Source organism: Rissa tridactyla, chromosome W, assembly GCF_028500815.1.
Source record: "Rissa tridactyla isolate bRisTri1 chromosome W, bRisTri1.patW.cur.20221130, whole genome shotgun sequence".
Taxonomy (NCBI): Eukaryota; Metazoa; Chordata; class Aves; order Charadriiformes; family Laridae; genus Rissa; species Rissa tridactyla.
Window position 1 is genome coordinate 19,808,611 of NC_071496.1, and position 144,179 is coordinate 19,952,789.

Consider the following 144,179-nt stretch of genomic DNA (forward strand, 5'->3'; position numbering starts at 1 on the left):
GCCAGCAATGCGTGCTCACATCCCAGAAAGCCAACTGTATCCTGGGCTGCATCAAAAGAAGCGTGGCCAGCAGGTCGAGGGAGGTCATTCTGCCCCTCTACTCCACTCTGGTGAGACCCCACCTGGAGTACTGCATCCAGCTCTAGAGCCCTCAGCACAAGAAAGACATGGACCTGTTGGAGCAGGAGCAGAGGAGGGCCTCAAAAATGATTGGAGGGATGGAACACCTCTCCTGTGAGAGAGTTGGGTTTGTTCAGCTTGGAGAAGAGAAGGCTCTGGGAAGACTTTATTGGGGCCTTTCAGTACTTAAAGGGGGCTTATAAGATGGGGACAGACTTTTTAGTAGGGCCTGTTGTGACAGGAGACAAGGGGTAAAGGTTTTAAATTAAAAGAGGGTAGATTTAGACTAGATATAAGGAAGAAGTTCTTTACAATGAGGGTGGTGAAACACTGGAACAGGTTGCCCAGAGAGGTGGTAGATGCCCCATCCCTGGAAACATGCGAGGTCAGGTTGGATGGGGCTTTGAGCAACTTGATCTAGCTGAAGATGTTCCTGCTCATTGCAGTGGGGATTTGGACTAGATGACCTTTAAAGGTCCCTTGCAACCCAAACCATTCTATGATTCTATCATCTAACATCTCTGCATAGTTGTTGGGTGCGTGGAACCTGGTTTCATCCTGGCAGAAGAGTAAGCAAGTTGTTGTTGATGTCACAGAGAAACATGCTGCAAGATGATCCCTGGATGGCAGGGTATGTCGAAGGATTTGGGCAGATGCCTAAGGTGGTTATCACCTCTGATAGCCTGGGATTGTACTCCTGAACAGGCATCTAATCCCATTGAATTGGTGCGCCATCTGACAGAAGGGTGCCTTGCCTAATGAAACCCAGCAGCTCCTAGCACTGTATTGGGCGTTGGCCTGTGATATTGAAGACTCCTTCTTTAAAAATAGCGGACTGGAAAAAACTTTTCTGATCACAGTTTAGCTGAATATTTCCCACCATTTCATTACAACAAATCACAATACTGACAGGTTAATAGAAAAACAAACCCCCCCATTTATCTGAAGCATTCAATAAAAAAGGGGCACTAAATAGAATAAAAATGTTCCCTTTTCCCATTTTTGCATTCTGAACAGTGATTTCATAAAGATATTTTATTATAAAGTGTTAGTATACTGACTTTGTTTCATACTTGTGACAAGAAGGCCTGAGTTGGTGGGGAAAGGAACAAGAAAAAAAAAGGAAAGCTCATTTAATTAGTTTGCAATAATTTCCAGCCATTTATTTTATTTTATAAAAGGGCATTATTACAACTGATCACAAACAGGAGAAATCATGGCTATTTTACAGTTAAAGGTACAGAACTTAAATATTCAAGCTTGTGATGAAAAGCGGCAAGGTGGTTGCAGTGTACAATGTAAACAAATAGCTTTGGAAAGTGAACAGAAGTCCTTGAGAATTCTTTACTAAGAAAACAAAACAAACTCCTCATTCCTTCCTGAAACATGATCACAGGTCAGTGTTTAAAAATTCATTTGCAAACATAATTTAAACTGTGTTCAGCCTCAAAACAGTTTTATGGGATCCAGTCTGAATGGGGCAGTGTTGAGGTCCCTGTAAAAGTAAACATTTTCCATTTCTTAAAGAGGGGAGGAAAAAAAAAGTGCCACAACATTTGCAGCACAGTGCAGCATAAACTTTAAATACAAAAATATTTTTCTATTGTTGGGATAATAGACCTTGCATCCTGGAAAGAAGTAACAATACTGCTACTGACAGAATATCCAGTCCATATCTTTCAAGTCACATAAGGCAATTACTGTGTTAGCTTACTGTATATGGCTAAAAGAAGGTCCAGAAAATGTCAGTCTTTGTTATGTTTTCCAGCTACTCCATGTATGTTCAGGTGTACTTTTGTGATCTGATGAATGTTCAAATGGAGGTCTGTGTCCTAAAGGAGATCTTGAACCATAAGGAGACCTCTGATCTAATGGTGACCTTGGGCCACTACCAGAAGCTCTGTGGTCCATTTGCCAGTCTGAGTGGTACCTATAATCTCTGGAAGATTTTTGATGGCTGTACTCTGAAGCGGAACGGTGATCTGAATGTATCCTGTGGTCTGAATGGGAACGGTGATCTGAATGAGGCCGACTGTCTTTTAAACTTCCTTCCAGGTTTGACCTGTGATCTCTGCTCCTGTGGTCATCCAACTTTCTATGTTTACTATCACTATAGTATCTGAAAAGACTTACTTATATTAGTATTACTGAACACACAGTAAGAACTACAATTATGTCAATTCAACAGAACTGCATTAGAGAAATTTCTTTGCAATTCTGCATTACTCAGAAAAGATATTTTGGTGCTTACTTACAAGCATGCTGCAAAATCAGGAAGGGAATTCTTAACAGATTTTACAATTTACCTGCTGTCTTGTTTATAGTGATCCCAGTCTCTGTGGTCTTTTCCATTGCTGAAGGCTGTATAGGACCTTTTCCTAGAATCACTTTTCTTATAAGCATCTCTCTGATGCCTGTCCTTATGATGATCATGGTATTGTGACAAATGTCTATCAGAAGAATAACTGTCCCTGCTACTGTCATCATGGTTTGTATTCTCTTTCAGTCTTTCAACATCTGTTTAATAAAGCAGAGGTTATAAGGAAGTCTCTCTAAGGAGAGATAGCCCTAGCATGAACATCAGTTTTAGAGGTACACCTTGTTAATGAAATGTTTTTAGTGGTATTCCTAAAATACATTATACTCATTTTAAACCCATGATAACATACTCAAGGTTTTACATAACATGATAAAACCAAGTATTACAAGAAGGCAAGTGTGAGAGCATAGAAAAACAGTATTATTGTCAACAATAAAAGACATCCCATATAACTGATTGCTAACCATGACTTCAGGGAATATCTTTCTTATGATATGGTGACATTACAACTGCTACAAACAGGTATAGAGCCTCCAAGAAGTTTACAAGTGTTGAGTTGGCCTCTCTTCCTCAAAATTAAATACGAAAAAGTGTTTGTTTTTTTTTTTAATTACTTTATTTACTTTAAAAGAATAGCCAAATAACTTGCTACTAAAATCAGTAAGTACCAAGTTCAGTCCATGCTTAGTTGAATTTCATCAGCAAACTAGTGAAGTTATGATAAGTCAGCCTATCCCTATGATATCCAGCATTATGGGAGTTCTAGGAGACAGTTTTTAGCTTATTTCATTTTACATACTGTCATTTAAGATATCCAGCACAATAATATGCTCAAGATTTCTTACCTGGATTTCTAATTACATGTGTATTCACATTGCTGCTAATATTCTGGTCACTGTGTTGCTAAAAGAGACAAGTACAAAAATTGTCATTGATAAATCCCAAAGTTGCATCTGAATTCTTCAGAAAATATCCTGAGAAAACAGACTAGTTTACTATGAACAGTAAAATACACTTCAAATGTATTGAGTGTACTCAATTGATACTTAATAAAACAGTTATAAAACACAGAATATATATTTGTATATTTAGAGAGTCTGAAAGTATTACCTGAGATTCTTGGCGTTTTTTGATTGCATGTTTATACAGCTTGTGCAGCTTTCTGGCATCAAATTCTGTAAACTTAGAGACAAAAATCCACAAGTTTCTGAGGAAAAAGAAAGAGAGGTTATAATTTTTCCATATATTAGTTTTTATTGTATCATACAACAGAATATGACTTAAATGAAATTATTTCAACAATACTTCAGTAAACTGAAATCATTGTGAAGTCTGTTACACAGAATATTACCTAGCTGCACAGCAAACATTATGTAGCTATATTTCAACCATTTGAGAAATTAATTTCTTTAATAATTTGTCATTTTGTAATATTTATCACAATGACTGCAGAATGCAAAGTGCATGAAAAGTAGTATTGATGGCAATTCTGTTAATAGAATGATTTGTGCAATTGCATAAAAACGTAGTTTTCACTTTTTTGTGCAAGTCTTCTGAAAGATTGTTTGAAATATGTCAGAAAACTTGAGTATTTACTACTCAGTAAAGATTCTTCCAAATTTGAAATCTCTTGCAGTGTAAGAAATTTGACCTACATGCCTCATTCCCTAAAGATATCAGGGACAGGATTTTTCCACATAATTCCAAAGCCTGGTGAAAGCTTTTGAAACCAAATGAGAAATCTGAAAGAGGATGGAAGTAGCATGGCAAAAACTTTGATTCTAATCTATGCTATGAAAGAAGAAAGGAAAACAAATCAACTCTCCTAGCGTCAAGAAGCCAAAACCCTAAAGACATTTGCTTCTATGATCACAGACACCAGATCTAAATTCTAGAATTCTTTTAGGAAAGTTTACAGGTGGAGTGCTTAAAAGACTACAGAATACTACTGTTCTAATTACTGTTTAGTTCAGAAACATCTCAAGTGTGTACCCTCAAGAAATATCTATCTGCTCTTTCACTGTGATGATTTAAACATTATAGTTTTGACCTAGAGGTTTGCAAAAGTAGACACAACCAGCCAGTGGCGTGCCCAATGACATCTGTATAAGAAATACAGAATACCTTTACTAGATTCTATGTCTTATTAAAGACAAATGAAATACATATTTTAATAATCTATGTATGGTACTGTAGCATTATCATGAATTAATATTATAGTAGTTCCACTATGAATTTCCACTTCAAGAAATATAACATTTACCAATGTGTCTTTAAGACATAGAATCATAGAATGGTTCAGGTTGGAAAGGACCTTAAAGATCATCTAGTTCCAACACCCATGGGGGGGAACATGGATATTGGTTTTGTATTTCAGTTCACTCTAATATTTTGAAGTAAAGCAAGTACAAACAGCAGAAATATTCTGTTAACAACAGTCTGCAAGGAAATTAAATACTCGATTGAGTGTCGTATATGGAAGTGCAGGATAGATTTGCAACCATAAAGGATTAAAGTGCACAGTATGATAAAACTAACTCAATTTGTATTAAGAACTTAACAACAAAATATAACAAGTTTATAAACCACCATTTTTTTATTTTTTCCAAAGTTATCACCTCACAGATGCATAAGAACACTTAAAAATCTTCTTTCATTTTGAAATACATCTCTGAGTATGTTATGATAAATGTTTTTTATAAAGTCATAGTTAACATCGAATTTCATTTTAGAGTATATTTTTAAAAATAATAAAGGGCTCTGCAACTCAAAATCATTCAAACTTCCAACACAAAAATTTATAATGGCCTGTTTTTAGTATGAATAAAAAATTTAAAGAAAACACAACAAACTTCAGAGTTGAAAAAGCTAGATTCTTTAATGATAAGAACTCTTTTCCACTAAACAATAAATATAATCTAAATACAGTCATTTTCTGTTTGCTTTTGGTTTTAAGAAGTAAGATGACTCCACCTACTGGACAAAATGCATTGCTATTCAAGTATGAAAAAGTGAATTCATTAAAAGCTGGAGACATTTATAATCATCTTTTTATAAGTCCTTATTTAATACAGCAGAAAAATACAAGAAAGGGAGAATAAGAAACAAGAGAAATAATTAAAAACTATTCTGCTTAATAGAAGCTATTATGGATTTTCCTTTTTCAAGAAAAATCATGCAGAATAACTTACTTTCTCCACTGTTTAATTTGTTCGGGATTTGTGTACTCCTTTAGACATTCAGTAATGTGGTCCCCAATTTTGATTAGGCACTGTCTAGTATGCTCCAGTTGTTCCCTTTCAGAAAGGCCTTTCTCTGGTCTATCCAGTTGTTTCAATGCTGCTTTGACAGGCCTCATTCTTTCTTTGCACTATAAAATGTAAAAAAGGAATACATTAATTCAAAGGCAAATAAAAAGATAGTAAAAATTGTAAAACACGACCCACCCTTATCGTGCTATTTATATAGGCAAAGACAGTACTGTTATAAGTCAAATGAAAAACAAGTCTTCGCTCACAGCTCTTTTAGTTTTACTACAAGGTTTAATTTGGAAAAAGTATTATTTTAAATCCAGTTGAAAATTTACTCCTATATGAAAGCATTAGATTGTATGTAACAAATATTAAAGATTTAAGAAAGCACTAATTTAATATAAAAGATTTTCTGAGGGAAAGAAATTATAACTAGGTATTTACAATCACGGGTTTAACTTTCAGCACAAGTACATAGGACAAGACTTATTTTACTTTTTAAGACTTCTAAAGCTATACAAACTCAGTGTCAAGATTAAATATGAGAATGTTTAATGTATTTTAAGTAGATACTTTCTGCAACAATGAAACTTGGCATTCAACAGAGGATCAGCATTCCTTCTCTGAGCAGTTTTTAAGTCTGAGTTCTATGCAGATACTGACAAAAACTGAGCTATCTAGAATAAAGCTAGTTTAAGTGTGCCTAAATTAGTAACAGCAATGACAACACAGATGTACCCATAGATATATTTCATATGTGCATTCTTGAATTTTCACACTAATTCAAATGTTTTAATAGTAAATGCAGATAAACCAGTTAGCATGTTTTAAATTATAGACACTTGCCTGGAAATACCATTCAATCACAATGGCAAGGTAGACAGATGAAATGCATATTTTTACCTGTCACAAGGTAGACAAGTCAAATGAGTTAGCCTCAACAACCCACAGCAGTAATTTCCATTTGAAAAGGTAAACATGCTAATTAGATTGCATCTGACCATGTCATAATGATGAATATACCTTCCAGAACAGAGGGCCTGGCCAAAATAAATGTTCTATATGCAAACCCAACCTAGAACTGCTCACACTAAGGAAGAGAGACAAGTCTGTATATCCAGAATCAAAAATATGAGGAGTTTTGGAGAACATCGCCATCACTGTGTCAACATCTAGGGACAACTCAAAAATCAGTGAAGCTGTTCCATTACCATTTCATGCCATTAAGTAATTAAGCAGCTACATTACATATTGCACTAACCACAGCTTAAAGCAACCTTTAAAAAGACAGTTTACAAAGTACACTGCTTAACTTAAGTGTAGAGGTGAACAGAGAAGCGTAATTGTACATGGGAATCAAGTGATTTTCAGTCACCAAGCCACACACAAGATATCCTGGAAATTATGGATGAGTCGCTTATAACATTTAGATAAAAAACAAAACAAACCCCCCCACATACGTAAACTGGTCAGTACCATACTGATGAGAAAACAAGATAATTTGCCTCTCACAGCCAGCACCACAGTAGACCCAGTAAACCTGTCTGGCAGTAACAGACAACTGTTGAGACCTGAATGATAGAACTTCCACAGCAGAAAAGTAGCTGCTCAAAGTAACTCCTCAGCATCTTTCCAAAGGCCCCAATCGACCTATAAAACTTTACATAGATTTAGTTTAACTACCTTTTTTATTTCCATTATTGATTCTGTTGTGGTCAAAAATAGTGATATAACTGAAATTCTTTTGGTATCAGAGATATTACTCTGGCAAGATATTTCTAAGGTCTTTAGGATTTGTTCCTTCCTCTGTCTAACGCAGGAAGTCTGTAATACTTCAAGAGCAACTTTGAAACTTAATTTCTCTTGTTAGCTTACAAAGAACAAAGGGGTATTTGATAAGGCCAAGCCAGAGACTACAGCAGCTGCATTAAAATTCATTAATTTCTGTCCTTTAAGAAGCAGTATCCATTGATTATTCTTGAGGACAGATCTTCACAGTCTGTATTTAAAACTATTCAGAGCATGGATGACTAGACAAGTACTCTTCACTATACTGCATAAATGCAATAAAAAAAACCTGCTGGCCTCAAAACAAAACTGACTTTAGAGTCAATAATGCTTCACTGATCTAAGATTTTACTGGCAATAGATATCTGTGTTATAATGCCTAATAGCAGAATCAAGAACATCAAAAATCGTGTTCACTTAGAATATCAAGTGTAAACACTAAGTTATCAACAAGGGACTTACCACACTGAATGTCTTCTGATCCAGTTCTTCAGATTCTTCAGATATAGGAACCGGTTCACTAGTTGCAGTAATATGAACTGGAATATCCAACAATGAAACTTTTTTATTTTTTTCTTTATTTTCAGATTTGATTTCATTTACCTAAGAACAAAATATGAAAATGTATCTGATAAGCAAACCTTATTTTTGGGCTGGAATTATACTGTAATTAGGCAATCACTGTAATTACTGTATTCTCTTCAATAATAACAAGAAAAAAAAGAAAATGTGACATTCAGTGACAGTACCTTTTATTTTCTCTCTCCGAGGGATGGAGAAGGAGAATGGACAAGTTTCTTGCACCACTTGCACTCTCAGTCCCACTAAGCTATGCATCTTTAAAGAGGCAATTTCCCATTTCATTTGCCTGTCCTTGTAGTTACAAGTGGCAAAAATAAAACTTCAAATGATGCAAAAGATTTCAGTAAAATGACAACTGTAAAGTAAATGACCTTTTCAATTCAAAATTGTTCACAAAATCCTTGTGGCCTTTTCTAGTGCTATATAAGAAAAATAAACCTAGTTACCTTTTCTTCCTTTACTTCTTTTTCTTTCTGTGCAGATTCTTTTACTTTGTTTTCTCTCTTTTCTTTAATATTTTTTAATTCTTTCTTATCCTCTTTTTCTTTTTTCTCCCTTTTCAAATCCCTCTTATTTTCTTTTTCTTTTGTCTCTTTTTTTTCTTCAGTTTCCTTGTTTATACCAATATCTGGCTCAGGCTTTTCTTCATTTTCTTCTTCTGCTTTTATTTTTTTATGTGGATATTTCACCAAAACAATCTCATCCTGCGACACACAAGCATATATGTCACATCGAATTGAGTTCCTAACTATACAAGTTTTGTAACCATCAGATTAAAATGTACTTTTTATCTATGTGTGATTTCTTTAGACTTAGGTTTAACACCTATCAAATGGAGCCAGATGCAGTTGCCAAAACAAAATGAGGACTACTCACTCATTTCCTTGATGTGACACAAAACAAGTACTGACTGGGCAGGGGTAATGGGGGGAGTGAGAGAGTAAGTCCATTTAACTTTCATATCCCCAAAGAAATCTGCCCCTGTAAAAATGTAGTTAAGCTGCAAAGAGCTAAAAACAATAAGGAAGTAGGCATCACAAGACTGAGCTGATTTTTCAGGCTATGGTGATGATAAAAGACCTCTGTTCTGGTTAGCTTTGTTCCAGTAACTTTTTACTGATCACGAATTAAACATTCACAGTCACAGAAAGGAACAGAGTTCCAACTTTCTCTTTTCCAGAGGTGTTCTGAAGAATCTGGTGTTCTTTCAGCTACCTTCAAAGTCACAAAATTAGGTGCAACATGGCCCCTAAACTTCATTTTTTTCCCCTCTCTCTCTAGTGGTTTTTGCTCTGTGATAAATTTAAATAAATGACCCAACAAAAACAGAGGCCTAAAGGAATACACCAGAAGTAATAAAAACATAACAGAATTGAGTAGTCTATTAGAATAATGAAAGTCCTGACATACACAGAAGCATTCAATTGCATGTCTCGAAACATCATTTATTCATGCTGTTCTTTCTAATCAAGCTTGATTTTTTTTTCCTGAGCTTGAACAAAAGTTGCTACCTGAAGAATCATTATCAGTAGTAATAATGGATTAGTCAGAAACATTAATGTTCAGATGTTACATTAAAATTGCATGCTCAAGTCTTTAAAGAACACTGAAATTGCACAATGTCACTTGCAATTGGGCGACAACATCATTTTATGATATTATAATTTGGAAAACTAATCATAATGTCTAAGCTACAGTCTTGTCATTAAATTAAGATAGATATAATCTTCCATGTGATTATATTGATGCAATATTAACTGTCACAGAAGGAGGATGCCATTCAAATGCTTCAATTTTAAGTCAAACAGAAGATCAAATAGAAAGCGTTACTAATAGAAACAACTGAATAGCCATCTTTACCATATGAATGATGTTTACCTCATTATCCTCATCATCTTCATCAGATTTTTCTGAGGGTGGTGATGAGGAGTCACTTTTTATTTCTTCTTTAATTTTTGCAGTCTTTGTTGCTCTATTCTTCTTAGTTCTTGTTTTCCTCCTCTTTGAATTGCCCTGAATGGAAATTAGTACCTTTATTATGTCATCTGACAAGTGTCTTTGCACCACAGTTGCAGAAAAAGATTTGTTTTTTATGTTAAAGAAATAATTCATTTTATTTATTGCCACTATCGACCACCACTTTTCTCAGGACTGGAGACTGAGCCCAATGCAACACTAGAGAATATATACAAATAAGAGAGAATAAAACAATATTAAACTTGCAATTAATTCATTGAGTTAGTCTCATACAATATGATTAGCAATACAGAGAAAAATCACACAAAGCAGAGTGGAACTATGAATAAAACGAGTATCTGCTGACATGCCCGTAAGAATATTATGTTATCTTGCTACTGTATATCAAGCTTTACTTACTGCACCAGTAAGTCTTTGCACTTCTTTTCTTGCAAGGTCTTTATTCAGTAATTTAATGAGGTAATCTGCACGGGTCTGTAACTGCTTGGCCTGAGGTTTCTTATCTGGATCATCAGGTAAAATCTGAGGAGAGCAATGGTAGTATCAACTACAAGTACACATTATCAAATTAGGAAGCTGTTAGTCTGGAGCACTGGGAACAGAAAAAGCTGAATTTAAAAAAAAAAAAAGGTAAAAAAACAATCCACTCTAACTATACCTGACCAATATGCCGGCATGCTTCAAGGAATGGAGAATTTCTCAAACGTCTTATTTTTCCCTAAACACACAACTAATGTAGTCTTGGAAATGGTCTCACGAAGTTTACAGTAAAGTCAAGAAACTAGCCTCAGATTTCTGTTTACACTATCATAGTTTATCTAAAAAATTCAAAGCTCCCATATCACTGTCATCCACAGATTTCCTAGTTCTGCCTTGTGCTTCTAAATGCATTAACTCATTACCACAGGATATTTCAGAAGCCTAAAATATGAATGAATGGTTTCATAAAACAAGCAAATTAATGGAAGGCAGGGGCAGGATATCACTAAACAGATTTGTATACAACCCTGGCTCCTCAAATCCCAAAGCTACAGGTTGTTGTCAATGTCATTGAGTTTGCTTCAAGTCGTCTTTCCCTAAGTGTTTCTCACTACTTCTAAGCAGCCATTGTGCTACTTCTACACCGATGAGTACAGCTATTGTCATGTTGTGAATGAAAGACAGTTTCAAGCAAAGAAACCAGGGATAGGAAAACCAAACCAAAACCCCAAAACAACCTTCCCTCCAAAAGATCAAGAATAAAATTAACACAACTAGAGCATTTAAACTTGGGAAGCAAAAGACGGAAGAGAAAGAATTCAAGTGACAGAGATCCAAATACATAGAAATATAGAAACATAACAGACTCTAAGAAGGTATACTTCAACTGAATACACAAAATCTTGAAATCTAATAATTTACCAGAAGGATACAAAGGAGTACAACTGACCTAACTTCTGTGCAATTTCAGTTATCATAAAATAAGCTCTTTTAGTAACTGTTCTTATTGGCATTATTACCTAAACAAAAAAAGTCCTTGATAAAATTTTGTAGATGACATACCTTCTGTGTCAAACTGAGATCAGGATCCATTTTTATCATTTCCCAGCTGCCATAGCCATATTCATAGATACCTATTAACAGATTGGAATCATCTTCCTTACCCCAATCTATATCAAAATGAGCTGCCTTGGTGTGACATGGGATGACATATCTAGTAGAAATAAATTAGAAACATAAATAAGCGATCTTCTCAAACTTAGCAAGGGAGAGGGGAACATGCCACACATCACTAAGATCCTGGTATATTTAGATAAGTAATCCAAATATCTATCAGGTTTTCTTACAATTTCTATAAAATAGTTATTGCAATCAGTACCAAAACATGTTTTAAAGCAGATCAAGATTAAGTTATAAAGAACATCAGACATCTATCAGACAGGCCATGGATTGAGTCAGACCTGGCTAACCATGAAGATAAGCTTAAAATATTACTCAAGTGTAATTTCTAACTGAATAAGCAGATAGTCTAGGGACTAGAAAAGTCCCTAGGATTAGTCTAGGATACACTAGATAGTCTAGGATACACTAGAAAAGTTCAGAGGGCTAAACAACTACCAACAATTACCATCTGCTCCACTTTGACAAATATTGCTTTCTCTCAGGCAGAGGTGACACAAAACAGCTCCTCAACAAACCTAATTTCTAGTCTGTAATAATTAAGAGTAACTGAACCCAGTCCCCAATGAATACAGTTCATATGCCAAAGCAAATACTGGCTTCTAAGGAGAGGGAAGAAAGAATAAAGAAAGGATACGGAGCAGATTTCTGCTGCCAGTTCTTAGAGGGAATGGAGCGACACTGGTGTCCCAGTGTACTTAGAGTCTGGATTGCTTAAATATATGCATAAAAGCCTTGAATAACTTACTACATTATGGTTTCCTTTAGGAAAAGAAAAAAATACCTTTTCCTTTCTTCTGGATCTGAAGGAATGGATTTGTGCAATGGTGCCAACTCTTCTTCATGAGAGATGACTAGCTTTGCATTCACCTGCACTCCTGATATTCGGAATGTTGGGCCTTTAACTTTCCCAAGTCTACCTCCTTAAAATAAAGGACCAAATTATTAAAATATTTAGCCTTTATGTGTATCTTATAGACAAACATAAAGAAAAAAAAAAGTTTGATGCTACAGCAGCAGACATTCAATTATAGCAAATGACTTTTTCTTAACCAAACACTTTAATTAAACTCCAGAAACTCAAGGTCTTCCAGATAATAATAGCAGATTAATTTTAAATTTCACGGTACAGCAAAAACATGCTGCATTCTACTGCGACAACTCACTCAAGGAAAGGGGGGAAAAGTCTTCTTACTGTAATCCTTTTTTCTAAATCACCTAGCATGCTAACATTTTGTTAATGTTTTCCCCTAACACAATTGTTTTGTTATAATCAGAGTGCAAGAATTATTCAGATCTCTTGACACTTTTTATTCTTCTCCCCCACCCCCAAACACACTTTACCTGCTCTTTCTTGTCCAAAGGAATTGTCCTTTAAAGCTTTAATGCATCCATTATGTACAAGTTCTCCCAGACGTCTAAGGTCCATCTCAGATTTATCAACTAGCTCAGCATCTCTAGCTATAGCATCTAACCTGTAAGAAAACAAATATGTTTTTACAGCTCTAAAACTAGTGTTATGAATGACTCCTTCAGATTTTGAAACTGGAGAAGCAATCATGTAAGTTATCATTCACCCAAACTTGCTATGCTGTGTACAATTTTGATCCATGCAGTTAACAGCAGCTATATAAAAGAATACAGAAGCTATAAAAAAGGGTGTTTCACATAGACACAGTTTTGAGTTACATTACCACACATTCTTTTAAATAGAAAAGGAACTCATATATATAATAAGATCATATAGACTATAAATACTATTAAAGAAAACGAAGGTGGGAAATTACTGTCAAAATACAGAGTAATACAGAAAGCTTAAAATAAGAACTGACGATGAGAAAAATGCAAAACTAGCAGGTTAGTCTGTCGAAAGCCTATGGCTTTATCCACTCTATCAAACAAGAAAACTGAACGATTGTCACTAATGCAGATTAAACAAGACAGTAGGTAAAGTATAAAGAAAAACAAGCAGTCTTTCAAAATTTAAAGATTTGTCGAACTGGCTGTCTACATACATACCATATATGAAGAAAGGAAAAAAACCCAATAATTTAAATTCATGTTATAGTCAAGGCAAAAGATTAGGCACACTATTTTCTCTTCAACCTAAAGTTTCTTGGTGTATTGTTCTAATTTTAATGAAAACAAGGTTCCAAGTTGCTATACAATTATAATCAAATAAGATTACCTTTCAAGTGGGCCACCAAATTTCTTGTAACTCTTAATAAACCTAGTAACAGAAAATAATTTTGCAGTTAATTTAAAAGTGTATTTGTAAAGTCTTAGTACAAGGCTATGTGGACAATGCAAAAAAAAAAAAGAACTAGAGAGACTAGGACAGCTTCGTATATCAAGATAATCCACATCATAAAGCCAGAGTTCTATTTGGTTTAATAACTGATGTAAACAAAACAACAGAAGATACAATTTATTTCACAAGACAAAGGATTGAGCAATGTGATGTGTCTAATTATAAAAATCAAATGTGGATTTATAATAAATATAGAATTCAGACATTATGTAAGGTGTCTCATAATAAAGAGGAGCTAGCTGCAATTTTAAGGCGATTTTAAGACTTAGGAAAACATAATATGAAAGATAAAGGAATGCAAGCACAAGAATACCCCTGACAAAAGCAGCAAACCATTATATGTTAGATGAAAAGGAAACAAGACTCTTTAAGGTTATTTATATAATCAAAAGTATTTTATAAGCTTTACAGTATTTTAGAGAAACATACTTAAATTACAGAGGCAAAGTAGCATTTCACAAACCACTCAAAGTAAAGCAAAACAATTTCTCCTCCTTCTATGAAAGAAGTATTTTTAGCACCAAATATTGATGGGACCAGCTGTACAGATTCACTTACATACTGGTTTTCACTGAGATAAAGTTAATTTTCTTCAGAGCACCATACCTGCTAATACATTTTGGATTTGTGATGAAAACAGTGTTGATAACACAGGGATGTTTTAGTTATTGCTGAGCAGTGCTTACACAGAGTCAAGGCCTTTTCTGCTCCTCACACCGCCCTGACAGCAAGTAGGCTGGGGGTGCACAAGAAGTTGGGAGGGGACACAGCCAGGACAGCTGACCCAACCGACCAAAGGGATATCCCATACCATATGACGTCGCGCTCAGCAATAAAAGCTGAGGAAGAAGGAGGGAGAGGGGGTGTTCGGTGTTATGGCATCTGTCTTCCCAAGTAACCGTTACACATGATGGAGCCCTGCTTTATGGGAAATGGGTAAATACCTGCCTGCTAATGGGAAGCAGTGAATGAATTCCTTGTTTTGCTTTGCTTGCAGACACAGCTTTTGCTTTGCCTATTAAACTGTCTTTATCTCAACCCACGAGTTTTTTTATTTTACCCTTCTGATTCTCTCCTCAGTCCCTCTGGGGGAGTTTGATCGAGCAGCTGTGTGGTGCTTAGCTGCCTACTGAGGTTAAACCACAACAAATTAACAAAATGGATTTTGTATTTTTATTTTATTTTTATTTATATTTTTAAAAAGCACCATATGACATTAATTCATTAAAAATGTCAAGAAATTTAAAAACTCACTGAACCTTTTGTAGGTATTTCCACAAAAATGTATATATTGTTTCTTCAACCTCAGTTTTTAGGTTAAATGATGGGAAGTAGAATATTTTGTTTGTGGTGTTAAAAAAAAAGCTCACCCATTTTAGAAACTGGTTTTTGAAACCACTGTCTTCAGGGGATGCAGGAAGAATAAAAGATTGTAAAACAATTGAGAACATTTTTCGAACCCAATGTTATCCCTCACCAAAAAAGGTTCAAATTCTGGACATAACAGTTCTTTATGTCAGCACCCCAAACTACACAAAGTAAAGCCTTAAATGCCTAGAATAAAAATTTTCAACTAAATTCAGGAAAAATAGACCGTTTTCCATATTTTCAAACTCTAAAATGATAAAAAAATATGCTTTGTCCCTTTTAATATGCATGTTCCCCCACATCTTACCGCCTAATCTCTGCATCGCTAAATCCTTTAATATTTTCTCGAGGAATAGTTCGTGGTCGTCCACGTTTTTTTGGTCGTTTTCTTTCTGAGATGGAGTCACTATCAGATCCAGAATATCTTCTGCTCCTACTGCGTTTCCCTTCACTTCCATTAAAGCTGATCTGGAATTTCAGATTAAGTAGTTCAAAGCTACATGACTAAAACATTTTATTAATGTGTTATCTAGCCTGTCAAAAATGGGGAGGAAGGGGGGGACAGGAGCGCCACGTGTGAAAACCACCCAACCCAAAAGTACAAGACCAAACAACAGCAACAAAAAAAACAAACAAACAACAACAAAACTATCAAAGTTAGTTGGTCAAAACCCAGAGATACCTGTTTTGCACAGTTTCTCATCCTTGGGAGCATATATATTTCTTCAAGCTCTTTTTGTCTTTCTTCCTCTTCTATTCGTCGCCGCTGGACTTCTGGAATGATATCTTCCCAGTTTCTTAAATTTTGTTCTGGTTCCAACTCAATGTCATCTTCATCCATATTGGAAAAGTTAGCCACCTTATGTATTGGAACATAAGTATTTTCACCAAATCAATACATGATTTTATTTAAACAAAGAGTCAGTATTTAATATTTTATGAAAACTTAGTTCAGAATGGCATATTTAATTTATTTATATATACACAAAATGTACACAAAATGCTTCATGAAGCACTGTCTCTAATTAAAGTATTTTCATATATGAAACACACACACTCCATGCAACATGGCTGAATATGAAGATTATAATCTTTTTCTTCTTTTATAAATTGAGTAATATAGAAATACTATGAAATGCCTCCCCAATAGCTGTGAGTGTTGTTTAATTTCCTTCAAAGCAGAAAGCAAGTCTAACTGAATGCCCGAGTTAATATGAAATTATAATAATGTAGAACTAACCAAACATTAATGAACTGTAGAAATCACAATATGTTGCAAATGAATGATTAGGAGGAAAGTGATTTAATACTCTACTGATCTAAAAAATTCCTGCCCTGCTTTAAACAAAAAATAAGCAAAACCACAACACACATACCAAACCTAAACAACAACAACAAAAAGATCCACACACACAAAAAAAAAAAACCACAAAAAAAACCCAAACCCACCACGCACAATTTGGACCCACTTAATATTTTAAGTGTTATCCAGTTAAGCATATCTGGCATTCATGTTTACATGGGGGCTTAAAGGAATTTCTAAAAGTCATCAACTAAGAAATCCAAACTTCATTCTCTGTTTTCAGAAGTACCACAGGTGCTTAACAGCATAAAGCATTAAATGAAAAACATCCTTCCCCAGTATTCTAATAATTAAATTGAAGACTAATGTATTTGTAAATCTCTTTCTTATTTTGCTAGCAAAATAAATTATGCATTTTTAAATGTTTGCACTGGCAGTATAGGTGAACCCTGTATAGGTGAAAAGACATTATATGCCAAAGAGCTGTTGCACCTGTTTCATAAGAGCAAATAAAAGATGAATAGGTGCACAAAAGAAGAAGAAGTAGCATTTCTAAAGGAAAGTATACTTAAGGAAAGAGGGAGGGAACAGAGCAATACCTTGAACTGTGAAAGCAACTCATCTCCTACAGTTAGTGGGCCTGGCTCATTTTCTCGAGTTTCAGCCCTCTTCAGGATTTCATCTATATCCATTTCCTGAAACAGAAGTTTCTCTTTATAACAACAGAATTCATACGCATTTTTAGTTTCTCTGTCCATCAAGTCTATATGCACTGTTCCATTTACCTGAGGCTCCTCCTCTTCCCCTTCAGGTTCTTTAAAAAGTTCCTCAGCACCGAACTTCAAAATTGCTGATAACTCTTCCTTATTAAAAGGTGTTGAGCTGAAATACAAAAAGTTTCAGAGAAATACTTTATCTTTGTGAATTTTTTCAAATTACTATAACTATGAGTCAATCAAACTTCCTTTTGACTTAAATAAAAGCTATATTTAATATGCAAAAAAACATACAAAGACAACATACTTTACAGTCTTTACTTATGTAACTCCTTATCACATACAAGTGAAATGACTTGAATTTTTATTCAAATACTTAGGTTTACTTAAGGATAAGTTAATATGAAAGAATGAACAAATATACCTGGAAGGAGTAGAGCCTGTATGTAGTACAGTTTTCCCTGTTGTGTCCATTCTCTGAATTACTAAGTGATCTAACACCATCTTTTTCTTGGCTCTTTCAAGAATATCTTCTTCTACTGATCCTTTTGTGACTAGCCGATAAATATTAACCTATGCATATTATTAAAAAGGCTTTATTTACATGCTCACAAATTACACATGAAAACAACATTCATATGGAGTTAACAAAAAAACCTTGAGCAACAACAGGAAGAAATGTTAGTCATAATTACAAATTTTCTAAATCTTATTGAACTAGTATTTCATATATGAAACTAGTCAATCATGTTACCATAGTCTCTACATAAATCATTTTAAAAAATAAAAGAAAGAAATTCTTAAGATCCCTCCTCTTTAAACTTCTGTGATTAGGCACAAGCATGTCCACAAGGAAAAATGTTATATCTGATTACTGCTTAAAGTCTTCTGCAAGAAAGAAACCAAAAGAGAACTACAATGTATTTAACTTCATTAACATTAAGTAAAATGGATGCGTCTGAAGTATAGCAGCTACTTTCTAGAATGACACGATGCCAATGAACGTGGGACAAGTCCACAACTCTTCTCCCTACCCATCCATATACAACGGCTGCCGTGCAACTTATAATTTTTTCTTAAAAGGCAAATTAGCATTCTTAACATTTTTAGACATTCTTGGCAAGTATTAGCTATTCTCAAAATACATAAGAATGGTGATGGCCCAGACAGACAGCTTATGGCTACCATTTGAAACCCTCCTTCAGGTTTGAAGCTTGAAAGACAAGTGTGCGCACCTGTTTCTTCTGTCCAATTCTATGGGCTCTAGCCTGCGCTTGCAGATCATTCTGTGGATTCCAGTCAGAATCAAATATAACCACAGTGTCAGCAGATGCCAAGTTTATACCTAATCCTCCAGCTCTGGTAGACAGCAAAAAGCAGAAGTCCTGAAATTATAAAATAAGAAATAGCTTTATATATGTTAGCTATAATATTCTTCAAGGAACCAATATGACACTTCTTTATATGCTCTGTGGAGCAGACTATGACCTCATACACTTCTTTAAGTATATCATAAACATATGTTAGACTTGTAATACAATAAGGTGCTTGTCATGGCTAGAGACAGTAGATTGCTATTAGAATAGAAGAGACTAGACTATTTCAGTTGGAAGGGACCTACAACAATCATCTAGTCCAACTGCCTGACCACTTCAGGGATGACCAAAAGTTAAAGCATGTTATTAAGGGCATTGTCCAAAGGCCTCTGAAACACTGACAGGCATGGGACATCGACCACCTCTCTAGGAAGCCTGTTCCAGTGTTTGACCATCCTCTCAGTAAAGAAATGCTTCCTAATGTCGAGTCTAAACCTCCTCTGATGCAGCTTTGAACCATTCCCATGCATCCTGTCACTAGAATCATAGAATCATTTAGGTTGGAAAAGATCCTTGGGATCATCGAGTCCAACCATCAACCCCACTCTACAAAGTTCTCCCCTACACCATATCACCCAACACCACATCTAAATGACTCTTAAACACATCCAGGGATGGTGACTCCACCACCTCCGTGGGCAGCCTATTCCAGTGTCTGACCACTCTTTCTGTGAAGAACTTTTTCCTAATGTCCAGCCTAAACCTACCCTGTTGCAGCTTGAAGCCATTCCCTCTTGTTCTATCGCTAATTACCTGTGAGAAGAGACCAGCACCAACCTCTCTACAACGTCCTTTCAAGTACTTGTAGAGAGCGATGAGGTCTCCCCTCAGCCTCCTCTTCCTCAAACTAAACAGTCCCCCCAGCTCCTTCAATCGCTCCTCATAAGATTTATTCTCCAGGCCCTTCACCAGCTTCATTGCCCTCCTCTGCACTCCAGCACCTCGATATCTCTCTCGTATTGAGGTGCCCAGAACTGGACACAATACTCAAGGTGTGGCCTCACCAGTGCTGAGTACAGGGGGACAATCACCTCCCTCCTCCTGCTGGTCACACTATTTCTAATACAAGCCAGGATGCCATTGGCCCTCTTGGCCACCTGGGCACACTGCTGGCTCATGTTCAGCCGCTTGTCAATTAGAACCCCCAGGTCCTTTTCTGCCAGGCAGCTCTCCAGCCACACTTCCCCAGGCCTGTAGCGATGCATGGGGTTGTTGTGGCCCAAGTGCAGGACCCAGCACTTGGCCTTGTTGAAGCTCATACCATTAGCATTGGCCCATCGGTCCAATCTATCCAAGTCTCTCTATAGAGCCTCCCTATCCGCATGCAGATCAACACTCCCGCTTAGCTTCGTGTCATCTGCAAACTTGCTGATGATACACTCCATGTCCTTATCAAGGTCATCAATAAAGATGTTAAACAGAAATGGTCCCAACACTGAGCCCTGAGGGACACCACTTGTGACCGGCCGCCAGCTGGATTTAACTCCCTTGACCACCACTCTTTGGGACCATCCATCCAGCCAGTGCTTGATCCAGCAGATCGTATGCTCATCCAGGCCATGAGCCGCCAGTTTTTCCATGAGAATTCTATGGGGGACAGTGTCAAATGCTTTTCGAAAGTCTAGGTAGACAATATCCACAGCCTTTCCCTCATCCAATAATCGGGTCATCTTGTCATAGAAGGAGATCGGGTTCATCAGGCAGGACCTGCCTTTCCTAAACCCATGCTGACTAGGCCTGATCCCCTGCTTGTCCATTATATGGCTTGTAATGGCACTCAAGATGATCTGCAATACCAGGGAGATACCAGGGAGAAGAGATCAGCACCTCCCTCTCCACTTCCCCTCCTCAGGAAGCTGTAGAGAGCAATGAGGTCGCCCCTCAGCGTCCTTTTCCCCAAACTAGACAAACCCAGCCCTCAGCTGCTCCTCATAGGACATGCCTTCCAGCCCTTCCACCAGCTTTGCTGCCCTCCTCTGGACGCATTCAAGGATCATAACATCCTTCTTAAATTGTGGGGCCCAGAACTGCACACAGTACTCAAGGTGAGGCTGCACCAATGCTTAATACAAAGGGATAATCACCTCTTTTGACCAGCTGGTTATGCTGTGTTTGATGCACTCCAGGATGCGGTTTGCCCTCTTGGCTGCCAGGGCACGCTGCTGACTCATGTTGAGCCTGCTGTCAACCAGCACCCCCAGATCCCTTTCTGCAGGGCTGCTCTCCAGCCACTCCACTCCCAATCTATACTTGTGCCCGGTGTTACTCCGTCCTAGGTGCAGAATCCAGCATTTGTACTTGTTAAATTTCATCCCATTAATCATAGCCCGATGCAATAATCTATCTAGATCCCTCTGCAAGGCCTTTTGTCCCTCAAAAGAGTCAACAGTTTGGTATCATTGGCAAACTTGCTAATGGTGCATTCAAAGCCTGCACCCAGATCATTGATAAATATATTGAATAGAACTGGTCCTAGAATTGAGCCCTGAGGAACACCGCTGGTGACTGGTCACCAGCCAGATGTATCCCCATTCACTACAACTCTTTGAGGTCTGCCCTTCAGCCAGTTCTTCACCCAGTGAACCATGTACCTGCTCATCTCACAGTAGGACAACTTGTCCAGAGGATGCTATGAGGGACAGTATCAAAAGCCTTACTAAAAATCCAGAAAAATTACATCCACCGCTTTCTCTTCATCCACTAGGCAGGTGACCTTTTTATAAGAGGAGATCAAATTATCCCCTGCTGTTGTTTAATATGGGCACCAGCGATGCAGCCAGGAGCAGCCTGAAGACAATCAAGAAAGACTATAGAGCCCTGGGAGCAGTGGTCAGGGACTCTGAGGCACGGGTAGTTTTTTCATCAATCCTCCCGGTCAAAGGGAAGGGGGTTGATAGGGCCAAGCAAATCTGGAAAATCAATAAATGGCTACAGAACTGGTGCCACAGCCAGGGGTTTGGCTTCTTAGATCATGGGACTCGCTTCAAGAAACCTAGTATACTGGGGGCTGATCAGGTCCACCTTTCAGAGGGGGGGAAGAGCATCTTTGGTCAGAGGCTTGCCAAGCTCATGAAGAGGGCTTTAAACTAGAGTTTCCAGGGGAGGGGAACCGCAATCCATCCCACTCCTACCAGTATGATGCCAATACCAGTAATAGATGCCCAGAACCTGGAGATGGGTTGCAGGTCAGCAGGAGAGCACCTGGAGTGCAGCATAAAGGAAAGCCAGCCACTCCAGCCAGGAAGCTGGAGGGCTTCATTGGGGGCCCAACTTAAATGCCTCTATACAAATGCACGTAGCATAGGGAAAAACAAGAGGAGTTAGAGACATGCACAAGCCTCCAGAGCTATGATCTTACTGGCATCAGGGAAACGTGGTGGGATGGCTCCTATGACTGGAGAGTTGGAATATAAGAATACAGGCTCTTCAGGAAGGACAGGCAGGGGAGACAAGGAGGGGGTGTTGCCCTCTATGACAAGGACCAGCTGGAGTGCATGGAGCTCCATCTGGGGACAGGTGAGGAGCCAACTGAGAGCTTATGGGTCAGGATTAAAGGGAGGGCAGGGACGGGTGATCTTACAGTGGGGGTCTGCTAAAGGCCACCTGACCAGGAAGATGGAGCAGATGAGGCCCTCCACAGACAGATAGGAACAGCCTCACGTTCACAAGCCCTGGCCCTCATGGGGGACTTCAAACACCCCCATGTCTCTTGGAGGGACAACACAGCAGGGCATAAGCAATCCAGGAGGTTCCTGGAATGCATCAATGATAACTTCCTTCTCCAAGTGATAGAGGAGCCAACGAGGAGAGGTGCCATGCTGGCCCTTGTTCTCACCAACAAGGAGGAGCTGGTGGGGAATGTCAAGCTCAAGGGTAGCCTTCGCTGCAGTGACCATGAGGTGGTGGAGTTCAAGATCCTTAGGGAAGCGAGGAGGGCACACAGTAAGCTCACTACCATGGACTTCAGGAGAGCAGACTTTGGTCTATTCAGGAATCTGCTAGGCAGAGTACCATGGGATAAAGCCCTGGAGGGAAGAGGGGCCCAAGAAAGCTGGTTAATATTCAAGGATCACCTCCTCCAAGATCAGGAGCGATGCATCCCAACAAAGAGGAAGTCAGGCAAAAAATACCAGGAGGCCGGCATGGATGAACAAGGAGCTCCTGGACAATCTCAAACAGAAAAAGGAAGCCTACAGTGGGTGGAAGCAAGGACAGGTAGCCTGGTAGGAATACAGAGAAATTGTCTGAGCAGCCAGGGATCGGGTTAGGAAAGCTAAAGCCCTGACAGAATTAAATTTGGCCAGGGATGTCAAGGGCAACAAGAACAGCTTCTATAGGTATGCCAGTGATAAAAGAAAGACTAGGGAAAATGTGGGCCCACTCAGGAAGGAAACAGGAGACCTGGTCACCTGGGACATGGAGAAGGCTGAGCGACTCAATGACTTTTTTTACTCAGTCTTCACCAGCAAGGGATCTAACCACACCACCCAAGTCGCAGAAGGCAAAGGCAGGGACTGGGAGAATGAGGTAGTAGCCCACTGTAGGAGAAGATCAGGTTCGAGACCATCTGAGGAACCTGAAGGTGCACAAGTCCATGGGACCTGATGGGATTCATCCACAGGTCCTTCGGGAACTAGCAGATGAAGTTGCCAAGCCACTATCCATCATATTTGAGAAGTCATGGCAGTCCAGTGAAGTTCCCACTGACTGGAAAAGGGGAAACATAACCCCCATTTTTAAAAAGGGAAAAAGGAAGACCTGGGGAATTACAGACCCGTCAATCTCACCTCTGTGCCCTGCAAAGTCATGGAGCAGATCCTCCTGGAAACTCTGCTAAGGCACATGGAAAATAAGGTGATCAGTGAGAGCCAACACAGCTTCAGTAAGGGCAAATCGTGCCTGACAAATTTGGTGGCCTTCTACAACAGGGTTACAGCATTGGTGGACAAGGGAAGAACAACTGATGTCATCTACCTGGACTTCTGAAAAGCATTTGACACTGTCCCACATAACATCCTTGTCTCTAAATTGGAGAGACATGGATTTGACAGATGGACCACTCAGTGGATAAGGAATTGGCTAGATGGCAGCACTCAAAGACTTTTGGTCAATGGCTCAATGTCCAAGTGGCAACGAGTGGCGTTCCTCAGGAGTCAGTACTGGGACCAGTACTATTTAACATCTTTGTTGGCAAACATGGATGTTGGGACTGAGTGCACCCTCAGCAAGTTTGCCAATGACACCAAGCTGTGTGGTGCAGCTGACACACTGGAGGGAAGGGATGCCATCCAGAGGGAACTGGACAGACTTGAGAGGTGGGCCTGTGCAAACCTCATGAATTTCAACCAGGCCAAGTGCAAGGTCCTGCACCTGGGTCAGGGCAATCCCAAGCACAAATACAGGCTGGGCACAGAATGGATTGAGAGCAGCCCTGAGGAGAAGGACTTGGGGGTACTGGTGGATGAGAAGCTCAATATGACCCAGCAATGTGTGCTTGCAGCCAAGAAAGCCAACCATATCCTGGACTGCATCAGAAGAAGCATAGCCAGCATTTCAAGGGAGGTGATTCTGCCCCTCTACTCCACTCTCATGAGACCCCACCTGGGGAACTGTGTCCAGCTCTGGAGTCCTCAACACAAGAAGGACATGGACCTGTTGGAGAGGGTCCAGAGGAGGGCCAGAGAAATGACCAGAGGGCTGGAGCACCTCTCTTATGAAGATAGGCTGAGAGAGTTGGGGTTGTTCAGCCTGGAGAAGACAAGGCTCTGTGGAGACCTTACTGTGGCCTTCCAGTACCTGAAACGGGCCTACAGGAGGGATGGGGAGGGACTTTTTATAAGGGCATGTAATGATAGGATGAGGGGTAACGGTTTTAAACTGAGAGGGGCAAGATTTAGATTAGCTGTTAGGAAGAAATTCTTTATCGTGAGGGTGGTGAGGCACTGGAACAGGTTGCCCAGGGAAGTTATGGATGCCCCTTCCCTGGAGGTGTTCAAGAACAGGTTGGATGGGGCTTTGAGCAACCTGGTCTAGTGGTTGGTGTCCCTGGCCGTGGCAGGGGGGTTGAAACAAGATGATCTTTAATGTCCGAACCATTCTATGATTCTTTTAATGTTTGTCAGTGACGCTTTTCTTTAAGTCTGTCTTCTCGTGTCATCTCCTCAAAGTATACTCCAATTTTATTGCATAGATATTTACTGGGGTTTGAAAAATTAACAGGTGTAAACATGCAACAATTATCTCTTGGTACTCTCAGTAAGCCATCTTGCTTTTCTTGCAAAATAGTTTGAAAATAAATATTTCTTTTGTGGATCTCTTAAATTGCTCTTGAATATATTGAGAATATCAAGACAGTGTCTATAAGATGTAATACAGACTAACTTCTTAGTTGTGTCAAACTTTAATACCAAATCAGTTTTGACATACGTTGCTGTACAAATGCAACTATTTGACTCAAGGGCTAGGGATGTGAGAAGCTTCTTTACTGCATATCCTGGAAGATGCTCTCTGTAGACTTTACATTGGTCTACCAACACACATGAAACTATAAACTTATTGCAGCCTTTCAGTACTTAAAGGGAACCTACAGGAAAGATGGGGACAAACTTTTTAGCAGGGCCTGTTGCGATAGGACAAAGGGCAATAAAGTTAAATGAAAAGAGGGTAGAGAAATTTTTTATGAGGGTGGTGAAATACTGGAACAGGTTGCCCAGAGAGGTGGTAGATGTTCCATCTCTGGAAACATTCAAGGTCAGGTTGGATGGGGCTCTGAGCAACCTGATCTAGTTGAAGATGTCCCTGCTCATTGCAGGGGGAGGGTTGGACTAGATGACCTTTAAACGTCTCTTCCAACCCAAACTATTCTATGATTCTAAAAGGATTCTTAAAGACTGACCAGCACTCATGGACTCTCAAGTCCTCAAAAGCAGATTCCCAGGTTACGCTGCTAAGTAGCTCCCTGAGTAGCTTAAAATTGGCTCTCTTGAAATCCAGGGTAGCAACTCTGCTGTCCTTTTTTCTCATTACACTGAAATTTTAAACTCAACCATTTCATGATCCCTGTGGCCAAGACAGCCACCTACCATCACATCCCCCACGAGTCCTTCTCTATTCACAAACAGCAAGTCTAGGAGCGCATCTTTCCTAGTTGGCTCACTGAGTATTTGTGCCAAGAAATTCTCTCCTATGAAGTTCAAGAATTTCCAAGTCCTGCTCGTCACAGCAGTATGATATTCCCAGATGATGTCTGGGAAGTTGAAATCTCACATAAGGACAAGGGCTACTGATCCAGAGATTTCTCCTAATTGCCTACAGAATAACTCATCAGTGCTTACATGCTTGGCGATGGGTAGTAGACACCCACTACAACATCTCCTTTGTTTTCCTTCCCCCTAATCCTCACCCAGAGGCTCTCCACCACATCATCGCTAACTGTAAGGGCTGTACAATCAAACCTCTCCCTCACGTTTCGTGTGACACCTCCACCTCGCCTGCCCTGCCTATCCCTCCTGAACAGCCTGTATCATTCCAATTGTGGGACTCATTCCACCAAGTCTCACTAATACCAATGATATCATAGCTCTGGGAGCTGACCAATGCTTCTAGTCCATCCTGCTTGTTTCTCATACTGTGTGCATCGGTGTACAAGCATTTCAGATATGCTCCTGAGACCTGCATGCTCCCAGGAGCAGTGTAAATGTTTCTACTAGCGTTGCCACCCTCAGGTGATGCTATGCCAACCCTTGTCTTACCTACTGCAATCCTGTTGGTATCCCCTTCCCCCATCAGTTCTAGTTTAAAGCGCTCTCAATCATTATGTTGTGTGTTTACCCTAGTAGGCTAAGCATCACACAGCCACTCGATTGCTTCTCCCTCACAACCCCAGTGGGATAGGGGAAGAGGAAAAGAAGACTAAAAGCAAGGAAACTTGGGGGTCGAGATAAAAATTGTTTAATTAGCAAAGGAGAAGTGGAAGAAGAGAGAAAGAAAACAAAACAAGTGATGCAAAGGCAATCACTCACCACCTCTCATGGGCAGGACCAATGCCCAGCCAGTTCCCAAACAAAAGATGGCTAACCTCCCTAAATCCCCTCCTCTCCTTTTTTATTGCTGAGTATGACATCATATGGCATGAAATATCTCTTTGGTTAGTTTGGGTCATCTGCCTGGTTATGTCCCCTCCCAACCTCTTGCACACCCCACAATCTATTCAGTAGGGGGGCAGAGTGAGAGAGAGAAGGCCTTGACACTATGCAAATGCTGTTCAGCAACAGCTAACACACTGGTGTGTTATCAGCATTGTTTTTATCACAAATCTAAAATACAGCACCATACGAGCTGCTATGAAGAAAATTAACTCCAGCCCAGCAGACCCACTATAAGTATAAAGCAAACTGATATCAATTTCTCTTGTGAACATTTATCAACTTCTCCGTGGTTTAAGTAAGCAGCATCCTAGAAGATGAGCAAAAGCCACTTGGGGAGAAAAAACCAAGCGAAACACTGATCAAAAATACAAACCCCCTTGTTGTTAAAGCCTCATGTTTGCCCAAGTCCCTCGTGGTTTTTTGTTAAGAAAACTAAAGTGTTTTGCGGGGGTCAATGCTCTTCAACATATTCATAAATAATATGAAAATGAGATGAGCAATGATGTAACAAAGTTTGCAGATGATACAGAGTTATTCAGGGACAACTACAAAGGACTACAGAAGGATCTTACGAGACAGGTGATAAAAAAAAGCATAAGAAATTAAAGATAAAGGGAAATAGGAAATAAATTTGTGTTTTAAATACAGTGAAAGGTAATAGCAAATCATTACTGCTCAGGAATGAGTCCTTGGAGTTGTCGTAGATATTTCCATTAATATCTTAGCTCAGTAATAGCAAAATAAAAGTATGAAGTTTTATTGATTATTAAAAAAGAAATAGAGAATAAAACAGGAAACAACTTTATTGCTGCACAACTCCATAGTTTGCCTCCATTCTTGAATACTGTGTGAAGTTCAGATCTCCCTTCATCCTAAAAACTATGCAGTACAACTACAAGGATTCCAGAAAAAGGCAATGATATCTATACTAGAAATTTAAAACAGAACTAACTTCTGTATTTAACAAACAGATGAAGTTTATGTTATAAAATTAAGTCCTTCCTCCTCAACCCCAGCAGAAACATAAGCTCAGCAGCAACTGACAAATGCTATGCTGCTAGTACTGAAAAACCCTGTCAGTGTAGGATAAAAGACCTAAGACTGTCAAAGGTATGGAAAGGCTTCCATAGTAGGAAACCTAAATAAACTAGGAATCTTAAGTGGTACACAAACAATGGCTAGAAATCAGTTCTTCAGTTTCTTCCAGGGCAAGGAAATAAGAAGCAAAAAATTAAGATAACAGAAGCCAGATTAAAGATAGTTTTCCTTCATGCAAGGATATACACAACTCAATTCTGCCCATTGCCTAAATAGGTTTTCGATGTCAAAAGCTTGTATAAAAGTTCAGTGCTCCTGTAAAAATTGCAGGATTAAGTCCTACACAACATAATAAATTAAATTCTTCAGTTTTTATATACAGTACTTAAAATTACTTTGATAAAGAGCATTGACAAAAATGTAAAAATATAACTATGTAGTTATATTAGTTAAACACCATTTTCATAAATTCTGTGCTTCCTATTTAACCTCCTCTTAGTTTTTGGGGGTTTTCTTTGGTGTTTGTTTGGTTTTGGAGATTTTTTTTTGGTTGTGGGTTTTGTGTTTTGTTTTGGTTTTTTTTTTTTTTGTATAATACATCCTTCACTTTATTCTATCTTCAGTTTTTGTGTAATATTTGTTATATTTCTTGGGGGGAGTGAAATAAATCTGAGTAGATTAAAAAACCAACCACCCACTAATACCATACCTCTGATCCTTCTGCATTAAAATGATCCAGTGCTTGTTTCCTCAATTCCCCTTTTATTGATCCATCAAGCCTCTAAAGAGATGAATAATACAGTTAAAAAGGAACTCCTACTATATTCTAATCCGAGCAACTTGAATTCTCAATTGCCAAAACAATTGGGGGGGGGGAAGTAGAGTAATGTAACACTTAATCTTTCTAATTAATCAGTCTTTTCCTGTACATAAAATTAAACTTTCATAAATCTTTCTATTAAAAGGACACTTTTCTTAAGATAAAGTGGTAAAGATCAAGGCTTCTTGGCTACTACCAGCAAAATTCTTACCTGAAAGGGAAACTGACGATACTTCAGATACTCTGCTAGGATGTCTAGCATCCTCACCATCTGAGAGAAAATCAGTACTCTGTTGCCACGTTCTCGTAGACGTATCAGTAGCTTGTCAAGAAGGATTAGTTTCCCACTGCTACGTATTAAATGCTACAAGACAAGAAAATGTGTATTGCAAAATAAGTTCACCTCAACACTAACATACACTGCAGATGGTTAGACATTCATTAACTGATCATGAAAGTTTAATAAGTATTTAGTCAGTCCTGATCTTGTAAAAACTCATTATAAAAGCATTAAGCACTCTAACTGAAATCAACAGGAGTACTGACTAGCATGTTTTTCAAATAAATGCATTTCTCATCTCTGTCTCATAAAACAGCATCTTAACATTTCATTAAGATATTAAGTAAATATACTGTGCTATGAGTTAGAGCAGTTACAGTGTAGACTCAAGTTCTTTTCTACCAAATAAACAACAGAGACTACCTGTCTACTTTAGTACTACTTGCTCCTCACTTTCTGTCTTTTGAACAGAAATAAGCATTGCTACTTGATCCTCTAAGTATTTTTAAACAATGCCTAATCAGTCAAGTTTCTCAGGCAAGATAAAAGTGAGAGGAATCTTGTTTGTAGAGGTCAGCAGACTTTAGCTAGGTTACAACGTTAAGCCTTCTCAGCTCCAGTGGGAACAACTAGAATAGAAACTCAGGTGCATGCCAAATTTAATGTTGAAAACATTAGGCCTCTTTAGCTGAAAAGGCTCAGGATAAAATTTTGGGGAATAAAAAATTTAAATTTAAGTGCTTTTATTCATTATGCCAGAAATGAGACGGATGTATCATTCATAATTAGACCTAACAAAGCTTATTCAAATGAGACAAGGAAATCATTGTTACAAGTATGCAATTATTAGCAATAATGACAGAACAGTTCTGAGGAGTTTAATTATAAATTTAAGTATTTAGAGTGTGCCAAGTTGCAAATGAAACATCTTTTAGCTTTGATAAGTACTTTATAATATACAATAGCTTGTGCAGTGACAGCTTGTGATTTCAATCTAGTAGTTTTGGAAAAGTATTTAAATTATTAACTTCAAAGCTTACAGGAAAAAAAACCCTGATCTTTAGAAACATTTATGTTGTTATAAACTGCATCAATTATAACAGTCCTTTTATTTGTTGCTGTGGTTCTCAACAGTTTTAGTATAAAGATTAGTTAACCTTTACAAAAAATAAACTATAAATCCACAACACAATCACAGACTATCTTTGGTAGTGATGCTATAACAGCAAAACAACCAGACTAAGCTTTGGATGTTTGTTACTTTTTTTTCCTTTCACTTTGGTTGTTTGAAGGCATGCAGGGAACAGTGTTTGATTACAAAAAAGCTTAAAGAGATTCTATGGATTATTTTCTGCTATCACATGGATTGTTGGTGTACCACTGTCAGTTACGTGCATTTGCATTTATATTCAATTTACCTGTTTTTTTAACAGCTTTATTTTAATCTGGGTTTAAAATAGGTCTTAAGTTTATTTATTCTGAAAATACACAGACTATTTCAAACTATTTCCCTTTTATTTTTATCATAATTCAAGCCAGGGATATTTTATTTAGTATTGATCTATCTATTATTCAGTTCTAGTTAAGAAACAAAGAAACAATATCAATTCACTTAAATGTGCATCCTGGGTTTTACAGGTAATAGAGAACTTGTTCTTTTTTAATATACTTTAACAAGAACTAATAAATTTCCAGAACACTATAAAATTACTGCGCGGATATTGGAGATGTAAAAACACTTAAAAAAAAAAAAAGGTATTACCTGTAAGGCCTCCTGTTTATTATAGAATTCATTATCATCCGGTGGTTTAATGAGGTAGCAATGGTTACAACACTTCTTGAGTTCCATCATGATGTTCAAAAAGCCTGAGGTACTGCCTTTTGAACCTTTACTCAGGGCTTTATAATTCCTGGTTAAAATCCACCTATGATATAGAATGTGCAATGGAAGTAATTTCTAACCATTTGTGGAAATACGAAGGATGTAAGCTCTCAAAATATCGGTTCAAATTGCATTATGAGAACTATTACACTTCGGTAATTTTCATATAGATATATCATTAAAATAGCAGGAATTAAAAAGTGTCATTACTTACTTGTAATATTGCTTCTGCAATGCGCTCATTTCCATCCTCAAAATTTGTTCAACCTTTGCAGGTAAAGACTTTTCTACATCTTTTTTAACTCTTCTGAGTAGAAATGGTTCAAGTTCTTTGTGAAGACTTGCATAACCAAACTCTCTCCCTTTGCCATGCTCCTCTTCAAAATCTTCCCAGGAAGAAAACCTTCAATATAAGAACAAATAAAAGTAAAATAGTGACATACCATAAACACAGACGCACAAAGACCATAAATATACCACATGCACAAAATCACATATTCTTCTTCTCCACTCCCCTCTGTTTTATTTAATAAGTTTCTGAATTTGCATCTCAATAGAAATTCCAAATATTTTGTCTGCGAATAGGAGAACGGAAATTTCCAAACTTTTGCAGAATTAAAGTAGTTGTATAGCTGGAGGAAGTGCAAGAGAACAGACCGCTTTGGATACCTTTTGCAGCTTGTATGGACTAGCTGAAACGTGATTATCCTCTGGTACGTGGTAACAGACTAAGAGAATGGACTTTGTAATCAAATGAAGAATAGGTGCCAGACAACAACCTCAGTGGCTTTGCTTGTAAGGTTCTGAAGAAGTCAATGCAATGCATAGCTCCAAAACTAATTGGAGCTACAGCATTTTGTATTTACAAGATATCTGAAAGGAACATGTGCTCTTATCCCAGATATAAACAGAGATCAGTATAGAATAGCGTCAATACAGTAAACCTATTCTATGCAAACCATAAGGGCAAATTGACTGCCTGACTTAACTACTGGATATTGGGCACTGTGGTGCAATCTTATTTTCATTCATGGTACTAACATAGAAAAGAAGACATCCTCAGCCCCATTCTATTTCCCTAGAGTAAATCCATGTGGATTTTCCTTTTAGATTAAGATGAAGCGTCTTTTCAGGGTTCTAAGCCATACATCAATCCATCTTTTTTGTGGACTGCTAAAACAGAAAAAGTGACAACTGCTACCAAAATAATTTATCAAGAGCAGCATGAAAAATACGTGCATCTATTTTATATATTTAAACAATTTCACAATGCAATTCTTTATCAATTCTCCAATCACTACAATATTCCGCCATAAGAAACTTGACCACAAAAAAAACCCAAAACAAAACAAAAAACCAACACATTCCTTACTTTTCTGGCATGATGAAGTGCAGCAAAGACCAAAGCTCTTTGAGGGAATTTTGCAGAGGGGTTCCAGTAATAAGAAGACGATGATTAGACTTAAAGTCTTTTAAAGTCTTGTACAGAAGGGAATCATCATTTTTTAAACGATGAGCTTCATCAACTCCTATAAATACCCAATTCAGACCACCAAGGAATGACTTAAAGAAATTGGGGGGGGGGGGGGGGGGGAGATGAGACATTATACAAGTTAATATATTATGCAATTTCTGACATTTTACATGAGGTTATATATACACCATTACTCCTTTTATTTTAATAACAAATGGACACCTATATGTTTTTAGTATGAATTATGTTTTTTATATTTGCTAGATTCAACAAAACACTATGCAGGCATCCCAAGTTTAAAAGGAAAGTATAAACCAAGTTTACATTTGGGAGGGGGAAGGCAAAAAGCTGATCTATAAATTTTCAGTTGACAAAAAAAAAATAATATTAAAATCCACTGTTGACTCTCTGCCTTGTACAAACAAATGAAATAGAAAGCCAATAAGCAGAACTTTTTTATTAAAATTTTCATATGCTGTGAGGATTAACAATAACTCTATGTGCTACCATCATGAAGAGTAGTAATATACATATACATAATACTGCACATACAAATACAAAGATAAAACAATAAAACATGGGTTTTCAGAGTTGTGAATCACAGGTGTTTGGGGCTAGGTGTCGGTTTGTTTTTTCAGTTCCTGGATAAGGGTCTAACAGGAAAGTAGAGATTTTTAGATGCAAAGAAGTTATTACAGTAATGTGAAGCTCAAACAAACTGAAGAAAAATAAGTTTTGCCCACTCAATTGGGGGGGGGGGGGGGGGACAGAAAGTCTCACCACACATACATAAAATCTAAAAGTTCTTAAAGAAAACTTCACTGTCATACTCCCCCATCCATTTAATGGCCCAGAACCAAATAATTGCCAACTCTAAAGGAGTTTTACATTCTACAAATTATTTTATCTCCCTGAAGAAGTAAGTGTGATTACCTTATCCTTCAGCAAAATTTCATAAGTTGTTAGAAGTATATTAAATTTTAATCGCTTGGTCTGTGGATGCATCCATTCATGAGTTCTTATCTACAAGAAGAATCAAGTGAACTATGAGCTAGAGAAAAATTGTCTTATCGATCAAGATGACTTCAGGTACTATAGCAATATAGATGTTAAGTGACATACAAGAATCTGATCATGAAAAAGGAACATAACACATGAAGGTAGTTTTTTGGGGATTTTTTAAGTTATTAAACAATGGGGGTATGTTTTTTGTTTTATTGGGGTTTTTTGTGGAATTTTTGTGTGTGTGTGGTTTTTGGTTTTTTGTGTTTTGGTGGTGGTTTTTTTAAAAAAAACTTTAATGGATAAGGTTACTTACATTCCTCCTTTCAGAAAACAAATTAAGATTATGCCTGTCTGGCTTAAATATTTATTTTATGAACCTAAATAATCACATAACAAAAGACAATTTATTTTCAAATTCAAGGTTGCATTTTTAATCCTTTTTATTATTAAGCAGGAATTAAATCTTTCACATACATTTATATTGGATCAAAATTTATGCTTTTAATTTGCATTTTAAATACATACAGTGTTTCAAATAAGCATTTGCTCATTCCTAATCAAAATATTGGAGATTAGCATAAGACAGGAACATGAAGTAAGTCTCGTTTACTACTAATCTTTTTCAATGATACAAAGAAATACTCACCATATTTCTGCTAGTTATATCTCCTAAGTAAACCACAGCATTCATCTGAGGAGCCCAAGTTTGAATCTCTCTTTGCCAAGATGTCAAGGTAGAAAGTGGCACGACTAGCAAGAAAGGCCCATACAGTTGATGTTCGTGAAACAGGTAGTTCAGAAAAGAAATCGTTTGTATTGTTTTACCCAGACCCATTTCATCTGCAAGAATACAACTATTCCCTCTAAAAAAAAATAAAAAAATAAAAAAATAAATTTATAAATACTTTCAAATTAAAACCAGCAAGACTACTTTAAGACTATACTTACTTGCACCACGAGTGAGCAAGCCAGTTCAGTCCATTTAACTGATAATCTCTTAACTCTAAACTCTCATGTCCTCCAATATAAGATGGTTGCTTCTTTAGTGCGACAAACCTCGGCCTCTGTTTTAGAATCTGTCAAAAGCAAATTGAGCATCAGTCCTACTACTAAGCGAAGTTACCAAAATGTCTTCTTATAGAAACAAAGGAGCAGATGGAATCTGTTTGGTCACCAAGTCTAGTCTTTATTCATCACAGACAACTAGGCCATATAACAATATCAACCCATTTGCAAGCTAAAATTAGTTTGATTTCTGATCTAAATTCCACAACAGAAGTGACATGAACTCATTCACAAAGGTTACTTTTAAAACAAATTAAAGTACTAAACAATTCCATCTTTGAATGGCAATAAAATAAATAGGGAACAAATATCTACAAAAGGCTATTCTTAATAGTGATACTTGCTACATATATAAATATAGCTGTCATTATTACTGTTCTGGACAACATTCAAAAATATTTTATAATATGCATCTTGGTTTTGGATGCATAAAATACATCAACTTTTTTTTTAAATTATCAAACTGTATAAATCCACTGAAATTACACACTCACCTTGCAGTCCTTAAATGGAGTGGTCTTGGATTGATTTCTGCTAAAATACTCATCAATACATGCCTGAAATTTTTTGGCAATGAGAGCACCGTCTTCCCAGCTACATTCTGAATAAGGCAGACCCTGCCATTTGCAATAGTAATCTGGATAACCAGCTGCTGATTTCTGATTTGAATGAGCTGCAGAAATGCATCAGAGATACCAGATCAATATTTTCCTTCTGTATTTTAAGAAAGCACTCATTTCAGGTGATAAGACAACACGAACTAGTTTCACAGCAAAGACAGTATGACAACTTTTCTCTTTTTTGTTTTACCTTAAGATGTTAGGGATATTAATAACCTAAATTTCTTAACTATAAATTCAACATGCAAGCAATAAACTTGTAATATTCTCAACACTGTTTTCCATCTGGAAGTTTGTCACATACCAATTATCCTTTCCACTATTTGATACTGCTTATGTAGATCATCTGTAAGTTCCTGCTGGCAGTTATAATATTCCACATCTTCCGGAGAAGCATTTTTCAGCCTGAAATGGGAATTTATTTGCAGCACTTATTACATTGTGTAGTTCTAAAACTAAGAAAATCTGGCAATTTTAAAGCTCTGAATGTAAGCACCATAGGAATGCTGCTTAGAGAGCTTCTTTGAAGAAGCTACAACTTTGAAATTCCTGCTATAGAAGTGTTGCATCTGGCCTAGGTACCTCATCACTGATGACTAAGAAAGCTTATCAAGAGACATTACTATCAGCTACAGCTTGTTCTAGTCACGCAGATCACGTTTACAATATCCATTCTCAACACTGAGTAGTGGTATTTTCACGGAACAGCACTGATGTCTCACTATAAGAATCTATCTTATGAGTAGGAGTCACTAAAAATCCCACCACTATTCATAGATTATATTAAACATACTAATAAAATAGAATACCAAAACATAGCACTAAAACATAATGATTTTTTTCACTTCTTGGTTCTGAGGCTTTAACAGAAGTTTGAGCCAAGAAAACTAAATGCTGTAATGTTTTGAGTGCTTTAGCCATTCCTGATTTTTTTAAATCTCTGCAGCAATTCCCAAAGAACTCTGATCAAAATACAATCAATAAATGACAAAATTAGTAAAAGGTAAGATTTAAAACAAAACCAGAAAACCCACCACCCATCTTGTTAAAATTTCATATTTAACAGACACATTAAAATCTAGGTGCAGAAGCTGCTTCCTTAAAGGCATGATTTTACAAGATGTGTGAGTATTCTCACTTGCTCAAGTTGGTATGCTCAGAATCTTACAGGATCATAAGGTGTTAGGGAAGCTTCAATTTTAAAACTTTTGTCTTCCTGTTGTATAGGCAATAAAACATCTATATTATGACAAAAAAATATGCAACATGGAAGTAGCTATAAAGATACTTACCAGCGTTTTGTTTCCTGATCCTTTTTCTTATAGTTGTCTAGTTTCTTCATTCCTTTAACATTTTGTTGCTTCAGTGTTTCCTCAGTTTCCCAAGTATTATGGATGTGTGACCAACCTTTCCATTTAATAAGATACTGTACTTCTCCTAGCTCCTTTGACTTTTCAAACCCAGTATTTGGGTCACCATCTGCCTCAACTGCATAGATGGTGGTTGCAGCACCAGTGGCTGATAAAGAAACCACACCATAAGGCTTGATTAAGCGTGCACTACCATAAATTAACAAGTAAAAAACATACTGCAGAAAGCAATTTGTGATGCTCTTATATGAGCATATAACTTGACTAATTATATCTACAACTCTTATGTCACTCCTCTTATTTGAAGAATTATGAGATAGCTATATTAACACATGCACAAGTATACCAACGAGATTCAAAAAAGTAACCAAAAAAATCTACATCTAACCTATAGTATCTCATCTCAAAAATTTTCTTAGAATTTCTAGTTTTTCTAGTGATCCCCAGAGAATGCTCCACTAACACTGCTTGCTGTCATCTTTGCTATATCCTGCTCATCTCTGAGTATAACAGATATTTGACATTGTGCTTAATCAGCCTTGACACTTGAATAGCCTACTATTCAATTATTACTATGGATGCTATAAATCCAATTCACAGACTTGAAGAATAGTTGAGGTTGGACAGGACATCTGGTCCAACCGCCATGTTCAAACAAGGTCACCTAGAGCCAGCAGCCCAAGACCATGTCCAGATGTCTTTTGAATATCTCCAAAGAGGGAAACTCCACCACCTCTCTGAACAACCTGTTCCAGTGCTCAGTCACCCTTACGGTCAAAAAAAGTGTTTCCTGATGTTCAGATGGAACCTCCTGTGCTTCAGTTTGTGCCCATAGCCTCTCATCCCGTCACTCGTCACCGCTGAAAAGAGCCTGGCTCTGTCCTCTTTGCACCCTCCCTTCAGGTATTTATAAACATTAATGAGAACTCCCCCTGAGCCTTCTCTTCTCCATCCCAGCTCTCTCAGCTTTTCCTCATAGGAGAGATGCTCCAGTCCCTTCATCATCTTCGTGGCCCTTCATTGAACTCTCTCCAGTAGTGCCATCAGTCTCTTCTACTGGGGAGCCCACTCCAGAAGCGGCCTCACCAGTGCTGAGCACAGGGAAATGATCACCTCCCTTAACCTTGCTGGCAATGCTTTGCCTAATGCAGCCCAGGATACCGTTAGCCGCCTTTGCAGCAAGGGCACATTGCTGGTTCATGTTCAACCTGGTGTCCACCAGGTCTCCCAGGGCCTCTTCTGCAAAGCTGCTTTCCAGCTGGGCAGCCTCCAGCATGTACTGCATGGGGTTGTTCTCCCCAGGTGCAGGACTTGGAACTTCCCCTTGTTAACTTCATGAGGTTCCTATCAGCCCATTTCCCCAGCCTGTCAAGGACCCTCTAGATGGCAGCACCACCCTCTGGTGTATCAGCCACTCCTCCCTGTTTTGTATCATCTGCGAACTTGCTGAAAGTGCACTCTTCCCTATAATCCAGATCATTAATGGAGACGTTGAACAGGATCAGACCCATTATCAACCCCTGGGGTACACCACTAGTTACAGGTCTCCAACTAGACTTGGTGCCACTGTTCACCACCCTCTGGGCTGGGCTATTCAGCCAGTTTTCAATCCACCTCACTCTCTGCTCATCCAGCCCATACATCAACAGCTTGTCCATGAGGATCTTAAGGGAGAGTGTCAAAGGCCTTTCTGAAGTCCAGGTAGACTATATCCACTGCTCTCCCCTTGTCTACCAAGCCAGTGACTTCGTCGCAGAAGGTTATCGAGTTGGTCAAGCGTGACTTCCCCTTGGTGAAGCCATGCTGACTACTCCTGATGACCTTCTTGTCTTTCATGTGCCTGGAAAAGGTTTCCAGGATTAGCTGCTTCATCACCTTCCTAGGGATCGAGGTGAGGCTGACCAGCCTGCAGGTCCCTGTGCCCTCCTTCTTGCAGACAGGAGCGACAGGCAAACTGGTAACAACAGACAAGGAGAAGGCTGAGGTACTCAAGAGCTTTTTTGCCTCCATCTTCACTGGCAACCTCTCTCTTCCCACACCTCTCGAGTGGATGGACTGCAAGACAGGGACTGGGGGAGCAAAGTCCCTCCCACTGTAAGAGAAAATCAAGTTCGAGACCACCTGAGGAAGCTGAACGTACAGACGTCTATGGGACCTGATGAGATGCACTCCAGAGTCCTGAGGGAACTGGCTGATGTAGTTGCCAAGCCACTCTCCATGATATTTGAAAAGTCATGGCAGTCAGGTGAAGTCCCCGGTGACTGGAAAAAGGGAAACATCGCACCCATTTTTAAAAAGGGTAGAAAGGAGGCCCCTGGGAACTACTGCCCTGTCAGCCTCACCTCTGTGCCTGGGAAGATCATGGAACAGATCCTCCTGGAAGCTATGCTAAGGCACATGGAGGACAGGGAGGTGATTCGAGACAGCCAGCATGGCTTCACCAGGGTCCTGCCTGACCAACCTAGTGGCCTTCTATGATGGAGTGACTACATTAAGTGGTCAAGGGAAGAGCTACGGATGTCATCTATCTGGACTTCTGTAAGGCCTTTGGCATGGTCCCCCACAACATCCTTCTCTCTAAGTTGGAGAGATACGGATTTGATGGATGGACTATTTGGTGGATAAGGAATTGGTTGGATGGTCGCATCCAGAGGGTAGTGGTCAACAGCTCAATGTCCAGATGGAGATCAGTGACAAGTGGTGTCCCTCAGGGGTCCATATTGGGACCAGTACTGTTTAATATCTTCATCAATGACACTGACAGTGGGATCGAGTGCACCCTCAGCAAGTTTGCAGATGACACCAAACCGAGTGGTGCAGTTGATATGCCTGAGGGATGGGATGCCATCCAGAGGGACCTGGACAAGCTCAAGAAGTGGGCCCGTGTGAACTTCATGAGGTTCAACAAGGCCAAGCGCAGGGTCCTGCACCTGGGTCAGGGCAACCCCCAGTATCAATACAGGCTGGGGGATGAAGGGATTGAGAGCAGACCTGCAGAGAAGGACTTGGTGGATGAAAAATTGGACGTGAGCCAGCAATGCGTGCTCACATCCCAGAAAGCCAACTGTATCCTGGGCTGCATCAAAAGAAGCGTGGCCAGCAGGTCGAGGGAGGTCATTCTGCCCCTCTACTCCACTCTGGTGAGACCCCACCTGGAGTACTGCATCCAGCTCTAGAGCCCTCAGCACAAGAAAGACATAGACCTGTTGGAGCAGGAGCAGAGGAGGGCCACAAAAACGATCAGAGGGCTGGAGCACCTATGCTATGAGGACAAGCTGAGAGAGTTGGGGTTGTTCAGCCTGGAGAAGAGAAGGCTCTGGGAAGACTTTATTGGGGCCTTTCAGTACTTAAAGGGGGCTTATAAGAAAGATGGGGACAGACGTTTTAGCAGGGCCTGTTGTGATAGGACAAGGGGTAACGGTTTTAAACCGAAAGGAGGGTAGATTTAGACTCGATATAAAGAAGAAATTTTTTTACGATGAGGGTGGTGAAACACTGGAACAGGTTGCCCAGAGAGGTGGTAGATGCCCCATCCCTGGAAACATGCGAGGTCAGGTTGGACAGGACTCTGAGCAACCTGATCTAGCTGAAGATGTCCCTGCTCATTGCAGTGGGGATTTGGACTAGATGACCTTTAAAGGTCCCTTCCAACCCAAACCATTCTATGACATTTGTTTTCCTCCAGTCCTTGGGCACTTCTCCCAGTTGCCATGATCAGTCAAAGATTATCAAGAGCGGCCTCGCAATGACATCTGCCAGCTCCCTCAGCACTTGTGGGTACATCCCATCAGGGCCCATGGACTATATCCAGTTTACCTAAGTATTCCCTGACCTGATCATCTTCCACCAAGGGTAAGTTTTCCTTGCTACAGACTTTCCCCCTGGTCTCTGGGATTCCTGAAGGCTAGTCTTGCTAGTAAAGACTGAGGCTAAGGCAGCATTCAGTACCTCAGCCTTTTCTCTGTCCTGTGTTACCAGGATCCTGCCCCATTCAGCAGCATGCACACATTTTCCCTAGTCTTCCTTTTGTCACCTATATACTTATAGAGGCCCTTCTTGTTGCCTTGGACAACCCTTGCCAGAATCAACAGAATCAATACCAAGTGTGCTTTGACTTTCCTAACTGCATCTCTGCATGCTTGGAGAGTGTCTCTGTATTCCTCCCAGGTTACCGGTCCCTGTTTCTACCTTCTGTATACCTCCTTTTTGGTTTTGAGTTTTGCCAGGAGCTCCTTGTTTATCCATGCAGAACTACTGGCATTTTTGCCTGACTTCCTGCTTGTTGGGATGGGCTGCTCTTGAACTATTTCTTCCTAAACTTGTTTTGCTACTATTTGTTTCCCCCGCCTTTGGAACCTTATGTGGGGTATTTTTTAGTTAAATACAGTCAGTATTACAGCTGAAGCAAATTAGCAGCAGGAAACAGGCTCATTTCTGTAAGGAGAGCCAAATAGGGAAGTAGACCCAACCAGATGCAGAGGACAGATACAGCAATAGAGTGTGGCATTAGCAAAGGACAGCACAAGCAGTAACAACATCTGGGCATGCACAATATAAGAAGCCTAGTTCAAAAGGCTTTTAACACAGCAGTGACACTGTGAATTGGAGTAAAGGGCTAGAGTAACACACTGGAATTTAGGACAGTATAGGAAAAGAAAATTGAGAGGAAAGAGAGTGCAAGCTCTGAGATAGGTGAGAAACTCTGTAAATCAGGTATGGAAAAAGGAAGTTCTGAAGTGTGAGTAGGCCCAAGTTTTCTATAATCAGAACTCTAATTTGCAAGCTAACACCCCTACCATCATACATAAAGTTACTTTTGGAAGTGCACATACAAATACACCATTGAAATTTTAGATTCCAGCATCCATTGCATCAGATTGAGACTATTTGTACAGGAATAACTGAAATCACAATCTCAGTGGTTCAGCTTTCCCAACATTGTACTTCAGCATTCAGACTACTGGTTAGCTGTCCTATCCAGTCCACTTTTTCTCTACCCCCCTATATACAGTTTATATCTATCAGGTAACAATAAACTATACAAATAGTAATGTAACAGTATGGTATGCATTTATTCAATACGGAGCTATATTCACAAAATCACAGAATGATAGAGGTTTGAAGGGACCTCTGGAGATGATCTAGTCCAACCCCCCGCCAGAGCACTTCATTTTTTCTTTCTGCATTAATTAGTTAAGTTCTTCTATGTTTTACTTTATATGGCTAACAAAAGAAACATCCTTATGAGTATGAAAAATAAAATAAGATTACTTTCTGGTGTTTTTAAACTTATTCTTTACAAACATCACAGGTTACCTACAGCTAAGAACAATTGCTGTTTACATTGCACCACAATGCACTGCAGCATCTTAAGAACACTGATGAAAAAAATACCTCCTTTTCGGCCAATTCGGCTATCCATAAACTTCTCTATAGTTTCAAATTCATCTTCTTCAGGCTGTGGGACATCTTCTCCACAAACTTCCAACAAGTCATCAGAATCTGTCTTGGTTTCTTCAGCTTCTTTATAACTAACATTGACTGTTGCCTGGCGACGTGATCCTCTCTTGTCATAGTCATCATCATCCGATGAATCAAGCTGCCTCTTTTTCTGTCCTGCAATCTTTTTGCCACTTTTTGTCTCAATTCTTGAAGACAATAAGATACAACACAAAAGTGGGGGTTCAACATGGACAACTACAAGCCTTCTGTATTTGTTTCTGAATACATATATTTCATGACTGCTCAGTTACACCACTTTCAGTTGGAGCAGACAGGAAAGAGGTATTCAACACAAACCACTGGTATGGTAACATCTTTTGTAGCTTAAAAAAAAACTTTAAGTTCTGTAAGAAATATTAATATTTTCATTTGCCTGTATAGTAGTACAATACCTGATTACAAATTAGAAATAGTACCAAAGTACTTCTTACCTGCTTGGAGGTTTCTGGCTTTTGACCTTGTTTTTTGGCTCATAGTCAGATTCACTATCTTCACAACTGCTTTTCACTCTATCTTCCTCTGATTCAGAATCAGAGACAGTTCCTGATACTGACCCTGACCCAGACATTTGCCAGTCTTCACTGTACATATTGAGAGACAAAACAGTAACTCATATTAGTTTTTTGGTTTTTTTTTTTATTTGTTTTGCTTTTAAATCAGGTATTCAACACAGCCTTGCTGCTTTAATTTCAACGTTCTTCACAGAAATAAAAGTGTTATAATAGCCATTTCAGCTGGAAGGACATAAACTTATCATCAATGGATAACAGGTAAAAACACTCAATGGCTTCAAAGGGAGCTGAATTAAGTTTTCTGTTATCAAGAGGTAGATGTAAAAAACAAATCAAACCAAAAATCTGGATTTCTCTATAAATTACAGTTTTAATAATTGAGTTAATTTGACATCAATAAACCTAAAGTCCTTAGCAAGACTTTAGCTAGAAAGATACATATTTACTGGAACTTACCTATGCTCAAATCATAAAACCCTATAATATTATATTTTGCAGAATTCAAAATTCTCTAATAGCTATGTTCCCTGTGCCTCATGTGAATTCAGCACAGGAACCTAAAATAATGCAGAATCAGATTTGAAAACCACACAGAAAGACTTGAACCATAGCAATCTGAGAGGCATTGGCTTCCAGTGCTTCACACCCATGCAAGATACTATGAGTAAGGCACTTGTGACTCCCAGTAGCAGTATCTCCGTGCTCCTGCTTAGCTGAAATGTTCTATTTTGCAACAGAAAAGATGTATTCACTGATCAATGGTATCTTACCTCAGACTCTATTTGTACAGAGAACTTTAATCTTAACGGGGGGGGGGGGAAGTCCGGTATGCTGTGGTGGTGCAATCCCTCCCTCCTTTTAGGCTGCTTGGTGCAATTTCCCCACACACACCTGGGCCACATAACAATACAATGGACCAGAACGTTATGTCAACCCATTAACACCTGGGACACATAATGGGAAAGACATATGGCAACCCCTTAGTGCACCTGGCTCCCGTGACTCCTATTGCTTGGAAAAAATAATGGTAATCAATCACTCCTGACAACATATGGATTGTGGCCCAAAGAGGGTAGTGATACCAGAACTTCAAGATCTAGCAAGTTCTGGGCTTGCACAACTGGTGGAAAGTACCAGAATATTCCATTGTCTGAGTTGGGCTGGAGTGGAAAAATACCTGATGAAAGTCAACTGTCTTGGACCCTATAAGTAGCGATTCTAGTGAGACCCTTTGAGCTCTTCTGGATTGCAGTGGGTTGTGACCAGCATCTCCCCTGAGTCAGGACACTGCTCTGGCAGATACCTCAAGGATTAAAAGGCCAGGGTGAGTCAACCCTCTCAAGTCTCAATTATTGCCTGCTGAGGAATGCTGATGCATTGTGATTATTTACTCCAAACTGGAGAAGAGGGAAAATTTTAACTATAGGCTAGCCTCTCTTTCATCCACCTCTCTATCCGTGTTTTTCTAATATATGCATTAGCTCTTACAAGCGTGGCTGTTCTTATATCTTATATATGGATCCAAATATATTCTGTCCATTTGTCTGTGCGCACATAAGGAGTCAAAAGGGACACCTATTGTCTCACTGGAGTCGCATGCTGCAAAGGGATCTTTTGGTCCTAGCAGTCAGAACTTGGGTGTGTGTGCATGTGACTCCTTGAGTGGTATGTGTTTGTATGTTTGTGTTCATATGTGTATGTATTGATTTGGGATACCTTATAGCAAGTTAGTGTGAATCTTGTCATTTTCAAATCTGTAATTAAGTTGCTGTTCAATTACTTTGTTAAATCATCTTGTAAATCCTTAAATCAGTTAATGATTAAGTGCTGCTAAAATTCAACCTCTTGATCTTCCTCAAATCATTAATAAACTTTGAATTGCTGCTAAATCTTAAACGTGTCAAATATTTCCATCCATGACACATCCATTCTTGAAAGGTTGCTAAATCTTTATACTGCCATCTATTCTCAGGTTTAGGGGTCTTTGATCAAGATGCTCAAACAGTACTAACATCCTTCAAAGGTGGAATATTACTCAAAGACCTTTTAATTAAATTTCAGATCAGGAAGCCTAAGAATCAGTGTTTTGACACTTCTTTCACTTAAATATGCATTGGTCCTAGAAGTTATGTTTTCATTGTGGTTAATACATCTGTGTGTCTTGGAAATACTATAGAATCATCTGTCTCCTTAAAAGTGTTTGGTTTTTTTTCTGCAAGCAGTAAATTAAAAAACACCCAAACAACAACTCTCCCTCTCCAAATAAAAACAAAAAAACTCCACCCCAAACCAACCAACTCCCATACCCTATGCAAATCCACAACCAGTATTTATTTGGAGATATAGACAACATCAAACACCATACTCTAGGGCTTGGATCCTGTACTAAGTTATATGTAGAGAAATCTGATCTGCATGTCAGATAACAACTGCAAACATACTTGTTAAAAATAGGTATAAATCAAAATTGAAGCACTATATGAAGTTATTTGGTTACTAGTTTCTAAACTTAAATATCTTTCCTGTAACAGAGCACGTTATTAGGTGTAATCACATTCTTAAGTAACAGAAGACTGAATAACAATACATCACTAGAATGAGGCTATTTTGCATAGCAAGCTTTTCTGCCCCCCCATTTCTTGAAGATATTATATTGGCAACTCTGAATATTGAGATGATTCAATTAACTGCAGAGGAGGAAAGAAACATTCAATTTCTATACACTGTTCATAAATCAAACAAACAAAAAAACCCACCACAAAAAAAACCCAACCAAAAACCACAAAACCTCAAACAAAACAAAAACACCCCCCCTACATACACACAGGTCACTACCAATGAGAAGGTATAACCTTTTCCACAAACTTTTTCGTCTACAGCTTAAAACCAGCTCAATTTCAACTTAGCTTTATTGACTAGCCAAGACAGTTTATTACTGTCAAACTTGTAATAATTTTTTGTGGGTTTGCCTCTGAAGTGTTTAAAAGTTTGACATGAACTATGGGATTCCAACTTAAATTTTATCTGAGACAACCTACTTAAGTAGTTTCATATTTCGTCAATAATTTTCGGGGAGGATCTTCAGCTGAAAAATATGCTGCAAATAAGACTACTTTAAAAATAAAGAGTGCTGATGAATGTTTTTCAATAACACTGTAGGTAATACAGTCTTTTGTTCAGAAATTAAGTGTTATATATGTTCCTTTGAGAGTATTTTTTTTTAAATATTCCAAAACGTTAATCAAAATTGAGAAACACAAGATTATGTATTTCAAGTACAGAGAAGTGAAGCCTGAGTAATTATGGTTATGTCACCATAACAAAAAATTATATTATTTATGAAAAACATCTTACTCTCTATGTTTTTTCTTCTTGGTTTCACCGGAAGAGTCATCTGCAGAATCTTCACTGCTCGATGAATCCTGCAGATGAAGAAAAGAATATATACGATTCGTTACCACAAAAGGAATGATATATTTTTAGTATTAAAAAGATAATTCAGCTCCCACTTTCAAACTGAAATCATATTCTTCATGTCTTATCCTCTTCATCCCCCTCAGCGTACCCACTGATATTGAATAAGATCAGGATCGCTATTGATTTTGTATTTCTCCATCTATGAATATACCATGTCAGCAGAACTCTAGAAAAATCTACAAAAAACCTGTCTTAAAATATAATCATTGTGCCTACATATAGTCAGAGTTTAGACTGCTGCAAGTTAATAAATCAAGATGAAGGTTCTATCAAAAGCCTAATAAAATCTCCTGCCCTTTGAGAGCTCTCACCCCTCATATCCTCTCACATTTAAACACCACTAAGAAATTTTTGAGAATATGTTTCTTCACTCCTAAACAAAAAATAAATAAATCAATGAACCCTCTTAAAATTATTTCCCTAAAACCAATCTCATAAAGATTAAATTTAGATCATTTTTATGCTGAAAGAGAGTCTTCAGGAAAAGAGTACTTAGCAACAGCTATAAATTAATATTTTAACTATATATGATTGACTCCTTTGTTTAGTTTTAATGATTAGCAGCTAAATCTGACTAAAAACAAGACACCCAGAGTAATGATTAAAGACTTGTGATCACAATGCTTACTTTTTTTTTTCTATAAAGAAGGAAATATGAAAGTCTGCTTTTAAATAAATTCTAATTCACAGTCACTAGTGTCCTTAAAAGATATTCCTACTGTACAAAGTCAACTTTTGTTTAACCTATGGTTTAGGTTTTAAAAATCTCTAAAATGTAAGCAAGGTTCTTAAAATATAAGAATTTTTTATAACTGTTACAAAAGTTGCAAAATTCTAGCTTTCTACTCCATATAAGTGTTTTTGAAAACTGCAGCAGCTACCTTTATATAGAAACAATAGTGGAAATGTCTTTTAGTATTTTTAACTGTCTTTATGGAACTCAGAAGGCAGAAATACAATGAAAGTTAATACTACGTGACTTGAAAATTTTGTCCATGGATCACAGAATATCTAGCTAAAAATATAAATCTAAACTGCTATCATTTTGGCACAACTCGCCTGAAAACATGAAACTAAATATTCCCCCCCTCCATGTTTCCTTATAAACATGTCAGTTATTTGAACATTACTTTTATAGACTAAAACCAGACTTTTTAAACACACAGACTTAAGAGAACAGAACTTGGTTCTATGTAATTTTACTCTAACATATGGGGTAATGACATGCGTGTTTACATTTTATTTACTAACTTATATGTTATTCACCTCTTCCGAACCACTGTCTGATGAGGCTGCCTTCTGCTGTTGTTGCTTCTTGAGCGCTGCTGATCTCTGCACAGCAAGTATACTTGGACTGGACTTCCAAAACTGAATTGGAATTCAGATACAGGAGTCATTTAAACTTATTGAAACTTCAAAGTTTACCACATACTTACTTTTCTTAAGATGAGCAGCATCACTATTAAGATGGATCTCAATTTTATTAATAATAAAAACCTCACTATAAAATACTGCATGCATTAATAATACTGGATAGCGTTTTAAAGTAGCGAGACTTCTTCAGAAAGGAATGTTATATGAGAATTGCTGGCACAATTTTTACAGTAAGTATAACAATAGTTGTGCAAGCCTCTATTATTAAGATAACTTTTTTTTTAAAAGTAAATTTTTAAACTGATCTAGGTAAGTCCTTTCAGGCCACTTAGCTGATATATTTTTGCTTCATATGGGAATACCAAAGTACATAGAGCAATAGAATATCTCAAGTTGGAAGGGACCCGTAAGGATCATTGAGTCCAACTCCCTGCTTCTCGCAGGACTACCTAAAACTAAATCATATGACTAAGAGCGTTGTCCAGATGCTCCTTGAACTCCGACAGGCTTGGTGCCATGACCACTTCCCTGGGAAGCCTGTTCCAGTAACCAACCACCCTCTCAATGAAGAACCTTTTCCTAATGTCCAATCTGAACTTCCCGATGCAGCTTCATTCCATTTCCTCATGTCCTATCGCTGGTCACCAGAGAGAGGAGATCAGCACCTCCCCCTCCGCTGCCCCCCTTGAGGAAGTTGTAGACTGCAATGAGGTCACCCCTCAGCCTTCTCTTCTCCAAGCTGAACAAATCAAGTGACCTCAGCCGCTCCTCTTAAGTCTTGCCCTTCAGACCTTTCATCATCTTGGTCATCCTCCTCTGGACACACTCTAATAGTCTGATGTCCTTCTTATATTGAGGCGCCCAAAGCTGGACACTGTACTTGAGGTGGGGCCACACCAGTGTAGAGTGGGACAATCACCTCCCTCAACTGGCTATGCTGTCCTGACCCCAGGACACAGTCGGTCCTTTTGGCTGCCAGGGCACACTGTTGACTCATATTCAACTATCCATCAACCCAAACCCCCAGATCTCTTTCTGTGGGGCTGCTCTCCAGCTTCTCATCCCCCGATTTGTATGTATAACCAGGATTACCCCATCCCAGGTGGAGAATCTGGCACTTGCTCTTGTTAAATTTAATAAGGTTGGTGATTGCCCAGCTCTCTAGCCTATCCAGATCTCTGTAAGGCCTCTCTATCCTCAAGGGAGTCCACAGCTCCTCCTAGTTTAGTATCATCAGCAAATTTATTTAATGTACATTTGAATCCTGCACCCAGATCATTTATAAAAACACTGAACTGTCCCTAATATTGAGCCCTGGGGAACCCCACTGGTGACAGGCCACCAGCCTGATGTAACCCCATTTACTACAACTCTTTGAGCCCAACCCATCAGCCAATTGTTCACCCATCGTATTATGGACTTGTCTAGCTGTGTGATGGACATTTTGTCCAGAAGGATACTGTGAGAGACAATATCAAAAGCATGAACATGAACAACACCAAAAAAAAAAACCCCACAAAAAAAGAATCCTTAACAGCCTTTGAATCCTACGGTAGGAAATATTTTATTACCTTTCATATATATCATCCAAATTAAGGCCATATTACACAGAGAAACAGAGGAGAGTTCAGGTAACTTTCATCCATTGCATTTAAGAGATTTCTAAACACTACTACTTTTTTTTTCTTTCCTAAATTTGGCAGACTTTTTCCCCATACAGAACAGAAGACAAGCCATATCTAAGTCTGAGATTGTCATACAATCATTTATTGATATGAAGAAACTAAGCATTAGAGAGGCAATTTTAAGAAATTTTAGAAATAACAACATTATGTGTGGCTTTGTCTTCAAAAATATGCAATAAGTTAATAGGTACTTTTGCATGATAAAATTTAGGTAATTGTCTAACTGTAGGTATTCACAGAGATGAGAATTTAAGAGCCCAATGTTTGTTATGAGAGCTAAGCATGTGCATTCACTAACCCAATCAAGTTAACATTCTAAGTAAAAATTATGGGGGTTTTGTTTATTTAAATTAAAACTGCTCTTGTAACTACTCTGCAGCGTTTTTTTTTTCCCACAAAGGGTTAATTTCTATGTTTTGATTTACCTCAGATCCATCAACTTTTGGTGGTGGTTTAGCTTGAACTTGTTTCTTCTCTCTAGATGTGTCAGACTCTGATTCTGATTGACTGCCTGACTCTGAACCAGACTCAGAGTCACTGCTACCTGATTGACTGCTACTTCCATCACTACTGCTTACAGAGCTTGAATCAGATCCAGAAGCTGATGCTGACCCAGAATCATCATCCGATTGGCTGCAATTAGAAGTTAACAGGATATTACACAATGGCTAATTAAATAAGATTTTTTTAAAAGTCACACTAAAAAGACTTTAGCTTCACCTATAAATAAATTGTTAGGTTAGCCCAGACACATGGATAGCATACAAATTAATGCACTGGATTAAATAAATCAGGAATGAAAAGTCAGAGTTTAATCAGATACTTTTCACTAAACATTAAAAGGAGAAAGAAAGAGAAAGAGAAAGGAGAATATTAATCATTAATGTAGAGGAGTCAAACAAGGGTATTTCTCACACACCCAAACCCTTACTTAGCTCTATCAAACCCCACGTATTTTTGTGTATACACACACACAATTGTTTTAAGTCTTTTTAGATCGGCAGTGTGTATCGTCCCCCCCATTTTTTTTTGAGCATGCATTTCTTCAAAGCAAATGTTTTGTTTCCCTAGTTTTACTTTTTTCATAAACACAATAGGGGAAAAATTATCTTTAAGGAAGTACTTGCAAACTATACTTCATGTTGTGATTTGGACCAACTATATACAAAATACTAACAAACACTTGATTAAATAAAGTGTTTATAAAAGTAACTGGAAAACCAGAAGTGTGTTGTCACACATAATATAAATCCACGCAGACCATCTTATACTGTTAAAATAACAACAGTAAAATTCCCCACACAGACAAACTCTGAATTTGTCACTGATTATATGACTTGTGTCAAGTCATATAATCAGTGACCTTAGCATATTCTTGAGACACTGGATTATTCCACCTGTACATTCATTTCACACTAGACTTAAAATATTTAAACAGAATAATATTTAAAGTTAAACATTTATTTCATGACTATTAAAAAACATAGAAACATTTGGGTTTCTAAAACAATTTTACAAAGGAACCGAGTTAAAACTTTAATCAAATTCCTCATTAGGTTAAATACTACCATACTTTAGAGATATTATGAGGGAAAACATTGGAATTACAACACCACACAAGCAAAATAATTTTAAATTATGTACACTTGAGTTGTAAGCATTTAAAAAGAAACAAACCCCCAGCAAAGATAATACTAAAATCCCAAACAGTAAAAACCCCAAAGCTGATATCAAAGTCTAAGCCTATCACTGCCAGCACAATTCATCTGTCTGTCAGCCAGCAAGGGTGTGCATGTGGGGGGTGGTGATGGTAGTAGGTTGATCATCTTCTGTGCTAGAACACACTTAACTGACAACATTTAAAGCCACAAAACAGAACCACTACTCTCCCTGTTGCTAACACCAATTTAATTGTACTAGTAAGGGAAAAAAAAATAAATGAATGAAGCTATTCACAAACTGATTCCTGTAGACAGCACCTCAACCAACCATCTGCATCTGTTGACTTTGAAAGAAAGAAACAAACTATGAAAAAGCTTCCTTATTTTGAAGTGGGGGATATGAAGAAATATGACTGCTGGGTTTACTTACACTTGCTGAGGAGAAAACTGGGGAACAAAAAGGATGCTTCCAAACTTCCAGTTCCTGTCATCAAGGGCCTACTTCAGGCATGATGCTATAAACACTAACATATTAGCCTGACTTGAAAAATAAAAGCAAGTCACCCACTGTAGAATATGACTGAAGTTTAAACTATTTACCAGAAATTAAGGGCAACATCCACCATGATTCACCAAAAGATATTTTAAATACAATAGTATTATTGTACATAACTGTTACCTTATCTTTAGTGTTGGGTAAATTAGAGCGTTATAGCATTTCTCAGCATAGCACAATGACATAGGTAAACGTCACGAAGACTGTGGAAGATGGTACATGAAGAGAAGAAAATTCAGCAAGGAGAAACCTTGAGACACAAAAAAATACCTGCCAGACAAGCCCCTGTGACAAAATGCCACCAAAAATGCCAAATCCTACATTTAGTCAAATAAGCAAAAATTCTGTCAGTAAGATTCACGGTTGATGGGAAATTTAAAAAGTTTAATGTTTTTCAACATAGAAAGTCGCAAATTGAAAAACAAAAGGATTGTGAGATAGAAAGAAAAAGTCTAATAGATATTGCAAGTATTTGCTCAGGAACTAGATGTAAAGAACTCGACTAATTCCAAATCATTTTCTTTATTAAGAGATCAACTAGCTATCTTCTATGCTCTCCATTAAGCAATACCAATCCATCAACAGATGTGGATAATACAATATTCAGTGTTCAGACAAAATACATAGATTCCTTATCTTGGCAACACTGCCTCTTAACAATGGCTGCCTGGGAATGGATTCCCCACTGGGCTTAGCAGGATCAGCAAACTAAAACTTATCTCATCATCCCTGCTTCTCACATTAAGATGGGGAGGGAGTCTTTATCAGGGAGTGGAGCGATAGGATGAGAGGTAACAGTTTTAAACTGAAAGAGGGGAGGTTTAGATTGGATATCAGGAAGAAATTCTTTACTGTGAGGGTGGTGAGACACTGGAACAGGTTGCCCAGGGAAGTTGTGGATGCCCCATCCCTGGAAGTGTTCAAGACCAGGCTTGATGAGGCTTTGAGCAGCCTGGTCTAGTGGGAGGTGTCCCTGACCGTGGCAGGGGGGTTGGAACTAGATGACCTTTAAAGTCCCTTCCAACCCAACCCAACCCATTCTATGATTAAATTGACCCAATTTGGACACGAGGAGGGTAATATGACCACACTGCATATCAACTAATAGTAACACCTGAAAAAGAGTAAAAATTTAAAAAAAAAAAATTCAACTAACTTATTAATAAACACAAGATTATAATACAAATCTGTAGCTAGAAGCAAGAGGGATGGGGAGATGAAGAAAGGAAAATACAAGAAACAATGAAAAAAAAAATCAAATAATAAAGTTCACCATAATTGTTTCAGGGCTACCCTAGTGAAACCCTCTATGAGGAAGAATGAAGGATCACTACTGTAGACTAACAGCTAATTTGTACTTAGAATAAAGAAAAGACAGAAATATAAAGTTCAAAGACCCTAACATCCACAAGGTCTTACTAAGCTGTTTTATCCCACAGTGTTAAATCAGCACAAGAAGAAAATGGGAAAAAGCAAACTGAGCATCAACAAGTTTTTTTGAAAACAACGCCTTGCTAAAACATTTATCAAATCTTGAGATGCTATGGCAGTGCTCATACATGCTTTAAAAAGTTTCAAATTCACTGGTAAAAAGTACCTATGGGAGTTCAAGCACAGAGGACTAGTGCATACTGGGCAGAGTTTACTTCAACTCTAGTCATCCAAATTAATGCAGATGTGTGAAACTACACTAGAGTTTCTGTCTGTATACCCTCTTATATGTACCACATATTCACAGAGGTCTTGATGTAACTACAGCACACACAAAAAACAGACAAGTTGAATAGCTGTGACTTCATTTTTACCGAAGTGTGGAGAACTTGCCTATTCACTGGCGACAGGATGACCAGCTGTGGAAGGCTCTGAGGACTACCAGCACACATTTAATTTATCATGTGTTCTCACTGAGGGGGAGGTCCATTTCTACCCTAAGCTTCAGTAGAACTTTGACTTGGAGACACAACCCCTACAAGGTCAGTATTATAACCCAAAACTCAAAAGTTTGTATCTGCAAGAAGGTAGGAAGCAAGGCAACATATGAGTACATTCTGCAATGAAGATACACTATAGATTGCTAAGACCGTACAAGCAGCATTGCATGACATAATACTTTTAAAACTCAAGTAGTTGCAACAGTCTGTATATCAAAGGACTTTCCTCTGAGAAATATAATGGATTTAAACCAACAGTAACAGTGATGAGGAACCCTAGACAAAACACACACTATACAGTAAATGCTACAGGATAAATGCTCAATTTTCAGCATTAAAAAAAACCCACACCACCAGCCCCCCTCCCCCAAAAACACACACAAAACACAACTTTTCCAAACATCAGAGAGAAAATTTATATTTTTTTTTATTTCTACCACTGAGATCACTGTAGTCTAAGAGCCAGAAGAGAACAAGTTTATGCCAAGGCAAATCACTAGCTGTCACATATTTCCAGGTGCAGACTGTGTCCTTGTTTTTCCTGTACTCCGGACAAACCTTAAAATTATTATTTTTTTAAACATTCCTTCTTTCACAAAGTGTAAAACTGATATGACAGTATTTCAAACTATGATATTCAACTGACTTTTTTTAAATAACAACATAATACTAGCATCTTTCAAATACAACATCACACAAACATAGGTGTCATAAAAAGGCTTAAGAACATGGAACTCAGTTTAGCCACTCCCTCTATCAAACTTACTGCCTCTACTCTCTCATACAAATAATTTTTTTCTTAAACCTAGGGGAAAAATATATATATTTATATTCACACATATACATACACACACACACACGAAAGTAAAATGGAAAACTGCGAACAGGGTGGGCAAACAGGGATCGAGAGGGTGACGCAGTTTGCGCAGCAAGGCATGTGAGAAGGGCCGTGCATCCTGCTTGTAGGCCCGCAGCCCAGTGCTCAAGGTCTCTGCCAGGATGGTGAGCACTCGCCTCAGAGTTAAAACCAGTGTTTCTACAGAGAAAGCCCCTGAGATGTCTGATGCTTCCACCCAGACGGAACTGGTAAGGAAGTACAGACAGTATATTGCAACTAGTGCCCAGACCCTTCTCCTGGAGAAAAGGAAAGTACCTGCAAAAGCTGTGCACTGGTTGATGATCTGTTGTGTCAGGTGGCCAAGTTGCAGGAAACAGTTAAAAGGCTGTGCAGTATTAGAGGGGCCGAGATGGAGATAGATAAGTGGTTTCAGAACCACGCTCCTGTGGCAGACACCACAGAGAATGAGGCACCTTGTGACCCACAAAAGCAGAACTCTGCCTCAGTCCCCACCCTCCAGCATTACAACCAAAAACAGATATGAAGCTTTAACAGCTGTAGACATCCATGAGCAAGGTCTGCAAGGAGAAACTGTACCAGCAGCACACACTGGATACCGCAAAAAGAAATGACGAGTGCTCGTAGTGTGCGACTCTGTTAAGGGGCACTGAGGAGCCCATCTGCCGGCCTGACAGGAAGTCACTTGAGGTATGCTACCTTCCGGGAGCACAGTGGTCCAAAGTGGCAACACCCACGCCACTGCAACCAACTGGGGAATAAGCAAGGCCAACCAGAGCAGCAACAAATGTCCCTTAGCTGCCTCCCAAGATGTGAACCAGAAGACCAACCATTTCAAGTGTATGTATACCAATGCATGCAGCCTGGGGAGCAAACAGGAGGAACTAGAGCTCCACACCCAGTCAGAAAGTTATGATATCATAGGAATAAGTGAAACATGGTGGGACAACTCACATGACTGGAGGATCGCAACGGATGGCTATAGGCTGTTTCGTAAAGACAGGCAGGGAAGAAGAGGAGGAGGAGTCGCACTCTATGGTAAGGAGAAACTTGAATGTATAGAAGTCAACTACAGTGATTGTGGAAGCCCTATCGAATGCCTCTGGGTCAAGATCAGAGGGGTCATCTCCAAGGGGGATCTTACAGTAGGCATCTGCTACAGACCTCAAAACTAAGACAATAAGGCCAATGAAGCAATATTTGGGTCACTTAAGCAAGCTTTGGGTCAACAGAACCTGGTTCTTATGGGTGACTTCAACTACCCGGGCATTTGTTGGAAGAACAATACAGCAGCTCACATGTCATCCATCAAGTTCCTGGAATGCGTGGAGGACTGCTTCCTCATACAAATGTTAGATGTGCCAACCAGGAATGGGGCACTGCTGGACTTGCTACTCACAAACCAAGAAAACCTGCTTTGTAGTATCTTGGTTAGTGATAGCCTTGTCTGCAGTGATCACAATATTGTGGAGTTTGGGATCCTGCTGAGCGCACTGAAGGTTACTACTAAGACAAAGGTTTTAGATTTTAGAAGAGCCAACTTCAGCTTGCTCAGAGCTCAATTGGGAGGGATTTCGTGGGAAGCTTCTATGTAGGATAAAGGAGCTAGCAAGTGCTGGGAGTTTTTCAAGAACGCTCTCCTGGAAGCACAAAACCAGTTCATCCCCTTTAAAGGTAAGGGAAATAGGCAGAGCAAGAGACCCCCTTAACTGTGAGCTTCCGAGTCTGCTCAAAACCAAGAGAGAAGCGTACCAGAGATGGAAAAGTGAACGAACACCCATTGAGAACTACAAGGGCATTGCCAGGGCATGCAGAGATGCAGTTAGAAAAGCAAAAGCTCAGCTCGAATTGAAATTGGCCAGAGATGTCAAAAACTACAAGAAAAGGTTCTTCAGGTACGTAAACAACAAGCAGAAACAGAAGGAAAATATCAGCCCGCTGTTAAACAGGAGAGATAAATTAGTCACCAACAACGCTGAAAAGGCAGAGGTTCTCAACACTTTCTTCACCTCGGTCTTTACCAGCACTGTTGGGCCCCAGGCCTTGGGAACAAAAATCTAGGCTGATGCAAACACAGACCTATCGCCAGTGAAGGAAGAGCTGGTATGTGAACTATTACAGGAACTTGACCCCTAAAAATTGATGGGCCCTGATGCTATCCACCCAAGGGTGTTAAGAGAGCTGGCTGACGTCATTGCAAGGCCGCTCTCCGTAATCTTTGAGAAGCTGTGGAGATTGGGGGACATCCCAGAAGACTGTAAGAAGGCTAACGTCACCCGCACCTACAAGAAGAGCTTAAAGGAGGATCCAGGAAATTATCAGTCTTACTTCAGTCCCTGGGAAGATTATGGAATGAATCCTCCTGGGGGCTATCACAAGTCAAACGAAGCATGTGATTGGGAAAAGCCAGCATGGATTCACCAAGGGCAAATTGTGCTTGACAAACCTGATCGCCTTCTACAACAAAGTAACCTGCTCGGTTGATGTGGGGTGGGCAGTGGACATTGTCTACCTGGATTTCTCCAAGGCTTTCGATATGGTTCCCCACAGCCTCCTCCTAGAGAAACTCATGCGTTACAGTCTAGACAAGTGGTCTGTGTGGTGGGTGGGAAACTGGCTGACAGGCCGCACCCAGAGGGTGGTGGTAAATAGCTCCTTTTCAAACTGGCAACCTGTCACAAGTGGGATCCCCCAGGGACTAATACTGGGCCCAATGCTGTTTAATATCTTCATAAGTGATCTGGATGATGGGATCAAGTGTACCCTGATAAGTGGAAGGCGTCCCTGCCCATGGCAGGGGGGTTGGAACTAGATGATCTTTAAGGTCCCTTCCAACCCAAACCATTCTATAACTCTATGATTCTATGAAGTTTGCTGATGATACCAAACTGAGTGGGGAAGTGGACACTTTGGAAGGGAGAGCCACCCTGCAGGAAGACCTGGACAGGCTGGAAGAGTGGGCTAACAAGAACCTTATGAAGTTCAACAAGGACAAGTGTAAGGTCTTGCACCTGGGAAAACATAATCCAGGAGTACAGCACAGGCTGGGATCTACCCAGCTGGGGAGCAGCTCTGTGGAAAGGGACCTGGGGGTCCTGGTGGACGACAAGCTCAATATGAGTGAGCAGCGTGCTGCTGCGGCAAAGCAAGCCAACAGGATGCTGGGTTGCATCAACAAGGGCATCACCAGCAGAGACAAAGAAGTCATTATCCCACTCTACTCAGCGCTTGTCAGGCCACACCTGGAATACTGTGTTCACTTTTGGTCCCTGCTATGCAAAAAAGATGCAGACAGGCTGGAGACAGTCCAGAGAAGGGCCACAAAGAGGACCAAAGGACTGGGAAGCCTGCCATATGAGGAAAGGCTGAGAGAACGGGGTTTGTTCAGCCTTGAGAAAAGAAGGCTTAGGGGCGACCTTATCACCATGTTCCAGTATTTAAAGGGTGGCTACAAAGAAGATGGGGACTTCCTTTTTACAAGGAGTCACATGGAAAAGATATGGGGTAATGGGTATAAGTTACTCCTGAGGGGATTCCGATTGGACACAAGAGGAAAATTTTTCACAATGAAAACAATCAGCCATTGGAATAATCTCCCTGGGGAAGTGGTGGATTCCCTAACATTGGACACTTTTAAGATTCAGCTGGACAGGGTGCTGGGCCATCTTGTCTAGACCGTGCTTTTGCCAAGAAAGGTTGGACCAGATGATCCCTGAGGTCCCTTCCAACCTGGTATTCTATGATTCTATGAACTCATTCCTTAACCAAGCTATTTGGAGTTTGCAGCAGTTGAAAGAAAGCATCTTTGTATCAATGCCACAAAAAAAAAGTCTCTTGCCTAACAGGACTACTTACCTATTCAAACAGAAGTTGAATGGAAATTTTCAGCCTAAGATTTATTTCTCAATTATCTTTAAAAGGTGTCCTGGTTCCGGTGGGGATAGGGTTAACTTTTCCTGGTATTCCATGCCATGTGAGCCACGCCCACCCTGAGCTGCCGGGGGAGGGGGCAGGAAGTTGCTGCTTAAAAGCGGGCTGGGGCGGCCCGGGTCCGGCCGGCGAGCGGCAGGGGAGCGGCGGTTCCGTAATCGCGTTTGTATATTCCCCTATCCGTGTTGTTGTTGTTGTTGTTGTTGTTGTTTGCCTGTTCCCTTTGCTGTTCTATTAAACTGCCTTTGTCTCAACCCAAGAGTCTTGCCTTTTCTTACGATTCTTCCTGTGTTTGGAAGGCACGAGCGAGCGGCACGTGGTTCTTTGTTGCCGTCTGAGGCTAAACCACGACAGTCCTTTTTGGCGCCCAACGTGGGGCTCGAAGGGTTGAGATAACGACAGAATCCAACTAGAACGTGGAAAAAACGGTTTTGGGTTTTTTTTTGTATGCATTTATTTTATTAGGTAAGTAGTCACTGGTCATCATGTTGCTTGGTTTGTTCTCATGGCTGTGTTACATAAATTCCTATATGGCTTATGTACTCCCTGCGATGCTGTTTACCGTGTCTGGAACAGGGATGAGGATTATCATTCTGCTGTCCTGTGCGATATCTGTTTATGATATAATAACATCACTGTTCAGACGGCTATTTTGGGGTGTTTATGTGGTTTTGCTGTCCTGTCCGTACATTGGGCACCGTCTCTCAGAATTTGTTAATAATTTCCCCAGCCCTTTTGCCTCCCTTTTCTCCTTCGGGTCAGGTATGACAGCTTTTGAGAATTTTGAATATCCTTGGAATACTCAAACTAGCGTGTTCCTAGTGCTATGTCTCCTGAATACGTTCCAGGTCTTGTTTAGGGTTAAGCGACTATTTAAGACTACCACCCGGAGATCTGCTCCGAGGCTGGATAGTCAGGGGTGGCATGGCATGTGGGAGAGCATGGGCAGGTACCTAGAGAACTACTCACCTCCAATGGTCTGGGACTTCACCCCTGAACAATTACAGGACCCTGATAAAGTGGTAGAATATTTGAAGGGAAAATGCTGTGGCTATTCTAGAGAGGCACAACTCACCGCGCTGTGCTGGGCCCTGGCCAGTATCTACCAGGCACTGCTCAGAATTATGCAGCACCCTCAAGGGGAAGAGATGGAAACCAGACCTGCAGCCCCTGCGGCTGCGGCAGCCCCTGCGGCAGCCCCTGCGGCAGCCCCTGCGGCGGCCCCTGCGGCTGCTGCAGCCCCTGCTGCAGCCCCTGCGGCGGCCCCTGCGGCTGCTGCAGCCCCTGCGGCGGCCCCTGCGGCTGCTGCAATCCTTGCGACGGACACTGCGGCTACTGCAATCCTTGCGACAGACACTGCGGCTACTGCAACCCCCGTGGTAGCCACTGCCACTGAACCAGGGAACCAACCCATGCCAGTATCAGTTGCCCCCATACAGAAGAAGAAGTACACAAAGAAATCAGTTCGCTTAGTAAGAGATGATGATGAACCAGGGCCATCACGAGAGCAGGAGGAAGAGGCAGAACCAGAGATAATTACTCGATCCCTATCCTTGAGTGAGCTGCGGGATATGCGAAAAGATTTTAGCCGACTTTCAGGCGAGCACATTGTCACCTGGCTGCTCCGGTGCTGGGATAATGGGGCCAGTAGCCTGGAATTAGAGGGTAGGGAGGCCAGGCAGCTGGGATCCCTGTCTAGGGAAGGCGGCATTGACAAGGCGATCGGGAAAAAGACCCAAGCCCTCAGCCTCTGGAAACGACTCCTGTTAGGCGTGAGGGAGAGGTACCCCTTCAGCGAGGATGTTGTATGTCAGCCAAGCAAGTGGACTACCATGGAAAGAGGTATCCAGTACCTGAGAGAATTAGCCGTGCGGGAGATGATTTATTATGACTTGGACAATGCAGACTTACCCACAGACCCTGATGAGGTGCGATGCACAAGGCCCATGTGGCGGAAGTTTGTACGGAGCGCACCATCGTCATATGCCAACTCCCTGGCAGTAATGGAATGGAAAGGTGAAGAGGGACCAACGGTGGATGAGGTAGCTGGCCGACTCCAGCAATACGAAGAAAGTCTCTCTTCCCCCCTTGTCTCAGCTGTGGAGAAACTGTCGCGGAAGGTCCAGCAACTTGAAGAGAATATGTCCTACTCCCCACCTGCACGGGCCAGTATCTCAGCTATTAGAAGCAGGCATTTCCCCACTCAAGAGAGAGAGTACAGAGGGTACACACCACGAGGCACCCTGTGGTTCTACCTGCGGGACCACGGAGAGGACATGAGGAAGTGGGACGGACAACCTACTTCGATCCTGCGGACACGGGTACAGGAGTTGCAAGGAAGGACAACCACAAAAGGGGATCCCTCCAGGAAAAGTGCCGCCCCAGTTTCCAGTGGGCCGTTCCCCAGACAAAGCAGAAGGCCTGATCTTGCTTCTGATCCTCTTGAAGGAACTTCCAAGTCATTTCTGCAAGAAGTGAGTAATGGATACTATGACCAGTATTAGGGGGGCCCTGCCTCCGGCCAGGTGGAGGAAAGGGACAACCGCGTTTATTGGACGGTGTGGATTCGATGGCCTGGCACATCAGACCCACAGGAGTATAAGGCTCTAGTGGACACGGGTGCGCAGTGTACTTTAATACCATCAAGCTATAGAGGGGCAGAACCCATTTGTATTTCTGGGGTGACAGGGGGATCCCAAGAGTCGACTGTACTGGAGGCAGAAGTGAGCCTAACTGGGAATGAGTGGCAAAAGCATCCCATTGTGACTGGCCCAGAGGCTCCATGCATCCTTGGTATAGATTACCTCAGGAGAGGGTATTTTAAGGACCCAAAAGGGTACCATTGGGCCTTTGGCATAGCTGCTTTGGAGACAGAGGAAGTTAAACAGTTGTCTGCCTTGCCTGGTCTCTCGGAGGATTCTTCTGTTGTGGGGTTGTTGAGGGTCAAAGAACAACAGGTGCCGATTGCTACCGCAACGGTGCATCGGCGGCAGTATCGCACTAACCGAGACTCTCTGATTCCCATCCATGAGCTGATTCGTCAACTAGAGGTTCAAGGAGTGATCAGCAAGACTCGCTCACCCTTTAACAGTCCCATATGGCCGGTGCGAAAATCTAATGGAGAGTGGAGGCTAACTGTAGACTATCGTGGTCTGAATGAAGTCACGCCACCGCTGAGTGCTGCTGTGCCGGACATGCTAGAACTCCAGTACGAACTGGAGTCCAAGGCAGCCAAGTGGTATGCCACGATTGATATAGCGAATGCATTCTTCTCAATCCCTTTGGCAGCAGAGTGCAGGCCACAGTTTGCTTTCACTTGGAGGGGCATCCAATACACCTGGAATCGACTGCCCCAGGGGTGGAAACACAGCCCCACCATTTGCCATGGACTGATCCAGACTGCACTGGAACAGGGTGAAGCTCCAGAACATCTGCAGTACATTGATGACATCATTGTATGGGGAAACACAGCAGAAGAAGTTTTTGAGAAAGGGAGTAAAATAGTCCAAATCCTTCTGAACGCTGGTTTTGCTATAAAGCGAAGTAAGGTCAAGGGACCTGCGCAGGAGATCCAGTTTTTAGGAATAAAATAGCAAGATGGACGCCGTCAGATTCCAATGGATGTGATCAACAAAATAGCAGCTATGTCTCCACCAACTAGTAAAAAGGAAACACAGGCTTTCTTAGGTATTGTGGGTTTTTGGAGAATGCATATCCCAGATTACAGTCAAATTGTAAGCCCTCTGTATCAAGTAACCCGGAAGAAGAATGATTTTAAATGGGGTCCTGAGCAACGACAAGCTTTTGAACAAATCAAACAGGAAATAGTCCATGCAGTGGCCCTGGGGCCAGTCCGGGCAGGACAAGATGTTAAAAATGTGCTCTACACTGCAGCCGGGGAGAACGGCCCTACCTGGAGCCTCTGGCAGAAAGCACCAGGGGAGACTCGAGGTCGACCCCTAGGGTTTTGGAGTCGTGGATACAGAGGATCCGAAGCCCGCTACACTCCAACAGAAAAAGAGATATTGGCAGCATATGAAGGGGTTCGAGCTGCTTCGGAAGTAGTTGGTACAGAAGCACAGCTCCTCTTAGCACCTCGACTGCCGGTGCTGGGTTGGATGTTCAAAGAAAGGGTCCCCACCACACATCATGCAACCGATGCTACATGGAGTAAGTGGATTGCACTGATCACACAGCGAACTCGAATGGGAAACCCCAGTCGCCCGGGAATTCTGGAAGTGATCATGGACTGGCCAGAAGGCAAGGATTTCGGAATGTCACCAGAGGAGGAGGTGACGCGTGCAGAAGAGGCCCCACCATATAATAAACTGCCAGAAAATGAGAAAAAATATGCCCTGTTCACTGATGGGTCCTGCCGTATTGTGGGAAAGCATCGAAAGTGGAAGGCTGCTGTGTGGAGTCCTACACGACGGGTTGCAGAAGCCAGTGAGGGACAGGGTGAATCGAGCCAGTTTGCAGAGGTGAAGGCTATTCAGCTGGCTTTGGACATTGCTGAGCGAGAAAAATGGCCAGTACTTTATCTCTACACTGACTCATGGATGGTGGCAAATGCTCTCTGGGGGTGGCTACAGCAGTGGAAGCAGGGCAACTGGCAGCGCAGAGGCAAACCCATCTGGGCTGCTGACCTATGGCAAGATATTGCTACGCGGATAGAGAATCTGGTTGTGAAAGTACGCCATGTAGATGCCCACGTACCAAAGAATCGGGCCACGGAGGAACATCAGAACAACCAGCAGGTGGATCGGGCCGCTAGGATTGAAGTGGCTCAGGTGGATCTGGACTGGCAACATAAGGGTGAACTATTCATAGCTCGGTGGGCCCATGACTCCTCAGGCCATCAAGGGAGAGATGCGACATATAGATGGGCTCGTGACCGAGGGGTGGACTTGACCATGGACACTATTGCACAGGTCATCCATGAATGTGAGACATGCGCTGCGATCAAACAAGCCAAGCGTTTGAAGCCTCTTTGGTATGGAGGGCGATGGCTGAAATACAAATATGGGGAGGCCTGGCAGATTGATTATATCACACTGCCACAAACCCGTCAAGGCAAGCGCTATGTGCTCACAATGGTGGAAGCAACCACTGGATGGCTGGAAACATACCCTGTGCCCCATGCCACTGCCCGGAACACTATCCTGGGCCTTGAAAAGCAAGTCCTGTGGCGACATGGTACCCCAGAGAGAATTGAGTCGGACAATGGGACTCATTTCCGAAACAGCCTCATAGACACCTGGGCCAAAGAGCATGGTATCGAGTGGGTGTATCACATCCCCTATCACGCCCCAGCCTCTGGGAAGATAGAACGATACAATGGACTGTTAAAAACTACACTGAGAGCAATGGGTGGTGGGACTTTCAAACACTGGGATACGCATTTAGCAAAAGCTACCTGGCTAGTTAACACCAGGGGATCTAACAATCGAGCTGGCCCCGCCCAATCAAAACTTCCACGTACTGTAGAAGGGGATAAAGTCCCCGTAGTGCACATGAAGAATATGCTAGGGAAGACAGTCTGGGTTAGTCCTGCCTCAGGCAAAGGCAAACCCATCCGTGGGATTGCTTTTGCCCAAGGACCTGGGTGCACTTGGTGGGTGATGCAGAAGGATGGGGAAGTCCGATGTGTACCTCATGGAGATCTGATTTTGGGCGAGAATAGCCAATGAATCAGATTGTGTGCTGTTAATTGCTAAGTAACACTGTCACTGTATGTCCTCATTGCTATAATTGCTATCAGTTGTACTACAAGTAAGGCACAGGGATGATGGGATAAGAACTGATCTCAGCAGCCGGCGCCCAGGAGTTTCCTCAAGATCTACATCTTCAGCCTACAGACTGCGTGCATGAGCCACACCAGGTGCACCAGTCACAAGCTCCGAAAAATACAGCATGCAACAGACCAGCACCACCCAGCATCTCACCTGCCCTGAGAGACTGTTCTAACAGATGGAGCCCAAAGCCGTGGATTAAAAGAACTCAACGGACACTTTGGAGGGATGACCCATAAACTAAGGGTATTATATGTGTGTATATATATATATATATATATATATAACAGGGGAAAGTGGTGGCAATTCATTGGAACCTGCTGGGCATGGCATAGATGGTATGGAATAAGGGGTGGATAATGTCCTGGTTCCGGTGGGGATAGGGTTAACTTTTCCTGGTATTCCATGCCATGTGAGCCACGCCCACCCTGAGCTGCCGGGGTAGGGGGCAGGAAGTTGCCGCTTAAAAGCGGGCTGGGGCGGCCCGGGTCCGGCTGGTGAGCGGCGAGGGAGCGGCGGTTCCGTAATCGCGTTTGTATATTCCCCTATCCGTGTTGTTGTTGTTGTTGTTTGCCTGTTCCCTTTGCTGTTCTGTTAAACTGCCTTTGTCTCAACCCAAGAGTCTTGCCTTTTCTTACGATTCTTCCTGTGTTTGGAAGGCACGAGCGAGCGGCACGTGGTTCTTTGTTGCCGTCTGAGGCTAAACCACGACAAAAGGTAACTACCTACATATTAGAATATGTAGGTAGTATAAGAAACACATCAGCATCAGCCAGATTACCAATTTGCATGATCAGCTTCCAAGATAAAGCAATGCCTTGCTTGTTTTTGAAGTAATACTTGTAAGAAACCAGCAACAACAATGATAACAGATCTATTTAACTTTCTAAAAAAACACTGCAGAACTCATTACACTGCAACATCTACCAGCATCAATGTAAGTTCAGAGAACTTGTTTGCCACAGTTTTAAAAATCTAATTGTTTGACTTTTTTTGAAGCTCGTAGGAAAGGACATACAAGATATAGAAGTTTCATACACATTTCTAGGAGCTCAGATGACATTGTCTTGACCTGCTAAAATGAATACTGTAACAGCTATTATAGGGCAAAACCAATCATAATCAGCTTGGAAAAGTTCACATTCTTTTGAGAACTTGAAAGACAAGCAATCTCTCACTCCAACAACTTCTATCAGCAGATGCCAGAAGTGGTTTAATCTTTCTTGAGGTTGAAAGGGAAAGGAGATACAGTTTAAGACAACATGTATATTTTCTAGAAATAATCGTTGCAAGCTACAAGTGACAGCATTTCAGACTATACCAAAATTTGACTTTTAAGATAGCTGTTCTATTAGGGGAAAGAGAAAACACACACACCCACCAAAACACAACACAGTTTCATGATAGCAAGACTATTTCCTTTCATCCTTTTATTAAAAGAAGCTAAGAACCTAAGTTCTTTCCCAATGGATTCACCCATGGATTCCCCCTGTGGATTCACCAAGGGGAAATCATACTTGACCAATCTGATAGCCTTCTATGATGGCATGACTGGATGGACAGATGAGGGGAGAGAAGTGGATGTGGTCTACCTTGACTTCAGCAAGGCTTTTGACACTGTCTCTCATAACATCCTCATAGGTAAGCTTAGGAAGTGTGGGTTAGATGAGTGGACAGTGAGATGGACCGAAAACTGGCTGAATGGCAGAGCTCAGAGGTTCACGATCAGCGGCACAGAGTCTAGTTGGAGGCCTGTAACTAGCGGTGTTCCCCAGGGGTCAGTACTGGGTCCAGTCTTGTTCAACATATTCATCAGCGACCTGGATGAGGGGGCAGAGTGCACCCTCAGCAAGTTTGCTGATGATACAAAGCTGGGAGGGGTGGCTGACACACCAGAATGCTGTGCTGCCATTCAGCGAGACCTGGACAGGCTGGAGAGCTGGGCAGAGAGGAACGTAATGAAGTTCAACAAGGGCAAGCGTAGGGTCCTGCAGAGAGGGACCTGGGAGTCCTGGTAAACAACAAGTTGACCATGAGACAAGGTCCAGCGTGGCTCCTCTCCTCAACCATTTGGAGAAAGAAGTTGTCATCGACACATTCCAAGAACTTCCTGGATTTCTTGTGCCCCGCTGTGTTGTCCTTACAACAGATATCAGGGTAGTTGAAGTCCCCCATGAGGACCAGGGTCTGTGAATGTGATGCTGCTCCTATCTGTCTATATATCTGCTCCGTCTTCCTGGTCAGGTGACCTGTAGCAGACCCCCACTGTAATGTCACCTGCCCCTGTGTTCCCTTTAATCTTGACCATTGTCAAAAACAAATAAAATTATGGTGGTGACACCAGCCACAGAGCCATGTATGGACAGACTGAGCACGTCTGCTTCTTTCAGAGTCTCTGCCTGTAACTGGGAGAAGAGAAGAAAAGATAACCTGCACCCTAGGTTAACCTTATTAACCTTCCCAAGGCCCTGAAGTCTCTTTTGGTTGGTTTTGGGCTACCTGTTGCCACCCCCATGGAAGAGCAGCAGTGGGTAATAGTCCAAGGGCCGAACCAGGCTGGGAAGTTTCCTAGTGATGTCCCTGGCCCAGGCACCAGGGAGGCAGCATACTTCCCTATGAAGAGGGTCTGACTAGCATATTGGACCCTCTGTTCCCCTCAGAAGGGAGTCACCCACAACTACAACCCGCCTCTTCTTCCTTGTGGAGGTGGTCGTCAAACAGGGGGTAGGCCTTTCCAGTCCTGGCAACTCTTCTGGTGTAGTCAGACCGTCTTCCATATCATCCATGGGCTGGCCTACCTCCTTGAGAGCCTTGTACCTATTATACAGAGGCAGCTGGTTAGGGGAGGTGGGCAAGGAGGGCATTCGCTTGCTGCCCCTAGCACAAACTTGCCTCCATTCACAGCTCTCCTTTTGGCCACTGCCTTCAGTCTGGCAGGGGGAGGGTACCAGATCTCCTTTAACTTGGGGTTTTCTTTTTGTGTCTGTTCTGGTTTCTCTCTCAGGGAGGTCAGAGCCTGATTCCACCAATCTATTTCTTTGTCACACTCCCTGATGATCCACAGTCTTTCTACTTCCTCTTTTAGCTCTGCCACCAGGCTGAGTAGATCATCCACCTGATTGCACCTCACACAATGGTCATCCCTTCTACCATCCATTAGCTGTGAGAGGTTGTGGCACTCCCTGCAGCCAGAGACCTGGGTGGCTGCATGCTTCCATGGGAGGTCTATCTGTGTGGCTACATCTGCTCTGGCAAACAGAGGACACAGCTTTCTGCCAGGTAGATAGCATGGCTGAGCTCCCTCTCCCCAGCTGAACTCCCCTCTTGAGCTTTCCATGCCCTTCCATGCAAACTGCTGCGCCACGCCCTGTTTGCAAGCAAATGTTCTGTCACAGAGTCACTAGTTCTTTTCAGTAGTCTTAGGTTTAAGAGGTAAGCTAGTGAAGCTAAAACAAGGTCCCCCTGATCAGAACACACAACTAGGAACAGTCAGCTAATTTATACAAGGCACTAGGAAGAGAAACTTCAAGACAGAAAGCTACACAAGCCATGCTGCAAAACCACTGTTAGAGCATTTAGACTCCTGTATAAGGTCTAGGTTGATAAAGGACCCAAGAGAGGATGGTTTATCACTGCTGATTTAGAGGGCATTCATTACATTAGACTGCCTTAACAATCCTCTAATTTAAGAACAACAGGAAGCAGAATATCAATTTGAGCAAAATAAAAGTTTAACCCATTAAAACCAGAAAAGATTAATTTCTGCGAGGTCTTTGAAAAGCATCTGAGATGACAGTTCACTGTTATTTTAATAAATCAGAAGTCCAGGAAAGGTCATGCACTTGAATATGAAGAGCCCTTTCCAGAATGAATAGAAGTAACAGACACTAAAGGACAAATTCTTTAAGTTCATAGGTAAGTTTATTTAGGCAAATACAATGCAAGTGGGATTTTTTTTTTTATTAAAGAAAACTGAACTACTCAATCTAATTTAGATGTGTAAAAGAGATTCAACTTATTCATCACCACTAAAGCAAAGGGAACAAAGAATATTAAGTTCAGGCTACCAAGAAGTGTTATTTCCCATCCTCATCTATTCTGAAACACAAACTCTATTCCCTTTTCCTGACTTAGGCTGACAACTCAAATTAATTTATTGAAAATTAAAAATAAAGTAGGATGGTGTTCTGGTTTGAGGTAAAACAGAACCAACTTTCTGTTCAGTAATTTTACTTCTTAGCTAGGCCTCTTCTAACTCTCTGAAATTAACAGCATATTGTGCAGAAAATGGTTCATTCTCAGAGTGATAAGACCAATATTTACAGTTTGTGCCAAGGAACGGTATGCAGAGAGGGTCTTGATTATACTTATTGCTATAACAACCAAGGTCAGCTAATTTCATTATTTGCCCCATTGGAGGGTCAGAAACAGAAAGGCATAGAGGGGTCACACCTGCAGGGAGGAGCGGACAGGCCAGGTGACCCAAAATTGACCAACAAGGGTATTCCATCCCATCTGCCCCATGCTCAGTATAAAAGCTGAGGGATCAAAAGGTCAGTCTCTCTTTCTTCAATGGCTGATGTCTGAGGAGGAACCTGTCTGTTCATCTGCCTTTGATCCCGATCCATGTGTTCCTGACTCCATCTGTGGAACCCAGTTCCCACTTGTTGCTGAGTCCAGTCTGGGACTTCCCCAGTGCCTGCCAGTGATGTCATCCTGGGAGCTTAATATGGTTTTGTATATACTGTATCTATTTCATTATTTCCTTTTTATCTTATTATTAATATTTCATTGGAGTAGTTTAGTTCCTTCTAAACTCCTAAATCCCCTCCTCCTCTCCTTTTGCGAGAGGCGGGGGGAGAGCATCTGTCGCTGGCCATTGGCCAATTTGGCCAAAACCACGACAGATGGTAAGACACAAAGACAAAACTAAAACACCTTCCTTCCTCTAACCCCCTTCTTCCCAGGCTCACTTTAACTCCTTCATTCCCAACTATCTACCTCCTCCCCCCATGGGGGGGGAGAGAACGTGGAATGGGGGGTTGCAATCAGTTCATAACAGCTCATCTGCTGTTCCTTCCTCCTCACACTTTTCCCCTGCTCCAACATGGGGTCCCTTCCACAGGACAGTCCTTCAAAAACTGCTCCAGCATGGGTCCTTTCCACGGGGTGCAGTCCTTCAGGAATGGACTGCTGCAGCATAGGTTCCCCAGGAGCTGCAGTTCCCGACAGAAAACCTGCTTCTCTGTGGGCTCCTCTCCATGGGCCACAGTTCCTGCCAGGAGCCTGCTCTAGCATGTGCTCTCCATAGGCTGCAACTTCCTTCAGGGCACATCCACCTGCTCTGGCATGGGGTCCTCCACAGGCTGCAGGGTGAATATCTGCTCTGGAGTGGTCTTCTCCACAGGCTGCAGGGGAATCTCTACTTCGACACCTGGAGCACCTCCTCCTTCACTGACCTTGGTGTCTTCAGAGCTGTTTCTCTCACATTCCCCCCCCCTCCATACACACTCTGCTGCACAGCATTTTACCCTTTCTTAAACGTTATCACAGAGATGCCACCAGCTTCACTGATTGTCTCATGTTTGGCCAGTGGCAGGTCCATTTTGGAGCCAGCTGGAACTGGCTTTGTCCAGCTGGTCTCTTCTGACAGAGGCTGCCCCTGCAGTCTCCTCACTACCAAAACCTTGCCACATAAACCCAATACAACTCTCTCTATACATAGATACTTTTTCCTTTTATTTTTTCCTAATTTGTATTACCTATTTCTACCAAAAAGAAACCAACAGATCAGAATACTTCTGTAATTATGCTTGGGGAATCTTTGTTTTAACTCCCACTTGGGTTTCTTGAAAGCAGGAACTTAGAATAGCGGCTTTCAATTTATCTTTTTAATCTTCTGTGGAAGGTATGAGTTTATACAGTAAATTCAAGCTTGCTGAAGAGCTGGCTTTACTTAACTATCTTTTGTGGTCCCTGGACTATTAAATCAACAAAGCAAATTAAATCCACAGAAATTACAGTCTTGTATTAACATCAGCTTTCAAGAACATAAACAGTGGTAAGGGACCTTGGTGCAAGAAGACGCTTTCTGCTTACTGGAAAAAGGAAGTACAAAGCAACCCAGCCAGCTACTTTCCAGATAAGCTTTACTGAGCACACCCTTTTTTACCTACAGAGAAATAAGGTCTGCTCAAATGCTCCATGTCTTGTTCTACAGGAAACATAGGAAGAGCAAAGAGATGGGAAAACAGACTGCTATTCAATTGGCACCAATGTTTCACTTCTGCATTCCCTGTTCTACCTGGAGCTTGTGTTGCATTTCAGCTATAACTGCCCTTCCTTGTTCATTAAGCTTCCTTAATGCTAGCTAACTAACATGTATTTACTTCTATTCAAGTTTGCAACAGAATGCTTTCAAGAACACTACACAAAAATGCTTTTCTTAAATTTAAGAGTCAGTTTCTCAGAGCGTTGCTATAAAGTTTTTGTGCTTATACTTGCTTGCTATCCAGATAATGTTTATCTGTGATATTTCACCTAGAACTACTGAAAACATTCCAGAGCAGTGATTTCAAGTAAATAAAAACTGGAGAGTAGACTCCACTGTAATTATTACACAGAAATTCTAACATCAAACAGCAAGATTACATGATAATGTTTATGTCGGTCTACAACCTTCACCGTGCTTGGCACTAGCACAAATTTATAGCTTCAGAGGTTGCTAACATGGACAAGGAAAGTCCAAACAGTGCAACAACAAGTTATTAAACCATGAAAATACAAGAGATTCGCTTCTACTTGTGGCCAAACAGAACCTCAGGCTTGGCACCTGCATCAATGGAAAGATTTCTGGTCATCTCCCAGCCAGATGAAGAGACTCAACAGTGGAAAGGAACACAGGAGCATGACAAATTGGCTGTTTTTTTCCCCCACATGCTTCAGAAATGCTTCTTCACAGCCAGTCACAGGGAATAGAAGACTGCTACAATTCCTTACCACAGTGCTAGCCAGTGTATACAATCTAAGGTTTCCAGTTAGCCCCTTCTATAGCCCTCCTATTGCTGAGAATACTACAGGCTTTCCACAACTACTGCAATTCACAGTAAGAGTTTCTTTAAAACAATATAAAGCAGTATCCATGAGGTTGTGTATTTCTGTAAAGCCAGCCCTGATCTATTGCTTTTCTTTACTTTCCAAAGTAATGATCGTGGCTCCCCTAGATCTGGCTATATTTAATTGAAGTCAGGACTGTCACACCAGAGCAACAACCATGGAAGCTTACACAGACATCAAAGAGGGAAAAAACGGCCTTGCTACATTTGTAAAGTGTCATATTTTTAAAGTGACATACTTTTCAAAGATTCATTGTCGTTACTACCAACTGTATCACCAATGCTGCTGCCTAGAATTGTCACTGTATCTACCTTCATCTCTCCTTTTCTACCTACTTCTGAAAGTCTGACTCTCTCTGCAGTTTCTTCCCAGCAGCAATTCTCAATTTCTTTCTCAACTTGTTTTGCTTCTCTTCCTAGCATTTTGAATGGAACAGGATCACTCTAAAAGCCCAGCAATGATAATTTGCCATCAATAGTAGCTATTACTGATTTTATTTCCATTCTGTAGAATTCATATTTCCAGACCATATTTTGAAGACTAAATGCAGCTTCACTACTCTGATTACAGTTAGATATCTGTCTGCAGTTACAGCTAGCTTAAGGAATTTTCCTCCTAGTGAAAATCATTTAGAGTTCGGGAAAACGTGAAGAAGGGGGGAGAAGACATAACACCAACAAACAAAAACCACAACAACAACTGAGGCAAGTCATACTAAGGTACCCCATAAGCATCAAACACCTTTCACAATAATTATTTTAATAATGAAATTCAGCTGGACAGAAAAAGGGCTCAATTCTTTAATATTGGAAGCATTCACCCTTCATTTACAGTTTCCTGATAGCAAATGGCAGGCATACAAATAGGTTTTCTGAGATCTGTCTGTGAATTAGGCTACAGGGTTAATGACTGATACAAGCCTAGGGGAAAAAAAGTTTAACATTTTAAAACTTTTTTAAAGCTTTAAAATGTGCTCAGCAGCACATTTAAGATGCAGAACAGAGTCTCACTTCACAGGCAACTGTTTTAAGTAATTTGCATCTTCCTGATATTTACTTATAATAAAGTTGTCTGGATGCTTTTTTGATATTTAGTTGATTTAGTCTTATGGTAATTGTTACAGCTTTTGAATAACTTGGATATACTGGTGGATTCAAAACTGGTTGAAAGACAGAGCTCAGAGGGTCGTGATTAGGGGCACAGAGTCTAGTTGGAGGTCTGTGACAAGTGGTGTTCCCCAGGGGTCAGTACTGGGTCCAGTCCTCTTCAACATATTCATCAATGACCTGGATGAGGGGATAGAGCACACCCTCAGCAAGTTTGCTGATGACACAAAGCTGGGAGGGGTGTCTGACACACCAGAAGGCTGTGCTGCCATACAGAGAGACCTGGACAGGCTGGAGAGTTGGGCAGAGAGGAACCTTATGAAATTCAACAAGGGCAAGTGTAGGGTGCTGCACCTGGGGAGGAATAACCCCATACACCAGTACAGGTTGGGGGCTGACCTGCTGGAGAGCAGCTCAGCTGAAAGAGACCTGGGAGTCCTGGTGGACAACAGGATGACCATGAGCCAGCAATGTGCCCTTGTGGCCAAGAAGGCCAATGGCATCCTGGGGTGCATCAAGAAGAGTGTGGCCAGCAGGTCGAGGGAGGTCATCCTCCCCCTCTACTCTGCCCTGGTGAGGCTGCACCTGGAGTACTGTGTCCAGTCCTGGGCTCCCTGGTTCAAGAGGGACAGGAAACTGCTGGAGAGGGTGCAGCAGAGAGCTACCAAGATGATTAGGGGACTGGAACACCTCTCTTATGAAGAAAGGCTGAGGGATTTGGGTCTTTTCAGTCTGGAAAAAAGATGTCTGAGGGGGACCTTATCAATGCTTATAAATACTTAAAGGCTGGGTGTCAGGAGGATGGGGCCAGGCTCTTTTCAGTGGTGCCCAGCGACAGGACAAGAGGTAACAGGCACAAACTTGAGCATAGGAAGTTCCATCTCAACATGAGGAGGAACTTCTTTCCTTTGAGGGTGGCAGAGCACTGGAAGAGGCTGCCCAGAGAGGTGGTGGAGTCTCCTTCTCTGGAGACATTCAAAACCTGCCTGGACGCGTTCCTGTGCAACCTGCTCTAGGTGACCCTGCTCTGGCAGGGGGGTTGGACTAGATGATCTCCAGAGGTCCCTTCCAACCCCTGTCATCTGTGATTCTGTATTTACAAGTGGTCATAGTTTGATACATAGCATTATTCCTACATTATCTTTAGCTAGGTGGCTCGTTTCAAGTAGTAAAAAACTTCATAAATACAAAGTCATCAGAGTTGTCCCCGATAAGTTAATGTTTATTGGAGGTCTTATTTATAACTCTCTAAAAGTTCAGAAGACTAGCTTTGTTCACACTTTTTTATTTTGTTCATATTCCTCTACTCAACTGACAAGGCTTGTTTGGGGTTTGGTTGTGGGTATTTTTGTTTGATTTTTATTTTTTTTTTTAATATAAGTAATCAGGAATATTTTTCCACTTACTAGAAGAAACCCAAAATTTGTTTGCTAACTAGACAAGTACCATCTTTACTGGAAGCAGAAATCTAACAAAAAAACAAACCAAACCAAAACAAGCTTACAAATTATTCACAAGATTCAAAGTTTACCGACTTTCTAGAATATTTCTAGGTATGACATGGAAGCTTGACATAAAAAAATGCACAGAAGTTGTTAAAGTTTCTTTAGTTTTACTGCTCATAGTAGAGATTTGCACCTAATATCACCTAAACACTTCTCTCTTCCCCCTTCTTCCCACCCCATTACTCACTATGCTACACGCAAGCTTAATGGCCAGCACATGCTGAATGATCAGCTGGCCATTATGTTGTTCTTGGATTTCTTCACTTGGCAATAATTTAGATCTATCCCCTCTGTCCATCTGGCTGTTTTCATAAAGCCCACAGAACTCAGTTTTCTTTGTGACCTCTGACTGATGGAATCAACTAACAGGTTCAACAGACTGTGATCAGAAAGAGGAGACAGACAGACAGACGGGTAGACTGACAGCATGATCACAACTATTTCTATTTGTAAGTTTGCTGTCTTCTTAAATCTGCAGTATCCATCATATTCCCAGTTTTAGAAATATTAACTTCTTAGTGCAGTAGATACTTGTTGAACTTAGAAGTGTTCTAGAGTAAGAATTTAATTCCACCCCTACAAGTTCATTGTTATCCTCATCTTGCAGCAGGGAAGTTCTAACCAGGCTTTTCCAACCAAGTGAACCATCTACACATCCTAGAATGCCAGCAATCGACATTAGAGGGGTGGATTTTTAATTTTTTTTAAAATTAAGAAAACAGCTGGGAAAACTGTACTTTCACTTTGGAAAACAAACATGAAGTTAACGCTTTCCATTATACTGCTTTGACAACTCAACAAAAAAAGGAAACCTCAATAGAATTAACAGTCCACTGTTCCAACTTTAGAGATAGCCTAGTTCAGGGTTTATACAGCACATATTATGCATGCATGCCCTGCACTTCATAGGCACAAGTTTTACTTTAACATTTCAATATCTAATCTGTTTCAGCTTTTGACACTTCAGACAACTTTTGAGGAAAGAGTAATGGGTGCTGTTAGAGCTTAAATAGTATTAAAATTGTATGTACACATGATTTTTACAGTTATTAAATGAAGCTAACCGATTCTAACAAGCAGATTAAGCATCTGTAAAAAAGCATGGCTGGTCCTCCTAAATAACGGTCTACTTGCTCACCAGGAAACTTTGGCACAAAGTTAAAACGTAAACCAGTTCTAATAAACAAAATACAGGAGAATACGTAGCCAAGGACTGAAAGTACTTACCTTGACTCTCCACTACTGTTTCTTACAATGTCTTCATCACTGTGCCCATTCATTGTAAATATTAAGAAGTTTAAGAGAAGTCCACTCAGGAGGATATCAAGAATCTACTTGGTACTCTGTTTTCCAGGTGACTTGTTTACTCAACTGTTCTCTGCAGGTACTGAAGATTTTTCCCAAATTACCTAAAGCAGTAAAGGAAAATGTTGACATACTTTGAAATATTTGATGGTTACAACTGAAAGATACTGAAAATAACCTGTCCTGTCACAACAGCACTGAAAGTGAGCATCTATCACATTTGATATCTTCTTTTTAACTGAAAAATAGCTTTTGGTATGCCATAGTACTGTCATAAGAACAACCAGATCTAACTTTTAACAAAACACATAAATATAAATTATGGATATTAATGCTCTAAGATCCAATTAGCAAAATTATTTCATGCACAAAACAAACATATCAGAAGCATTTCCAGACACAGTCATAATGTTTACATCCAGTTGGGGGTAGAGGCAGGAAAATACTGTCCCATTTTAAAAAACTGGCTCAACTACATCAAGCTAACAAGATCCCACAGATGGAGTGATTGTTATTTTGTATACATGAACATCTTCAATCAGATCTCTACCGTGTCAGATGCACCTAGAAAAAGTTTAGGCTCACTTTAAATGGAGTGCAAGTACGAACTCACTGATAATCAGTTAAAGAGCAGCTCCTCTCACAGATTTAGTGGTGTGAAAGCGATTAGGGGCTTGCCTGCAGGTTGCCTACCTCGAGGTGCTCTCCTCTAATACAGCCCAACCTACAGCTCATGATGGAGGCGGGGGCCGCCTCGTTCCGGGACGGAAAAAACCCTGCGCTCAGGCACCATATCAGACACCAGGGCCACTCCAGCCAACAAACAAAGGCGATGACGGAAGAAAAGTGATAGGAAAGAGCCCCGTAACCCCAGAGAGGCCGCGAAGCGAGACTGGGGCCCCCGCGGCGGCGAGCCGAGCAGCTTGGTGGTTCCTCGCGGATCGGCCGCTGCTACCCAACGAAGCCAAGCTCCGCGCTGTCTGCCCTCCCGCGCCCAGGGCGCGAACACCCTGCCGCCTCCGGGACCGGCACTCCCTGGGCCCAAGGAAACATCTTTAGCGGCCACGAAACTCTCCTTGTCGCCCGCTCCCTGCTCCGCGACGATCCTCCCCGACCACCCACACCGCGCTCTCACGGCCTCCCGTGATTGACCGCTCCCAAGGAGAGACCAGTCCAGGTCTCCCTCCCTACCTCCCGCGGGTTCACCTCCCGTCTCCGGAGACGGCCCTCTGCTGGTGGCGCGACCCGCACAGGCGCCGCTCCCGGCCAAGGCTCCCTGGCAGTATTGCCGAGGCGGCCGCTATCCTCCGTGCTCGCTTCTCCCAGCGCCCCCCCATGGCCAGAGAAGAGCGAAGGCCGTACTCCTTTCTCCCAGCCGGTTCGTCACAGGCTCCCCCCGCAGGAGCCAGCGAAAGAGGTTCAACCCCGATTGCCTGCCTCAGCTCTCACAGCTCGCTCCCTCCCTCCCTCTTCGGAAAACAACGAGCGGGCCTAGGAGCCCAGCCTCGCGCTGGGAATCCAACCCCTTCTTCTCAACACCAGTCGCCTCCCCATCCATCTTCGAAAGCGACAGCCACCGCACAACTCCGGACCAGGGAAAGGGAAAAAAGCCACGGTGGGCCTCTGCCTACCTGCGTGCGTGCGCCCAGCCCGGCCTCCCTAGGGCTGCCCTGGTCCGAGACGGTGCTACACCCCACGAAAAGGTCTGTGCTGTAACCTAGGACCGGAGGCTGCTCCTGCGGCCGCCTCAGGGCCTGGGCCGCTGTCTCCTTATAACCCCACGCGGCGGGCTAGCCTACAGCCTCCACCGGCTTGAACAACAGGCCCCCAAAACGAGCAGGGAGAAGCCTGAGGAGTAGGTGCTGTGTCGCTCCGCCGCCGTTTCTTAAGTCCTTTCGACCACCGCCATCACGCTGCTACTCCGCTCAACCTCCTCCTCCTCCCCCTCCCTTAGTCGGATAGAAACCCTGGACGTGATGTCAGTCCTGCGCCCTGGGACAGAGCGGGGAGGAGGAGGAGCAACAGCCGGGAGGGGACAGCGCCGCCGGGCCATGGCGGCAGGAAAGGCCGCTTGGAGGGGGTGGCGGAGCCAAAGCGGCCTCCTTGCTACGCCGGATACTGCCGGGAGCAGCAGGCACGCGCCCGCCCGCCCGCCGCAGCAGCAGCGGCGGCGGCGAACGGGCGCTGGGGCCGGGACCGCTCCTGGTGTCCGCTGCAGCTCCTGTGTGAGGGGGCAGGGCGCGGCCCGGCCCAGCGGGCGCCCAATGACCCGCTCAGCATGGCAGGGAACCTGGCCTAGGCCACACGTTACTGTAGTGTAGTGTGGTGGGTTTTTTTGTTTCCGGTTTTTCCTGTCTAAAATCAGAGCCCCCTAACAAACACACATGCATTTCATAGTCTTCCTATGTAGTTTCAAGTGGCACTAGAGCATATTTAGGGAGGATTGGCATGCAGCTGCACAGCTTGCCTCCATGAGGAAGGCATCCCCCAGCTGGAGGCAGAGTACTCCTTTCTTCCTCTTGATATCTAACTCGAGTTGTTTCAAAGTGATTAACGAGAAAGCTGTTTGTTTAAGGTGGCTCACGTTCAGAAAAAAAAAAATCATGTAAATCGTACTACTGCTGGAGTCTACATGTTCCCAGAGTGGCAAAAGAAAGTAGTGGCTGCTAAGTGAAAGACTGTGCTCTGAGCAACACAATTAGCCAAATGTGTTAGAAAGAGGAAGTGATTTACTTGCTTTCTCCTCTTTGGATTCTCACATATGCAATTACACTCCATCATGCTAGGGAGGATTGTGGGGTCATTACTGACCGGGATGTGGTACCAGACTTGGAATTTTCTTCAGCACCCTGCAAGAGTAAAAGAGGTTGAGATTAACATGGAAACACAGTTTGCTCATGAAGAAAGGAAAGGCTTGAAAGAAGAGTCATTGCATGGGTATACCAGAGCAAGGTGGCTACAGTAGCTGTCAAATCAGTTCATACTTGAAGAGTTATGTTGGCCAGGAGCCAGCATCTGAGCCACAGTCAGTCATCTAGAGATGTTGGCCTAGGGTTTATCTCATGGCTGCTCCCCTCAGGGTGAGCAAAGCTGGGCAGCCAAGGCATCTGCTACTCCCTCAGCAGAGCTGCAGGGGTTTCCTGTGGCTGCTCCTTCAGCCCAACAAGTGTTGGGATCAGCTGTTACACACAGCAACTCCATCTCCATTTTGGAACCAGACTGAGGCAGCAGAGGCTAGGTGAGGCACTTCCACTAGTCCATCTCTCAAGCACCATAGGAAAAATACCTCAAAATCTCAGGAGTTAAAGATAGAGAGAATAAACATTTTTACCCCCTGCTTAGAATTAAAAAGAAAAAGCATAAGAAGGTGTTCAGACAAGAAAACAGCTTCAAAGCCTACAAAAAAGCTGAATTAGACTATGTTCATTCCTGAAGGACCTAAGTTTGCCTAAGTGAGCTTAAGGGAGAATACTTCATTGTGATAGACAAAGATGCCACAAGATCAATGGATTTTAAATTCAAGAATGTCAGAATGAAAATAACTGCTTTAAATTAAATTAAAATTGAAAATTTTAATTTAAAGTAATTAACACTGAAACATTTTACCAAGGTGTACTGGGTGTGGCTGGGATGGAGTTAATTTTCTTTGTAGCAGCCTGCATGGCACTGTTTTGGATTTGTGGCTAAAACAGTATTGATAACACACCAGTATTTTGGGTACTGCTGAACAGTGCTTGCACAGATTCAAGGCTTTCTCTTTTTCCCATTCTGCCCCTGCAGCAAGTAGGCTGGGGGTGGGCTTGAAGGCTGGGAGGGGACACAACTTGGAGAGCTGATCTGAATTGACCAAAGGGATATTCCATGCCATACGATATCATGCTCAGCAATAAAACCTGAGAGGAGGGGGTTTTGGGGGAGGTAGCTCAGAGACTGGCTGGGCATCGGTCTACTTGTGGGAGATGGTGAGTGATTGTCTTTGCATCCCTTGTTTTGTATTTTTGTTTCTATCATTTTCTTCTTATTAAACTATCTTTATCTTGACCCAGAGTTTTCTTGCTTTTGCTCTTCCTATTCTCTTACCTGTGTTGAGGGATATTAGTTGTTTAGTGTAAATAAGTAAGTTTTAATTAGAATAAATTACTTAGGATTATAATATGGTGTGATCTGTGCTGTTTGCCTAGCTTTACTTAGCATGAGTAGCTAGATTTGCTGAAGCCTTTAGGCCACAATAGAATTATTTTTCTTAGTAATTTTCCTAGCAGCTGGTACAGTGCTGTGTTTAGTCTTTTAGTATGGGGAAGGTGTTGCTATCACGCTGATGTTTTGGTAGTCTTTTTCGCAAGTCTGGGACTCTTCAGTTCTCCATGTTCTGCCAGCAAGTGCAGGTGCACAAGGAGTGTAAACCAGAAGATAAGGAGGCTCCAACCCTCGGCTGAAACTGCAAATCAACAAAATAAGAGCCTGCCTGCCCAGACACAGAAAAAGAATACAATAAGATGTTAGAAGACCCCAGACACTTAGACACACACAGGTCTATGGGTCCGGATGGGATCCACCTGAGGATAATGAGGGAGCTGGCGGAAGCGCTCACCAAGCCACTTTCCCTCATTTATCAGCAGTCCTGGCTAACTGGGGAGGTCCCCAGTTGACTGGAGGTTAGCACCTTCATCTACAAGAAGGTCTGGAAGGAGGATCCAGGGAACTACAGGCCTGTCAGTCTGACTTCGGAGCCGGGGCAGGGTATGGAGCACCTCATCTTGAGTTGCCATGACGAGGCACGTACAGGATAACCAGGTGATCAGGCCCAGTCAGCATGGGTTTATGAAAGGCAGGTCCTGCTTGACAAACCTGATCTCCTTCTATGACAAGGTGACCCGCTTGGTGGATGACGGAAAGGCTGTGGATGTTGTCTACCTGGACTTTAGTAAAGCCTTTGACACCATTTCCCACAGCATCCTCCTGGAGAAAATGGCTGCTCGTGGCTTGGATAGGCATACTCTTTGCTGGGTCAAAAACTGGCTGGATGGCCGGGCCCAGAGAGTGGTGGTGAATGGAATGAAATCCAGTGGGCGGCCAGTCAGAAGTAGTGTTCCCCAGGGCTCAATATTGGGGCCAGTTTTGTTTAATATCTTTGTCAATGATCTGGACGAGGGGATTGTCCTCCTGTACTCTGGCACTGGTGAGGATGGACCTTTAATACTGTGTCCAGTTCATTTAGTTAATGTCACTCAATTATGACATCAACTATTATAACATCAGTTTTATAACTCTAGGTTTAACTTCCTTAGGACTATAAAATGCATAAAGCAAAAGTATAAACTATAACTTGTATTATACATTTGGTTAATAACCACTTCATATAGTTGGGTAAAACTGGTGTTTAACATGAAATTGTATACTCACTTTAATAGCCTGTTGTAGTATGCTAAAATACATATATTTTTAAAACTTTAGTCTAACATTTGCTACTAAGTTTTTAAACATTAATAAATATATGAATAAGATGTTGCAAGGTGTGGTCTCATCAGTGCCAGAGTACAGGAGGACAATCACTTCCTTAGTCCTACTCACCACACTATTCCTGATACAGGCCAGGATGCTATTGGCCTTCTTGGCTACCTGGGCACACTGCTGGCTCATATTCAGCCAGCTGTTGACCAGCACTCCCAGGTCCTTTTCCACCTGGCAGTGTTCCAGCCACACTTCCCCAAGCCTGTAGCGTTGCATGGGGTTGTTGTGACCCAAGCGAAGGACGCAGCACTTGGCCTTGTTGAACCTCATACCATTGGCCTCGGCCCATCCATCCAGCCTGTCCAGATCCCTCTGTAGAGCCTTCCTACCCTCAAGCAGATCAACACTCCCACCCGACTTGGTGTTGTCTGCAAACTTCCTCAGGGTGCACTCGATCCCCTCGTCCAGATCATTGACAAAGATATTAAACAAAACTGGCCCCAATATTGAGCCCTGGGGAACACTACTTCTGACTGGCCGCCCACTGGATTTCATTCCATTCACCACCACTCTCTGGGCACGGCCATCCAGCCAGTTTTTGACCCAGCAAAGAGTATGCCTATCCAAGCCACGAGCAGCCATTTTCTCCAGGAGGATGCTGTGGGAAATGGTGTCAAAGGCTTTACTAAAGTCCAGGTAGACAACATCCACAGCCTTTCCGTCATCCACCAAGCGGGTCACCTTGTCATAGAAGGAGATCAGGTTTGTCAAGCAGGACCTGCCTTTCATAAACCCATGCTGACTGGGCCTGATCACCTGGTTATCCTGTACGTGCCTCGTCATGGCAACTCAAGATGAGGTGCTCCATACCCTGCCCCGGCTCCGAAGTCAGACTGACAGGCCTGTAGTTCCCTGGATCCTCCTTCCAGACCTTCTTGTAGATGAAGGTGCTAACCTCCAGTCAACTGGGACCTCCCCAGTTAGCCAGGACTGCTGATAAATGAGGGAAAGTGGCTTGGTGAGCGCTTCCGCCAGCTCCCTCATTACCCTCAGGTGGATCCCATCCGGACCCATAGACCTGTGTGTGTCTAAGTGCTGTAGCAGGTTGCTAACCATTTCCCCTTGGATTATGGGGGCTTCATTCTGCTCCCCATCCCTGTCTTCTAGCTCAGGGGGCTGGGTACCTGGAGAACAATTGGTCTTACTATTAAAGACTGAGGCAAAGAAGGCATTAAGTACCTCAGCCTTTTCCTCACCCTTGGTCACTATGTTTCCCCCCACATCCAATAAAGGATGGAGATTCTTCCTTTTGTTGCTAATGTATTTATAGAATCATTTTTTAAGTTCTAGTTGGGCTTTGGCCCTTCTAATTTTCTCCCTGCATAGCCTCATGATACCCTTGTAGTCCTCCTGAGTGGCCTGTCCCTTCTTCCAGAGGTCATAAACTCTCTTTTTCTTCCTGAGTTCCAGCCAAAGCTCTCTGTTCAGCCAGGCCAGTCTTCTTCCACACTGGCTCGTTTTTCAGCACATGAGGACGGCCAGCTCCTGTGCCTTTAAGATTTCCTTCTTGAATAATGTCCAGCCTTCCTGGACTCCTTTGCCCTTAAGGACTGCCTCCCAAGGGACTCTGTCAAGCAGGCCCCTATAAAGAGGCCAAAGTCTTCCCTCCAGAAGTCCAAGGTAGCAGTTCTGCTAACCACATTCCTTACTTCTCCAAGAATCAAAAACTGTCATTTCATGATTGCTATACCCAAGTTGGCCTCTATCCATCACATCCCCCACAAGTCCTTCTCTGGTCGCAAACAACAGGTCCAGCGGGGCACCTTCCCTAGTTGGCTCACTCACCAGCTGTGTCAGGAAGTTATCTTCCACGCACTCCAGGAACCTCCTAGACTGTTTCCTCTCTTCTGTATTGTATTTCCAGCAGACATCTGGTAAGTTGAAGTCCCCCACGAGAACAAGTGGTAGTGATTGTGAGACTTCTCCCAGCTGCTCTACAGAATATTTTGTCTGCCTCTTGATCCTTGTTGGGCAGTCTATAACAGATTCCTACCATGATATCTGCCTTGTTGGCCTTTCCCCTGATTCTTACCCTTTTCATCACCAGCATTAAGCTCTAGACAGTCAAAACACTCCCTAACATACAGGGCTACCCAAATGCCTTTCCTTCCTTGCCTATCCCTTCTGAAGAGTTTATAGCCATCCACTGCAGCCTTCCAGTTGTGCGTATTGTGCCTCCATGTTTCCATGACTCCAACTATATCATAGTTTTTCACCTGCACAATAGCTTCCAACTCCACCTGTTTGTTTCCGATGCTGCGTGCATTGGTATAGATGCACTTCAGTTGGGCTATTGATCCTGCCACCTTTTTGGGGGGAGAAGCCCTAATTCCTATGTGACTGTTTTCTGGTGCTTCCATGGTTTCTAACGCATCTACAGCCCTTGCTTATTTGTAATGAAATATATACAATATATACAAAACCGTATCAAGCTCCCAGGATGGCGATCACATCACCAGCAGGCACTAGGAAAGACCCAGACTGGACCCAGTGACGGACAGGAACTGGATTCTGGATCTGGATTGAGGAACACACTGATCAGGATCAAAGGCAGATGAACAGACCTCCTCGGACGCTGGCCATTGAAGAAAAGAGCCTGACCCCTTTGATCCCTCAGCTTTTATACTGAGCATGAGGCAGATGGGATGGAATACCCCGTAGGTCAGTTTGGGGTCACCTGTCCTGTCTGCTCCTCCCCGCAGGTGTGAACCCTCTATGCTTTTCCACTTCCGTCCCTCCAACGGGGCACATAACAAAGTTAACTGACCTTGGTCGTTATAGCAATAAGTATACGCAGGAGCCTCTCTGCATACCATTCCTTGGTATTAACTATAAACATCAGGTCTTAGCACTCTGGAAGTGGACACTGTCTGAAAAATATGCCATTAATTTCAGAGAGTTCAGTGAGTTAGAAGAGACCTAACTGAAAAGTAAAATTACTGAAAAGAAAATTGGTTTTGCTTTATCTCAAACCAGGAGAGCACATTAGTACAGGGACATTTCAAATGTACTCCAGTGTACTCAGCACATTCTGGAACAGACTGAAGGACCTCGCTAGCACAGCATCCCTCAAACATTAGTGTGCTGCCCCCAGGCTTATCTCTAGGGAGCCTGATTTTATCCCTTTCCTCCTTCAAATCTAGTTTAAAGCTTTCAATGAGCCCTGCTAACTCATGCACCATGATCCTTTTCCCCCTTTGAGACAGGTGTACCCCATATGTTGCCAGCAGGCCTGGTGTTGTGTAGACCAACCCGTGATCAGAAACCCCAAAATTCTGACAGTGACACCAGTCAATCATTTTTATTATTATTATTATTACTACTACTACTATTATTATACTAATACACTATACTATATAGATTGTTAGGAAAATCTCATTCCCTAACTTGTACCAATTAGTCTTTATAGTATGAAATTGTATGAACTTTCTTAAGAGAGAGAGATACATATAGTTTTCACTGTATACTGCATAGTCATGCTTAAGTCAGCATGACTAAAGGACCCCAGCTCATTGCAAGGAGGAGAAGGACAGCCTCACCCTGAAGAAAAAAAAAGGATACCCCTGGACTAGCAAGATAGAGCCAACATCCTAGCTCCTCTAACACCTCTGTGAAACCTTCCCATTATCTGACATCATACATAACTGCAACAAGACTGACTCCAGGGACATCTTGATCAAGAAAGAAGCAGATGGATGATGACACCATAGAATTATAGTTGCTTTGCAAAACAGTAGTATGTGTGTGTTAAGTAGTGATTGGTCAAATCATGTTGTATCTGAACGCTTGAAAGGCATAAGAACCATGCTTTCTCCTTTCCATTGTCTTTAGCCCTCTCTTGTTCGCTCTCGTGTTATCACTTTGCCTTGCTGTTGTGCTCTTGCCTTGTTTTGTGCTCTAGTCCTCTCCTGCTCATTCTTGTACTCACGCCTTGCCTTGCACTTGCTCCCTCATTTGCTCCCTCTAGTGCTCTTGCTTTGCCTTTCGCTCGCTCTTGTGCTTTTGCCTTGGCTTGCACCTCCCTGTTGTGCTCTCTCCTTGCCTTGTGCTCTAGCACTTTCCCTCACTCACTCTCATGCTCTAAACTTTGTACTCACTCTCACACTCTTGCCTTGCCTTGTGCTTGTTCTCGTGCTCTTGACTTGCCTTGCAATTTAGTCATCTTGCTCGCTCCCATGTTTTCACCTTGCTTTGCCCTCTAATCCTCTGTCACTCACTCTTTTGCCGTTGTGACTTGTGCTCTAGCCCTCTCTCTCGTTCTAATGCTCTCACCTTGCCTTGCGCTCTAGCCCACTTTCACTCCCTCTCATGCTGTCATCTTGACTTGCAATCAAGTCCTTTCTTGCCTGGTCTCGTGCTCTTCTTTCCTTATGTTCCCTCTCACGCTCTTGTCTTGCCTGATATTCTAGCTATCTTTGCTTGCTCTCATGCTCTCGCCTTGCCTTGTGCTCCCTCTCATGCACTGCACTTGCCCTGAACTCAATTCCCCCTCTTAACTTGGTGCTTGGTCTAGCATGCACGCCCTTCCTTGTGGTCCATCTGGTGCTCTCGTCTTGCCTTGAAATCTAGCCCTTCCTTACTCACTCTCATGCTCTTGCCTTGCCTTGTGAGCAAGCCCTCTCTAACTTGTTCTCTTGTGCTTGCCTTGCCCACTCACCCTCTCACTCTCACGCTCCTGTCTTGCCTTGCCCTCTAGCTCTCCCTCCCTCCCTATCGTGCTCTCACCTTGTCTTTTGCTTGTTCTTGTACTCTTGCATTGTTGTGCGTTCTGGTCCTCTCACTCACTCTCATGCTCTCACCTTTCTTTTGTGGTGGAGTCTCCGTCTCTGGAGACATTCAAAACCTGCCTGGATGCATTCCTGTGCAACCTGCTCCAGGTGAACCTGCTCTGGCAGGGGGGTTGGACTAGATGATCTCCAGAGGTCCCTTCCAACTCCTATCATTCTGTGATTCTGTCTCTCTAGCCCTCTCTTGCTGGCTCTCATGTTATTACTTTGCCTTGCACTCCCTCCCTGCACGCATGCTCTCACCTTGTCTTGGAATCTTGCTAGATCTCATGCGCTTCCTTGCTTTGCATGAGTTCTTGTGCCCTCATCTGGCCTTTTGCACACTCTTGTGTGCCCTGGCCTTTGCATGTGCTCACTCTCATACCCTTGCACTGTTCTGTGTGTGCTCTCTCTCAATCCTTCAGCTTTCCTTGAGCACATTCTCATGCCCTGGCTTTTCCTTCTACACACTGTCTTGTAGGAATGTATCTGAGAGAAAATGGTCATGTGAGCCAGCCTCCCTACTATGAGAGATTAGATTAAGGGCAAAACAGGTGGTAGAAGATGGAATTAGTACATGGGAAAAATGGGAACCGAGAAGGTAGAAAATATGTTGTGCTGATGACTAAGCAATTTACTATGTGAATTCTTGTAACCAATCTGATGTGTGAATGAACTGCATGGACAGTGCGCGGACAGTGTAACTAGCTAATCAGAAATAAGCGAGTCGCGTGTATGGCTACAACACAGGGTATAAAAGATGATGATCTGTGCTTAATAAACGGCTTCTGTTGATTCACATTGGATCATCTGGAGTCCAGTTATTTCTCCTCACTGTCTCTTATGCCCTCACCTTGTCATGCACATGCTCTTTCCTTGCTTTGTGCGTGCTCACTCTTGTGTCCTCACCTTACCTTGTATGAAGACACTCTAGTGTCTTCTTGTGTGCGCTCTCCCTTTTGCACACTTGCTCTCTTGCCCTTGCCTTGCTTTGTGCTCCCTCACTCTTGTGCCCTGGCCTTGCCTTGCGTGCACGAGCTCGGTCTCCTGCCCTGCCCTTACTTTGCGCTTGCTCACTTTTGTTCCTTGTCCTTTCCTTTTTCATTATTTCGGCTTGCCTTCCGTGCATTTGCTCTCATTCCCTTGCCTTGCTTTGCACATGCTCATGCTTGTGCCCTTGTCTTGTCTTCTGCATACATGCTATCATATCCTGGATTTCCTTGCATATGCTCACTCTTCTGCCCTTGCCTTGTCTTGCATAGAGTCACTATCATGCTCTTGCCTTGACTTGCACAATCTCACACTACTGTTCTGGCCTTGCCTAATTCACATTTGCTCTCCTACCCTCTCCGTGCTTTGCTTGAGCTCTTGTGCCTTCATCTTGCTTTACACATGCCCATGCTCTTGCCCTGGACTTGCTTTCCACGTGCTGGCTTGCATGCCCTCTCCTTGTGCGTACTCATTCTTGGTCCTTCACCTTTCCTTGTGTACATTCACTCTCATGCCCTTGCATTGCCTTGTACCCACTCACTCTTGTGCCATTGCCATTGTTGGCATGAACTTGCTCTTGTGCCTTCATCTTACTTTGCACATGCACACTCTTGTGCCATGGATTTGACGTACATGTGCTCACTCTCACGTCTTTACCTTGTCTTGCTTTGTGTGCTTGATCTTTTGACTTGGCCTATCCATGCAAGTGCTCACTCTTGGACCCTCGCCTTGCCTTGCACGCACTAGCTCTCATGCTTTTGGCTGGCCCTGCTCCTGCTCACACTTGTGCTGTTTTTTCCTTCTGGCCACTTGTGCCCTTGTCTTGCCTTGCATGTGCTTGCAAGACCTTGCATGGCTTGCGTCGCGGCCTCCACTGCAAAGCTGCTATTTAGCCATTTTTAAGTAATCCTATAACAAAATGTGTACATCCATGTTTCTGTATTTTATTTTCTTTCATATAAGACTCTGAATTTATGAATGTTGTGATCTCTGTGTGTGTATCTCATTCATTGGGAATTTGGACCTTAGCCTGCACACTTGCTACCCTCAACCTTAGAGATCCTGTATGTGTAGGCAACATATGAACTAATTTTCCCAAATGAGTTAATTTTTGCAGTCTCTCTGAGTGGCTCTTAGTCACATGCAAAAGTCCTATGCATAACACCTTGCAATGACATCAGCCAGCTTCCGCAACACTTGTGGGTGCAACTTATCAGGCCCCATGGCCTTATGAATGTTGTTTGTTTAAGTGCTCCCTAACCTGGTCCTCCTCCACTGATGGTAAATCTTCCTTGCTCCAGACTTTCCCTCTGCTCTCAGGGGTCTGGGATCCCTGAAGGCCAGTTTCACTGGTAAAGACTGAGGCAAAGGTGGCATTGAGTACCTTGGCCTTTTCCATGTCATGTGTCTGTTTCCCTGCCCTATTCAGCAGTGGGACCATGTTTTCCCTAATCTGCCTTTTGCTGTTCATGCGCTCGTAGAATCCTTTCTTGTTGCCCTTCACATTCCTTCACATTCAACTCCAAGTGGGTTTTGGCTTTCCTAACCCTATCCCTGCAAGATTGGACTGCAACTCTGTACTCCTCCTGGATCACCTGCCCCTGCTTCCACCTCCCTTTTATGTCTGAGTTCGGTTAGGAGCTCCTTATTCATCCATGCAGGCCCCCTGACACCTTTGCTTGATTTCCTACTTGTTTGGATAGACAATTCTTGAGCAAGGAGGAGGTGATCCTTGAATATAAGCCAGCTCTCCTGTTCCCCTCTGTCCTGCTTTCATCTGGGATAGAAATAATTTTCTTTCCAGTGGTTGCTGTGTTTCAGATTTGGTATGGAAGGAATGTCAATAATGCATATTGTTTTAATTGTTGCTAGGTGATGTTTATACTAGTCAGGGACTTTTTTCAACTTCCCATAGAAGCTGAGACAGAGCATAGGCATAACAATAGAATGGTCAATGGAATATTCCATACCATAGACATCATGCTTGGTGTATAAATGGAGGTTGGCCGGGGGGGGGGGCAGGAATCCGCGGTCACTGCTCAGGACAAGCTGGGCAACCAGTTCATGGGGTGGTGAGAGTGACTTGTGTTGTGACTTGTGCCTCTGGCCAGGTGGAGGAATGGGACAACCAGGTTTACTGGACTGTGTGAATTCAATGGCCTGGCACATCAGACCCACAAGAGTAAAAGGCTCTGGTGTACCCTAATGCCATCAGGGTACAAGAGAGTGGAACCCATCTGGCTTTCTGGAGTGATGGGGGATCCCAAGAGTTGTCTGTGTTGAAGGCTGAGGTGAGCTTGACAGGGAACGAGTGGCAGAAGCATCCAACAGTGACTGGCCCAGAGTCTCTGTGCATCCTTGTATAGACTACCTCAGGAGAGGGTACTTCAAGGACCCAGAATGGTATCAGTGGGCTTTTGGTGTAGCCACTGTGGATACGAAGAAGACTGAACGGCTGTCTACCTTGCCCAGCCTCTTGGAGGATCCTTCTCTTGTGGGGTTACTGTGTTGAAGAACAGCAGGTGCCAATTGCTACCATGACGGTGCACTGGCGGTAATATTGCACCGAGACTCCCTGGTTTCCATCCATGAGCTGATTTGTCTATTTGAGAGCCAAGGAGTGATCAGAAAGACTCACCTTTTAATAGTCCCATATTGCCAGTACGAAGTCACACTGCTGTTGAGTGCTGACATACCGGACATGCTAGAACTCCAATACGAACTGGAGTCAAAGGCAGCAAAGTGGTATGCTATAGTTGATGTTGCCAATTGAGTAGTTCATTGATTTAATTCATGATGCGCTGCATGTACTCTAGTTCTAGACAAGGGAGAAGGTAGGAATGGGCAGTGCCAGAACTGAGAGAGATCACACCTTTTAATGGAAGCACCAGTTTATGCCATGTTAAATCAAAGTCATAAGTAATTCAGCGTGAAATACTAGTGTTGAGGTGTTCATCAAAAATTTGATGTTATTTATGACAAATAGGACAGACTATTGCAAGTTTGTCCTTACCAACAAGGAGGAGCTAGTGGGGAATGTCAAGCTCAGGGGTAGCCTCGGCTGCAGTGATCATGAAATGGTAGAATTCAAGATCCTTAGGGCAGTGAGGAGGGTGTGCAGCAAGCTCACTACCCTGGACTTCAGGAAAGCAGACTTTGGCCTCTTCAGGGATTTGCTTGGTAGAGTTCCATGGGATAAAGCACTGGAGGGAAGAAGGGCCCAAGGAAGCTGGTTAGTATTCAAGGATCACCTCCTCCAAGCTCAGGAGTGAAGCATCCCAAGAAAGAAGTCAGGCAAAAACACCAGGAGGCCTGCATGGATGAACAAGGAGCTCCTGGACAAGCTCAAAAGCAAAAAGGAGGCCTACAGAGGGTGGAAGCAAGGACAGGAAGCCTGGGAGGAATACAGAGAAACTGTCTGAGCAGACAGGGGCCGGGTTAGCCAAGCTAAAGCCCAGATAGAATTAAATCTGGCCAGGGACATCAAGGATAACAAGAAAAGGTTGTTATAAGTATGTCAGAGATAAAAGGAAGACTAGGCAAGATGTGGGCCCTCTCCGGAAGGAAACAGGAGACCTGGTCACCCAGAATATGGAGAAGGCTGAGGTACTGAATGACTTTTTTGCCTTGGTCTTCACCGGCAAAGGCAGGGGCTATGAGAATGAAGAACCGCCCACTGTAGGAGAAGATCAGGTTCGAGACCATCTGAGGAACCTGAAGGTGCACAAGTCCATGGGACCTGATGAAATCCATCCACGGGTCCTGAAGGAGCTGGCAGATGAAGCCACTAAGCCACTATCCATCATATTTGAAAAGACATGGCGGTCTGGTGAAGTTCCCACTGACTGGAAAAGAGGAAACATAACCCCCATTTTCGAAAAGGGAAAAAAGGAAAACCAGGGGAATTACAGACCCATCAATCTCACCTCTGTGCCTGGCAAGATCATGGAGCAGATCCTCCTGAAAACTATGCTAAGGCACATGGAAAATAAGGAGGTCATCAGTGAGAGTCAACATGGCTTCACTAAAGGCAAATCGTGCCTGACAAATTTGGTGGCCTTCTATGACGGGGTTACAGCATTGGTGGACAAGGGAAGAGTGACTGATGTCATCTACCTGGACTTCTGCAAAGCATTTGACACTGTCCCGCAGAACATCCTTGTCTCTAAATTAGAGAGACGTGGATTTGATGGATGGACCACTCGGTGGATAAGGAACTGGCTGGATGGCCGCACTCAAAGGCTTGTGGTCAACAGCTCGATGTCCAAGTGGAGACCAGTGATGAGTGGCGTTCCTCAGGGGTCGGTATTGGGACCAGTGCTGTTTAACATCTTTGTTGGTGACATGGACAGTGGGACTGACTGCACCCTCAGCAAGGTTGCCAATGACGACACCAAGCTGTGTGGCACGGTCAACACGCTGCAGGGAAGGGATGCCATCCAGAGGGACCTGGACAGGCTTGAGAGGTGGGCCCACGTGAACCTCATGAATTTCAACCAGGCCAAGTGCAAGGTCCTGCACGTGGGTCGGGGCAATCCCAGGCACAAATACAGGCTGGGCAGAGAATGGATTGAGAGCCGCCCTGAGGAGAGAGAAGGACTTGGGAGTGCTGGTGGATGAGAAGCTCAACATGAGCTGGCAATGCAGTTTTCCCAAGCATCAGAAGAGAAATTAGTCCTGTGTCGCTCAAACCAGGACACCCAGCAATGTGGACTTGAAGCCCAGAAGGCCAACTGTATCCTGAGCTGCACCAAAAGAAGCATGGCCAGCAGGTTGAGGGAGGTGATTCTACTCCTCTACTCTATTCTCGTGAGACCCCACCTGGAGTACTGCATCCAGCTCTTGAGTCCTCAGCACAAGAAGGACATGGACCTGTTGGAGCAAGTCCAGAGGAGGGCCACAAAGATGACCAGAGGGCTGGAGCACCTCTCCTATGAAGACAGACTGAGAGAGTTGGGGTTATTCAGCCTGGAGATGAGAGGGCTCTGGGGAGACCTTATGGCAGCCTTCCAGTACCTAAAGGGGGCCTACAGGAAAGCTGTAGAGGGACTTTTTATGAGGGAATGTAGTGATAGGATGAGGAGTAATGGCTTCAAGCTGGAAGAGGGGAGATTTAGATTAGATATCAGGAAGAAATTTTTCACTATGGCAGTGGTGAGGCACTGGAACAGGTTGCCCAGAGAAATTGTGGATGTCCCATCCCTGGAAGTGTTCAAGGCCAGGCTGGATGGGGCTTTGAGCAACCTGGTCTACTGGAAGATGTCCCTGCCCATGGCAGGGGGGTTGGAACTAGATGATCTTTAAGGTCTCTTCCAACCTAAACCATTCTCTGATTCTGTGATTCTAAGTTTGGAAATCAAAAGTCTTCCAGAAGCTTTGTAGGTAAATATGGCATTACTATGGGTTTCAGAAAACATAGGCAACAGACACCTAACAAAGGCGTTTTTATTGATACAACATCCAGATATTTTGACTTGAAAATTCATATTTGTATGAGTTTCTTCCTCATGAATTTTTCCATTTAGAGAGTAGCCAGACACTTGTGCGTGTCTCCTTAAGATCTTTACACAGAATACCTTATAAAAGCTATTCAGAGCGTTTTGGTGATACCTCAGAAAATCATTGTGGAATAATATTGCTGAAGAGAAGACTTCAGAGAGAGGAACCCCTCCTCATACTTTCTGCAAAATGGAGAAGAATTTAAATTGAGGCATAGTGAGATTCTGAAAATTATTGATTAAAAAGTTTTAAGTCTTTTTGTTTTAGGGAAAAACAAAGTTCTTTGGGTTTCTTAGCACTGTTACTGTAGTGTTCTACTGCTACATCATAACACTTCATTCCACATATCATTTAAAAGACTTCAGTTTTGTTGTTCTTGTCAGCTTGATTTTTTGCTTGGATTCTGGCAATCGTTTCTTCAAATTGATTACTCACTTTTTCATTTTTCCTGTTCACATATAGTTTCTCTTTAAGAGCTAGAAGGTGGTTCGTGTGGGTTTTTTTTGGTTTGGGGTTTTTTGAAGTATTGACATGTCGTATGAATCACAAACACTTGTATTTCCCCTTTGTTAATAATGCTAATACTTTTGATGTTACTAAAAAGGAAAAGAATGAAACTTAATGTTTATAGTCTCTTATGCTCTTTAGCATCACTAAACCACATCTCTAAGCACTATGTCTACCCGTCTTTTAAATACCTCCAGAGATGGTGCCTCAACCACTTCCCTGGGCAGCCTGTTCCAATGCTTGATAACCCTTTCAGTGGAGAAATTTTTCCTAATATCCATTCTAAACCTCCCCTGGCACAGCTTGAGGCCATTTCCTCTTGTCCCATTGCCTGTTACTTGGGAAAAGAGACCAACCCCCACACTGCTACAACCTCCTTTCTGGTAGTTGTAGAGAGCTATAAGGTCTCCCCTCAGATTCCTTTTCTCCAAACAATCCCAGCTCCCTCAGCCATTCCTCATAAGACTTGTGCTGTAGACCCCTCACCAGCTTCGTTGCCCTTCTCTGGACACGCCCCAGCACCTCAATGTCTTTTTTGTGGTGAGGGGCCCAAAAGTGAACACAGTACTCGAGGTGGGGCCTCACCAGTGCCAGAGTACAGGGGGACAATCACTTCCCTAGTCCTACTCACCACACTGTTCCTGATACAGGCTAGGATGCTGTTGGCCTTCTTGGCCACCTGAGTACACTGCTGGCTCATATTCAGCCAGCTGTCGACCAACGCCCCCAGGTTCTTTTCTGCCAGGAAGCTCTCTAGCCACTCTTCCCCAAGCCTGTAGCATTGCATGGGGTTGTTGTGACCCAAGCGAAGGACGCAGCACTTGGCCTTGTTGAACCTCATACCATTGGCCTCGGCCCATCCATCCAGCCTGTCCAGATCCCTCTGTAGAGCCTTCCTACCCTCAAGCAGATCAACACTCCCACCCGACTTGGTGTTGTCTACAAACTTACTGAGGGTGCACTCGATCCCCTCGTCCAGATCATTGACAAAGATATTAAACAAAACTGGCCCCAATATTGAGCCCTGGGGAACACTACTTCTGACTGGCCGCCCACTGGATTTCATTCCATTCACCACCACTCTCTGGGCCTGGCCATCCAGCCAGTTTTTAACCCAGCGTAGAGTACTCCCGTCCAAGCTATGGGCAGCCATTTTCTCCAGGAGGATGCTGAGGGAAACTGTATCAAAGCCCTTACTGAAGTCCAGTGTCCTGGTTACAGTGGGGATAGGGTTAATTCTCCCTAGGACACAGGTAATCCTTCCCATGTGAACCATGCCCATCCTGAGCTGCTGGGGGAGGGGGCAGGAAGTCCTGCTTGGAGCGGGCTGGGGCGTCCCTGGGTCCGGTTGGTGAGTAGATGTGTCAGTCAAAATCAACTCCTATAATAGAGTTGAGGCAATGGGCACAAACTGATACACAGGAGGTTCTGTCTGAACACCAGGAAACATTTTTTTACTGTGAGGGTGACTGAGCACCGGAACAGGTTTCCCAGAGAGGTAGTGGAGTCTCCCTCCTCAGAGATGTTCAAAAGCTGTCTGGACATAGTCCTGGTCACCTGCTTGAGCAGGGGGGTTGGACCAGATGACCTCCAGAGGTCCCTTCCAGCTTCAACCATTCTGTGATTCTGTGTTTCTTTGAATACCCTGTTTGCCAACTTTTCCCAGGCAAAAGCCTGAGCAAATATGTAGCATCAGCACTGTTCAGTACTAATTTAACTCTTACCATAACAGGTTTGGTAGCTTGGGAACCTGAACTCAAAGCTAGAAGTTGTTTTACACATAGCAAAAGACTTAATTGCCCTTTTGTGTTGGTGATGATGGATAAGGAAGAGTAATTGGATATTCCAGACAACCTTGCTCATATTTACTTTTATGTTTTGCAAATGATGCAACATCTTGCATTTAGTTTGGAAATTATGTGTATTCCTTTTCTTCTGCAACTATTCACTTGCTATTTTAGTAAAGGAAGAGAGAAGAATATTCAAACAGTAAGTGTCTGGGAAATCTTTTCATTTAAATCTGTTATAACTATTTAGAAAAAAGACATGTCAATGCATTAAAGAAGTGTAAAAAGAGACCATCCAAATCTTCTAGTTGTCTTTACAGAACATTAAACATAAGTTCCAACTGAATCTGTCTATCTATCTGTTTGTTTATCAGTTAGGGAATTAGAGATCGCTGTGATGGCAGTGTTTAGAAGACAGACAAATCTTGGAATGTCTTTGTAATTTGGAATGTCTTTGTACTTTAATGGCAAATATAGTTAAGGAAGAGAAACAAATAGGTAATTCCCATGTGGTTTAAAGTCCAAAACTTCACTAATCAGTTATTGCAATGTACAGTTATTTGAACAGCTACCAAAAGGGAAACTTTCAATATTTGTGCAAAACTTGAAAGTGAGTATTGGTTTAGTCTTAATGTTAAATGAGAGATTTTGTCTTTCCCTAGATGTAATCTTGTACTGGGTCTGGCTGGGATGGAGTTAACTTTCCCCATAGCAGCCCTCAGTGTTGTACTTTGTATTGGTAGCTAGAAAGGTGTTGATAACACACCAGTGTTTTGGCTACTGCTGAGCAGTGCTCCCACAGCATCAAGTCTGCCTCTCCAACATTCCTCCCCCTCACCCCACCTAAAGGCCAGTAGGCTGGGGATGGGCAAGAGGTTGGGAGGGGACATAGCCAAGACAGCTGACACAAAGTGACCAAAGAAATATTCCATACCATATAACACTGTGCTCAGCAATAAAAGCTAAGAGAAAGGAGGAGGGGGGGTGTTCGTTATTAAGGTGCTTGTCTTCTGGAGCAACCGCTACGCGTACTGGGGCCCTACTTCCCAGAAAGTGTCTGGACATCACCTGCTGATGGGAAGTAGAGAATAATTTGTTGTTGTTTCCTTTGCTTCCATGTGCAGCCTTTGCTTTTCTTCGTTAAACTGCCTTTATCTCGACCCACAAGTTTTTAATCTTTTCTTCCCCCTGTCCCGCTGAGGAAGGGAGTAATAGAATGGCTTGCTGGGCACCTGGCAGCCAGCCAAGGTCAACCCACCACAAATCTTCCTCTATGATACCCTAGTAAACCATAGATTTTGACGTATTTTGTGGAAAATATACTTCTGTTACATTATTCATGGCTTGCAGAGCAAATGCATTTATTCTCTTCTTTTTCCCATTCTCAAGATTTCATTTTCAGATATCCAGAAGAGAACTATGAGTCATTCCCATTGTCAGAATCTGTACCTCTGTTCTTCCTTCCTATGGGAGTTACTCTTTATTGAATGCTGGGACCCTCAGACCAGATATCCACTAGCAGTATTTTCAACATTTGTACTGATCCGCTCTTCTGCAGAAAAGGTATGATTGAGCACTGTCAACTTTTACTTTAAATCACTAATATTGAGATAAAATAGACATTGTTTCTGCAGCATTTGATAAACATTGTGAAAGGAATTGTTAAATACTGCCCTCATAAAAATGTGCATTGGGCCATTTTCTGTCTAGAGACTTCTAATAAGGCATAAGCAAAGCTGTACAGAAAATAACTGGAAGAGTTTGTGATGTTTAGTCCTATGCTTAGTAACGCTAAAATCACAAGGCCTGGATTTTTCTGTTCTTTCAAGCAAGAATTTTTTAGTAATAGAAATTTAGCCTATTTCTAAAGGGGTTAACAACATGTATTAATGTTTAGCTTTAAGTTCTTATGAGCTTCTGTCGTGGTTTTGGCCAAATTGGCCAATGGCTGGTGACAGATACTCCCCCCCCCCCCATGCACGGAGGGGAGGAGGAGAGATAAAGAGATTTACGAGTTCAGAAGAAACTAAACTTCTTTAATGAAATACTAATACTAAGATAAAAAGGAAAATAATGAAATAGATACAGTATATACAAAACCGTATTATGCTCCCAGGATGACGTCACCAGCAGGCACTGGGGAAGTCCCAGGCTGGACTCAGCAATGGGTGGGAACTGGGTTCCACATATGGAGTCAGGAATGGTTGGATCGGGATCAAAGGCAGATGAACAGACAGGGTCCTCCTCAGACATCAGCCATTGAAGGAAGAGAGTTGACCCTTTGATCCCTCAGCTTTTATACTGAGCATGGGGTAGATGGGATGGAATACCCTTGTTGGTCAATTTTGGGTCACCTGGCCTGTCCGCTCCTCCCTGCAGGTGTGACCCCTCTATGCCTTTCCGTTTCTGACCCTGCAACAGGGTAAATAAGGAAATTAGCTGACCTTGGTTGTTATAGCAATAAGTAGAAGCAAGAGCCTTTCTGCATACCATTCCTTGGCACAAACTGTCTTATCACTCTGAACGAACTGTTTTTGACACAACATGCTGTTAATTTCAGAGAGTTAGAAGAGGCCTAGTTAAAAAGTAAAATTACTGAACAGAAAGTTGCTTCTGTTTTACCTCAAACCAGGACAGCTTCTCATGATTCCTTGTCCACTACCAAATGGGAAACCAAGCCATTTCTCCATGATATGAATACTACTTTTGCAAGGATGAATAAAGTATCTACCAATCTTGCTCATAAGTAATGGTATTCATCACTCTAATTTTTTCCCCTTTTGCAAGCTTTACAGTATAATTTCATTCAAGTGAGCAAGCATCTGTGTGGGTGCTTAACTGTTAGCCAGGGCCAACCCACCACAGTGTGATAAAGGTATGGAAATACTGATGAACACAAGCATTTCCTGACATGATTTGGCTAGTATAACAGTTAATGGCTAGTGTCCTGTCATAGCAAGCGGCTTTGGGTTCCTTCCTTTTCATTTTACTTTGAGAAAAATGCTGTGAAAGAAGAGGAAGGCAGGCAGAAAAGAAAGTTCAAAAGCTTTAGCATTCTTTTTATCAGGATGCTTTATTTATATATAAATATATGTCTTAACATAAATAAGAAGTATCTCTGGGAGCTTACAACAAAAGCACTACGGCATGTGTGTGCAGTACAAACACACGACTGAAGAGTGCTTCTAGAACAGTTTAACCCAACCTTCTGTTTAATGTGTGCTCAACATTTTCTTATCTTTCAGATCTATGGTGCTACTATTCAGCTTTATAAGACATCCCTGCGAACTGCTAACAGAAAAGCAATGATTGCAGCTGGGTCTCCTGACAGCTGTAGAGAAGAAAGTGGTTAATTCCAAGTTAATAAATTCTAAGAAATGCATTTGTCTTCTCTCACACTGGCCTTTCTTTGAATCATTTTTCAAATTTCTTATGTTCGCCCACAAACTCTGTTTCTAGCTTCATCATCTTCCCATTGAAAAGCACGTAAAACATGCTTTCAAATTGTTTCAAGACACTTAGCTCAAAAAGTGGGGTGCTTATACATGTGGCACTTTCTTAGCTGGTGTATTTGCTCCATCCTCTTGCTTATACTACATAACTTATACTATCCTGACAGAAATTATTTGTTGCTTCTGCTTAATGGCATTGGCTTTGTAGTGCTATGAGAGTGAGATGGATTTTCCCCCACTCCTCTGTTTGTCAAGCCTGTTTACCCTTTCCCTTACCAGTGGCGGATATAGAAAATGACTGGATTACAAGGCACGTGCTAATGTTTGCAGTGCTGTATTTTAGTCAGTTAAACATAATAACAGAGGGTATGTGTACTAAAAATGAATATGTTTCTGTTTCTAATCACTGTAACTGATACAGATTGGTTGCCGAGACATGTAACTTTGCAGAAAATAACATTCATCATATGGAGCCCTGCAAGATCACTTTATGACATGGTGCTAGGAATAGCATTAAACTTTTGTAATGAAGCTCAGTAGCCCAGACTTTGTCTGCCTTGGATTTTAGATGACCTAACTAAATACAAGGAAGTCAAAGTCTGCACTACTGAGTTTCTGATGAAGTTTAGCTAAAAGAAACTGTCTTTCATTACCAGAAGTCTAATGCTATTCCTAGCACTATTTACAGAATATGGTACCAAGATTTATTTACTATTTTTATAAATCTAAAAGCCTATTTATGCAAACAAAGGAGCTCCACTTACCCATTTTCAATGTGTGAAATATTAGGAGATTTAGATATGCATGCAAGAAACGAATGTGGAGTCATTTATACAATTCTTTATAGTAAATCACTTTCAATAGAGTAGTTTGGGTTTTTTTTAAATGGGGGGAGAAGTTGTTTGCTATACTTCAAATTGACTTTAGAAACCATTTTTCAATATATCTTTTCAGGTACATATCCCACTTTATGCACAATATACCTTTCCCTTCACCACAAAGGCCAAGAATCCTTGTGCAAGTAAGAAAAACATCTACTTCCATTTTTGGTTATGATTGTGGAGAATACTCTTTCTCAGTTCTGAAAACCTGGATTTTTCCTTTAGGCTTTTGACTCAGCTTTATAATTCTTCTGCTGGGGAGGGGGAAGGGGTAAAGACAGACGGGATGGCCTTTGTAAATTTGGAGCAACTTAAAATGAAGAGGGGAGCTATTTCAGATTTCAGGTGGTGTAACTGGCAGCAGAATGTTCCTTTGTGCTTTTGAAATTTGTCATATACTTGCTCTTTTCATAGGCACTATTTACATTGCCTCAGTGGGGGTTGTTTTGTATGCGGGTTTTTGTTTGAGGGGGCAGGTGGGTGGTTCACACTTGTCCACTCACTAGTACAGGTCAGATGTCACAGTCTCCTGAACAATTGTCTGTTGTGCTCCTCTGTTTAATCACCTTATAGCAGTTACACGTTGCGTTGAGTCACAGTCAGTTTCCTGTAACTTCTGATAATCATTTCAGTGAATAATATAAGGTCTGTTGACCTGGTGAACAGAAACTCCAAGGATTGTCTCTGATTAACATCTCTCGCATGGCATTGTGACTGTCCTCAGTCTACCAGGCATTTTATTAGATTATTTGGATATACATTTAGATCGGAATATTATACTGTATTAACTTTAAATTTTCCTTATCAATCATTAATATTTTTATATGTTTCAGCTTTCTGCCCATGATGCCTTAATATTGTCTCAGCCAGTTTCTACACCCTTACCATTAAGGCATCATTATTATTGTTTTAAATGTATACTACTTGAGGAATTAAGAGGCAAATGGGAATGAAGCACACAAGAAGGTGAAACGTTACAATATTATTAGATCTCATAAACATAAAAACTCAATATGTATTTATAATATTATACAGTGCTGCCTTTTTGTCAATAATAGTCTCTTAACTCTCTCCTATATGAGAGAGTAATATGTCTGGACTGCAGTGAAGACAGCCTGCTGAGTCTGTCTATACTCTTCAGAGTATAGAAACTCTGAAGAAAGGTTAGGCTGTGAATATATATATACACACACATATCTATATTTTTTAATTAGGTGGTATTTTGGAAACTGTTGTAAACAACTGTTTTGTTTACAGCTTGGACTGAAGAATGTTATTCTACGTTTTTTCTCCTACAGCCTTGTCTCCAGTGGTTCTGTGAAATCAGCCAATGCACAAATGTGCAAACATGTTAGAAGTCAAAAACGTATTTTAAAATGGATATTTGCAATTTAAGGTTGCTACATTGTCTATAAATATTGTCTGTGCCTTCTCATCTGGAACTCTCTTTAAATGTGAAATGTCAATTAAATAAATCAAAACATTTCCAATCTCCCCTTTTTGCTTAGGCAGTATTTTTCCTTTTATGTTATGTAATATCTTACATGCAGAAGGACTCCAAAATTTATTCACATCTGTGACATATCAGACTAAGTGGAAAATAAGAGCTTGCCACCAAACTGTGTAATAACAGAGTATAAGTACTTTTCTAAGGACGCTGATTTACACCTCCTACTCTTAAGGACTCCATTATAATTCATACATGTTTGCATATTAGAAAAAAATGAAATGCAGAGACTAAATTGTACAGATTAAGTGCATATCTGTATCAGAATGATGTTTCTTTAATAATGGTCTTTGGATTTAACTTCTTTTTGTATCAATAGAAGTCTTGTATTGAGGTGATTGCTATTGCCTAGATAGATATTTGATTGTGTGGTAATGATATTACCACCTCTCAGCCAGTCAGTTCTTATCAGCTGTCAGAAATTCGATAGTAGCTTTTTAAAGTTTTAAATGTTCAAATCCTATTAACCTTCTTTTATCATTTAGTAGAGCAAATTTTACCATGACTCTTGGACCAGCAAACTGTTCTACTCTGTTACTCTCTGTATTACTAGAAGGTAAGATTCTCCTCCATTCTCTTAGACCAGCAGTACTGATAGGAATTGCTAAAGCTGTAGTAGCTGTGAGTACAGTCTATTCTGTACAGCAGTGATGGGAAGTCACTGCTAACTCAATAGCCTAACTCTTCATTATTGCTTCTATTCTACTCTTCTCAAATTTTGACCAATAAAATTATATTTTAATCTGATGTGTATTAGGGTTTTTCCAAGTTGAAATGATTGGCAGAAGCAATAGTCATTTTTCAAGCAATAGCATTTAGTTAAATCACCTTATTATGTGTTCTAATTGTTATAACTATTGGAATGATGACATTTCTTGCATGGATGATTAAGGAATATGCTGTAAATGTATAGACAAACTTGACTGAGCTTTTGCTAGGCTCTCAGTATTTTCATTTTAACTTGTTGCCTGTACCCGTATCATCTGGATTTATTGTACAATATCTGTTGTCCTGTTTTAATATATAGATTTAATTTTTTTTTCCTTCAGATGGTATTTCTATTTCAGAGGCAGTGTCCCTACATTCCCCCTCTGTCCTTTGTCTCTGGACACAGTGCTGAGTGTACCTGTTTGATTTATCATTGGAGTTGATTCACATTACTTTGATCTTGTGGTGGGCTCACCTTGGCTGGCAGCTAAGCCCACACAGATGCTCACTCACTCAACCCCTCCCCCCACCCCCAATGGGACAGAGGAAGAGAACAGGAAGAGCAAAAGCTAGAAAACTCATGAGTAGAGATAAAAATAGTTTAATAGGCAGAGAAATGGAAGAATAAAGAAAGAAAAAAAAAAACAAAACACAAAACAAGTAATGCAAAGGCAATCACTCACCATCTCCCACAAGTAGACCGATGCCCAGCCAGTCCCCGAGCAAAAAATGGCTACCTACCTAAAACCTTCCTCCCCTCCATTTTATTGCTGACCATGACATTTATATGGCATGGAATATCCCTCTGGTAAATTTGGGTCATCTGCCTGGTTCTGTCCCCTACCAACCTCTTGCCCACCCTCAGCCTACTTGCTGTGGGAGCAGAGTGAGAAATAACGAAGACCTTGAAGCTGTGCAAGCACTGATCAGCAATAGCTAAAATATTATTGTGATATCAACACTGCTTTGGTCACATATCTAAAACACAGCAATATATGAACTGCTATGAAGAAAACAAACTCCATCCCAGACAGACCCAGTAAAGATCTGTGTAACAGTATGTGGAAGGAGAGTGTCTGCTCCTTTAAGGGTATCTGGTCAAGCACCTTTTTCAGTGCAAAAAGGGATAATAAGAAAAGGAGGAAGCCATAAACAAGAACATGAAGGGACATAAATCTGACTGACAAATGACAAGGGAGGTAGTGATGAGAAATAAACCTGGTCGGTCATACTAATTGATAAGGGCATGTAAGAGTGGGAAAGGTATTCAGCAAGGTTATCTGATTGAGGACATGGTCGAATGGGAAACTAAGGGAAAAAGGGGAAAACCAGAAACAAAATATACAGAGACACAGACCTGACAAAACACACATGGAGACAATGACAAGAAACAAACCAACAAACCTCTCCAGTCACACTAATTAATGAGCTATCAAGAAACTACAGGCACCACTTCCAGGAAGATGAACCTGGATTTTGCAACTGATAAGACTGTAAACCAGGGGGGGGATCCCAGACTGGAAATGGTGAGGGAAGCAATAGAACTGTACAAACTCATGAAGGGACATGCATGGGGAAGAGGGAAAAGGGAGGAACAGAGTAGGGGAGTAGACAGAAAAGGGTATAAAAGGGTCCGGTCTCGTGTAAAATGAGGCCAGTCAGTATGCTTGTCTTGCTGAGCCTTGAGCCTGATCACTGCAGTCCATGCTGTTGCATGAAAAGGGGCCAAGCGGTTTTGGCAGAAGATAAACCCCCTTGCGTTCTAACACTCCTCACCGAGGTGGGAGGCTAGGTGCGGCTAGGTTTAAATTCTGAGTGATGCCCAATTCAGCACTATCAGTCCAATCGCATTTAATATGTATTCAACTATTACGATTTGGATACACTAATAGTGGACTGCACCTTCAGTCTAGTCGTGCTCCTGAACTAGCACGGCCACCTTCGAGTCTTTGGTCGTGTTCAGTGAGAAACCGAAACGACTAGCTACTTAAACAGTGCAGTTTATTTAAACAACAGATAGATAGGTTCTTTAGGATTGCCGGTGATAAATACACTGTCTGCAAAGCACGTGCAAATAAAGGTATTGTTAATTATACAAAACATATGACAAAGTTATAAACGATACAGCCTGGCTCTAAATGTAGGGTAGAGGTTCTCTAGAGAAATTTCTAAGTTTCCCGAGGAAGCACTCGGTATAATCTAAGTCTTACCCAAAGGCGTCCCTATCGGGGGGGAAGAGAGGCTCAGCCCATCGGCTGGTCCTGGAAGTCAGTGATGGAGTCCTCCTTGACTTGTTCACGATGGTGTCTTCCCTGATATCCCCCCTCTCTCAGGCTATTTTTATACTAGTTTTTTATCTTCAAGGTGGAGTTTGAGTGACTTTAGTCATAAATTCTTTTATTATGATTGGTGTACTCAAGGAGGAGTGGTCGCACCTTGGGGGCAGATAGCCTCTGGGATGGAAGTGTGTTTTGGTACATTGTAGTGAGCAAAGTTCGCACAAAGGACAGCATTTCATCAACATTTGAAGAAATGTTGGCTTGGGTAGCGAGTAGGGCCGCTTATCTGTTTCGTAGTAAGCAAGTAGGCAGCTTATCTGTTCCGTAGTACCATCTTGTTCCCATATCTGCTATTCGTCACAAGGGAAGGCCATGGAACAATCGCATTCTGTTCCATCATTCGTGTAGTTTTGCAAACAACCTTGTACAGGGAATCATGGATGTTACATTCTTTGTGTGCCAGCTGTGGCTGTATTCTACCTCAGAAGCCTCTTGATTTTATGACTTTCCTTAATGTGTGAACAATGCTGTATTTTTGTATTCTTGGCCAATTTAGTAATTATTCCACACATGCTATATTCCTATATCTTCTTATTAAATCTTTTCTTAACTATCTCTGTGCATAATCTTGAGGAGAAATAACTGGACTCCAGACGATCCAATGTGAATCAACAGAAGCAGTTTATTAAGCACAGATCATCATCTTTTATACCCTGTGTTGTAGCCGTACACGCGACTCGCTTATTTCTGATTAGCTAGTTACACTGTCCACGCGCTGTCCATGCAGTTCATTCACACATCAGATTGGTTACAAGAATTCGCATAGTAAATTGCTTAGTCATTAGCACCACATGTTTTCTACCTTCTCAGTTCCCGTTTTTCCGATGTACTAATTCCATCTTCTACCACCTGTTTTGCCCTTAATCTAATCTCTCACAGTAGGGAAGCTGGCTCACATGGCCATTTTCTCTCAGACACATTCCTACAATACCCCCTTTTTCTTCTTGAGCCAGCCAGACCTTATGCATGGCATTTTCTATCATGTCAGTCACTTTGCGGAGAACACATGAGGCTACCATAATCAATAATAATATAACCAACAATAGCACGAGCCCTTGCTTTAGTAAGTCTGCTAACCATCCCGTTATACCCCATGAGCTTAACCAATCATCGAAACCATTTTTGACCACTTTTAATTTGGACATGTTATCCTTCAGATCCCGTAACTGCTTATGAATGGATGATGAGTGATCGGAAAGGTTCATACAACACATACCTTCAAAATCTTCACATCCATGACCCTGAGCCAACAGCAAAAAGTCAATAGCCGCTCGATTTTGCAACGTAGCATGCCGAATACTATCAACAAGCTAGATATGATTTCAGTTGTAAGGTTTATCTGTTTACTTGCCCAACACCCTATCTTATTCAACATATTTAATGCCGTTGCTGTTCCTAGTGAAGGAAGAATACTTAGCCCTATTCTTTGTCCGAGATTCGGGAATGTTATATGGTCGTCACAGGATGGAGTGAAGGTATGAACTGTTCTCTTGGCTCTGTGTTTACTGTGTGCTCTGCTCACTGTGTCTTTGGCCGTAGACAGGCCTCTGCTCGTAGATCTGCCACATCTCCCCCTTTTTTGTTTAACACCAGACCATTTATTAACAAGGTCGCCATGACTTGTGCTTCTACTCGTTGTGACGCTCTTAGCAGGTTATATACTAAACACAATTAAAAACAGAATCAAAAAGAACCCTGCTAAGGCAATAAATACCCAGATTCCTAAATTTAGCCCAGAAAGCCAATTTCTTTGGATTTACCCACGAGAAATCCTTTTGTAATATTTCAAATGCATTGCGGTTCATTAAGTCTTGAATCTTTAGTATTTGAGCTTTTAGCTGATCATGGAAAGGACGAATATTTTGTTGCAACGACATGTCAAAAGCACCTTGGAGATGGTGTTTAACCATTTCCCAGCCATGTAGCAATGTATTCCAGGGGAGAGATGTAACACAAAGTCTTCGAGAGTTGTACTCCCAATCCCAATACAGAGAAAGACGTGTTTTTAATGCATTTTGCCGATTCCCTATCCATAGTACTGCTGTTTTATACCTTACTCGCGTTAAATTTACACAATAAGATTGATTACATTCTTGTATACTTGCATTTTGAGCCAAAGCAAACATGCGGATGAGAAGTACAAATCATTATAGAATTGTCTTGCTCACAACTTCTATTTGTTGCAGTGTTATCTGTGGTTAGCATGCACCCCAATTTAAGGTGCTTATAGTACACCTTCGGTTGTTCAGGACATTCAACAGTTCTTATGAAATGTCGATCTACTGCTATGGATGACAAAGAAGACATGTTTAGAAAATTTAAAACATGAGTTGCTTTATACACTCACTCTTGAGGTGTCATACCTACGGGATTCCCCCTTTTTTGTTTAGCAAGCATGGTTTTTAAAGTATGATGCATACGCTCCACAATTGCTTGCCCAGCCGGGGAATGAGGAATACTGGTGACATGTTTAATACCCCATGTCTGTAAAAAAAAAAGGCCTGTACTTTAGCGGACACATAAGCTGGTTCATTATCAGTTTTTATAGTTTTCGGTACTCCCATGACTGCAATGCATTGCAACCAATGTCGAATAACATCACAAGCCTTCTCTCCTGTATGAGCAGTAGCTACAACAAAGTGAGAAAACAAATCGACTGAAACATGTCCAAATTCCATAATGCGCGTAACATCGGATTGCCAAAGTTCATCAGGTGTAAGCCCTCGCAGGTTAACCCCTGCAAATGATGGCAGAGGAGCCAGCTGCTGACAATCGGCACAAGTTCACACAATATCATGTGCTTGTTGTTGTGTTAAAGAAAATTGCTTCCTCAATGCCTTCGCATTTTGATGAAAAAAATCATGCGACATTTTAGCTTGCTGCATAATGTTCGGAGTTGTTACCGACAGAGTGTGATAATCTGCAACTGTGTTTCCCTCAGTTAAAGGACCAAGTAAACAGCTATGAGAGCGTATGTGGAGAATAAAATAAGGAAACTTTTTCATAAAAGCAACATTAATTGCAGTAAGAGACTAAATAACAATTGGTTCTCTACTTGATTTATAAATGCTCCTTCAAGTCTTTGAACAATACCAGTAACATATTGGGATTCTGCCTACATTTAACAGTTCCTGTTGAAATAAGTCAAAAGCCTTTACTGTGTCCCTGAACCATCTACAAACACCGTACGGGTGCCAGCAAGAGGCTTTGGCCCTAGCAGGATGCGCGGCTGTAAAGGAATTTGTGAAAGTGACTGTAATAGTCTGTGCCAGGGGAAAGAATAATTTCTTTGCCCAATATAATCTACTAAGGCAATTTGTAGGTTAAGACTTTGTGATAACCAAGGACCAAGGTCATCCTTTTTGATGGGGACATGTATGTGGCTTGGATCCATTCCAGAAAGCTGCTGACGGCACAAACGACCCTGGAAAAACAATCGTGGTAACATTTCAATCATCATAGTTACTGGTTTTGAAAAGGTATGTGGCAAAAATACCCACTCTAATGCAGTCAGGCTCTTTGCGAGTGCATCATCCCACTGTCCTATCAGGGCATAAAGTTGAAATTCTTGTAGGAAGGTGTTCAGTGCGTCTTGCAGCAGTAGTAGACTATATCTTATCTTGCAACATACTGTAATGCCTTCGGAGCTGTTGGGGTTAATGAACATAGAGCTTATGGGGGGGTGGGCGGGGGCAGACACAGTGCTTCCGGGCATCCCCTGTATCTTCAAAGTGTGCTCATGTCTCTCTCCCCCTCTCTGACCCGAGACAGCCCCCCTATATCCTGCACTGGATTGAGTGGAGAAGTACAGGCTAGAGTCGCTGCATGCATGGCCAGTGCATGCAGCAAGTCCCACCAGACTCTCCTGCACTGGATCGAGTAGAAAAGTACAGGCTAGAGTCGCTGCATGCATGGCCAGTGCATGCAGCAAGTCCCACCAGACTCTCCTGCACTGGATCGAGTAGAAAAGTACAGGCTAGAGTCGCTGCACGCGTGGCCAGCGCATGCAGCGAGTCTCACCAAACTCATGATCCAGCTTTGCTAACAGCAGCTGTCTGATACGTGACTACATTGTTGTAATCCCTTCTTGTTATCTTCTTCTGTGAAGGTCAGGTTCTCATGGATACACACATAGTTTTTAGAGCAATGTATTCTACAACTCGTACAAGGGTACGACGCAAAGCGGCATTTACAGCTGATCGTATAATGCTTATTAAACACGGCAAACAGCATACTAAACATAACAGACAAATTCCTTCCACACAGGCAATGAGTATAATTTGCTTCAACCAACCCCACCCCCAAGTCCATCCAGCAAAGAGATTTCACCCAGTGGTCTCCACAAGTTGCTGGTTCGGTCGGTGCAGTTCCTGCAGCTGGGCATGGATGGATTTGGAGTGGTCACTTAGATGCATACAATACAGTCCTTTAAAATCTTGACAACCATGTCTGTGAGCTGAAAGCAAAAAATCAGTAGCAGCTCTGTTTTGCAACATCGCATATCGAATACTATCTACATCTAGCAATAACTCAGAAATAGCGGTACTAGTAGCATTGTTAAACTTATCCTTGGCAGCAAGAGAGTCCTTGTTATCACGAATCCTTGGCAGCAAAAGAGTCCTTGTTAGCAAGAGCGCATGCGGACTCCCTGTTCTCGCTGGTACTGTGCTTTGATCTTCTTCCACAACAGGCCAAGATTCTCAAGCAGCTGGATAAGGTGTCTGTGAGTCCATTACAGGCTTATGTCATCCAAATGTTTTTCTTGCCAGCACCCGAGGCTGAATAACAATTGGTGTGATATATGTGTTTTCCAGCACCCAGGTGCGAGTCCCTTGAGTGTATTTACAGTCCTTCTTGCCGATCTTCCGTTGCTTTCCCATATTCCACCCCCTTGCTCAAGAGACTGCTTCTGCTGGGGTTCATTTTAGTCTCGCAGGGTATAACACAGAGCAATCTACTAAGGCATGCAATAACATAGACACATAGAGGAAAAAACCAAAAACATATCTCTATGGTACTGCTTTGAATCAGGTGTCCTATTTCTCTTTTTCTGATGCTTTCTCGTCATGTGTATGGCATACTTTTGTGCTAACGTGGCACATTTCCCATCTAATTGTTCCTGTTTGGTTTTCTTTTTTATTTCTTTTTTTTTCCTTTTTTTTCCTTTTTTTTTCTTTTGTTCTTTTTTCTTTTTTCTTTTTTCTTTTTTTCTTTTCTTTTTTTTTTTTTCCTTCCATCACTTACGACTGACATAAAAGTCTGCCTTTGCAACAAGAGCTCAGTTTCTCATTTTTCCTTAAGTTTCTCATTTTCCTACAGAGCATCCTATAGATTTTGGCTCAACTCCTTTTCCCAATCAACCATGATCTTATAGACAAACAAGAAACAAACAGCGATACGCCCTGCACGGGTGAGCCGTTCCCGAGAGCGTAAACGTGTCGGCTGGTGAAAACTCCCCCAATATTTCAGGACTTCCATCAGTTCGACAGCCCATCCTGGTGTATCTACCTGGGGCGCGCTCGCCTTACATCTAAACATTGTGTATATACAAACTTCTTCACTTGACGGAGTGTCAGCCCTAGTTGCATACGAGAACAGTACCACACCGGGCAGAACACCTGCTCAAGGGGAGTCACCTAATGACACTGCACACAACAAAAAACAAACAGTAGCACAGATGCTGATCAGCAGGTATAAGCTGGTGCCCACACACACTTACACAGCAGACATACAAAACCAGCACTTCTATCTCAGGGAGACGACTGGGGAGGGGAGGGGGCGAGGCGGGCAATGGCAGGAGCCGACAGCTCCGGCTCTGTCCTTCTCTGCTGACATTCTGCCTCCTCCATCGGCCTCAGGTGGAGCAGAGGGGATCAGCAGGGGATCGTCCCAGACCTTCGGACCCCGAAGGTCATTAGCACAACATGTTTTCTGCCTTCTCAGTTCCCGTTTTTCCCATGTACTAATTCCATCTTCTACCACCTGTTTTGCCCTTAATCTAATCTCTCATAGTAGGGAGGCTGGCTCACATGGCCATTTTCTCTCAGATACATAATCTTATTCTCTCTCACATGTGTACATGTGCTGCAAGGACTAAGAGCCAACTCCTGGTGAGCCTGTATGTGAGAGTGACTGAAAACTGGTGCCAGATTGGGTGTGTATGTGCCCCTGGCCTGTGGTGCCAGCTACTGGAGCAAGTGAGGTCTCAGTGTCAGCTACTGGAGTGGGTGGTCTCAGCCTCCAGTCACTAGGGCAGGAATGTTGTGTGACCCAAAACCCAGCTACTGGGATGAGCTACCAGCACAAGCAAGGCAAGTGAGAGGCTCTGTGCCTATGGCTGTAGCAGAGCCACAGGTCACAGCCCATATGTCTCCCTGAGTTAGCCAGACCAGCATGGGAGGAGTGAATATGTGGCTCAGCCCAACATAGAGTATAAAAACTAAACAACTGACAAAAGAATTTCTAAGAGAGCAACAGGCTTGAGCTGGCTTCAACTCACATATTCCTTCGCAGCAACTGGGGACACCCAGCATAGTGATGGTGAGCATATTATAGTAGTGGGGATCACTTGGGTATTATGATTGAGCTGTGTATTGCAAATGATATATTTTGCTAAGTGTAACTTACATTTGTATTGTGTTTTCAGTATATTTTGTATGTATGCTAAATCGGAAATCCCGTGTAACATCAAGTATCATCAAATAAGTAAATTTGATATTAAACATTACACCCTCCACGCATGTAATATCTAAAAGGATCTGGTCAGAAAGTATTAAACTCTGACAGGAGTGCATGTGGGACGAGTGTTTGCTAGCAAGCATGAAGCTGGACTAGCTGGCTAGTAGGGGACCCATGAAGCGGTAAGAGAGCCTGGGATCCAGGCAGTGGTACCAGGTGGACAGAGGGGCTGTGCTGGTACTCAAGGGATCTGTGAATGTGCATGTGCTTATGAACCTAGAGAGCATTGTGTGCGTGCCTTCACTAGTGACCTTCTATCTCTATCCACTGAAGAGGAGGAAGGGGGCTTGTCTGTCAGTGTTTGTGCTTTATGAGTCCTGTATATAGGTGCTGTTGAAGGAAGCATCTTGTCTGTGTCAATCTGTGTGACTGGCCATGTCAGTGTCCTCTGTGTGTGTATGTCTGTGTGTCTGGGATATGTGCTCAGCTTCCTGGGCTGGAGCAGCTGGAGGATGTGGCCATGGTCTTAACATCACTTAACAATCTGTATGATCCACAACAGGATGTTGTGTAAACTTGGACACAAGCATGGTGTATGTGTAAATTCTGGGTGAGTTGTTGATTTTTTTTTATTTACCTGTAGATGGAGAGATTGCTGAACTGTTCAGTAAATATAATTTAATCAAACAGTGTTGATACAGTTAAATTCCTGCCTTTGCTCATCTCTATCACTACTAATGCTTCATAAAAAATTAAAATATACTGAATCAAGGGTCAAATATTGGGGTTACTTATAGTAATGTGATATAGATGTCGTTCTGAATATAGTAAATAGGGCCACTGGCTTTTTTGGTTGTTTTTTTTTCTTGAGTTCTAGCAAGAGAGTCATTTGGGAAATGGGGCATAAGCTAGAAAAGAGGAAGAAGAGTATATATTTTGCACCATGTCTCTTCTTACACTTTCACTTTGCACCATCATGTCTGAATTTGATCTATGTGACTGTGTCATACAGCTGTTCAGTGGATATTTGCATGAAGATCAAAGCTCAGGACTCTTAAATAGCATTCGATGCTGTCTTACACTTGGGGCATCTTAACCCAGCGTCTTTGAGGTTAGAAATGTTCTAATGATATCTTCTTTTGCACTTGAAGAACTGAACTCTTGATGAGTTCTACTAAAATCAAGCAGTTTTGCATATTGCCTGTCCTCAATCTAAAATATTTTTCCCCTAACTGCTACTGGTTTTAATGTTTTTCTTAATTTGAATGTATTATATGAACAGTTACTCTATACCTTCTCAAAGTTCCTATTCTTTTTCTCTAATCTAAGTAGTGTGAAAATAAGGTGATGGTTAACCTGATAATCTGGTGATTTATCTTTCTGTTTTAGATTTTGATTATGAGTAGAAAGAAGAATCTAAGCTATTTTGAGATGTCATTAAGTACAGTCCTTTTCTCTGTAAATATATTTTACTACATCATCTCATATCACTGTTTTCCTTTTTAATTCTGGACTGATTTTTCATATTAACTAACTTCAGTCAGATTTAGTCATTTGATCTCTTGATCGGTTGAACACATCTCTCATTTTCTTTGTGTCAAAGGACATTTCCTGTGATGTTTTATTAAAACAAATGTTTCCTTCAAATTAGTGAGGCACATTGTTTTGGTAGCATCATCAGAGGAAGAAGGGAAGGGAAGGGAAGGGAAGGGAAGGGAAGGGAAGGGAAGGGAAGGGGAGGGGAGGGGAGGGGAGGGGAGGGGAGGGGAGGGGAGAGGAGAGGAGAGGAGAGGAGAGGAGAGGAGAGGAGAGGAGAGGAGAGGAGAGGAGAGGAGAGGAGAGGAGAGGAGAGGAGAGGCAGGGCAGTATGTGTATATTTTGTTTTTTTATTCTCCCTCTTCTTCTTCCACTGTCCATATTGAATACTTCAAACCTAATTTCAACCATGTATTTCAAAATTTTATACCATGAAAAGAGTAATAATGGCAGGTGTTATGAAAAGAAGACTGTACTGAAGAAACTTGACAAAGATTACTTCTATATTAAGATATTCATTTTAGTGAAAAATAACTGGATGTTTTTGTTAATATTAAAGGTAGAATGGAAAGTTGAAGACTGGGTTGCAGAGAAATCATTTTTGTAGAAGGTAGGAACAATAAGATATTTAGTAGATGGAGGTGAATGTCAAGATTCTGTTAGAATAAGTAATTGAAGGCTCAAGTATAAAACTAACTTGGCTTGATTACTGAACTAACAATATTCCACTAGCTAGATATCTTGTGAGATTTTCAACTTCAAAAATTTTAACACACAGGTTTTTTTACCTCTGATAAACCCATATTTTCAATAGTAAACTGATTTTTCATAGAATCAGAGAACGGTTTGGGTTGGAAGGGACATTAAAGATCATGTAGTTCCAACCCCTCTGCCACGGGCAGGGACACCTCCCACTAAATTAGGTTGCTCAAAGCCCCATCCAGCCTGGCCTTGAACACTTCCAGGGATGGGACATCCACAATTTCTCTGGGCAACCTGCTCCAGTGCCTCACCACCCTCATGGTAAAGAATTTCTTCCTAATATCCAATCTAAACCTCCCCTCTTTCAGTTTAAAAACATTACCCCTCGTCCTATTGCTCCACTCCCTGATAAAGAGTCCCTCCCCATCCTTCCTGTAGGCCCCCTTTAGGTACTGGAAGGCTGCTATAAGGTCACCCCGGAGCCTTCTCTTCTCCAGGCTGAACAACCCCAACTCTCTCAGCCTGTCCTCATAGGAGAGGTACTTCAGCCCTCTGGTCATCTTCGTGGCCCTCCTCTGGACCCGTTCCAACAGGTCCACATCCTTCTTGTGCTGAGGGCTCCAGAGTTGGACGCAGTACTACAGGTGGGGTCTTATGAGAGTAGAGTAGAGGCGGAGAATCACCTCCCTCGACCTGCTGGCCATGCTTCTTTTGATGCAGCCCAGGATACAGTTGGCCTTCTGGGCTGCAAGCCCACATTGCTGGGTGTCCCGGTTTGAGCAACGCAGGACTAATTTTTCTTCTAATGCTGGGGAAAACTCCACTTTTGGAAGACTCTAGTGTCTGAATTCGTGAAAATATTTAGTTTATAGCCAGCTAGGCTATGTGGGATTCAAGGTCTCAGTGTTTTTGAGCCGTGCCAGGTGCAGGGATGAGGAGGAGCAAGACCTGGGCACTTGATCCAGGCTGACCAACAGGATTATTTCATGCCATGAACGTCACGTTCAATATAAATTAGAAAGTTTACTGCATAGTCTCTCTCTCCCTTGATGGTGGTGGTCCAGAGAACTTCTTGCTCCGGTGTCAGACCCCTGAGTCCTTCCCTTCCTCCTGAAGCCATAGCGCTCGCAGCATCCAACATTTGCTGTCCACAGCTGGGAGTGCACAGCTTCCTACTGATATAATTGTCTGAGTATAATCCTTGTGTATTTTATATTGGTATCGGGATCACTGCTGGTTCTTTAGTATTATTAATGTTCATTAATTAGTCTTATCCTATTAAATCTGTTTATATTTCAACCCTCGTGTTTCCTTGTTTTTTCCCAATTCCCCTTCCCGGGTGGGGAGGGGTCATTTCATTGGGTGATAGAATGATTGTCTAAATGACAATAAATTTTTGTGAGTTTCTCAAACCATAACAGCGGGTCACATTGAGCTTCTCATCAACCAACACCCCCAAGTCCTTCTCTTCAGGGCTGCTCTCAATCCATTCTCCGCCCAGTCTGTATTTGTGCTTGGGACTGCTGTAACCAGGCCTGGTTGAAATTCATGAGGTTTGCACGGGCCCACCTCTCAAGTCTGTCCAGGTCCCTCTGGATGGCATCCCTTCCCTCCAGCGTGTCAACCGTACCACACAGTTTGGTGTTGTCAACAAACTTGCTGAAGGTGCACACAATCCCAACATCCATGTCCTCAGTCACTTGGTAAGGGACAGTTTTGGTACAGGTACGTCTGCATGGGAGTGGGGTTTCACAGCAAAAAAAGGTAAAAAGAGGGCTTTTCCCCAGCTTTCCGGAGCCGGGGAAAGGCTGGGAGAGCGCAGGCAGCCCGCGAGAGCTGGCAGCTCGCACAACGGTTACTGACAGGGTCAGGGCCAGCAGTAATGGTGTCCCCCCACTCCCACAAAAGCCAGCCCTAGGGAGCGCAGTGGCTAGGAGTGCTGCAAACAGAGTGGGCAAACAGAGCGTGGCACATCAGCCAGAGAGTGGTGCGACAGTTTGCACAGCAGTTTGCGCGGAAGGATGCTGAAGGGCTGTACCAGCTTGACCAGGGAGCCATGGTATCCACCCAGCGGAAAGCCTTGGCCTCTCCAAGCCCTGCAACCAGCAGGACTGAGGCAGCTTCCCAGACGGCCCAGGTGTCAGGCTGCAGGGTGTGCCCTACCCTTATGCCAGTATCAGATGGCAGCAGTGAGCATGCCTGTGGGAGGTGTGCCCAGGTAGAGGAACTCCTCCACCTAGCAATGGAGCTCCATGAGGAGGTGAGTAGATGATTGAGAAACATCAGGGAGTGCGAGAGGGAGATAGACTGCTGGAGTTGCAGCCTACCTCCCCTGAACCAGACCCAACAGGCAGAAAGGCCACACGATACAGAGGATTCCCTGTCCTCTCTCTGCTTGGCCAAACAAGGTAACTTAGAGGATAGGGGGCTATGGGAACATGTTCCTGACCAGCGAAGCAGGCATGTCTCCCCAGTAACTCCCCCACCTTCGCAGATACCCTTAAAAAATAGCTATGAAGCTCTGCAAGGGGAACCCGATCACGACAAGGAAGATAATTCAACGTCCATGGAGGTGTCGCCAAGGTTAAGACAAACTACACCCTGCATCAAAACATCTTCAGTAAAGAAAAAAAGACAGATCGTTGTCATAGGTGACTCCATCCTGAAGGGAGAAGAAGGCCCGATATGCAGACCAGACCCACTTCTCAGGGAAGTCAGGCTGCCTCCCTGGGGCCCGGGTTAAAGATATACAAAGAAAACTTCCCTCCCTGGTAAGCCCTTCAGATTACTACCCGCTACTAATTTTTCAGATAGGCAGAGATGATCTGTTAACAAGAAAACCAAGGGCAATCAAGAGAGGCTTCCGGGCCTTAGGATGACTGGTTAAGGGGTCAGGAGCGCAAGTAGTGTTCTCCTTTGTCATTCCAGTCACAGGGAAGGATGAGGATGATGGCTACAAACTCTTCAGAAGGGACAGGCAAGGAAGGAGAAGAGGTGGGGTGGCTCTGTATGTTAGGGAGTGTTATCAATGTCTAGAACTTAATGATGTTGACAATAGGGTTGAGTGTTTATGGGTAAGAATCAGGGGGAGGGCCAACAAGGTTGATACCGTGGTGGGAGTCTGTTATAGACCTCCCAACCAGGATGTAGAGGTAGAAGAAATATTCTCCAAGCATCTAGGAGAAATCTCAAGATCACTGGCCCTTGTCCTGGTGGGAGACTTCATCCTACCAGATATCAGCTAGGAACACAATAGAGCTGAGAGGGAAAAGTCTAGGAGGTTCCTGGAGTGTGTTTGGGATAACTTCCTGACACAGCTGGTGAGGAAGCCAACTAGGGAAGGAGCCCTGCTGGACCTGTTGTTTGTAAACAGAGAAGGATTTGTGGGGGATGTGACAGTTGGAGGCTGTCTTAGGCACAGTGACCGTGAAATGATAGTTTTTGATTCTCAGAGAAGCAAGGAGGGGGGTCAGCAGAACTGCCACCATGGACTTCCAGAGGGCGGACTTCGGTCTTTTCAGGAACCTGCTTGACAGAGTCCCTTGGGAGGCAGTCCTGAAGGGCAAAGGAGTCCAGAAAGACTGTATGTTTTTCAAGAAGGAAGTCTTAAAGGTGCAGGAGCAGGCTGTCCCCATGTGCCGTAAAATGAACCATCGGGGAAAAAGAGAGATATGGCTGAACAGAGAAATATGGTTACAACTCAGGGGAAAAAAGGAGAGTTTATGGCCTTTGGAAGAAGGGGCAGGCCACTCAGGGAGGCTACAAAGATGTTGTAAGGCTGTGTAGGGAGAAAATTAGAAAGGTCAAAGCCCAACTAGAACATAACCCGGCTTTGGATGTTAAGAACAATAAAAAGAGTTTCTTGTAGGAATGTATCTGAGAGAAAATGGCCATGTATATACTCTGAATATTTTGAAGGTATGTGTTGTATGAACCTTTCCAACCACTCATCATCCATTCATAAGCAGTTACGGGATCTGAAGGATCCAAATTAAAAGTGGTCAAAAATGGTTTCGATGATTGGTTAAGCTCATGGGGTATGTGTTGTATGTGGTTGTATGAAATATTACAAAAGGATTTCTCATGGGTAAATCCAAAGAAATTGGCTTTCTGGGCTAAATTTAGGAATCTGGGTATTTATTGCCTTAGCAGGGTTCTTTTTGATTCTGTTTTTAATTGTGTTTAGTATATAACCTGCTAAGAGCGTCACAACGAGTAGAAGCACAAGTCATGGCGACCTTGTTAATAAATGGTCTGGTGTTAAACAAAAAAGGGGGAGATGTGGCAGATCTATGAGCAGAGGCCTGTCTACGGCCAAAGACACAGTGAGCAGAGCACACAGTAAACACAGAGCCAAGAGAACAGTTCATACCTTCACTCCATCCTGTGACGACCATATAACATTCCCGAATCTCGGACAAAGAATAGGGCTAAGTATTCTTCCTTCGCTAGGAACAGCAATGGCATTAAATATGTTGAATAAGATAGGGTGTTGGGCAAGTAAACAGATAAACCTTACAACTGAAATCCTATCTAGCTTGCTTACTGATGTTGATAGCATTCGGCATGCTACGTTGCAAAATCGAGTGGCTATTGATTTTTTGCTGTTAGCTCAGGGTCATGGATGTGAAGATTTTGAAGGTATGTGTTGTATGAACCTTTCCGATCACTCATCATCCATTCATAAGCAGTTACGGGATCTGAAGGATCCAAATTAAAAGTGGTCAAAAATGGTTTCGATGATTGGTTAAGCTCATGGGGTATAACGGGATGGTTATCAGACTTCCTAAAGCAAGGGCTCATGCTATTGTTGGTTATATTATTATTGATTATGGTAGCCTCGTGTGTTCTCCGCAAAGTGACTGACATGATAGAAGATGCCATGCATAAGGTCTGGCTGGCTCAAGAAGAAAAAGGGGGTATTGTAGGAATGTGTCTGAGAGAAAACGGTCATGTGAGTCAGCCTCCCTACTGTGAGAGATTAGATTAAGGGCAAAACAGGTGGCAGAAGATGGAATTAGTACATGGGAAAAACGGGAACTGAGAAGGTAGAAAACATGTGGTGCTAATGACTAAGCAATTTACTATGTGAATTCTTGTAACCAACCTGATCTGTGAATGAACTGCATGGACAGCGCGTGAACAGAGACTGTAAGCCAATCATATAGCTGCCGCTAGCGCGTGCTCTTATTGCCTGTCTCTATCTACTCTGTGAAAACTTGAATAAAGAGAGAACGACCATACTCATATTGAGACTCCGTCGTTACTCCAGGTCCGTCTCCCACTCCGACAGTTTCTATAAATACATTAGTAACAAAAGGAGGACTCAGAAGAACCTCCATCCTTTATCAGATGAAGGAGGTAACATAGTGACAAAGGATGAGGAGAAGGCTGAGGTACTTAATGCCTTCTTTGCCTCAGTCTTTAGTAGTAGAATCGGTTGTTCCCTGAGTACCCAGACCCTGAGCTAGTGGATAGGGGTGGGGAGTAGAATGAAGCCGCGTAATCCAAAGGGAGATGATGAGGGACCTGCTCCAACATCTGGATGTACACAAGTCTATGGGGCTGGATGGGATCCACCTGAGGGTACTGAGGGAGCTGGCGGAAGTGCTCACAAAGTGCTCCACCATTTACCAGCAGTCCTGGCAAACCGGGGAGGTCCCAGTTGACTGGCGTCTAGCAAATGTGACGCCCATCCACAAAAAGGGCCGGAAGGATTATCCAGGAAACTACAGGTCTGTCAGTCTGACCTCGGTGCCTGGAAAGATCATGGAACAGATCATCCTGAGTGCCATTATGCGGCACATGAAGGACAACCAGGCAATCAGACCCAGTCAGCATGGGTTTATGAAAGGCAGGTCCTGCTTGACAAACCTGATCTCCTTCTATGACAAGGTGACCTGCTTGGTGGATGGGGGAAAGGCAGTGTATGTTGTTTACCTGGATGTTGTGGTTTAGCCTCAGACGGAAACAAAGAACCACGTGCTGCTCGCTCGGGCCTTCCCGACACAGGAAGAATTGGAAGAAAAAGGCAAAACTCTTGGGTTGAGACAAAGGCAGTTTAACAGAACAGCAAAGGGAACAAGAAAAACAACAACAATAACACGGATAGAGGAATATACAAATATGATTATGGAACCGCTGCTTGCCACCGCTCACCGACCGGACCCAGGGATGCCCCAGTCTGCTCCAAGCCCCGACTTCCTGCCTCCTCCCCCGGCAGCTCAGGATGGGCATGGCTCACATGGGATGGAATACCTGTGTCCTGGGAAGAATTAACCTGATCCCCACCGGAACCAGGGCATTATCCACCCCTTATTCCATACCATCTATGTCATGCCCAGATCTTACAGGTTCCAATTAACTGCCACCACTTTCCCCTGTCATGTATATATATAGATATATATTAATGCAGATATAATGCCCTTAGTTTATGGGCCATCCCTCCAAAGTGTCCGTTGAGTTCTTTTAATCCACGGCTTTGGGCTCCATCTGTTAGAACAGTCTCTCAGGGCAGGTGAGATGCTGTGTGGTGCTGGCCTGTTGCATGCTGTATTTTTGGAGCTTGCAGCTGGTGTACCCGGTGTGGCTCATGCACACAGTCCGTGGGCTGAAGATGTAGATCTTGAGGAAGTTCCTGGGCGCCAGCTGCTGAGGTCAGATCTGATCCCATCACCCCTGTGCTTTACTCAGTTTTTCATCAAAGTCCAATTGCCCTTAATTTGGGTGATTCTTACCGTAGTACAACTGATAGTAATTATAGTAACGAGGACATATAGTGACAGGGTTACTTAGCAATCAACAACACACAATTTGATTCATTGGCTATTCTCACACAAAATCAGATCCCCATGAGGTACACATCAGACCTCCCCATCCTTCTGCATCACCCACCAAGTGCACCCAGGTCCTTGGGCAAAAGCAATCCCACGGATGGGTTTGCCTTTGCCTGAGGCAGGACTAACCCAGACTGTCTTCCCTAACATATTCTTCATGTGCACTATGGGGACTTTATCCCCTCCTACGGTACGTGGAAGTTTTGATTGGGCAGGGCCAGCTCGATTGGTAGATCCCCTGGTGTTAACTAGCCAGGTAGCCTTTGCTAAATGTGCATCCCAATGTTTTAAAGTCCCACCACCCATTGCTCTCAGTGTAGTTTTTAACAGTCCATTGTATTGTTCTATCTTCCCAGAGGCTGGGGCGTGACAGGGGATGTGATACACCCACTCAATGCCATGCTCTTTGGCCCAGGTGTCTATGAGGCTGTTGTGGAAATGAGTCCCGTTGTCCGACTCAGTTCTCTCTGGGGTGCCATGTCGCCACAGGACTTGTCTTTCAAGGCCCAGGATAGTGTTCCGGGCAGTGGCATGGGGCACAGGGTATGTTTCCAGCCATCCAGTGGTTGCTTCCACCATTGTGAGCACATGGCGCTTGCCTTGACGGGTTTGCGACAGTGTGATATAATCAATCTGCCAGGCCTCCCCATGTTGATATTTCAGCCATCGTCCTCCATACCAAAGAGGCTTTAACTGCTTGGCTTGCTTGATTGCAGCGCATGTCTCACATTCATGGATGACCTGTGCAATAGTGTTCATGGTCAAGTCCACCCCTCGGTCACGAGCCCATCTATATGTCGCATCTCTTCCTTGATGGCCTGAGGTGTCCTGGGCCCACCGAGCTATGAAGAGTTCACCCTTATGTTGCCAGTCCAGATCCACCTGACCCACTGCAATCCTAGCAGCCCGATCCACCTGCTGGTTGTTCTGATGTTCCTCCGTGGCCCGATTCTTCGGTACATGGGCATCTACGTGACGTACTTTCACAACCAGATTCTCTATCTGGGCAGCAATATCTTGCCACAGTTCAGCAGCCCAGATGGGTTTGCCTCTGCGCTGCCAATTTCCCTGCTTCCACTGCTGTAACCACCCCCACAGAGCATTGGCCACCACCCGTGAGTCAGTGTAGAGATAAAGCACTGGCCATTTTTCTCGCTCAGCAATGTCCAAAGCCAGCTGAACGGCTTTCACCTCTGCAAACTGGCTCGATTCACCTTGTCCTTCACTGGCTTCTGCAACTTGTCGTGTAGGACTCCACACAGCAGCCTTCCACTTTCGATGCTTTCCCACAATCCGGCAGGACCCATCAGTGAACAGGGCATATTTCCTCTCATTTTCTGGCAGTTCATTATATGGTGGGGCCTCTTCTGCACGCGTCACCTCCTCCTCTGGTGACATTCCGAAATCCTTGCCTTCTGGCCAGTCCATGATCACTTCCAGAATTCCTGGGCGACTGGGGTTTCCCATTCGAGTTCGCTGCGTGATCAGTGCAATCCACTTACTCCATGTAGCATCGGTTGCATGATGTGTGGTGGGGACCCTTTCTTTGAACATCCAACCCAGCACCGGCAGTCGAGGTGCTAAGAGGAGCTGTGCTTCTGTACCAACTACTTCCGAAGCAGCTCGAACCCCTTCATATGCTGCCAATATCTCTTTTTCTGTTGGGGTGTAGCGGGCTTCGGATCCTCTGTATCCCCGACTCCAAAACCCTAGGGGTCGACCTCGAGTCTCCCCTGGTGCTTTCTGCCAGAGGCTCCGGGTAGGGCTGTTCTCCCCGGCTGTGGTGTAGAGCACATTTTAAACATCTTGTCCTGGCCGGACTGGCCCCAGGGCCACTGCATGGACTATTTCCTGTTTGATTTGTTCGAAAGCTTGTCGTTGCTCAGGACCCCATTTAAAGTCATTCTTCTTCCGGGTTACTTGATACAGAGGGCTTACAATGAGACTGTAATCTGGGATATGCATCCTCCCAAAACCCACAATGCCTAAGAAAGCTTGCGTTTCCTTTTTACTAGTTGGTGGAGACAGAGCTGCTATTTTGTTGATCGCATCCATTGGGATCTGACGGCGTCCATCTTGCCATTTTATTCCTAAAACCTGGATCTCCTGCGCAGGTCCCTTGACCTTGCTTCGTATTATGGCAAAACCAGCTTTCAGAAGGATTCGGACTATTTTATTCCCTTTCTCAAAAACTTCTTCTGCTGTGTTTCCCCATACGATGATGTCATCAATGTATTGCAGATGTTCTGGAGCTTCACCCTGTTCCAGTGCAGTCTGGACCAGTCCATGGCAAATGGTGGGGCTGTGTTTCCACCCCTGGGGCAGTCGATTCCAGGTGTACTGGACGCCCCTCCAAGTGAAAGCAAACTGTGGCCTGCACTTTGCTGCCAAAGGGATTGAGAAGAATGCATTCGCTATATCTATTGTGGCATACCACTTGGCTGCCTTGGACTCCAGTTCGTACTGGAGTTCTAGCATGTCCGTCACGGCATTCAGGCATTCACGTCAACATTCACGATAGTCTACAGTTAGCCTCCACTCTCCATTAGACTTTCGCACCGGCCATATGGGACTGTTAAAGGGTGAGCGAGTCTTGCTGATCACTCCTTGAACCTCTAGTTGACGAATCAGCTTATGGATGGGAATCAGAGAGTCTCAGTTAGTGCAATATTGCCGCTGAAGCACCGTTGTGGTAGCAATCGGCACCTGCTGTTCTTCGACCCTCAACAACCCCACAACAGCAGAGTCCTCTGAGAGACCAGGCAAGGTAGACAACTGTTTAACTTCCTCCATCTCCAAGGCAGCTATGCCAAAGGCCCAATGGTACCCTTTCGGGTCCTTAAAATACCCTCTCCTGAGGTAATCTATGCCAAGGATGCATGGAGCCTCTGGGCCAGCCACAATGGGATGCTTTTGCCACTCATTCCCAGTTAGGCTCACTTCCGCCTCCAGTACAGTCAACTCTTGGGATCCCCCTGTGACCCCAGAAATACAAATGGGTTCTGCCCCTCTATAGCTTGATGGTATTAGGGTGCACTGTGCACCCGTGTCCACTACAGCCTTATACTCCTGTGGGTCTGATGTGCCAGGCCATCAAATCCACACCGTCCAATAAACCCGGTTGTCCCTTTCCTCCACCTGGCCGGAGGCAGGGCCCCTCTAATCCTGGTCATAGTATCCGTTACTCACTTCTTGCAGAAATCACTTGGAAGTTCCTTCAAGAGGATCAGAAGCAAGATCAGGCCTTCTGCTCTGTCTGGGGAACTGCCCGCTGGAAACGGGGTCAGCACTTTTCCTGGAGGGATCCCCTTTTGTGGTTGTCCTTCCTTGCAACTCCTGTACCCGTGTCCGCAGGATCCAAGTAGGTTGTCCATCCCACTTCCTCATGTCCTCTCCGTGGTCACGCAGGTAGAACCACAGGGTGCCTCGTGGTGTGTACCCTCTGTACTCTCTCTCTCGAGTGGGGAAATGCCTGCTCCTAATAGCTGAGATGCTGGCCCATACAGGTGGGGAGTAGGACATATTCTCTTCAAGTTGCTGGACCTTCCGGGACAGTTTCTCCACAGCTGAGACAAGGGGGGAAGAGAGACTTTCTTCGTATTGCTGGAGTCGGCCAGCCACCTCATCCACCGTTGGTCCCTATTCGCCTTTCCATTCCATTACTGCCAATGAGTTGGCATATGATGATGGTGCGCTCCGTACAAACTTCCGCCACATGGGCCTTGTGCATTGCACCTCATCAGGGTCTGTGGGTAACTGTGCATTGTCCAGGTCATAAGAAATCATCACGGCTAATTCTCTCAGGTACTGGCTACCTCTTTCCATGGTAGTCCACTTGCTTGGGTGACATACAATATCTTCACTGAAGGGGTACCTCTCCCTCACGCCTGACAGGAGTCGCCTCCAGAGGCTGAGGGCTTGGGTCTTCTTCCCAATTGCCTTGTCAATGCCGCCTTCCCTAGACAGGGATCCCAGCTGCCTGGTTTCCCTACCCTCTAATTCCAGGCTACTGGCCCCATTATCCCAGCACCGGAGCAGCCAGGTGACAATGTGCTCGCCTGAAAGTCGGCTGAAATCTTTTCGCATATCCCGCAGCTCACTCAGGGATAGGGATCGGGTGATTATCTCTGGTTCTGCCTCTTCCTCCTGCTCTCGTGATGGCCCTGGTTCATCATCATCCCTTACTAAGCAAACTGATTTCTTCGTGTACTTCTTCTTCTGTATGGGGGCAACTGATACTGTCACGGATTGGTTTCCTGGTTCAGCGGCAGTGGCTGCCACCAGGGTTGGAGTAGCCACAGTGTCTGTCGCAGGGGTTGGAGTAGCCGCAGTGTCTGTCGCAGGGGTTGCAGTAGCTGTAGTGTCTGTTGGCCTGGTTTCCCTCTCATAACACTCCATAACACTGAGCAGTGCCTGGTAGATACTGGCCAGGGCCCAGCACAGCGCGGTGAGTTGTGCCTCTCTAGAATAGCCACAGCATTTTCCCTTCAGATATTCTACCACTTTATCAGGGTCCTGTAATTGTTCAGGGGTGAAGTCCCAGACCATTGGAGGTGAGTAGTTCTCTAGGTACCTGCCCATGTTCTCCCACATGCCATGCCACCCCTGACTATCCAGCCTCGGAGCAGATCTCTGGGTGGTAGTCTTAAATAGGTGCTTAACCTTAGACAGGACCTGGAACATATTCAGGAGACATAACACTAGGACCAGGCTGGTTTGAGTATCCCAAGGATATTCAGAATTCTCAAAAGCTGTCATACCTGACCCAAAGGAGAAAAGGGAGGCAAAAGAGCTGGGGAAAGTGTCCCCCCTGTTTCCCCCATAGACTGGGTGTAATTATTAATAAATTCTGAGAGACAGTGCCCAAGGTACGGACAGGACAGCAACACCACATAAAAGCCCCAAAGTAACTGTCTAACAAGTGATGTTATCATGTCATAAGCCCATATCGCACAGGACAGCAAAACGATAATCCTCATCCCTCTCCCAGAAGTAACAAATATCATTGCAGGCAGTACATAAGCCATATAGGAATTTACATAACACAGCCATGAGAACAAACCAAGCAACATGGTGACCAGCGACTATTTACCTAATACAATAAATGCATACGACAAATTCGTTTTTACAAGCTCTAGTTGGATTCTGTCGTTATCTCAACCCTTCGAGCCCCACGTTGGGCGCCAAAAAGGACTGTCGTGGTTTAGCCTCAGATGGCAACAAAGAACCACGTTCCACTCGCTCGGGTTTTCCCAATACGGGAAGAATCGGAAGAAAAAGGCAAAACTCTTGGGTTGAGACAAAGGCAGTTTAACAGAACAGCAAAGGGAACAAGCAAACAACAATAATAACACGGACAGAGGAATATACAAACACGATTACCAAACCACCGCTCCAAGCTGCGACTTCCTGCCCCCTCCCCCAGCAGCTCAGGGTGGGTATGGCTCACATGGCATGGATTACCTGTGTCCCTGTCGGAGCCTGGGGAGAATTAACCCTATCCCGGCCGGAACCAGGACACCCATGATGGTAATTGGTGAGCGATCTCCCTGTCCCTATCTTGACACACGAGCCTTTTGTTATATTTTCTCTCCCCTGACCAGTTGAGGAGGGGGAGTGATAGAGCGGCTTTGGGGGCACCTGGCATCCAGCCAGGGTCAACCCACCACAACTTCCCATAGCCTGAAATTTTACACCCGAACAGGCATGTAATCCTGTTGAATTAGTAAAACATTTGAAGGAGGGGAGCCTTACCCACCCCAATGAGACACAGCGACTTCTAATGCTGTGTTGGTGCCTGGCCCATGCATATCAAGCTGCTCTCCAGTGTCCTCAAAAGAGAAAGAGGATCTCCCAATCTAAGAGCATACAAACGGACACTGAGAAGGGGTCCTGCTCTGAAGCCACACAAAGGGATGCTGAAAAGGTCTCTCACTCTGAGGCCACACAAATGGACATTGTGACTGAACCAGAGACCCAACCCTCAGCTATAATATTTGCTCCTGTAGTCACAAAGAAACAGTGGAAGCAGAGGTTGACTTGGTTAGTAGGAGAAGAAGCAGCTCCTCCTGGGAGGGGGAAAGAGAAAGAATCAGAAGAAATAAAAGAGGCAGAAACTTCCCGGTCTCTATCCCTGAGCAAGCTCTATCTTTCTGCATAGAGATATGCTGAAAGATTTCATCCATCAGCAAGGTGAGCAAATTGTTACTAGGTTGCTCCAGTGCTGGGATAGTGTAGTCAACCATCTGGACCTAGAGGGCAAGAAAGCCCAGCAACTGGGTTTTATGTCTAGGGACTATGGTACTGACAAAGGGATTGGAGGAGGGGCAGCCAATTGCAGCCTCTGGAGTCGGCTCCTATCAACCATGAAGGCAAGGTACCCTGCAAAGAAAGATCTTGTAAACTAGTGTCCTGGTTTGAGGTAAAAAAGAACCAACTTTCTGTTCAGTAATTTTACTTTTCAGCTAAGCTTCATCTAACTGAACTCTCTGAAATTAACAGCATATTTTTAAGACTGTAGTCTGCTTCCAGAATGATAAGACCTGATTGTTCATAATTTATACCAAGGAACAGTATGCAGAGAGGCTCTTGCTTATACTTATTGCTATAACAACCAAGGTCAGCTTTGTTATATGCCCCGTTGGAGAATTGGAAATGGAAGAGACCCAAAACTGACCAACGGGGTATTCCATCCCATCTGCATCATGCTCAGTATAAAAGCTGAGGGATCAAAGGGTCAGCCGTCTTTCTTCAATGGCTGGTGTCCGAGGAGGACTCTGCCTTTGATCTCGATCTGTGCATTCCTGAATCCAGATCCAGAATCCAGTTTCCATCCATTGCTGAGTCCAGTCTGGGACTTCCTCCCCAGTGCCTGCCGGTGTCATCATCCTGGGAGCTTGATACGGTTTTGTATATATTGTATCTATTTCATTATTTTCTTTTTATTATTTTATTAATATTGCATGAAAATAGTTCAGTTTCTTTTTAAAATCATAAGTCTCTTTTGTCTCTCATCCTCTCCCTGAAGGGAGATACTCTCCCTTCTCTGAAGGGGAGAGAAGTAAAAGAGAGCATCTGTCATTCATTCAGTGTGATATAATCAATCTGCCAGGCCTCCCCATATTTATATTTCACCCACTGGCTTCCATACCAAAGAGGCTTTAACCGCTTGGCTTGCTTGATTGCAGCGCATGTCTCACATTCATGGATAACCTGTGCAATAATGTCCATGGTCAAGTTCACCCCTCATCACGAGCCCATCTACACGTTGCATCACAACCCACACTCGCAAGAGAGCAGCTGACGAGGCAGGGGCAGAGCCTGCAGCAGCAGTGGCCAGACCCCACCCCCTTAAAAGGCGGCCCTAGGGACCGCTAGCGACCAGGAGTGCGGTGAACAGGACAGGCGAACAGGGTGTGGCACGGCCATTTGCAAGGCAGTTTGCGCTGAAGGGCACAAGAAAAGGGTGCAGAAAGCTCAGGAGGGGAGCTCAGCCATGGTTTCTACCTGAAAGATGCAGCTTCCTGTGTCTTCTGCACTTGCCAGAGCAGATGTAGCCATACAAACAGAGCTCCCCTGGAAGCATGCAGCCACCCAGGCCTCTGGCTGCAGGGAGTGCCACAACCTCTCATGGCTAGTGGATGGTAGAAGGGATGACAGCTGTGTGAGGTGTGACCAGGTGGATGAGCTACTCAGCCTGGTAGCAGAGGTAGAACTCCCTCCTTGCCCACATCCCCTAACCAAGTGCCTCTGTATAATAGGTATGAGGCTCTCGAGGAGGTAGGCCAGCCCATGGATGATATGGAAGATGGTTCGGCTACACCAGAAGAGATGCTGGGACCAGTAAGGCCTACCCCCTGTTTAAAAACTGCCTCCACAAGGAAGAAGAGGTGGATTATAGTTATTAGGAGACTCCCTTCTGAGGGGAACAGAAGGCCCAATATGCCAGGCTGACCCTCTTGACAGGGAAGTATGCTGCCTCCCCAGGGCCTGGCCAGGGACGTCACTCGAAAACTTCCCAGCCTGGTTCAGCCCTCGGACTACTACCCGCTGTTGCACTTTCACATAGGTGGTGATGAGGTGGCAACACATAGCCCAAGAACAATCAAAAGAGACTTCAGGGCCTTGGGAAGGTTAATAAGGAAGTCTGGGGCACAGGTCATCTTTTCTTCCAGTTACAGGCAAGGACTCTGTAAGAAACAGACGTGTGCAATCTGTCAACACATGGCTCCGTGGCTGGTGTCACCACCACAGTTTTGGGTTTTTCGACAATGGGATGATCTACATGGCACCAGGCTTGTTGGCATCGGATGGGGCTCATCTGTCTGAAAGGGGGAAGAGGGTGTTAGCTCATGAGCTAGTGGGGCTCATTGACCGGGCTTTAAACTAGGCTTGTTGGGGGAGGGGGATATTACCCGGCTTGCTCATGACAAGCCAAGGGATGATGCTCCAAGGTCTGAGGGGTGGGTTGCTAGCAAAGGCCCTCAACCTGTTGCTCCGAGATGAGCTGGGTATGCTGCAGCACACTCAAAGTCTTATGGGGATGAGCCAGGGGCTCCTGAGGCAATAGGAACCAGGGAGTCACAGATAAAACACCCCAGAGGAAGACCACCTGAAGAGCAGCATGAAGGAAATGCAGCCACTCCAGCCAGTGAGACAGCTTCATTGGGCGCCCAGCTGAAATGCCTTTACGCAAATGCACGTAGCATGGGAAACAAGCAAGAGGCGTTAGAGATGTGCGCACGCCTCCAGGGCTACGATCTTATTGGCATCACAGAGACGTGGTGGGATGGCTCTTATGATTGGAGTGTTGGAATGGAGGGATACAGACTCTTCATGAAGGACAGGCTAGGAAGACAAGGAGGGGGTGTTGCCCTCTATGTCAATGAACAGCTGGAGTGCATGGAGATCCACCTGGGGATGGATGAAGACCCAACGGAGAGCTTATGGGTCAAGATTAAAGGGAACGCAGGGGCAGGTGACGTTACAGTAGGGATCTGCTACAGGCCACCTGACCAGAACGACGGAGCGGATGAGGCCCTCTGTCATAGTTTTGGCCAAATTGGCCAATGGCTGGTGACAGATGCTCCCCCCCAACCTCTCGTACATGGAGAGGAGGAGGAGAGATAAAGAGATTTACGAGTTTAGAAGAAACTAAACTACTTTAATGAAATATTAATAATAAGATAAAAAGGAAAATAATGAAATAGATACAGTATATACAAAACTGTATTAACTCCCAGGATGACGTCACTGGCAGGCACTGGGGAAGTCCCAGACTGGACTCAGTGATGGATGGGAACTGGATTCCACAGATGGAGTCAGGAACACGCAGATTGGGATCAAAGGCAGATGAACAGACAGGGTCCTCCTTGGACGTCAGCCACTGAAGAAAGAGAGAGCTGACCCTTTGATCCCTCAGCTTTTATACTGAGCATGGGGCAGATGGGATGGAATACCCCTGTTGGTCAATTTTGGGTCACCTGTCCTGTCCACTCCTCCCTGCAGGTGGGACCCGTCTACGCTTTTCTGCTTCCAACCCTCCAACAGGGCAAATAACGAAATTAGCTGACCTTGGTTGTTATAGCAATAAGTATAAGCAAGAGCCTCTCTGCGTACCATTCCTTGGCACAAACTGTAAACATGGGTCTTATCACTCTGAGAACAAACTGTTTTCTGCACAACATGCTGTTAATTTCAGAGTTAGAAGACGCCTAGCTAAAAAGTAAAATTACGGAACAGAAAGTTGGTTCTGTTTTACCTCAAACCAGGACACCATCCATAGACAGATAGGAGCAGCATCGCATTCGCAGACCCTGCTCATCATGGGGGACTTCAAACACCCCGATATCTGTTGGAAGGACAACACAGTGGGGCAAAGGAAATCCAGGAAGTTCTTGGAATGTGTTGATGACAACTTTCTTCTTCAAATGGTAGAGGAGCCAACGAGGAGAGGAACTATGCTGGACCTTGTCCTTACCAACAAGGAGGAGCTAGTGGGGAATGTCAAGCTCAGGGGTAGCCTCGGCTGCAGTGATCATGAAATGGTAGAATTCAAGATCCTTAGGGCAGTGAGGAGGGTGTGCAGCAAGCTCACTACCCTGGACTTCAGGAAAGCAGACTTTGGCCTCTTCAGGGATTTGCTAGGCAGAGTTCCATGGGATAAAGCACTGGAGGGAAGAAGGGCCCAAGGAAGCTGGTTAGTATTCAAGGATCACCTCCTCCAAGCTCAGGAGTGAAGCATCCCAAGAAAGAAGTCAGGCAAAAACACCAGGAGGCCTGCATGGATGAACAAGGAGCTCCTGGACAAGCTCAAAAGCAAAAAGGAGGCCTACAGAGGGTGGAAGCAAGGACAGGAAGCCTGGGAGGAATACAGAGAAACTGTCTGAGCAGACAGGGGCCGGGTTAGCCAAGCTAAAGCCCAGATAGAATTAAATCTGGCCAGGGACATCAAGGATAACAAGAAAAGGTTGTTATAAGTATGTCAGAGATAAAAGGAAGACTAGGCAAGATGTGGGCCCTCTCCGGAAGGAAACAGGAGACCTGGTCACCCAGAATATGGAGAAGGCTGAGGTACTCAATGACTTTTTCGCCTCGGTCTTCACCGGCAAGGGCTCCAACCATACCACCCAAGTTGCAGAAGGCAAAGGCAGGGGCTATGAGAATGAAGAACCGCCCACTGTAGGAGAAGATCAGGTTCGAGACCATCTGAGGAACCTGAAGGTGCACAAGTCCATGGGACCTGATGAAATCCATCCACGGGTCCTGAGGGAGCTGGCACATGAAGTCGCTAAGCTGCTTTCCATTATATTTGAAAAGACGTGGTAGTCTGGGGAAGTTCCTGCTGACTGGAAGAAGGGGAAACATAACCCCCATTTTCAAAATTGGAAAAGCATGGATTTGATGGATTGACCACTTGGTGGATAAGGAACTGGCTGGATGGCTCCACTCAAAGGGTTGCGGTCAATGGCTCAATGTCCACATGGAAACCAGTGATGAGTGGTGTTCCTCGGGGGTCAGTACTGGGACCAGTGCTGTTTAACATCTTTGTCAGTGACATGGACAGTGGGATTGAGTGCACCATCAGCAAGTTTGCCGATGACACCAAGCTGTGCGGCACTGTCGACAAGCTGGAGGGAAGGGATGCCATCCAGAGGGAACTGGACAGGCTTGAGGAGTGGGCCCATGCCAACCTCATGAATTTCAACAAGACCAAGTGCAAGGTCCTGCACTTGGGTCGTGGCAATCCCAGACACAAATACAGGTTGGGCAGAGAATGGCTTGAGAGCAGCCCTGAGGAGAAGGACTTGGGGGTGTTGGTGGATGAGAAGCTCAACATGAGCAGGCAATGTGCACTCGCAGCCCAGAAAGCCAACCGCATCCTGGGCTGCATCAAAAGAAGCATGGCCAGCAGGTCGAGGGAGGTGATTCTGGCCCTCTGCTCTGCTCTGGTGAGACCCCACCTGGAGTACTGCGTCCAGCTCTGGAGTCCTCAGCACAAGAAGGACATGGACCTGTTGGAGAGGGTCCAGAGGAGGACCACGAAGGTGACCAGAGGGCTGGAGCACCTATGCTATGAGGACAGGCTGAGAGAGTTGGGGTTGTTCAGCCTGGAGAAGAGAAGGCTCCGGGGTGACCTTATAGCAGCCTTCCAGTACCTGAAGGGGGCCTACAGGAAGGATGGGGAGGGACTCTTTATAAGGGAGTGTAGCAATAGGATGAGGGGTAATGGTTTTAAACTAAAAGAGGGGAGATTTAGATTGGATATTAGGAAGAAATTATTTACTGTGCGGGTGGTGAGACACTGGAACAGGTTGCCCAGGGAAGTTGTGGATGCCCCATCCCTGGAAGTGTTCAAGGCCAGGCTGGACGAGGCTTTGAGCAGCCTGGTCTAGTGGGAGGTGTCCCTGCCCATGGCAGGGGGGTTGGAACTAGATAGTCTTTAAGGTCTCTTCCAACTCGAACCATTCTATGATTCTATGATCTCTGCCTTGATGTCCTGAGGTGTCACGAGCCCATCGACCTATGAGTAACTCACCCTTATGTTGCCAGTCCAGATCCACCTGACCCACTTCAATCCTAGCAGCCTGATCCACCTGCCAGTCTTTTTGATGCTCCTCAGTGGCCTGACTCTTGGGCACATGGGCATCTACGTGACATACTTTCACAACCAGATCCTCTATCTGGGCAGCAATATCTTGCCATAGTTCACCAGCCCAGATGGGTTTGCCTATGCACTGCCAGTTGCCCTGCTTCCACTGCTGTAACCACCCCCACAGAGCATTTGCCACCATCCATGAATCAGTGTAGAGATAAAGTACTGGCCATTTTTCTTGTTCAGGAATGTCCAAAGCCAGCTGAATGGCTTTCACCTCTGCAAACTGGCTCGATTCACCTTGTCCTTCACTGGCTTCTGCAACTCGTCGTGTAGGCCTTCCACTTTTGATGTTTTCCCACAATCCGACAGGGACCATCAGCGAACAGGGCATGTTTCTTCTCATTTTCTGCTAGTTTATTATATGGTGGGGCCTCTTCCACATGCGTCATCTCTTGTAGATAGTGAGACTCATGATCATAAATTATCATGAGTCTCAAAGGGGGGAACTGATATCAGACTAAAGCCAACCTAGTAGTTCAGCAAAGTTCTTATAAATTAGTAGTGCCATTAGTATAAGCCATCATGAGTGATAGGAGAATCATAGAATCATAGAATCATAGAATGATAGGGTTGGAAGGGTCCTCTGGAGATCATCTAGTCCAACCCCCCTGCCAGAGTAGGGTCATCTTAGAGCAGGTTGCACAGGAACGCATCCAGGTGGGTTTTGAATGTCTCCAGAGATGGAGACTCCACCACCTCTCTGGGCAGCCTGTTCCAGTGCTCTGCCACCCTCAAAGGAAAGAAGTTCCTCCTCATGTTTAGGTGGAACTTCCTATGTTCCAGCTTGTGCCCATTACCTCTTGTCCTGTCCCCGGGCACCACTGAAAAGAGCCTGGCCCCATCCTCCTGACACACCACCCTTTAAGTATTTATAAGCATTGATAAGATCCCCCCTCAGCCGTCTTTTTTCCAGACTGAAGAGACCCAAGTCCCTCAGCCTTTCTTCATAAGAGAGGTGTTCCAGTCCCCTCATCATCTTGGTAGCCCTTTGCTGCACCCTCTCCAGCAGTTCCCTGTCCTTCTTGAACCGGGGAGCCCAGAACTGGACACAGTACTCCAGGTGCGGCCTCACCAGGGCAGAGTAGAGGGGGAGGATGACCTCCCTCGACCTGCTGGCCACACTCTTCTTGATGCACCCCAGGATGCCATTGGCCTTCTTGGCCACAAGGGCACATTGCTGGCTCATGGTCATCCTGTTGTCCACCAGGACTCCCAGGTCTCTTTCCACGGAGCTGCTCTCCAGCAGGTCAGCCCCCAACCTGTACTGGTGCATGGGGTTATTCCTCCCCAGGTGCAGCACCCTACACTTGCCCTTATTGAATTTCATGAGGTTTCTCTCTTTGCCTAGATCTCCAGCCTGTCTAGGTCTCTCTGTATGGTGGCGCAGCCTTCTGGTGTGTCAGCCACCCCTCCCAGCTTTGTGTCATCATCAAACTTGCTGAGGGTGCGCTCTATCCCCTCATCCAGGTCATTGATGAATATATTGAAGAGGACTGGACCCAGTACTGACCCCTGGGGAACACCACTTGTCACGGACCTCCAACTAGACTCTGTGCCCCTAATCACGACCCTCTGAGCTCTGTCTTTCAACCAGTTATATATCCACCCCACTGTCCATTCATCTATCCCACTCTTCCTAAGCTTCCCTATGAGGATGCTGTGGGAGACCGTGTCGAAAGTCTTGCTTATGTCCAGGTAGACCACATCCACTGCCCTCCCCTCATCTATCCATCCAGTCACACCATCATAGAAGAAGGCTATCAGATTAGTCAGACATGATTTCCCCTTGGTGAATCCATGTTGAGTACTTCTGATAGCTTTCTTTTCCTCCACATGCTTTGAGATGATGCCCAGAACGAGCTGTTCCATCATCTTTCCAGGGATGGAGGTGAGGCTGACTGGCCTGTAGTTCCCCGGCTCCTCCTTCTTGCCCTTTTTGAAGACTGGAGTGACCTTGGCTTTCCTCCAGTCCTCAGGCACCTCGCCTGTTCTCCAGGACCTTTCAAAGATGATGGAGAGCGGCCCAGCAATGACTACCGCCAGCTCCCTCAGCACTCTCGGGTGCATCCCATGGGGGCCCATGGACTTGTGAATATCTAATTGACCTAATTGATCCCTCACTCAATCCTCCTCAACCAAGGGGAAGTCTTCTTCTTTCCCCGTTACTTTCCCTAAAGCCTGGGACTCCTGAGGGCTGGGCCGAGCAGTAAAGACCGAAGCAAAGAAGGCATTCAGTAACTCCGCCTTCTCCGCATCCTCCGTCACCATGGCTCCTGTCTCATTCAACAGGGGGCCCACAACTTCTCTGGTCTTCCTTTTGCCTCCAATATACTTGAAGAAGCCCTTCCTGTTGAGCTTGACATCCCTTGCCAGGTTTGTCTCCAAGGAGGCCTTGGCTTTCCTCCTTTCATCCCTGCACGCTCTGGCAGCATTCTTGTAATCCTCCCAAGGGGTCAGTCCCTTCTTCCACGTGCTGTAAACTTCCTTCTTCCACTTGAGCTTTTTCAGAAGCTCCCTGCTCAACCATGCAGGTCTCCTGCGTCCCTTGCCCGATTTCTTGCTCTTAGGGATGCACCGATCCTGAGCTTGGAGGAAGTGGTCTTTGAATACCAACCAGCTCTCTTGAGCCCCTTTGCCTTCCAGAGCCCTAGCCCACGGGATCTCTCCAAGCAGTTTCTTGAAGAGGTCAAAGTTAGCCCTCCTGAAGTCCAAGGTTGTGATTTTACTTGTTGTTTTGTGCATGCTACCCATGATCCTGAACTCTATCTTCTCATGATCACTACAACCTAGGGTGCCCCCAACCTTAATGTCCTCCACCAGTGCCTCTGTGTTTGTCAGTACCAGGTCCAGGAGTGCTCCTCTCCTTGTTGGCTCCTGCACCACCTGAATCAAAAAGTTATCATCAATGCACTGGAGGAGCCTCCTGGACTGTGCGTGCCTGGCTGTGTGGCCTTCCCAGCAGATATCGGGGTGATTGAAGTCCCCCATGAGAACCAAGGCCTGTGATTGCAAGGCTACCTTCAGCTGTCTGTAGAAAGCCTCATCAGCTTCCCCATCCTGATCAGGTGGCCTGTAATAAACACCCACAACAGTGTCCTTCATATTTGCCTGCCCCTTAATCCTTACCCATAAGCTCTCAACTCTCTCTTCATCTGCCCCCAGGGAAAGCTCAATACATTCCAGATGCTCTCTCACATAGAATGCAACTCCACCACCTTGCCTCGCTGGCCTGTCTTTCCTGAAAAGGACATAGCCATCCATGACAGCATTCCAGTCATGTGAGCTGAGCAAGTGCTCAAGTGCTCAAGTGCTGAGCAACTACGCCCTGGCACCTCACCAGCAAGCCCAGTACCATCCTCACCCCCCTTCAAATCTAGTTTAAAGCCCTCTCAATGAGCCCTGATAACTCTTGTCCTTATCATTATTTATTATTTCATTACTTATTAATACTTTCATTAAAGTAGTTTAGTTCTTTTTCTAAACACTTAAATCTCCTTATCTCTTCCTCTCCTCTCTTTGGAGGTGGGGGGGGAGGGGCCATCTGTCATTCTGATTGGCCAATCTGGCCAAAACCATGACACAGGCCATCGAATCCACACAGTCCAATAAACTTATGGATAATATATGCTAGCAAATGAAAAATAAGCTCTGGGTGCCTTAACTAGTGCACAGAGACCAAGACCAGATTATTCCTGTTTTAGAAGCTGAGAACAGGAGAGATATAGAATAAAGACTCACAAAGGCCAATGCATGCTGTGTAAAACTTGTCAGCCACTCTTTACGCAGTGATAGAGACAGGTAGACTGACTTCATGAGACCATGCATGAATATGGAGATTTAGATCTGCAGCAAACCCCATGCAGCGCACATCCCCTTCTCCTTTGATCTTGCTGGAGCCCAATCAGAAATACTTATTGGTCAGAGTGAACCAGTTCATCTTTCAGTTAGGTTCTACATACTATTCCAGGACATGACCCACACAAGTTCTCAAACATATTTATTAATAAGAACTTGCTGGAAATGAGATGGCTAAAGCGATGTTGTTGCAACATCGTCAAACAGTCCTCATTCACATGTCTGATGACTCTAGTACACCACAAGTTTATAAGCTTTATTACATGCATCCAAAAACTCCACTCTCTTAATACTCCATATCTAAAAGACTTGTTAGCAATTCAGAATATAACTAGGACAAAAACCAAAACTGATTTAGCCTACACAATGCTCAGAAACAGCACTGCAAGTTGCACACAAGTTGTAAGGTGCATAGAAGCCACAAACCATCTTCTGTTTCTAAAAGATACCAAAAGCCAACAGAGATAACTGAAATGTTAAGAAAGGAACTAGTCTTTGTAATGCAGGAGTGCCTTAATGTATGTTCCTCCAGCTGCTTAAATCCTGAGAAAAAAAAAAAACCACAAAAAAAACCCCAATACCACAAACACCAAGCTTTGCTGTGCTTTAAGTGATATCTGATAACATACAAAAATTTCAGACTTGTCTCAACAAGACCATCTATCAGTTTGTTAGGAAGATATTAGTATTCCAAGAGACATCACCACTTTTAAGTATCTAAAAGAGACCAGGAACAAAGAAAGCATTGGAACAGGATGCCCAGGGAAGGTGTTGAGTCACCATCCCTGGAGTTATTTAAAAGACATGTAGACATGGTGCTTAGGGACATGGTTTAGTGGTGGACTTGGCAGTGTTAGGTTTACAGTTGGACTTGATGATCTTAAGGGTCTTTTCCAACCTAAATGATTCTATGATTCTATGAAATCAGATGTGCCTAATCTATAGAAATAGCCTGTGGGGGTTTGAATGTTAACAGGAATGTTAAGATTAAAATGGTGACCTCAATTCAGTTCTGGTCTCTGACCATACTCAGTATGGGATTCTCGATCATTCATTTCTCTGGGCCTCAAATTTCCATTTATAAAACAGAGTAACATTTCCTTTCACCACCTCCTTGAACATACTGTGGTGAGAGACTAATTTGTGCCGGAGCTTAGCACTAGTGACTAAAATAAATGAAGCCTTAGGCCACATGAATCGTACTTTAACCTTTGTTTTTATCTATGGAAATGTAACCAGTAGATAAGGAAGTATAACTAAAACTTTAACTACAGCATATTCTGTAACAAAAGATAAGGAAATGTCTCCAGACACAGACAAAAAGGGCGCCTGGAGGCTGCAAGAGCAAATCAGAAAAAGAGAAGACTAGAGTCAGTGAACAGGACTGGATGAGCAGAAGTGCCATCAAGAAATCAATCGACCTATAGAGACTATAAAATCCGGTAACAATCGACAGGTAGGACCCCTCTTTGGAAGCACCCAGCTCAGGTTGTAACTACTATTGCATATTAAACATATTTGAAGAAGGAACTCTGATTCTTTTATTAAAGTGGAACCAAAGGATGAGCCCTGTTGAGGTGGCATCCACATAATTCCTACCATGGTCTATGTGGCAGCTGCATGATTCCTACAACAATACTCTGTTTTACTTATGGAGCAGAGACTATTATTGACTAAATACCGATTAACACATCAGTCCTCATCTTCTGCAATACTGATGCCTTGCTGCCCCAGTAAGCACAAGTATTTTAGTTTTAAGGCTACCAACCATTTTGGTTACCTTCCCAGATATCTTGCAGTCCCACTCTCTTTTAGATACATAAGGAAACTTGGCCACACAAGAAACCCAACATCAAGTCAAATGCAAATAAGTTACTATCACCAGGGGCTTATCAAATTACTGGAGAGCAACAGAACACCCAAAAACTTTGTGAGTATCCACTGGTTTTTAACCATCGGATTCTGAAATAACATTGCCAACACATTTTGAAGATGGCTTCTCTTAGCAACTGAAAAAGTATCCCATTAGAGTTTTCAAACATGTATTCTTAACTGTTCTACCATGAATGATACCTAGACAATAGTTTTAATTAAGACATTCAAAAGATGGAAAGGGCATCATGCAGATACACAACAGAAAAATGAATGCTAGTTTAACATTTATTAGAAGCCAGGCCACTCTGACTATTCATCCACTGAAACTGGCACAGCAAGTATTTCCCTTCTGATTTCTCAAAGCCTTTTTTAATCTGTACATTTTGGAGTATGCGATTTTGCATTAGAACGAAAAAAATATGTGCAATTTCACAGTGCAAGTGCAGTATGAAATATCCTTAAAGCAGACAGGATACTTGTTAACTCCAATAAAACCTTCCTAAACCCTGCTTCCTCTTTGCTCCTTTGAGAAAACAGTGAAGAAATTTATATTTACAGCTTAGTTCTTCTATCCAAAATATCCCTTTAACTTTTTCTTTTCTCTTTTTATGGCAGATGTAAATTTTTCACCAAATTGTCAAATGACAGATATTTTCTGTGATATCTATACAATTTGGCCTGATTTCAAGCAAGTCATAAATGCTGAAATCCTGTACCTCTTTGACATCCCAGCCTACCAGCAGAGCTTTGAGGAAATCCTCTAGTGCTTCTCTTGGGGTACTGATTTAAAAAGACTTCCAAAAAACATAGATGGAAAATAAAATGTTCAAACAGGTATGCATCAAAATCTTAACACTGGGATGATTATGTTTGAAGGAGAAGTCATATGGATGCTCTTCAAAGCCAACATTGAAATCAATACACTATTATTTCCCTTAGTCTTGTGCCATCTTCATCAATTAAAAATAAAAATACAAGTTCCCTTTTATGGAGAAAGTTCTCTGCTTTACTAGACTGGATTCCCTTATTTTGTTGCAATTTAGTAAGACCGAACTGTAATATCATAAATATCATAAATGTCATAAATATCAGCTAGATTAAATTACTTTTGATCAAACTAAGAAAATTTTTCCAAGCTTGTTAGCTCATATTGTTGTCACAAATCTGTGTTCTTTTAACCTGGTGTGCAAGGAGGTGATATACACACAGAAGCGAGATATTTGTTTATTTAATTTCTGCGCGGAGATGGGTGCTAGGTGGTTCATCCACAAAGCTAGAAAAATCCTGTTGGCACACAGTAGGCATTTATACCTTTCGGACAACAGTTAAGCAAGAGTTATCAGTACTTTCCACAATTATGCTTAGCCATCCTCATTCCCATTGGATCTTACTGTGCCTCATCTCTATTTAAAGTCACAGGGTCCTCTCTTTTTACTATGCATGCTCCGTGAGGAGGGAGCTTTTGTTAGTAGCTTTCTCTACTCGAGGGTAGTTTTTTTACTATGTTAATTAGGATAGTTCAAGTGACTTCTGCTTTGACCTTGTTAGCAGTTCTGTTCCCCTTGAGTTTATCTTGATATTCCCTTATTTTGGGTAATTTATGGTATGCTCCTGTTCTTTCTCCAGGGCCACATCTTGCTAGCTACTTACAGTGGTTAATTGTACCCTTTACTTCTACTATTTCTCCAACAATATCAATACATGAAACAAAAATGTTTTTTGAGCAGACTGGAAACAGACAAAATACAATAGATCAAGTGAACACTACCTTTCAGAAGGCAGAGATACAGACAACTTTAAAAAGCAGAAGTAAAAGTGCTTCCAGCTGTTCCACCTGACTATGAATTCACATCAATTTTTGTGATTTTGAAAGCACGTTTTCCTGTTTAAACATTCCTGGGAAGCTTTGGGATGCTTTGCAATATTCCACACACTTCTGCAAACAACATAAAGAGTCTTTTAAGTAACAGCTAGGCAAAGAAATTATTTTATAACTTAGGTACCAAAACCATTAAAGCTTTAACCGTAATGTTGTCCCAAAGCGGGGTCATTTACCCGGTGTGCAAGACGCCAATATACACACAGAGTAGAGGCATTTATTTAAATCATTTCTGTTCAGAGATGGGTGCTAGGTGGTAATCCACAAAGCTAGCATACCAGCCTACAAACTCCTCGGAATATTTATACAGTTCAAAACACAGAAATACACACCCTTAATTATAAATATTGGTTAGTATTTTATCTTAACAATTTCTATTGGTTAGTACAGTCTCTCACTTTCATTTAAAGCTACAATGTCCTTTAATTGATGTGTGCATGCTCCAGTACAGTAGGGGGGGTAGTTCTGTTCAGTCTTTAATTGAGTCAGTGGTCGCGATCTCCCACTGCTGCCTTTACCTTTCCCCCGGTTACTGCAGATCTTTGTTGACTTTATGCTTCTTCCAGCAGCTGTCCGGTTTTCAGCCGTTCTGCAGTACCTTCGGAGGGATGTTCCCCTGTTATCAGCCTTCTGTTCTTCTTCAAGGGTATATTCATTAGCAAGGCATGCATTGTTTATACCAAGTGTTCTATTTCACAAGGTGTGGTGACCTTTTTACAGCTTTTTGCTCTTGCTTAGTGAGAGACTCTACCTTCTAAAATACATTCTACCTTTTTAAAGTGCATCAATAAAGGAATTGTATCACAAAAGAAAACAGACTGTTGTGGCTAAGAGAATTGCAGTGTCAAAACAGGTATGGAACTTTTAGATATTATAGAAGAATTCACTAGACCATTATTTTCTGCCTCCAATGTTGCATTCTGTATTAAGATTGAATTCTTTACTAGAAACAGATTTAAATGAAAGGGAGAGCAAGCTCCTGTGGTTACAACACAAAACGGTTTCGTTCAAAAAGTATGGATATGCTTTCCAGATATTACTAGAATTATTACATTGTTTTTATTCGTTGACATCATTTGCTATTTTCAGATGACTGAAATTTATCTGTTCTTTCTATGAAGCAAAAGGAAAGTTAATTGTACAAAACATTTACTTTCATTCTCCAGTCAGCAACTAAGTTTAGGGAATATCTTGCATAAATATTTCAACTGTTCAGTTTTCAAACAAGAGAAAAATCTTTTAATGACCTTCCTCCCTATGATCTCAAATCTTGGATATAAATCTCGCATACACATATCTCCATGGCCACTTACCCCTTTTTCACTTTGACCAGTGGTTCTTAGAAAAATGTGTTGCTAAAAATTCCTTCAAGTGTTGCTTCCCGTGGCAACACACAAAAAGTAGTTTCTAGAGTACAGTAAGTTCTCAGGCTATGTTCAGCTTTAGGTAGAATTTCCAAACAGATTAGCACAGAAACAACTTTTAAGTGGGCAAGAGTAGATCATCAACTATGTGCTGGGTGAAAAAGATTGGGGTACTAAAAAAAAAATTTTTGTACTGCTTGCCACTAATCCAGTATGAATCAGTTTGTCCTTTTGTCTGTGTGATAAGAGATGTTCTACAAGCCTTTGCTGGAGCCTCTTTGTCTTAGTCATATTAAAGGCTGAAGACGTTTTAATAATACTAGCTTTTCTTCAATTCAGTTCAAAAGAACAAAATTCTGTTTATTAGTTTCCACTTATTTCCCAATTAAAAGTTTACTTTCTCACACAAAAATCCCACAATGCTGGTTTGAAAATACTTCAAGACTATTATATTCCTTTAAAAGTGAAAGCTGTTCAGCTTTATATTTTTATGTTTATGTAAAAAGATACTTTGGAATAGTCCTAGTGATGAAAATTCTCATTCAAATTTTTAATTTCTCATTAAAAACTTTTCATTGGGTTATGTGATAAGGCTCATCTGCATACCCACAAAAGAGCTCAGAGGGATATTGGCAGGAGGGGAAGCCCAAATAATACCCTGCCGGGCTACTCCCAGGCCCATCACAGGGTGGCCATCAGCCCATCAAAGGCCCATCTGCACAAGCCCAGAGGAGCACAGGGGCACACAATGGCAGGCAGGAACACAAATCAAGGATTCCAGAGGAATGAACACTTAGTCCAGGCCCTTCACAGGGCAGAGCCATCAGCCCATTGTCCAGACGTGAAACACATCAAGATGATTCATCTGGAACAGCTCTCCGGATGACCTTTCAGACTAAAGGGGATTGCTGCCTTGGGGTGGGACACGTTATGGAGAGCAGGGTGTGAGAAATAAGTTCCGGTCCGAATGAAATAGGCTCAGGCAGAATCCTCTGTGAAGCACGTTTTTATTCACGTTCTTGCAAGAGTGGGTGACCTAGCAAGTAGGCACACTTCCAGTTCTTGAAACACACCTTTTTATTCCCTAATCCCGGCCAAATTTTTCCCTCCCCTGTTTCCCATTGGTTTGGTACTCCAGGGTTCACAGTCTGTCCGAGGCACCTAAAATTCTTCCCAGATGTCCTGCCTCTGTTTACTTCTCTTTATGCTACACCTAAAGGGATTATCTGACTAGTTTATTTCTTTCCTTTTTGGCAAAAAAAATTGCTCAATGACATTAGCCCTGGTTAAATGTTTGACTCCCCTTCTAGACACTAATCCAGTAGGAATCAGTTTGTCCTTTTGTCTGTGTGATAAGAGATGTTCTACAAGCCTTTGCTGGAGCCTCTTTGTCTTAGTCATTCCCTTATCATGTCACCTCTGATGGAAACGGCTTTTCTCCTCTGCAAAAGCAATACCTGCCTTTCTTACAACTTCCCCCTTTCCTTTTTCATAATCTTATTGTCTTTTGCATTTCTAGGGCATGGTTCCATATGAGGCCTCTAGAGCCGACAGCATGATGTTACATTCTTCTTCTTCTTCTCGAGAGTTTTTATTTTCTTCTAGATGAAGCATTTTCCCAGGGTATGGGGGAGGGTCTGCTTCCATTTGTTTCATTAGGGCAGTTTCAATTAATCGTTGAACTAATCCTCACACACAGGGAATGATACAGCATCCTACAGCCACTAAAACTCCTGCTACCATTATAAGAGAAGTCAGTATTGATACCACCATACCTTTCCATTTCCCAAACCAGGAATCCAGCCAACCTGTCAGTGAGGTGTCTATTCCAGAGTTCTCAGCTAACTCATCAGCTAGAGTGGTGAGCCCTTGAAGGGCTTTAGTTATAGTACCATCTTGTAATAAGTAACTAAAGGTGATTTGCTGATCGAACAAGTTAAGCAAGAGGAACGAACCCATTGTGGCAGTCTTGAGAACTCCCTGTTTTACCAGAAGAGACATGTCCACAATGTTATCTTGCTACACCAACATGGGAACTCCTGTTTGACAAAAAGCTTAACCACAATGTTATCAGAATGTATTGTTTTGAGCTGATTCTGTGACCAACATTTTATCTAAACTACCTCAAGCAAGAAGCTACGGAGGGGCGTACCGAAGATGTCGAAACCCGACCTCCGTGAAGATAAAAAGAGCTGCTCAGCTTGCTTGAATTTGCGAGCCTTTGGTGGAGCTGCGACTCCCCGGCCGCCCAGCGCTGCTTTTGCCTTCCTACCTCAATAAATATTTATTGAATCTATTTCGGACTCGATTTATTTTAAATTCAACTATAACAAATTTGGTGCCGTGACTCGGATCCAGACAGCCGACTCGGAATTCAACTCTGGGAAGGCACCCCATCTTCGGATGGTCCCGGAGGAGATTCCGACTTAGCTCACCTGGATTTTCCGAACTGAGATAGGAAAGCAAAAAGAAAAGAGAAAGGAGATACTGCAGTTCCCCGTAATTTTTGTGCACGAAGATCCGGACGAAGACTCGGGAGTGAGTAAGTATATTGCGGTTCCGTTCGGTTGGGGATTGGGTACCCGGGTGCGAGTGACTGAGACGTCCACTGGGCTTAGTAGCCCACCGGACGAAGTGAGTGTGGACCTCCTAATAGTGCGGTTCCCATTGTCCGCGAGGGCGTGGGCCACGAACGGAGGGAAGTGAGTGAATTTTGAGTGAAAGAAGGCACTTTCGGAAGATGGGACAGAAGAAAAGTAGGACTTCTGGTTCCATGCAGGAGATACGGGGTGGGGGTGGGCTCCCCGATATACCCCAAGATAGCCCGTTAGGCCTAATGATTAGATATTGGGATAGTTCCCCTTCTCGAAAAGGGAAATCCAAGGAGAAATTGGTCTATTATTGTATGGAGGTATGGGGAAGAAAACAGATAAGAAAAGATTTATATTGGCCAATTCATGGATCCTTAGAGGATTGGATATGCCAACAATTAAACATATATGTTAACAACAAACGACTATTTAATAAGGAGGAGAGTGAATACGCCTTTTTATGGATCCTGGGCACGGCTCAGGCCGCTAATTTGTTTCCATTAAAAGAAAAGAAAAATGATAAAAAGAAAAGGTGGGATGTAGACGAACCTCCAGCGTCTCCTCCACCCTATGTCCCCCCTCCGCAAGGTCCTGAGCAAGATCTCCCTCCAACAGCCCCCACAGAACCTGGGGAAGAGGCTCCTCCTTCTAATCGAAGAATAACTAGAAGTCAAACTAGAGAAAGGAGGGAGGAAAACTTGTTGTATCCCTTAAGGGAGACTGCTATGGGGGGACCACAACCCGGAGTTGGATTTGTATCTGTACCCCTCAGCTCCGGGGATGTGAGGGAATTTAAGAAAGAAATGGGACACTTGTTAGAGGACCCATCAGGGGTAGCAGAACGTTTTGATGGATTCCTCGGGCCTAACATTTATACTTGGGACGAGATGGAGTCTATTTTAAAGATCTTGTTCACAAACGAAGAACGAGGAATGATCAGAACGGCAGGCATGAGGCATTGGGATCAGAGGCATCAGCATGGTCCCGCCGGAGATGTAAAATGGCCCTTACAGCGGCCCAATTGGGACAATCAAGACCCCGCACATAGAAATAACATGATTGATCTCCGGGATATAATAATTCAGGGGATTAGAGATTCTGTACCCAGAGGGCAAAATATTAATAAGGCCTTTAATGAACAACAAAAGAAAGATGAAACCCCCAGTGAATGGCTGGAAAGATTGAGAAAAAGTTTACAGCTATATTCCGGGTTAGACCCCGATAGCCAAGTGGGTCAAGCCCTGCTGAAAACTCAATTTGTAGCTAAATCTTGGACAGATATAAGGAGAAAGTTAGAGAAAGTAGAAGACTGGCAGGGAAGGGGGTTAGATGAATTATTACGAGAAGCTCAGAAGGTGTATGTGAGAAGGGAAGAAGAAAATCAGAAGAAACAAGCCAGAATCCTGATGGCAGCTGTAAGGGAAGGACAAAATCAGGGCAGGAGAGGAGAAAGTCCCCGGAAGGGCCCAGTAGAACCGAGAAGAAGATTTAGTTCGCAGGACATAGAATGTTTTTATTGTCGCAAGAAGGGACATCTACAGAGAAATTGCTGGAAAAGAAGGCAGGATGAGGAGATTTTTAAGGAAGATTAGGGGGGTCAGGGGCTCTATTTGCTGGGGACCCCTAAGGTTACCGAGCCCTTGATAAAATTGAAATTGGGTCCTCAGCACGAAGTGTTCGAGTTCCTTGTGGACTCGGGTGCCGAAAGATCAACAGTCCAAAAGTTACCATCTGGATGTGTTGAATCAAAGGATAAACTCCAAGTAGTTGGTGCAAAGGGGGAACCTTTTAAGGTGCCCCTGATAAGGAATGTAACAATAGAAGCCCCAAATAAATATGGAGTGGGAACATTTTTATTGGTCCCAGAAGCTGAGTATAACCTCTTGGGACGAGACCTGATGGTGGAATTAGGAATCAATTTGGAAGTAGAGCAAGAGAAATTAAAAGTAAGATTATGCTTATTAACTGCAGAAGATGAA

At 42.9% G+C, this 144,179-nt stretch overlaps 1 protein-coding gene across 6 annotated transcripts; it reads right to left on the bottom strand.

Annotated features, from left to right (window-relative positions):
• Positions 1-1,281: 1,281 nt before the first annotated feature.
• LOC128902076 (chromodomain-helicase-DNA-binding protein 1-like) lies at positions 1,282-76,739 on the bottom strand. Of its 6 annotated transcripts, none has more exons than XM_054184421.1 (37): positions 76,412-76,739; positions 74,703-74,884; positions 49,448-49,655; positions 47,230-47,331; positions 45,841-45,908; positions 42,406-42,555; positions 41,867-42,120; positions 36,395-36,620; positions 35,407-35,507; positions 34,977-35,155; positions 34,366-34,493; positions 34,064-34,280; positions 33,346-33,435; positions 32,311-32,501; positions 31,153-31,341; positions 30,819-30,981; positions 28,988-29,140; positions 28,666-28,737; positions 18,631-18,780; positions 17,820-17,968; positions 17,465-17,561; positions 17,279-17,374; positions 16,059-16,235; positions 15,684-15,844; positions 13,886-13,927; positions 13,042-13,172; positions 12,482-12,620; positions 11,581-11,731; positions 10,438-10,560; positions 9,940-10,074; positions 8,508-8,765; positions 7,942-8,082; positions 5,632-5,810; positions 3,551-3,647; positions 3,286-3,343; positions 2,427-2,637; positions 1,282-2,239 (listed from the first exon to the last, which is right to left on the bottom strand). In XM_054184421.1, exons 2-37 carry the CDS (start codon positions 74,753-74,755, stop codon positions 1,876-1,878), a joined length of 5,403 nt encoding a protein of 1,800 aa, XP_054040396.1. In that variant the 5' UTR covers positions 74,756-74,884; positions 76,412-76,739; the 3' UTR covers positions 1,282-1,875. The 6 variants fall into 6 exon arrangements, 5 of the variants coding, with proteins under 5 accessions (XP_054040396.1, XP_054040397.1, XP_054040398.1 ...); XM_054184422.1 differs by lacking the exon at positions 76,412-76,739 and adding an exon at positions 75,736-75,796; XM_054184423.1 differs by lacking the exon at positions 76,412-76,739 and adding an exon at positions 75,474-75,537.
• Positions 76,740-144,179: the final 67,440 nt, after the last annotated feature.

What these genes read in the sequence shown, in the direction of transcription:
- LOC128902076 (XM_054184421.1), bottom strand. Translation starts at nt 74,755, where the DNA reads ATGAATGGGCACAGTGATGAAGACATTGTAAGAAACAGTAGTGGAGAG. An exon ending in AAATTTTGCTGAAGGATAAG is followed by an intron (nt 32,502 to 33,345) that starts GTAATCACACTT and finishes AATTTCTTTAAG; the next exon opens with TCATTCCTTGGTGGTCTGAA. An exon ending in CACTTCATCATGCCAGAAAA is followed by an intron (nt 31,342 to 32,310) that starts GTAAGGAATGTG and finishes CTTATATTGAAG; the next exon opens with GTTTTCTTCCTGGGAAGATT.